At 49.9% G+C, this 105,040-nt stretch overlaps 1 protein-coding gene and 1 long non-coding RNA gene across 3 annotated transcripts; one reads left to right on the top strand and one right to left on the bottom strand.

Annotated features, from left to right (window-relative positions):
* Positions 1 to 35,719: 35,719 nt before the first annotated feature.
* Positions 35,720 to 44,386, bottom strand: LOC136389457 (uncharacterized). Of its 2 annotated transcripts, XR_010748307.1 has the most exons (3): positions 43,952 to 44,386; positions 38,610 to 38,837; positions 35,720 to 36,120 (listed from the first exon to the last, which is right to left on the bottom strand). It is a non-coding gene; the product is annotated as an uncharacterized lncRNA (long non-coding RNA). The 2 variants fall into 2 exon arrangements; XR_010748308.1 differs by lacking the exon at positions 38,610 to 38,837.
* Positions 44,387 to 45,965: 1,579 nt separating this feature from the next.
* On the top strand, positions 45,966 to 104,322 carry NFAM1 (NFAT activating protein with ITAM motif 1). Its single transcript, XM_066361279.1, has 7 exons — positions 45,966 to 45,984; positions 70,039 to 70,186; positions 85,907 to 86,236; positions 87,543 to 87,655; positions 91,301 to 91,396; positions 101,971 to 102,057; positions 103,833 to 104,322. Exons 2-7 carry the CDS (start codon positions 70,087 to 70,089, stop codon positions 103,890 to 103,892), a joined length of 786 nt encoding a protein of 261 aa, XP_066217376.1. The 5' UTR covers positions 45,966 to 45,984; positions 70,039 to 70,086; the 3' UTR covers positions 103,893 to 104,322.
* The last annotated feature ends 718 nt before the right edge of the window (positions 104,323 to 105,040 follow it).

Below are 105,040 nucleotides of genomic sequence, written 5' to 3'. Positions count from 1 at the left end.
TCCAGATAACGATTTCTTTTTGGTCTTCTCAATTACAGGAAGTTGGGGATAGGGAGATCTGGGAACAAGAAGGAAAAGGGAAGGGGTAGAGCTTGGGGTCTTTGTTCCCTGTTTTAACTTTCCTGCCTCATAAATCCACCGTGAGAGATTTCAATCACATAATCATATGGGAAGATGAAGGGGTGGTGGTCAGTACTCTGTAATTGCTTCAGGCTGAGATTAGACATAGACCCTGCCTAGCCTGGGATCAAAAATCTCTTCCTGCCTGCTCCAAAGGCCTGAGGCTCTATATCCCTGATTGTTGAGGCATGGGCTGAAATATTTGGAGTGTCATCAGCTTCATGTGAAATTGTTGTAACCTAGAAGTTATAAACTTGACAAGAAGATTAAAAAGGCATGACCAAATAATAAAAGGAGAATAGCTATTAAAGATCAAAGAGTAGTAAGAGCCAGATGAAAGAAGGGAGAGTTTTTTTAAATCCCACTCCAAATGACATTAGGAGATTTTTCTTGATTAAACCTGTGAAATTAGGTCACCTGTTTGTAGATTATTTAAATTCTAAATTCAGTCTGATCTGATTTGTTTCCACATGTGCAGCAGGTTTTGTTACTGACTGCAGAGACTTCCTTGTATTGCTTCTTACAGTCCTTAGTTTGCTCTTCCATCCATGCCAACATTTTTTATAATCAATTTTCCTTATTAAATTCTCTTTTGAAATACCTACAGGTTTTTTGTTTACTTAACAAGAGACTGATTGATAACCATTACATAACCACCAGATCAGTAAGTACTGGGTAGGATGTGGAGCAATTGAAATTGCAAATTGGGATGCTTCAGGGTTTTTTTGTTTTTTTTTTTACATTTTTTTATTTATTAATTTTAGAAAGAGAGAGAGACATTGATCTGTTGCTTCACTCATCCATGCACCCTCTGGTGCAGGGGTCCCCAAACTTTTTACACAGGGCGCCAGTTCACTGTCCCTCAGACTGTTGGAGGGCTGCCACATACAGTGCTCCTCTCACTGACCACCAATGAAAGAGCTGCCCCTTCCAGAAGTGCGGAGGGGGGCCAGATATATGGCCTCAGGGGGCTGCATGCGGCCCACAGGCCATAGTTTGGGGATGCCTGCTCTGGTTGATTCTTGTATGTGCCCTGACCAGGGATCGAACCCACAACCTTCGCATATCAGGAAGATGCTAGCCAACCGATCTACCTGGCCAGGGCAGTTAGGACACTTTGAAAAAGTTTGGTGTAAGGCCAGTAGCCACGGCCACCATCACAGCTGCCTGACCTATGCAGCTTCGCATTTGATTCAGACAGACGGTAATGAAACAACAGATCCAAGAACTGGTGGGCCATTACCTTTTAATGCTCGCTTGCACCCAGTGGGCAAGAAATACTCACAGTGGGAAAACACTTCCCTTTCCATTCAGGGCTCCCAAAGCCACTGACTTATCCCAGTTTCCTAGAATCAAAGGTTTCTAACCTCACCAGCCTTATTCACCTCTGTTCCCCATCTCCTTCTCTCTGCACAAACTGGCTTCTCCTTCAGCACTCCGCTATCTTGGCTGCTTTTCCTCTCCTCCACGTGACCTTTCTCTGCTCTCTTTCAGCATGGGCTCCTCCGCCCATTTTATAGTGTAGAAATCAAAACCTTTAATCCAATATACAAACAAGGAAGTCTCTGATACAAAGTCACTTAGGGTGGGAAAGGCTTAGTCTTAAAACTAAGCCTTAGGCTATAATGACCCTGCCATCTTACAGCCTGTCTCCCACACCCAATGCAAACTATAAGCAAGCAAACCTATATATAATATTTACAAACTTATTTGACCAACATTTGGCATCAAATATTAAAGCTGAAGATTGATACTCTGTAATCCAATAGTTCCTCTCCTAGGAATAAAACCTAGAGAAGCTGGTGCACATTTGTATCAAGATATGTATACAAGTGGTATTGTTTGTGAAAGCCAAAAGCTGTTGTGGCCCTGGCCGGTTGGCTCAGTGGTAGAGTGTCGGCCTGGCATGCAGGAGTCCCGGGTTCGATTCCCGGCCAGGGCACACAGGAGAAGCGCCCATCTGCTTCTCCACCCCTCCCCCTCTCCTTCCTCTCTGTCTCTCTCTTCCCCTCTCGCAGCGAGGCTCCATTGGAGCAAAGATGGCCCGGGCACTGGGGATGGCTCTGTGGCCTCTGCCTCAGGTGCTAGAATGGCTCTGGACACAACAGAACGACGCCCCAGAGGGGCAAAGCATCGCCCCCTGGTGGGCATGCCGGGTGGATCCCGGTCGGGCGCATGCGGGAGTCTGTCTGACTGCCTCCCTGTTTCCAGCTTCGGAAAAATGAAAAACAAACAAACAAAAAAACAAAAGCTGTTGTGGCTGTTGTGAACAATGCTGTGACCACCAGTGAATAGCTTCATCTGTATGAGTCCTTGCTTTCAATCCTTGTGGATATATACCTAGGAATGGAATTGCTGGGTCAAATGCTAGTTCTGTGTTTAACCTTTTGAGAAACGGCCAAAGTGTTCTCCATAGTGGCTGCACCATTTTATAGTCCCACCAGCAATGCTCAAGGGTTCCAGTTTCTCCACATCCTTGACAATATTTGCTAATTTCTGTCTTTTTGGTTATAGCTATCCTAGTAGGTCTCAGTGGATCTTGTGTGGTTTTGATTTCCATTTCCCTAATGACTAATGATGCCAAACACCTTTCCTTGGGCTTATTGGACATTTGTATATTTTCTTTGGTGAAATGTCAAAGAAATTTCTTTCAGTTGGACTGTTGGTTTTAATTGGATTGTTAGTTTTTTGTTGTTGTTGGGCATGTGCTTAGTAGAGGAACTTTAAAAAAGGAGCTGTGGTATAGCCATCATGTACCCCTGCAGCCTAAGTAGTAGGGATAAAATCAGAGAGGCATGTGTTATAAAGTAGCGTACCTTAGTTCCTCGGGTTATGTAGAGACACCAAGGCAGGATACAGAAGAAGTTTTAGGAGGAGATGTATTAATAAGCCGGCTACATATGACTTACACGGGATATAACTAACCCAAATTGTGCAGCTTTGAATATAGCTCTGAGGCTAGTTATATAGACATGATCACATACAGGTTGGGGGAGCATGACACAATAGTTAATTACTAACAAGTTTGCAATATTCATTTATAGTAGTGGTCCCCAACACCCGGGCCGCAGACCAGTACCAGTCTGTGGGCCATTTAGTACTGGTCTACAGAGAAAGAATAAATAACTTACATTATTTCTGTTTTATTTATATTTAAGTCTGAACGATGTTTTATTTATTATTATTATTATTTTTTTTTTCTGAAGTTGGAAACAGGGAGGCAGTCAGACAGACTCCCGCATACGCCCAACCGGGATCCACCCGGCATGCCCACCAGGGGGCGATGCTCTGCCTATCTGGGGTGTTGCTCTGTTGTGACTAGAGCCATCCTAGCACCTGAAGCAGAGGCCACAGAGCCATCCTCAGCGCCCGGGGCCATCTTTGCTCCAATGGAGCCTCGGCTGCGGGAGGGGAAGAGAGAGGCAGAGAGGAAGGAGAGGGGGAGGGGTGGAGAAGCAGATGGGCGCCTCTCCTGTGTGCCCTGGCCGGGAATTGAACCCGGGACTCCTGCATGCCAGGCCGACGCTCTACCACTGAGCCAATTGGCCAGGGCCTTATTATTATTTTTTTAAATTTATTTATTCATTTTAGAGAAGAGAGACAGAGAGATAGAAATAGAGAGAGAGAGAGAGAGAGAGAGAGAGAAGGGGGAGGAGCAGGAAGCATAAACTCCCATATGTGCCTTGACTGGACAAGCCCAGGGTTTTGAACTGGCAACCTCAGCATTCCAGGTCGCCACTCTTGTTTTGTTTTTTATTTTTTTTTTGTACTTTTCTGAAGCTGGAAACGGGGAGACAGTCAGACAGACACCCGCACGCGCCTGACCGGTATCTACCCGGCACGCCCACCAGGGGACGATGCTCTGCCCATCCGGGGCGTCGCTCTGTCGCGACCAGAGCCACCGTAGCGCCTGGGGCAGAGGCCAAGGAGCCATCCCCAGCGCCTGGGCCATCTTTGCTCCAATGGAGCCTTGGCTGCAGGAGGGGAAGAGAGAGACAGAGAGGAAGGAGAGGGGGATGGGTGGAAAAGCAGATGGGCACTTCTCCTGTGTGCCCTGGCCAGGAATCGAACCCGGGACTTCTGCAAGCCAGGCCGACGCTCTACCACTGAGCCAATCAGCCAGGCCAGGTCACCACTCTTGATCCACTGCGCCACCACAGGTCAGTCCCGATGTTTTATTTATTTATTTATTTATTTATTTATTTATTTTTATTTTTTATTTTTAATTTTTTTTTTTTTTTTTTTTTGTATTTTTCTGAAGCTGGAAACGGGGAGAGACAGTCAGACAGACTCCCGCATGCGCCCGACCGGGATCCACCTGGTATGCCCACCAGGGGGCGACGCTCTGCCCACCAGGGGGCGATGCTCTGCCCCTCTGAGGCGTCGCTCTGTCGCGACCAGAGCCACTCTAGCGCCTGGGGCAGAGGCCAAGGAGCCATCCCCAGCACCCGGGCCATCTTTGCTCCAATGAAGCCTTGGCTGCGGGAGGGGAAGAGAGAGACAGAGAGGAAGGAGAGGGGGAGGGGTGGAGAAGCAGATGGGTGCTTCTCCTGTGTGCCCTGGCCGGGAATTGAACCCGGGACTTCTGCACGCCAGGCCGACGCTCTACCACTGCCAAACGGCCAGGGCTTTTTTTTTTTTAATTCATTTTTATTAGAAGGAGAGAGAGGAAAGAGACAGAGAGAACAGGGGGAGGAGCTGGAAGCATCAACTCCTATATGTGCCTTGACCAGGCAAGCCTGGGGTTTCAAACCGGTGACCTCAGCATTCCAGGTCGACACTTTATCCACTGCGCCACCACAGGTCAGGCCCCGATGTTTTATTTTTAAAAAAATGACCAGATTCCCTCTGTTACATCTGTCTGTCGGAAGCCAATCAACAGCTGCTGGTTGACCCAGTCACAGCAGAGAAAAGGCTCAATGATACTTTCCCCTTTAACTTTTTGAATTAATTTGGCCTTTTATCCCCCCCTTTTCTGGGTGTGTGTGCTATCATTTATGGCACAGGGATAATAGCACCGCGCTTTCCCTGTAGATTTGTAGTAATTTCTTTGGAAATGAGACAGAGGGTGTGAGTTCCACAGAAAAGCCTGTAAGCCCCTTTGCCTGGGCTCATAAACATAAGAGGCTGGCTGTGATATCCCTTGAAAAGGGTTAAGTTTGTAGAAGAATTCCTTCCTATTAATCATGTTAGAAAAAATAGATTGTGACTTATGAATAGGTAGGAAACAGTGACTATACATGGAAGCACCTTTCAGCCTTCACTTAATTCATTACTTTACCTCCCTAGCCTTTTCATGTGATAGAGTAGAGAAACTTTCCTTTCTTCTTGCATACTTGACCTGCAGGTGGTGAAACACTCTGAGAAAAATAAAGTTAGAACTTAACTAGTGTATGAATATAGTAGATAATAAAATTTGACTAGACAATAGACCCTTAGATAAAAGAGTTATTAATCAATACTGACCTTTTAGAAGTTTGTGCCAATATTATTGTTGCTACTCAAGTTATTGTATAACTATATTTAGAATAACTTACCACCTGATTTATAGCTTATAGAAATGAATTAACTGTTGCCTAGAAATATGTAACCATAGTGAAACAAAAACAATTATTAATCAATGTATTCTGTATACCATGTGATTGTAACTTAGTGTGTGTATAAAAATAAAGCTGGACTAACCATTGGCAGAGATGCCTGGCAGTGAATGCTAAAAAATAATTCAGCTCTCTCACTCCTTTTGTGCTGACACCGTCTCTTCCTGTGGGACCCTTGGATTCCCCCCGGGGCTGGACCCTGGCATCCGGCATCCATCTAGGACTCACTCTTGACGCTTGTCTCAGTCACATGATACATTTATCCGTCCCACCCTAAAGGCTGGTCCGTGAAAATATTTTCTGACATTAAACCAGTCTGTGGCCCAAAAAAGGTTGGGGACCACTGATTTATAGGATCTATTGAAAGAAAAAAACTTTCCTACATATTAAAACTTACAAGGTAACACAATAGCGAAGAATGTCGTTTTACATATTAAAATACATTCCCCCCACCCCAAAAAAATACATTCCCAAATCTTCTAGTGTCTAGCCCCCATCCCTGTCGCCACAGCGAAATGGTTAGCTTAGGGTAAGGAGAGAAGCCAAATGAAAATACCCTTGGAAACCTAACAAGCTAGTCCCCGCTTGTTTAGTTTACAAGTTTTTATACATATATAGGATTTCAAGAGGGATGATTATTAGAAAGCATATAAAATGTTACAGAATGCAGGTTTTACAAGCAAGGGGGAGTTGGCTCGTGATTCCTTTGTCTAGAGGTACATACGTTAATCACACGATTTCAGGATGGGAGGGGATTTACATGGTGTCAGAGGATAAGAATTTATAAACAGCCCATTAAGGAGAAAGAAAGGGGAGAGGAAAGGGCTGTTTACCTTCTTCCTCACAGGTGTGGGGAAGAGAGGGGGTCCAAGTCTCCTTCCTCCTTCCATTCAAAACCTAGTACAAAATCCTCTCCATTTACAATATAATAGCCCTTCCTAAGCAGGAATGCAATCGGCCATCATAAGCTGGTGTAAAAATCATATTTACAAAATCTCTCTGAATGCTTGGCCTAAATCATAAAATGCCTTTTAAACCTCTTAGTAAAAGGTGGTTTCTTTTCTCAGTACATAGTATGTCCTTGTAAGCCAGGAAGCTCCTACATTCTTCTCCCTCCATTCTCCACAGAAAGGAGGGGGCAAGAAGCCTGACTTTTCCTCTTTAAAATGGCGTTGCCAATACAGATACTAACTTTTACAGTTCTTTGGCACCTTATCACACATGGAGCAAAGGTGAATGAAATAGATAGCCTTGAGGGTGGGGGGTGCTGTGGCATGCCACACAGAATCCTACCAGGAGTGAGGCCCCATTCTTCCAGATGCTGATGAGTATCGCTGTGACAGCTCAAAAGCTGAGTTCTTGCCTGAGACTTGCCCCTTCACTGAAGGGAGCTGCCTGGGCAGTCCATGGCCAATGACCCATCCATGCAGGGGTACAAAGGGCTTGTCCCCATACCTTGATTCAGGACAACTCTGAAGGACCACCCCAACTCTTGAGCTCCCAAAGAAATTGGCTAAGGTTCCCAGCTGCATTGCAGTTCAGCTTTTGCCTGGGCCAACTTCTCTTACTCCCTCCTGCATTGGTCTTGATAAAGCTGGCCAACTGGCTTTGTGCATGCCTGTCTCAGAGACTTCGTTTCTGTTTCCCAAGGAACCCAACTTAAAACAGGAGGCTTACAGTTCAAGAGGCTGGTGGCCTAACAACTGTGGTTGCTATGATGATGCCAGTAATTACACCTAGTGTGCACTTCTCCTTCCTTGCTGGGCCTAGTGCTGGGCCCCACTAAATAAATATTAACTAAATGAAAAATAGTTTGGTGGAGGTCAGGATGGTAATCATTTTGGCCTCAGGCATAGCAGGGCAGGTCTGGGCAACATCGTGAGGGAATTCAAGTTCGGCCTTGGCACCTCACCTTTTTTTAAATCTCCCTCACAGGTGCCCCCATCGTCCTAGGGAAGAGATGTGAGGTGCTCCATCCAGCTGGGCTTTATTCATTCAACGGACAACATCCGCACGTGTTGGGCTCCATTCTCTCGTCCTTCTAGCCATCTGTGTCCTAACCTGGGTCCCATTCATTCGGATCCCCAAGACCAGCGACCCACACGTGCAGTAACTACTGCCAACTGCATGTTAACCATGCTCCTCCCACTGGACTCCTGTTTCTTTTCTTTTTTATTGAATTTATTGGGGTGACATTAATAACATTACGTGGGTCTCAGGTGTACAATTCTATAATACATCATCTGTATATTGCATTGTGTGTTCACCATCCCAAAGGGCTCCTGTTTCCTATCTCAAGGAACTCCCTCAGGTGAAACAGCTCCGAACCCATTTATAATCTGGAAAGGTCTCTAGGCTGAAGGCAGCACAGACGCTCAGAGGCCCTCAGATGGGCTCCAGAAAAAAAATTCACCATAGTGTTGCAGCTGCGGAAACAGGTATTTACCCCATTCCGCAGCCTGGGTCAGGCGGGCGGGGGAAATGCTTCCCACCTGCTTAAGTTTATTTGAATTCGACCGTATCCTCCCACCGCCCACCACCAGCCCAGCCGCTTCCGTCCCTGGGATGGTTTCTAGGCGCTAATTTGCTTCCAGGTGCGCTAGGGAGCGCGGGAAAGGCGTGGTGCGCGGAAGCCTTGAGGGGCAGGAGGCGGGGCACGCGCTCGGAGGAGGCGGTGGGGTCGGGAGTGGGGCGAGAGCGCGCGGGCGGGCGCGCGCCCCGAGATAGGGTCGGGAGTGAGGCGAAAGAGCGCGGCGGGCGCGCGCCCTGGAGGGGGGCGGTAAGGGGTCCCGGGAGCGGCTCTGGGCTGGGGCGGCTGCTGAGCGGAGTTGGGAGTGTGTGGAGTCGTCTTCACTGCGTGTCTCCGTCCCAGTGGAGACCTGTGCGACTTGTTTGGGCGAAAGAGAGGTTCCTGAAAGGAGGGCGGCGGGGCGGTGTAAGTCGGAATCTTTTTCGGGGAGAGTTAGAAGAAGACCCGCCCTTTCGTAGACCCGAATTCGGTCCCTTGTGAGTGGAACGGGTGGCGCAGACTGTGGGCCGGGTGCGGGGATGGCGGCGGGCGCTGCGAACCAGAAAGACGCGCCGAGAGGCGCGGCGGGACCCCAAGCGGGCAGCACCTCCAACCCCAGCCGTGGGGACCTCGGCGCCCGCGGGGCCACGGGACGACAGCAGCGTCCCCTGCCGGCGCCCCGCCTGACTGCAGCCCTGGCCGCGCCTTACCGAGGCCTCCGTGGGGGGCTCGGGCCATAGCCACCGGAGCCTCCGGCACCTTCCTAGATCCGCTGTCCCTTCGCATTTAAGTTGCTACTGCTTTGATGTTAAAGAGAAAGGAGCCAGGAGGACCCTTTTAACCTCTCTGTGAGAAAATGAAAAGAAATACACATGCACTTCGGGGCGGGATGTGTTCCAAACGTTTTTTGTTCACGGACCACTTCAGTTTCAAAGATCCCAAAGAACATTTATTTTCATTTTAGAATCAATCTTTTTTTTTTTTTTTTGTATTTTTCCTAAGTTGGAAACGGGGAGGCAGTCAGACAGACTCCCGCATGCGCCCGATCGGGATCCACCCGGCATGCCCACCAGGGGGTGATGCTCTGCCGCAATCAGAGCCATTCTAGCGCCTGAGGCAGAGGCCACAGAGCCATCCTCAGTGCCCGGGCAAACTTTGCATCAATGGAGCCTTGGCTGTGGGAGGGGAAGAGAGAGACAGAGAGGAAGGAGAGAGGGAGGGGTGGAGAAGCAGATGGGCGCTTCACCTGTGTGCCCTGGCCGGGAATCGAGCCTGGGACTCCTGTACGCCGGGCCGACGCTCTATCACTGAGCCAACCGGCCGGGGCCTCATTATTATTATTATTCAGTGAGAGGAGGGGAGGCAGAGAGACAGACTCCTGCATGTGCTGGGACTGGTATCCACCCGGCAAGCCCACTAGGAGGCGATGTTCTGTTCATCTCTGGCCACTGCTCTGTGCAGTGGCGCCCTTTTTTAGCGCTTGAGGCAGAGGCCACAGACCCATCCATCCTCAGTGCCATGGCTGCAGGAGAGGAAGAGAGAGAGAGAGAAAAGGGGGAAGGGGGAGAGGTGGAGAAGCAGGTGGTTGCCTCTCCTGTGTGCCCTAACTGGGAATAGAACCCAGTATATTCACACACCGGGCCAGTGCTCTACCATTGAGCCAACTGGCCAGGGACTGGTTAGTGTATTTTGGGCAAGGAGGTGGGGGTGGCTGGAGTGGGCAGGGAAGGTGGGCCAAGTTTTCCAACGGCCTGTATTGCCAGCCTGGAGAGTGTGGCTTTTATTTTGTAGGCAGCAGAAACCTGGGAAGCTTCCCAGTGGGGACGTGGTTGAAAGTAGATCTGTGTTTTAGACAGACTTGGGGGCAGGGGCACAGAGGCTGGGTTAGAGGAGGGGACAGAGGCATCAGTGGTCAGTTGGACTGGTGGGGTAGGAACTGGAGGTGAGGACTGTCCCTAGATTGGGGGGGGTGGGCAGTGCCAGAAGGAAGGATGCTTTAAATGGAGTCCAGGACTGAGGCCAAAAGCTAGGAGCCACAAACAGCCTGGCAGGGCATTGCCTATAAGAGCCAGGAGCTTTGGAGGGAATAATGCCCCCCTCCTTTTTTAAAAAAAATTATTATTTATTTATTTTTTTTAAAATTTTATTTATTCATTTTAAAGAGGAGAGAGAGAGGGAGAGAGAGAGGAGAGAGAGAGACAGGGGGGAGGAGCTGGAAGCATCAACTCCCATATGTGCCTTGACCAGGCAAGCCCAGGGTTTTGAACCGGCGACCTCAGCATTTCCAGGTCGATGCTTTATCCACTGCGCCACCACAGGTCAGGCATCCTTTTTTTTTTTTTACCAAGACAGAGAGAGAGTCAGACAGACAGGAACGGAGAGAGATGAGAAGCATCAATCATCAGTTTTTTGTTGCGACACCTTAGTTGTTCATTGATTGCTTTCTCATATGTGCCTTGACTGCGGGCCTTCAGCAGACCAAGTAATAACCCCTTGCTCGAACCAGCGACCTTGAGTCCAAGCTGGTGAACTTTTTGCTCAAGCCAGATGAGCCCATGCTCAAGCTGGCGACCTCGGGGTCTTGAACCTGGGTCCTCTGCATCCCAGTCTGATGCTCTATCCATTGCACCACCACCTGGTCAGGCAATAATGCCCTGTTTTGAAATTATAATAACAACATGTAATAATTGTAAAAAAGTAAAACAGTACAGATGGATAGAGAGATGTCCCACTCTATAACCAGACATTACAGAGATTTACAGAAATAAAACAATGCCTTTATAGGGTAAAGGACGGAAGGGGGTCGGTGGATCATTAGGCCTAAGCCCTGCTCAGCCTTCATGCTCTGCCGCCCAGGCTCCTTCCTGTCTTAAGGGCTCAGGGCTCAGGGAGGCCTTCCTTTTCCATCAGGGCGTGCTTGTGGGCCTGGACATTTCCTGATTAGTTACTTCTCTGTATGCTTCCTTGTCTCTTCCACTGAGCCAGCCATTCCCAATCAAGTGTTTTGGTCTCAGGGCCCCTTTACACTCATAAAAATTGAAGACCCTAAAACCTTTGGATAATACCTATTGATATTAAAGCTGAGAAAAATTAAAAATATATTAATTTACATGAAAATAATAAGTCCGTTAAAAATTAATAGCATATTTTTATAAAAGAGAACTTTTTTTTTTGTAACAGAAGGAGAGAGAGTGAGGGACAGATAGGGATAGACAGACAGGAAAGAAGAGAGATGAGAAGCATTAGTTCTTTATTGTGGCAACTTAGTTCTTCATAAAAGAGAACTATTTAAAAAACATACAAACTAGTGAGCATGATGCCGGTGGTGGTGCAGTGGATAGAGCATTGACCTAGGATGCTGAGGACTCAGATTCAAAGCACCGAGGTCGCTGGCTTGAGCATGGGCTCATCTGGCTTGAGCGAAGGGTCACTGGTTCAAGTGTGGGATTATCAACATGTTTCCATAAGTGCCACAACTACGAGTTGATGCTTCTCATCTTTCTCCCTTCCTGTCTGTCTCTCTTCTCTCTCTCTCTCTCTCTCTCTCACACACACACACACACACACACTAAACAAACAATAAATAAATTGTAGTGAGTAAAGTGGATTGTTTTACATTTTTGTAAATCTCTTTAATGTTTGATTCTGGAGATACAAAATTGATAAGACCTACCGGTGGCTTTGTTTGTAGTTTGTTTGTTTTGGTGGTAAAATATACATACTATAAAATTTACTATTTTATTTTATTTTATTTTATTTTTTTGTATTTTTCTGAAGCTGGAAACGGGGAGAGACAGTCAGACAGACTCCCACATGCGCCCGACCGGGATCCACCCGGCACGCCCACCAGGGGCGTCGCTCTGCCATGACCAGAGCCACTCTAGCGCCTGGGGCAGAGGCCAAGGAGCCATCCCCAGCGCCCAGGCCATCTTTGCTCCAATGGAGCCTTGGCTGCGGGAGGGGAAGAGAGAGACAGAGAGGAAGGAGGGGGGATGGGGGGTGGAGAAGCAAATGGGCGCTTCTCCTATGTGCCCTGGCCAGGAATCGAACCCGGGTCCCCCGCACGCCAGGCCGACGCTCTACCGCTGAGCCAACCGGCCAGGGCAAAATTTACTATTTTAAACATTTTTTTTTTTTTACAGGGACAGAGAGACAGTCAGAAGGATAGACAGGGACAGACAGACAGGAATGGAGAGATGAGAAGCATCAATCATCAGTTTTTCGTTGCACATTGCGACACCTTAGTTGTTCATTGATTACTTTCTCCTATGTGCCTTGACCGTGGGCCTTCAGGAGACCGAGCAACCCCTTGCTCAAGCCAGTGACCTTGGTCTAAGCTGGTGAGCTTTTTGCTCAAGCCAGTTGAGCCCGCGCTCAAAGCTGGCAACCTCGGAGTCTCGAACCTGGGTCCTCTGCATCCCAGTCCTACGCTCCATCCACTGCGCCACTGCCTGGTCAGGCTATTTTAAACATTTTTAAGTGTTCAGTTTAGTGGCATTCACAAAGTTGCACAACCATCATCACCGTCCATCTCCAGAATTTTTCATCTTCCCAAACTAAAACTCTGTCCCCATTAGGTACAAACTTTGCATTCTTCTGCCCCTCTATCACTTGTAGTTTTGTCCAAATAATAGAGGCGGTTATCCACTTTCAGGAATAATTTAATCTTCTTAATTTAGATTTTCAAAATACCTACTGTTGGCATCACCAAAGGCCAACCTTTTGAACACCTCTGCAAGAAGCATGGGACACACTCTCTGCCCTCAGGTAGCTTAGCTTCAGCTAGACGGGAAAATGCAACTTATGTAAAAGCATGTATTAACTCAGAAAATACTCACTGAATGTCCATATTTTGTTGATTGCAAAATGCCCGTTTTTTCATATTTTAGCATTTCTCAAGTAGGATGAATTTTACTATCAATGAATATCATACTTTAACCATCATAGTGGTACATAAAATAATGGTGCATTTTAGCAATCAAAAGTGTCTTAAATATGATGGACTACAGTTTGTATCGGGTATTTTCCAAAGTACAGGGGATATAGCTGTGATCAGAATAGATGGAAAGGACAGTAGATTGTAGCAGGCACTCACTAAATCTTCATTCCTTCTTTCCTTTAAAAACTGGCAATACGCCCCTAAAGCCCAGCTTAGGACTTGGTTTCCCTCTCCACTGACAACTCAGAGGGTGCTCCGGCTTTTGAGATCTTGGATACAATAGAATAAAGTGTTCATTGCCTTCTGCTAAAAAGTAACAGTATCTTTTGTTTGGTTAGTGTTTTACAATTTACAAAGCATTTCTACATGCATGATTTAGTAACTATTTATTGAGTGAATCCTCCCAGGGGATCACAACATCCATTTGAGATGGGTCTGCAAAGTTGTGTCACCATCTAATGGGGATGAAGGACTTCTCCAAGGTCACCCTGCTACAGGGCAGCCCCAGGATAATAACCCAGGTTTTCTGACTCTTGTGCGGATACACTCCAAGCTCCTGCCAGTGTCTCTTGGGTCTGACCAGTAAATATGCAGGAAATCTTATCCTGTCTTCCCCTTCTAATCGAAGGTCCATTTGGAGAAATTATCCAACTTCAAGGTAAGTAGAATAGTTTGAGGTGAAGGTTACTCTTTCTGGAGTTTTAAAATAGGCCATAGAGGCTTCTGGGCTGTTTTTTTTTTTGATATATTTATGAAATAACTAGTATTCCTCAGAGGTAAAATGGAGGCTAAGTTTTATGGAGAGGGAAGTGAAGTCAAAGACAATGAATGATACCAGGACATATTCAGAGGGCATCCTGGAAGCATGAGTGGCTAGGTTCCACGTGGCTCCTAGCGTTTGAAGAAGTGTGAGCAGCATCTTGGCTCTGTGCTGCTTATGTCTGGTGAAAGGCTCTGGATTACTGGGGTGGGGTAGGACAGGGGATGCATTTTACCCTTTCAAATGTAAAATATTTTTCATGTGTGCCAAACTGCAGCACTAGTGATCTATTGTTTCTGGCCCTCACCAGGTAGCTCTGTCGGTTCGGTCATTGTCCCAATATGCTGGGGCTGCAGGTTTGATTCCCAGTTAGGACACACATAAGAATCAACCAGCCCGACCAGGTGGTGGCGCAATGGTTAGAGCGTCGAGCTGTGATGCAGAAGACCCAGGTTCAAGACCCTGAGGTCGCCAGCTTGAGCCCAGCTCATCTGGTTTGAGCAAAAGCTCACCAGCTTGAGCCCAAGGTCGCTGGCCCCAGCAAGGGGTTACTCGGTCTGCTGAAGACCCGTGGTCAAGGCACATATGAGAAAGCAATCAATGAACAACTAAGGTGTTGCAATGCACAACGAAAAACTAATGATTGATGCTTCTCATCTCTCCGTTCCTGTCTGTCTGTCCCTGTCTATCCCTCTCTCTGACTCTCTCTCTGTCTCTGTAAAAAAAAAGAAAAAGAAAAAGAAAGTTAAAAAAATTAAAAAAAAAGAAGAATCAACCAATGATGACATGAATAAGTGGAACAACAAATAGACGCTTCTCTCTCTCTCTCTCTCTCTCTCTCTCTCTCTCTCTTTCCCTTTCTCGCTTTCTAAAAAACCCCCAAACAAACAAAAACAAAAAGAATTGCCATTTAAAGAGCTACTTACTGCTCCTGAGCAAGGCTCACCAGCTTGAGCCCTAGATCACTGGCTTGAGCAAGGGGTTACTCAGTCTGCTGTAGACCCCCGGTCAGGCACATGTGAGAAAGTAATCAATGAACAACTAGGGTGCTGCAATGAAGAATTGATGCTTCTCATCCCTCTCCCTCCCTGTCTGTCTGTCCCTCTCTCTGTTTCTGTCACACACACACACACACACACACACACACACACACACACACACACAAATAAATAAGGAGCTACTGCTCCCGCCCTTTCTTCGTGGCTTCCTTCACGCTAACCTGGTGTGTGTTTCTCTTCCTGTTATGCTTTCCCTTGCTTTCATTTCTTCCTCAGACTCTCTTCACCTTTCTGATCCTCCTTGAGGCAATCTGTCTTTCCTTTTTAATCGGGAAGAACCTTGTGAAGTGGAGAGAGAACTGGGCTCCGAGCCAGAAAGCCTGGCAGGAGCCTGGCAGGTGGTCAAGCCCCTGGAAATGGGTCAGGCACTCAGTGAGCATGGAAAGGGTCCCCCTCAGCTCTCATGGGTGACACTTTCCTACTCACCTCATGCATGTTTTCAGCATCAAATCAGATCAAGGGCTGTAAACCATTAAATGCCATATCAATGAAAGTTCTTTTTTTTTTTTTTTTACAGAGAGAGAGAGTCAGAGAGAGGGATAGATAGGACAGACAGACAGACCGAAACAGAGAGAGATAAGAAGCATCAATCATCAGTTTTTCGTTGCAACACCTTAGTTGTTCATTGATTGCTCTCTCATATGTACCTTGACTGTGGGGCTACAGCAGACCGAGTAACCCCTTGCTTGAGCCAGTGACCTTGGGTCCAAGCTGGTGAGCTTTTTTTTTTTTTTTTGGTGGAAATGCTGGGGAACAAATTTTTTTTTTTTTTTTTTTTTTTCCTGCTCAAGCCAGATGAGCTCGCGCGCAAGCTGGCAACCTCGGGGTCTCAAACCTGGGTCCTCCGCATCCCAGTCTGATGCTCTATCCACTGCGCCACCGCCTTGTGAGGCTCAATGAAAGTTCTGAAATAAGATATCTTCTAACATATTCAGCACCAAATTTTTATCTTAAAATAGATTATATTCTTTCCTGATTTGATGTTAAAAATTTCACAAACTTTTTGCTTATTTGGAGAGACCAGCATAATTTTAAGCAGAGTAAAGTAGACTAGCCCAGCAACTAAGACAATTTAAGATGTTGCATAGTGTTTTCTATTTTTTTCTTTTTCTTTCTTTCTTTCTTTTTTTTTTCTTTTTTGCATTTTTCCAAAGCTGGAAATGGGGAGGCAGTCAGACAGACTTCTGCATGCTCCCGACCGGGATCCACCCGGCATGCCCACCAGGGGGCGATGTTCTGCCCATCTGGGGCGTAGCTCTGTTGCATCCAGAGCCATTCTAGCGCCTGGGGCAGAGGCCACAGAGCCATCCTCAGCGCCCGGGCCAACCTTGCTCCAGTGGAGCCTTGGCTGCGGAAGGGGAAGAGAGAGACAGAGAGGAAGGAGAGGGGGAGGGGTGGAGAAGCAGATGGGTGCTTCTCCTGTGTGCCCTGGCCGAGAATCGAACCCGGTACTCCTGCACACCAGGCCGATGCTCTACCACTGAGCCAACCAGCCAGGGCCTCTTTTTTTTTTTCTTTTTCAAGTGAGAGGAGGGGAAATAGAGAGACTCCTGCATGCACAACAACCAGGTTCTACCTGTCAACCCCTGTCTGAGGCCGACGCTCTGTCCATCTGGTGCCATGCTCGCAACCAACCTATTTTTAGCATCTGAGTCAGAGGCTCCATAGAGCCATCCTCAGTGCCCAGGGCTGATGCGTTCAAATTGAGCCATAGCTGTAGGAGGGGAAGAGAGAGAGAGAGAGAGAGAGTGAGAAAGAAGGGGGAGGGATGGAGAAGCAGATGGGCACTTCTCCTGTGTGCCCTGACCATGAATTGAACGTGGGACATCCACACTCCAGGCTGACACTCTACCTCTGAGCTACCGGCCAGGGCTTATTTTTCCAGTACAGTTTACATTCAATATTATTTTATATTAGTTTCAGGTGTCTAGCATAGTGGTTAGATAATCATGTACTTTACAAAGTGTTTCCTCGATATTTCCAGTACCCACCTGGCACCAATACATTATTATTACAATTTTATTGACTGTGGTCCCTATGCTGTACTACATCCCCTGACTATTTCGTAATGACTAACTTGTACTTCTTAGCCTCTTCACCTTTTTCCTCCAGTTCCCCAAACCCCCTTCCCTCTGGCAACCATCAGCCTGTTCTTTGCACCTATGTGTCTGCTTCTGTTTTGATTGTCTATTTTGTTCTTTAGATTCTGCTTATAAGTGAAATCATGGTTTTATACTCTTAAAACACAAGTCAGAATAGGATCAAGAGAAAGGAACCCTGACTAAGAGCTGAAAGCACCATCTACTCTGTTCCAGCTTGTACCAAATGTATATGTGGTAACTTGATTTTCTGTGAAGTCCTAATGAATATATTCATGATCTTCTCTCTCTGAATGAAATGAACATTTCTCTGTGAACCAGAAATTAATTTTTTAATTTTACCTTTTCTCTGCTTTGGCAGCAGTTTCTTGTAGCTTTGATCATGCCTGTCAGCTTCCCCTTCATGTCTCGGGCCAGGACCTCTCCCCTGGGCACCCTCATGCGCCCAGCTTGCACATCTGTCTTGGACTGTTCATGTCCATACATATCGTTATGCCTGCAGGCTTGCTTCTCTCAGTGACTGCAACATCCTCCACCCCTCCACCCCCTCATCTCTCAGGCCTGAACCCTTACACTCACCCTTTCTTCCTCCTCTTCTCTCACCTCAGACCCAGTTTGTCCTGAGATGCCATTGGCTTCCCATTAAAATAAATGCAGATTCCGTCCACTTCTTGCCACTTCTATTGCTGCTGGCCAGTTGGAGCTGCCTATGTCTCTCCTCTGGAACACTGCCGTTGTGCCTCAACCTGTCACCCTGCTTCTCATTTTGTCTCTTAAAATCTGTTCTCAACACAGCAGCCATAGTGATGCTGTGTTCAGAGCCTTGCAGTGGGTGCCTCCTTTCCCTCCAGTCCCAGTACTGCTCTGTGTGTATGTGTGTGTGTTTATTCAGTGAGAAGAGGGGAGGCAGAGAGACAGATTCTCACGTGCGCCCCAATCTGGATCTACCTGGCAAACCCAATTGGGAGGGGATGCTCTGTCCATCTGGGGCCACTGCTCCATTGCTCAGCAGCCAGCTCTTCTTTAGCGCCTGAGGCAGTGGCCATGGAGCCATCCTTGGGCACGAGGGCCAACTCACTCCAATCAAGCCATAGCAGGAAGCAAAGAGAGAGAGGGAGAGAAGTTAGACGGGGAGGGGTGGAGAAACAGATGGTCGCTTCTCCTGTGTGCCCTGACCAGGAATCAAACCCAGGACATCCACATGCCAGGCTGACACTCTACCACTGAGCCAACCAGCAGGGTCTCACCTGCTGACCTTGAGCTTACTCTGTGCCCTCCAGCCACATCAGCCTCCGAGAATGCACCTGGTGTAGTATATACTGTGCCCTTACACAGCAAGTATCCTTGAATGGGTGGGTGCTAGTCCCTTCTAGTTGTCCACATGATCAACTCTACCACCTCCTCCAAGTCTTTTCCTTTTTTTTTTTTTTTTTTTATATAGAGAGGGATAGATAGGGACAAATAGATAGGAAGGGAGAGAGATGAGAAGCATCAATCATTAGTTTTCCATTGCAACACCTTAGTTGTTCATTGATTGCTTTCTCATATGTGCCTTGACCATGGGGCTACAGCAGACCGAGTATCCCCTTGCTCAAACCAGCAACCTTGGGTCCAAGCTGGTGAGCTTTGCTCAAGCCAGATGACCCCGTGCTCAAGCTGGCGACCTCGGGGTCTCGAACCTGGTTCCTTCGCATCCCAGTCTGATGCTCTATCCACTGTGCCACCGCCTGGTCAGGCTCCAAGTCTTTTCCTAAATGTTACCTCCTCACCAAGTCTGCCTGACCACCTGACTTAAAATCACCCTGCAGTCGGGTATCTAGATTCCCCCCATCTTTCCTTTGTATTATCACTTGACCATACTAACAATGGTGCTGCTGTTCATGTCTATTCTTTGTTGTTTGTCTCCCTCTGCTGGAATGGAAGCTCCGCAAGGATAGAGGTCTGCTCTGTTTTGCTTCCACTGTACCCCAAGCACCTGGCACCTAATAGGCCCTTTATAAACCAAGTGAACAAATGAATGGACACCCGCAGCCCACCATCTCGGGCACCGTCAATCTGCGATCAGAGCCAGCTTCTTACTGGGATCAAATCTTGGGTTTCACACACACATTATTCCCAGAATGCTTCTGTTTTAGGAGAGGGGTTATAGGAGGCAAGGATGCAGAGACATTTGGTGGTAAAGAAAAAAAGTGCTTTATTATTCTAAACATTTTGGTTATTGGAATTAATAAATCAATAATTCTAAGAGGTTGGATGGAGAGAAATTCCTCTAGGGTGAGGGAGGGGAGCAGAACACATTTCTGATTGGGATATCATGCACTGGACCATCCACGGATTGTGTGAAGTTTCGTGTGTTGTACACATGTGTGTGTTTGTAGAGACCATTCCAGAACCCTTACTGGAGGGTCGGAGGACCCATGACCCACAAAAGTTAGAAGCTGCTGGCTCAGGACAGCCCCAAGTGCTTCTGAGTGCTGCTGACCCCCTGCCACCTCTGAGGTCCGGTGAGAGTCACTGTTGGCCCTTTCTGCCTTCAGTTCCCCACTTTGAAACAGTGCAACAACTTGATCAAGAGCTATTTTGTGAGGGGTGCGGTGCAGAGGTGTGTACTCAGGTTCAGGAGCTGGATGGCCCGGATTTGAATCCTGGTCCGTCACGCGTCTGCTATATGGCTCTAGATGAGTTACTTCACCTCACTGAGCCTTGGTTCCTTCATCATTTAATGATGATGAGTAATACTGAACAGGTTAATCCACATAAAGGCTTAGGCTGTCCCACGGCACATGGTAAGAGCAAATATACCATCAGGCTCTCTTCACAAACAATACAGTACTGGGGCAAAATATTCTGTAGGGAGGATTTGTATTTCAACTTAAGAGGTAATTGACTTGCTTTTTAACATGAGGTGTTAAGGGCCTGCTCAGAATGGGCAGACCTCAATTCTGGAAACTTTACACTTAATCTCATTTATGTCACTGAGGACTGCAGTGTGCCGCGCTGTAGCCACGGGAGTTTAGACTTCAGTGAATCTCTGACTAACGAGGTTTGGTTCCTGGAAGGCTTTTTAGAAATTAGGTAGAAGTATGTATAAAATAAGAAATACAACAACAAAATATTTTCCCAATGGGACAGTGTACTTTATACCCTCGTCAGTGATCTTTAGAATATTAATGTTGGTCATATCATTGATCAAGGGAACTTTGGGAACTTCTGTTAAAAAGAGCTCAGGGGTAGTCAGAGCTGCACATAAATTAATTACTTTGTGGCCATACTTGAGTTTTGTTTTGGGTCCTAAGTGGTCATTACTATTTTTTTTTTTTTGAAGCTGGAAACGGGGAGAGACAGTCAGACTCCCGCATGCGCCCGACTGGGATCCACCCGGCACGCCCACCAGGGGGCGACGCTCTGCCCACCAGGGGGCGATGCTCTGCCCCTCCGGGGCGTTGCTCTGCCACGACCAGAGCCACTCTAGCGCCTGGGGCAGAGGCCAAGGAGCCATTCCCAGCGCCCGGGCCATCTTTGCTTCAATGGAGCCTGGGCTGCGGGAGGGGAAGAGAGAGACAGAGAGGAAGGGGGGGGGGTGTGGAGAAGCAAATGGGCGCTTCTCCTATGTGCCCTGGCCGGGAATTGAACCCGGGTCCCCTGCACGCCAGGCTGATGCTCTACCACTGAGCCAACCGGCCAGGGCTTCTTCTTTTTTTTTTTTTTTTTTTAACAGTCAGAGAGAGAGTCAGAGAGAGGGATAGACAGAGAGGAACGGAGAGATGAGAAGCATCAATCATTAGTTTTTCATTGCGCGTGTTGCAACACTTTAATTGTTCATTGATTGCTTTCTCATATGTGCCTTGACCGTGGGCCTTCAGCAGATCAAGTAACCCCTTGCTCGAGCCAGCGACCTTGGGTCCAAGCTGGTGAGCCTTGCTCAAACCAGATGAGCCCGCGCTCAAGCTGGCGACCTCAGGGTCTCGAACCTGGGTCTTCCGCATCTCAGTCCGACACTCTATCCACTGCGCCACCGCCCAGTAAGGCTGTCATTACTATTTTTATAAATATTTTGTTGATTAATTTTAGAGAGAGAGAAGTGCCTGGGCAGAATAGCTCAGTTGGTTAGAGCACCGTCTGGAAGCATAGAGGTTGCTGGTTCAAACCCTGGCCAGGGCACATGCAGGAACAGATTGATGTTCCTGTCTCTCTCTTTCTCTCTCTCCTTTCCTCTCATGCCAAAATCAATTAAAAAAAAAGAAACATTTTTTAAAAAGAAAGAAGAAGAGAGGGAGAGAGAGAGAGAGAAAGAGAGAGATCAATTTATTGTTCCACTTATTTATACATCCATTGGTTGATTCCTGTATGTGTCCTGACCAGGCCAGGGATCAAACCTATAACTTGGCATGTCAGGACAACATTCTAACCAACTGAGTTACCTGGCCAGGATGGTATTACTTATTTTGATCATAATCTTATTAACCAGGCTGGTTACAATCACTTTTACATATTTCCAGAAATTAAATTCACCTCTCAAAGATGAAAACTTGCTACTATTGTGGACAGTAAAAAATGTGCCCTGTGCTGGTTTCATAAATGTATACATTTATCAAAACTTATCAAATGGTACACTTTAAAATGAGCATACAGTTTTGGGATCTAAATTATGCTCCAATAATTATATAAGGAAAGGTAAGGAACTTCTCAAAAAAGGCCCCCTACATTCTAAAGGCAATGCCCCAAATTCGGCCAGTGACCTTGCTACTAAATCAGTGCATGCTTGCAAAGGATCTGCCGTGTAGGGGGGTAGTGTTGGCACCTGTGTGCACAGGTAGCTCATCCTACGTCGCTGTGGGTATATGGTGGTGGTGAAGCCCAAGTGTGTCCACCCCACGGTGGGCCTGGTCGTCTCCCCCTACCCATTCCCCAGATCAGACATTCCAAAGGCCACATGCTAAGGCCAACTTTCTCTTGGACCTGCCTGGTTAGCTCCCTTGTGTGGTGCCATCAGGCCCCAGCAGCCTCCAGATTTCCTTCCAAAGGGGCTACTTTTGGCTGAAAAACTATTCTTTGAGTGCAGGGTGAGGCTTCTGGAAAGGGTTGTGGAAGCCACTCGGAGCAGCTCTCCTCACTGCCTGGGAGCCTGGGTAAGCACCATGCTCGGCTGGAGGCCAAGCTGCAGGAGAACATGAGCCAGGACAGGCTGTGTGGGGAATGGGACCCACTGACCTCGGACACGTGCTCCCGGCCAGAGAACTTCACACCCGAGACCCACTGCTTTGTGTTAGCAATCAGTTGCTAGATGGCCATTTCCTGCATTCATGCCCCTTCTAGGATGTCTGGATCAGCCTTATTTTTGATTATTGTTATTTTTTAATGGTGGTTGTACATATAACATGTTGTTAGAAGGAAGTTTGAAGCCATCTGCTTGGTCCTAGTCCCCCACTGCTGTCCTCGTGGAGAGTCCCTACGGCCCCACTTTCAGCGTAATTAATTCCTTTTCTCCTTTACAGCTTTTGAAAGGGCAAGATGCTGATTTTATGACTGCTAGTATGTTCTTCTGAAACATGCCTGTGGAATTAGACACAGACCAGAAAGAGTGGAAAACCAGCTTTTATGTGGGACATGGTCAGTAGTTGGCTCCCTTCCCTATTCAAGACGCTCCTCATATGCTTCTTAGTCAGAGCAGAGGTAGCTTTGTGGAGATTGAACTCGGAGTCAATTTCACAATAAGCCTTTGGTGTCAGTAGAAGCACAGGTATAGCAGGGTAGGTTTTTCACCTCCCATGAACCCTCTCACCTTTGTTCCTAGTAAACTCTGCAAGCTGGCCCCAAATAGGATGTTACTAAATACATGAATGGTTAGATAAAAGATGAGAAAGGTGGCCTGACCTGCGGTGGCACAGTAGATAAAGTGTCCACTTGGAATGCTGAGGTCGCCAGTTCAAAACCCTGCACTTATCTGGTCAAGGCACATATGGGAGTTGATCCTTCTTGCTCCTCCCCCTTTCTCTCTCTCTCTCTCTCTCTCTCCTCTCTAAAATGAATTTAAAAAAAAATCCCCCCCCAAAAAAAAGAAAAGGAAAGGAAAGATGAGACAGGTGAAGTACTTTAAATGTCTGACCAACGTGCTGTTGTGTAGTCGTGCTTTACAGTGTATGCCTGTTCTTGATCCTCACATGCTGTTGCATTGTATCATCTGCATGAGTTTTCTGGGGTCATTGATTCATTGAGCAAAAATGCGTGGAGCCCACATTGGAGCAGCTTGGAATCAGCCTTGTGTGGGAGGTCCGTACCATGAAGCTGACTCTAATCAGGAAAGTAACTTAAGGAGCTTTCTCTGGTGAGGCTCAGGGGTTGGACAGAATGCTGGGGGAAGGGCCAGGTCATAGATTCCGGTGTGAGCTGAACCCTGGACCTTGGGGAGCAAGAAATCAAGGCCTGGAGAAATGAAATTATTTGCCCAGGATCTCCCAACCAGCCTGGAGGTTATTCTGACCTAGACCATGTACACTGTATTCTTGATTTTACTTTTTTTTTTAATTAAATTTTTTATTTATTTACTTTTTTTTTTTTTAAGGTATATCTTTTTTTATTTTTTTATTTTTATTTTTTACAGAGACAGAGAGTGAGTCAGAGAGAGGGATAGACAGGGACAGACAGACAGGAACGGAGAGAGATGAGAAGCATCAATCATCAGTTTTTCATTGCGCGTTGCAACACCTTAGTTGTTCATTGATTGCTCTCACATGTGCCTTGACCGCGGGCTTTCAGCAGACCGAGTAACTCCTTGCTGGAGCCAGCGACCTTGGGTTCAAGCTGGTGGGCTTTTCCTCAAACCAGATGAGCCCGCACTCATGCTGGCGACCACGGGGTCTCGAACCCGGGTCCTCTGCATTCTAGTCCGATGCTCCATCCACTGCGCCACCACCTGGTCAGGCTATTTATTTACTTTTTTAGATTTTATTTATTCATTTTTATTAGAGAGAGAGGGAGAGATAGAGAGAGAACAGGGGGAGGAGCAGGAAGCATCAACTCCCATATGTGCCTTGACCAGGCAAGCCCAGGGTTTTGAACCGGCGACCTCAGCATTCCAGGTCGATGCTTTATCCACTGCACCACCACAGGTCAGGCGATTTTACTTCTTTTAAACTTTGGAGGAAAAAGAAAAATTTTTTCATACTCTTAAAACTCATTGCATTTATAGGAAGACACCATTTCCCAAAATGTTTTCACGCAATGTTATACTATGAGGTATTCATATGTATTCCCAATTTAAAAAATGATTTTAGCAATATTTTTTTCGCAATTATAGGTTTATAAAAATGTTAAACCCAGCTATGTGTGTAATTATCATTATTACATGGTCATCTGAACAGTATTTAATGAATCCTGTACTGAACTCTAAAATGTGAGGAATAGCATGCAGGTCACCCCATGTGTGAGCAGCACGCCAGATTTTGCCATGAGGGTCTCCATTACTGACAACATTTCTCACCTCCTTACTTTGTGTGTCATTTATTCACACGCAAGCCTCAGTACTGGGTTATATCTTTTTTTTTTTTTTTTTTTTGTATCTTTCCGAAGCTGGAAACGGGGAGAGACAGTCAGACAGACTCACGCCCACCAGGGGGTGATGCTCTGCCCCTCCGGGGCGTCGCTCTGTTGCGACCAGAGCCACTCTAGCGCCTGGGGCAGAGGCCAAGGAGCCATCCCCAGCGCCCGGGCCATCTTTGCTCCAATGGAGCCTGGGCTGCGGGAGGGGAAGAGAGATACAGAGAGGAAGGAGAGGGGGAGGGGTGGAGAAGCAGATGGGCGCTTCTCCTGTGTGCCCTGGCTGGGAATCGAACGTGGGACTTCTGCACGCCAGGCCGACGCTCTACCACTGGGCCAACAGGCCAGGGCCTCTTTTTTTTTTTTAATGAAAACCTCACTATGGGGTTGATATTCGATATTCATTGTATATTAAACATCAAATAAGGTTTACAAAAACCTGATCGGAACATAGGCATCTCTTTAAAACAAGTTTGCATTTAGACACTGACTTGTTCAACGCTGTGTGTAACTGGAATACTGGGTCCTACAGACAGGCGAGTGGGTCACTGAAGAGCTTTAGAGGCTGCTCATATGTTCCTGACCAAACCTGCTCCTGGCTCAGGGAGTAGCCCTTTGCTCCAGTTCCTTTGTCTATAACATGGGTGTTGGCAAAGAACTTTGCAAACAGGAAATAAAAGGGACCAGAAATGTAACTCAGTGATATTATAGTTAGAAATTATCCCATCATCTTCATCCAAAATGTCTTTAGGAGGTTAACCATTTTAAGCAGAGTTTGGTCCCCTTTTTTCTGTAATTACACAATTATTAGGCACAAGGATTCTGAAACATGTTTCTTTTGCATATGAATGGTTTTTAAATTAAAAAAAACACAAACATATGCTCCCAGTGGGTTGTCTGGGATGCATGATGGCCGTGGACTTAATGCTTTTCCCTTAAAGACATTTAATCAATGTTTTGCAAACTCCTCAGGGGGAGCTCCGACTTGGTGTTAATTCAGGATTGATTTTTGCCTTAGCAAACTGTTCTGCAGAACTCTGAATAACACGTTAGGTCCAAATCTAAACTGTCATAGGAAGTCCTGCTTGCAAAGAACATTTAGTAAGAGACGGTCACAGGTCATGGTTACAGTGATTTTTCTGGTGTTAGGAACCTTCCATTCTGGGTCTAGAAGGGTACTTTAGACTCTAAATAGCCAAATATTGATTTATTTTTTTAATGTATTATTTGGTCATGTTTTCACAGATCTTTTATTATACTGTTTCATAAGTTTAGTTAATGGAAGAAAAACTTTCTTTACTTGAGTGTCTTGTCTGGTGATAGATACAGCATATTTATTCCTCCTGAGTAGGGATGGAAGTTGAAATGATTCCCTTTGGTTCTCAGTCGTATCTAGAGCAAGAGTCAAAACACCATTTCAGCCTGACAGGCGGAGGCACAGTGGATAGAGCGTCGGACTGGGATGCAGAGGACCCAGGTTCAAGACCTTGAGGTCGCCAGCTTGAGCATGGGCTCATCTGGTTTGAGCAAAAAGCTCACCAGCTTGGACCCAAGGTCACTGGCCCAAGCAAGGGGCTACTCGGTCTGCTGAAGGCCCATGGTCAGGGCACATATGAGAAAGCAGTCAATGAACAACTAAGGTGTCGTAATGAAAAACTAATGATTGATGCTTCTCATCTCTCTCCGTTCCTGTCTGTCTGTCCCTGTCTGTCCCTCTCTCTGTCTCTGTAAAAAAGCACACACACACAAAAACAAACAAAAAAACACCATTTCATTTAAATCTGATAGATAAGGACCACCCCAAAATTTACCTTAATAAACTTTTTTATTTATTTATTCATTTTTAGAAAGGAGAGAGAGAGGGAGAGAAGAGAGAGACAGAGAGAGAGAAGGGGGAGGAACAGGAAGCATCAACTCCCATATGTGCCTTGACCAGGCAAGCCCAGGGTTTCGAACTGGCGACCTCAGCATTTCCAGGTCGACGCTTTATCCACTGCGCCACCACAGGTCAGGCCAATAAACATTTTTTATGGCAATGATTTTCTTTCTTTCTTTTTTTAATTTAGTGAGAAGAGGGGAGGCAGAGACAGAGTCCTGCATGTACCTGGACTGGGATCAACCCGGAAAACCCACTGGAGGGCTATGCTCTGCCCATCTGGGGTCCTTGTTCTGTCGCACCTGGAGCCATTTTTTAGCACCTAAGGTCAGGCCATGGAGCCATCTTTAGCATGCAGGGCCAACTCATTCCAATCGAGCCATGGCTCCACACGGCAAGCCAATGCTCTACCACTGAGCTAACTGGCCAGGGCTAGCAACAATTTTCAACCAGTGTGCTGCAAGATTTTTTTTTTTTTTTTTTGTATTTTTCTGAAGCTGGAAACGGGGAGAGACAGTCAGACAGACTCCTGCATGCACCCGACCGGGATCCACCTGGCACGCCCACCAGGGGCGAAGCTCTGCCCACCAGGGGGCGATGCTCTGCCCCTCCAGGGCGTTGCTCTGCTGCAACCAGAGCCACTCTAGCACCTGGGGCAGAGGCCAAGGAGCCATCCCCAGCACCCGGGCCATCTTTGCTCCAATGGAGCCTCGGCTGCAGGAGGGGAAGAGAGAGACAGAGAGGAAGGAGGGTGGGGGTGGAGAAGCAAATGGGCGCTTCTCCTATGTGCCCTGGCCGGGAATCGAACCCGGGTTCCCCGCACGCCAGGCCGACGCTCTACCACTGAGCCAACCGGCCAGGGGCAAGAATTTTTAAAACAGGCAATGCCCAACTATTGAATTGGGGGCACTGACTTTTCCTTTAGATTGTCAAATAAAAAAATGACAACAGCCAACACCACATTAGCTGTCTGGTGTGAATGAATCAAAATTATACCTTTTTTGGCCAGATTGGCAAAATAATAATAATACATTTTTGGTGTGCCACAGCCTTTTAGTAATTTATGTGTTGTTACACAGGATGAAAAATGTTGAAAATCATTGCTTTACAGTATGCACAAATAGTTTAAAATAAGAGTGTAAAGACATCATTTCAAAGGTTATATTTTATTTGTCTAACCCAGACTTTTCACTGATTCAGATTGGTTTCTCCCCCAAGTAGGCCAAATTGGCCAAATTGTCACATATCCTCATTCGGGCACTGGAGCAGCATTGATTCCTAACCTCTTTAGGTTGCAGTTCCCTGACCAGAATGACCCTGCTGTTTTTCTTTTTCTTTCTTTTTCATTTTTCTGAAGCTGGAAACGGGGAGGCAGTCAGACAGACTCCCGCATGCGCCCAACCGAGATCCACCCGGCATGCCCACCAAGGGGGCGATGTTCTGCCCCTCGGCTGCAGGAGGGGAAGAGAGAGACAGAGAGGAAGGAGAGGGGGAGGGGTGGAGAAGCAGATGGGCGCTTCTCCTGTGTGCCCTGGGCCGGGAATCGAACCCGGGACTCCTGCACGCCAGGCCGACGCTCTACCGCTGAGCCAAACAGCCAGGGCCAGACCCTGCTGTTTTTCTAATACGTTCAGAACATGGTCTCCATCTCTAAAGTTCCTGCTGACTGGAATCTTTGGTGGCTTTTTAATTTTTTTCAAGAAAGAATTTTTTAAAATGAGAGATGGGCGTTCGCTTCGGAACTTCATCCTGGAGACAGCATAGGAATCCATCCCTCAAGCAATATGGGGATCTCAGGCATACCAGACCCCGTACTATACGCCAAAGGTCCTGGCAGCCAATGGGGATGAAAGAAGGGGGCAATACAGCACCCAGGGGACTTTGTAATCGTATTTGTCCTCTGCGGAGTGTGGGTTCAAAGAGAATAAGCAGAGGCGCCTTTAAAACAGAAAGGGATTAAGCCACAGCAGAGAGCAACTGCGTTTTGTGAGGCACCTAACTACGCCAGTGCCCCACGTGGGAGCCCGCATCCTGGCACCGCCTCCTCTACGTCGGCCTCCAGCCACCTCCAGGGGGAGTGCACGCAGCGCAGCAGCCGGGCGGCAAGAGACGCGGGGCCTTTTTCTTTCCTTGTAAAGTGAATTCTCAGAGGGTTCCAGTGCTTTTACTTGGCAGAGCAGGGGAAAGACTTTGAACATGTATTCTATTGTCTTTGCTGGTGACAGAGCAGCCTCCCGCAGCACGTTTCCAAGTGTCTCTATAACCGTGGGAGAGAGCTCGGCTGCTCCTGTGTCCTCTTAGCCGCGATAATGAGTAGGAAGAAAAAGTGCTTTATTGTGAAGCGCTGATCATTAAAGGTCTGAGTGTTCTGTATATACCTGCTGAGGAAATCATGGTTTTGACTGTGGCGGAGGGGGGGGGGGGGGGCACGGGACTTATGACTGTGTAGTCATTTGAAAGTTGAGAAGACCAGTAAGATAGGAACCCCCTAATGTGAGCTACTGAAGCAAAGCTGGCAGAGTGTTTGAAGGGGTGCAACATAATTTAAACCTCTGGTAACTTCTTCCTCTCACTGTCCTCTTGTCCTCTGCCCACCGGAGGGGCAATAACATCCCACATCCCCTAGTACTGTGTCCCCTTGTGGCACAAAGCACCTGGCCCATTTTCTAGGACCTGAGCTAACTGAAGGTGGGACTCGGCTATGACAAAGACAATGAGTAGCTGTGGTCTTCTTGCAAGACCAGCCGTTGAGAAGTACTTCCAGGATGTTGGTGCTAACGTCCTAGCCCAGGCAGGTGGGAGATGGAAAGAGAGGTGGAGGCGGGATTCCAGAGTCTTCCATTTATTGTATATTTCGCTGTGGCCTTGAGGATGTCCTATAAACTTCCAGGGTCCCAACTACCACTTTGTCCCAATGGAGGGTGGCCAGTGGCCTCCTGGCGTTCTAAGGCCATCTGACTAACAGGACACTGCAGTAAGTGTCCACTGGGGCACGATAGAGAACAATATGCTGTCATTCAGGTCCTCCTTCCCCAAGCCTCCTTGGCACAGTGGCCCGAAGCCAGCCAGCACTCCCAGTAGCTGTAACCACTTAGCAGAGGGAGCTTGAGTGTATACTAATTACTTGGTATTAAGATCGAACTCAGATTCTACCCAGATTTTCTAAGCTAAGTGCTTTACAGAGAGAATTAGACCTGAAAGGAGGTATCTGGAGCATTTAAACTGCATTCAGTCTGCTGGGAAAATGCACTGTAGAAAGATATATTGATTTAAAAAAAGTTGCAGCTGGAATCAAAGGCTGGGAAAGGGATGATGAGATAAAGAGGAAGGATAACTTGTATGCAGACTCACAACCGAGAAAAGTGTGTCTGAGAAGGTGGCTCTGGGCCAGGGCAGCTCAAGGAGAGTTGACGGGGTGGCCTGAAGAGGCACAGCAAGGGAGGGCTGTGTGGAACTGAAGGTGTCCTGGGCTGAACAGTGCCCCTCAAATAGTCGTGTCTGCCTGGAACCTGTCAATGTGACCTTGCCTGGAAATGGGGTCTCAGAAGTAATCAAGTTAAAATAGGGCTCTACTGGGTTAGGGTGGGCCCTAATCCAATGACTGGCATCCATTTAAGGAGGGAAATTTGGACACAGAGACACTGACACGGAAGGAAGGTGACCAGGGAAGAGAGAGGCAGAGTTAGGAGAGATACTGCCTCAAACCCAGGAATGCCAAGGATTGCTGGTGCCTTGGTCAGCTCAGGCTGCAATGATGAAATACCACAGACAGGGGCTTGAACAGTCATTTATTTCTGCACTATCTGATTTCCCTCCTTCCCCAACCTCACCTGGGACCACTTCACCTCTACCCAATACACTGTAGCCACTCTGGTCGACTTGGGTTTTGTTTTGTTTTTTTTTAAGTAAGAGAGGAGATAGTAAGACAAATTTTCTGCATGTGTGCTGGCCAGGATTCACTCGGCAACCCTGTCTGGGACTGATGCTCAAAGAAACCGACCTATCCTCAGTGCCTGGGGCCAAGAGGGGAAAAGAGACAGAAGGGGAAGAGGGAGGAGAAGAGAAGCAGATGGCTGTTTCTCATGTGTGCCCTGATCAGGGATTGAACCTGGGTGGCTGGGCTGATGGTCTATTCACTGGGCCAACTGACCGGGGCCTGATCAACCTGCATTTTGATATGCCAAGCTCTTCTCTGCCCCAGGGTCTTGGCATATGCTACTCTGTTGCCTGAAAAGCTCTTCCAGCTCTTCACATTGTTGGTTCCTTCCTGTACTTCAGATGTTGCCTTCAACCCTTCAGAGAAGCCTTTCCTGACCACCCTATCCAAAGTAGCATCCTCACTATGGTAGGCTCAAAAATGTCCACATCCTAATCCCTGGACCCTTGACTATATTATGTTCTATGGAAATGGGAATTAAGGTTGCAGATGGAATAAACTTGCTAATCAACTGACTTTAAAAGAATGAGATTGGATTATCGGGTGGGCCCAGCATAATCAGAAAGGTCCTTAAATGGGAATGAGAAAGGCAGAAAGTTCAGAACTAGAGAGACAGCACTGTGAGAGGAACTGGACTGACCATTGCAGAGGCAGGTACCAAGAGCCAAGGAATGTGGGCGACCTCTAGCAACAAGGAGCCTTATTTTCCCCCAGAACCCCCAGAAAGGACTGCAGCTCTGCCAACACCTTGATTTTAGCCTAGTGAGATCCCTTTTGGACTTCTAACCCCCAGAATTATCAGATAATAATTTTTTTTCTTTTTTTTTTTTTACAGAGACAGAGAGTCAGAGAGAGGGATAGACAGGGACAGACAGATAGGAACGGAGAGATGAGAAACATCAATCATTAGTTTTTTTCGTTGCGCGTTGAGACACCTTAATTGTTCATTGATTGCTTTCTCATATGTGCCTTGACCATGGGCCTTCAGTAGACCGAGTAACCCCTTGTTCGAGCCAGCGACCTTGGGCTCAAGCTGGTGAGCTTTTGCTCAAACCAGATGAGCCCTCGCTCAAGCTGACGACCTTGGGGTCTTGAACCTGGGTCCTCTGCATCCCACAGTCCGACGCTCTATCCACTGTGCCGCTGCCTGGTCAGGCAGATAATAAATTTATATACATATATTTTTAGCAAGAGAGGCAGACAGACAGAGACAGACAGGGATAGACAGATCAGAAGGGAGAGAGATGAGAAGCATCTATTCTTTTTTTTTTTTTTTTTTTATTTATTCATTTTTTTAGAGAGGAGAGGGAGAGACAGAGAGAGAGAAGGGGGAGGAGCTGGAAGCATCAACTCCCATATGTGCCTTGACCAGGCAAGCCCAGGGTTTCAAACCAGCGACCTCAGCATTTCCAGGTCGACGCTTTATCCACTGCACCACCACAGGTCAGGCCGAGAAGCATCTATTCTTTATTGCAGCACCACAGCTGTTCATTGATTGCTCTCTCATATATGCCTTGACTGGGGGCTCCAGCCAAGCCAGTGACCATGGGCTCAAGAGAGTGACCTTGGGTTTCAAGCCAGCAACCTTTGGGCTCAAGCCAGCCACCATGGGGACCCACCATGGGGTTATGTCTATGATCCCATACTCAAGCCAGCAGTACCCCTATGCTTAAGCTGGTGAGCTTGCACTCAAGCCGGATGAGCCTGTGCTCAAGTCTGCGACCTTGGGGTTCCACACCTGGGTCCTCTGCGTCTCAGGTCAGTGCTCTATCCACTGCACCACCTCCTGGTCAGGCTAAATTTATATTGTTTTAAGCTACCACATTTGTAGTTCTTTGCTACACAACAAATAGGAAATGAATACAGATCTTAACTTCAATGCCAATTCTTCTGAGAAACCTTCTCTGACCACCTTATCCCAAGTAGCACCCACCCTAGTCTAGTTCCTTTCTTGGGCACCCCTAGGTGCTAAGCACTATTTTAGGCCCTAGGGATACAGCAGTGAGTGAGACATTAGAAGTCCTTGCTCTCATAGAGCCTACATGGGGGGTGGGAGGGGTGGGACACAATAAATGAATAAGAAGTAAACAGTGTGGCAGAGGGTGAGAAATCCCAGGGAGGAAAAGCAGATCTTGGAGGAGAGAGGGGTTGCTGGGGTCAGAGGAGCATCCGTGTAAATGGCACAGTCACGGAATGCATCACTGAAGGTGACATGTGGGAGACCCGAAGCTGGTGAGGCAGGGCAGCAGCTCTCTGGGGAAAGAGCCAGCCAGGCAGAAGAGAGAAAATATAACAGCAAGGGCAGAGGCCAATACAGCCATCTAATTCATCATCCAAACCAGGGCCTTTGAGAGTGAAAGTGGAACAATTAATAACCATGCCAGACCAACAAGCACACACCTGGGCACAGGTCACCTCTCAAAGGCAAGGTCTCCAAGCAGCGCAGCAAAGACGGGAGGCTGGATCACAGTGAAGGGTGATTGGGGAGTAGGAATGCACTCGAGAGGAAAAGGGGTGGGTTGGTAGGACCTTGCAGCCTCTGTTACTCTGGGGGAGCTGAAAACTATCAGGTAGGGCCCTAGTCGCATGGCTCAGTAGATAGAGCATTGTCCCAGTGCACTGAGGTCATGAGTTCAATCCCCGGTCAGGACACATACAAGAAGAAACCAGTGCATGCATAGCTAAATGAAACAAAAAATGCTTTTCTCTCTTTCTATCTCTCTCTCCCTTTTACTTTCTCAAATCAATGGAAAAACAATAATAAGAAAAGAAAACCATGGGGGTTTGAGCAGAACAGTACGACTTGGTTTATGTTGGAAAGGACTGCTCTAGCTGCTGTGGTGGAAGGAACGGAACGAAAAGCCGGAGAGGGCCCTCAGCATCCCCCAGGGGCCCCGCACAGTAGAGGTGGGAAGATGGAGGCTAATGGTGGAGCCAGAAGTATTTGCCTTCAGACGGGAAGTGGGGTGACAGAAGGGCAGCCGAGGGTCACATCTCATCTCCTTCACAGACTTTTCAAGTCTTTTTGTTGCTAATTTGCTCATGTGCTTATTATCAACTGTCTCTGCAGCTGCAAGATCCCTGGGGTGGGGCTTGTCTGTCTTGCACAGCACCCAGCCTGTCACCCGTAGTCATTCGATGTATCTTCAGTGAAAATATAAATGGAAAAAACTGATATTTTATTTATTGATTTTAGTGAGAGAGGAAGGGAAGAGAGAGAGAGAGAGAGAGAGAGAGAGAGAGAGAGGAGAACATCGATCTGTTCCTATATTTGTCCTGACCGGGGATCAAACTGGCAACCTCTGTGATAATGGATGAAGCTCTAACCAACTGAACTATCCGGCCAGGGCAAAAAAACTGCTATTTTCATTTTCCTTGTACCAGTAAGACATCTGAAGCAAAAGAAATTAAATAAATGGCTCATCCAAAGTATTGTTGACTCAGGGGCAAAGCTGGGCACAAACCCAGGGCCTCCAGCTCCACTTCTGCTGCACTGGCCCTGGGTTCACAGCCTCCCCGCCTCACACCCTCAGTCTGTTATCTTGCCTTTGTTTGAAATGTGGCACCATAGCGAAGTAATGGCCTTGGAAGTGCCCAGGTTGGAAGCAGGTGCATTGATGGTCTGGAACTGACTGCACAGAGAAAAGCTCCCAGGGTACTGGACTGGGCCAGACCCCGAGAACCAGGAGCATCACTTCCGTTCCCATGGTGAAAACAGAGGATGGGTCCTCCAAAGTACCCACTTCTTCCGGATTCCAGGAGGGCAGTCTTGCCAAGTTATTTGCCCTGATAATTTAGGAGGAAAGCATGCATTTTTCTGATTTGTATTAACAAGCTACTTTCTCCCCTTTTCTTAATTTTTTGTCCTCTGTCAGCACTTATGCAGTAGCTGCCTGGTGAGACAGTGTGTGGGGCCCAGATGGGGAAGGTGGGAAGGACCACGGTGCCCATCGCCTTCCGAGGAGATGCTGTGGTTTCTCTCCTGGTCCAGGTCATGTATGAGGTCCGTGCCTTTGTCAGATGCAAGCTTGGTTCTGTGTGAGGCAGCTGCATTTCAGTAATGTGTGATTCCTGTGGGTTTGCTCTGTGATGTTGTTTGAGATCTGACAGAAATAAGCAGCTAATTCCTACTCGATAAGGTCACCTTTTAAAGTTGCTGAATGGACTGATTTATCCTTCAAAGAGAAGAGTGGATACATTTGACCAATTCTTACATAATTATCACAAGAGACTGAATATACAGAAGGGCTATGGCCAGACCATATATAAAAACAGAAGTTTGACCCATATCCTGCAGCAGCCTGCCCTGGAAGCCATCCCCCCTTACCCACAATAAACAGCCCAGGAAGCCAGCCTACGGTCTGTCAGACTTGCAGGAAGACACACACATTCCTATCTCTATTAGCCAATCCAAGGAGCTAACGAGCTTCTATAACAATGGAGCCAAAATGATCAGATCTAGATTAACAACCTACAGGTTCCCTAATTTTTCTCTCCCCCAACCCCCTTTCAATTTAGGACTGACCAGAGAAAGTCAAATAGGTACCCTTAACCACCCACACAGGATGCCTGCTTTTAGCGATCCTGCCTCCAGCTTTCCCAGGCCACTGCCTCCGATCCCAGCACACCTACAGCCGTCCCTTTCCCCCACTATAAAGCCTTCCCATGCTGCCGGCCTTTGAGCCTTTGCCAAAACCAAGTGTGACACTGGCCCACTTCTTTGCTCTAGCAAGTTCAGAACAAATTGCCTTTGCTTTTTTCATTCAGTTGGTCTTCATTTATCTCCACAGTTAACAGAGGACCAAAGAGGCTTTAATAAAGTACACATGCATGTATGCATGCATGCACACATGTGCAGGCGGCATAGCGTTGGGTGTTATCTTTTTTTTTTTTTTTTTTGTATTTTTATGAAGCTGGAAACGGGGAGAGACAGACAGACTCCCGCATGCGCCCAATCGGGATCCACCCGGCATGCCCACCAGGGGGCGATGCTCTGCCCCTCTGGGGCGTCGCTCTGTCGCGACCAGAGCCACTCCAGCGCCTGGGGCAGAGGCCAAGGAGCCATCCCCAGCGCCCAGGCCATCTTTGCTCCAATGGAGCCTCGCTGCGGGAGGGGAAGAGAGAGACAGAGAGGAAGGAGAGGGGGAGAGGTGGAGAAGCAGATGGGCACCTCTCCTGTGTGCCCTGGCCGGGAATCGAACCCGGGACTTCTGCACGCCAGGCCGACACTCTACCACTGAGCCAACCGGCCAGGGCCCGTTGGGTGTTATCTTAAAAATTAGTTCCAATTTGCAAATGGCTGAATTTTAATGTTACGATTCTTTGGCAAAGATCGGAGTAAAGGTGTTTCTAAGCACGTACCCAGAAACCGCTATATTTGAAATATCATGGTTGTAGATTTGCAGTTATCCTAAAGGTGTGACCTGTGTTCCGTGTGAGAGTGGGTGGCCAGTTCCTTGGGAGGGCAGCTCTGAGATGGAGAAACTAGCATGGACCCCCAGCCTGTGTGGCACCTGGCAGGGGGGCTTCAGGCCGGGAAAGCCACAGATCTTCTGTTCCCAGAAAGAGCTATGACAATCAACAACCACAGGTGGCTAGAAATACTGAAGGCTTCAGGTGTCACTGGAGGAGAAATGCAGAGAGGAGCTGGGCTCAGATGGGAAGGACAAGGCTCCTTGAGGCTGCAGTCCTGTGAGAGAGGAGAAATTAATCAACCTTGAAATTTGAATTGTGCCCCCGTGAGAAATTTAGGTAACCTTCAAATAAATCAGTTATGGCCAAGTATTGTACATAGTATTTTTATTAAAAATTTAAAATCTAGCCCTGGCTTCGAAACCCACCAGATTTAGCATTGTTATTTTCTGTTACTGCCCTTGTTAGATGAGAGTTAGGGTCCAGGAGTGTCATGCTGTGGGGACATGGCTCTTCCCCTGGGTTGTGTTGCATTGAAACCCTAAGGGCCCAAGATAGAGATGAGCATTCAGTGTGGGCTTTCAAATGTGTCTGTACCACCAGCCATCTGATACCCATGCTCTTCTGTCCCAAATGCCTTCCCGTCCTTCTTCATCATAAGGGGGATGCCCAAGTTCTCCAAACTGGGTGTTTATCACCATGGCATTAATGTTTCTTTTGGGCTGGTGGAGTCCTCTCTTACAGGTTAAATGCCACGTTAAGCTACTGCATTCAGGTTTCCAGCGAGCCATCTCAGGTACATGTGACATCCTTTGTCTTATTGTTAAAATCACCACTTTTTCTGCCCAGCTTCAAATCCTAACCCTGCCCTTTACCCTGCCCACATCCTCTGTGCCTCCACCTCCGTTCTTGCACGTGGATGCTGGTGGTTTAGGGCATCCTTCGTTGGGTTGCTGAGAGAATTACATGAGTCCAGTACCCCAGGGGTCCCTGGCAGAGCAGACATGGTGGAGGTGGGAATCAGGCCGTGAGTGGTAGGCAGAGTGGTGGGCAGTGGTGGGAGGTGCTCTCAGGCTCTCAGGGCTGCAGACAGCTTCAGAGGCAGCCCTCCCAGGAAGGAGAGAAGGGGCGTGACAAAAACCATGCTGTGCCTAAGAAAACTGTACTTGAACATGAGTGAGACGCCCCCAGACACTCTGAAGTATTTAGTGGAGAGGGCCTTGGAGATACTGCTAGTGGGGCCCAATTAAGGCATTAGTGTGCCGCCATCGTAGCCCCACTTTGGCTATGAGGCTGAGGAAGCCTAGGGAAACGAGGTGGGGGGTGGGTGGATGCCTTTTGGATTTTGGTTGTCTGGAGGTCTGCCTCCTGGTGGGCCAGCCCAGCAGAAGGCCTGATGCCAGGTAAAGCTCCCCTGATGCCAGGGCCAGATGCACGACTTGTGGACCCCAGTGGGCAATGAAATGCCGGCCTCTTATTCAAACAGCAGGAAAAAGTGCTGCTGAAGATACTAACAAAAATTTTTTTCCTCCCCTGCTGGGAGCTGAGCATGATAGCCCCCAGCCACCAGCACAATGCCGTCACCAGCCTGGACAGAGGGCAGCAGCAGGCTGGGGTGTGGAGGGGGGCTGGGAGCAGATGGCTGACATGTCAGTCCCAGGAGGCAGTGGGAAGCAGGACTGCCTGTTAGCTGGGGTCCCTAGCCCTCAGATGCCCATTATCCCATTAGATTTCACTTACAAAATGCACATTTAAAGGTAAAATTGGCCTGACCAGGCAGTGGTGCAGTGGGTAGAGCATCGGACTGGGATGCAGAAAGACCCAGGTTCGAGACCCCGAGGTCGCCAGTTTGAGCGCAGGCTCATCTGGTTGAGCAAAAGCTCACCAGCTTGGACCCAAGGTTGCTGGCTCGAGTGGGGGGTTACTCGGTCTGCTGAAGGCCCACGGTCAAGGCACATATAAGAAAGCAATCAATGAACAACTAAGGTGTCGCAACAAAAAACTGATGATTGATGCTTCTCATCTCGCTCCGTTTCTGTCTGTCTGTCCCTATCTATCCCTCTCTCCGACTCTCTCTGTCTCTGTAAAATATAAATAAATAAATAAAGGTAAAATTGTTAAGGATTTCAAGACAATGACCACAGAGCCTGAAACCCTAAATACAGGGCCCTTCTGAGCATGGTTCTGTGCAACCCTCCTGGTTGCATGACTGTGAACCTGGCCCCCTACCCCTCCCACAGCCCCTCTGTCTCAGCACCTTGTGAATGCCTCCCTCGTGGGATAAAAACCTGCACGCTGTAAGCAGAGGGGCCAGAAATATAACTGAAAATATTCTATAACTGATTCTGTCTTGCTCACAAGTTCCCACTCCTGATAAGGGCAGTAAGGAAAAAAAAAATTAAAACATGAACCTGCTAATCACAAAGCTAACTCAGTTTCTTCAGGCCTCAAACACTCCTTCCTCGTTAACTCAGATGCATCAGGGTAACAGTTTACATATGTTCAGGTTTAGGTTCTCTGTCAGGGCTCATCTACACTCCTTCCCAAGACGAGGTCCTGGCTCCGACCTCTAAGACATGTGGCTGAGTGGTTCCAAGCCTCCTGTCCTGGTGCCCACTGAGTGGCCATCCAGCCTGGGCAGCCCCGTGTCCTGGTGCCAGGCTCATCTGGGGTCTTCCCATTGCTGTGTTGACCCTGCAGAGGGAACAGTGCCCTCAAATCTGCTCTCCTGTCTCTCCCTACCTGATGGGAATGTCCCCAAGTCACATCCTCCGACCTGTACCCTGCTTATGATCCCAGTCCTCCAGACTTGATTATCATTTCCGAAAGGGGAGCCTTTGAAATAGCAAATCCTTTTCTTCTCTGAACCAAGCTCTGTTTCAAGACGTCTCGTGTGCATTCAGAGTCGGTCTTGACACTAAAAGGTAAAGGGTCCTTTTTCTCTTATGTTCCTACTATGAAAATCACAATCCTCCCAGAGGCAAACAGAAGTCTCTGGTTGAATAAGAGGAGGAAAAAATTATTAATACATTAAAAATGCATGCCTCTTTTACCTCTGACCTAGCATTTACTACAAATGTATTAAGATTATCTACTTATCTGTCTTCCCAAATAGAGTGTAGATTCTTAAAAACAGGGGACAAATATCACTCATTTTCTATGTCAGGTACCTAAATATGGTGCCTGGCACTTTATGGGGTCTCAGAAACAGCCAGGCCGGTGTGTGGGTGGACAGTTGGAATTGACAGATGGATGGACGGGTGGATGCATAGGTAGGTGGCTGAGAGACTGGTAGTGGCGGAATGAATGAATGGATAGATAAAAAATCTTCAAATAAGTCCTGGCCGGGTAGCTCAGTTGGTTAAAGCATCGTTCTGAAGTGCAGACGTTGCTGGTTTGATCCCTGGTCAGGGCACATATAGAAAAAGATGTTCCTGTCTCTCTTCCGCTCTCTCCTTGCCTCTCTAAAATCAATAAAATAAACATTAAAACACATAGCCCCCCACACAAATCTTCAAACAATAAACCTAGAAAACTTCTGTTTATATCTTTTTGCCCAAAACTGTGTTACACACCACCCTGAGACGCAGGGGAAGTTAGGAGTATAGTATTGTAGTTGTGGTAATTTTAATTAAAAAAAAATTTTTTTTTTTACAAGGACAGAGAGAGAGTCAGATAGAGGGATAGATAAGGACAGACAGACAGGAACGAAGAGAGATGAGAAGCATCAATCATCAGTTTTTAGTTGCGACACCTTAGTTGTTCGTTGATTGCTTTCTCATATGTGCCATGACCACGGGCCTTCAGCAAACTGAGTAACCCCCCGCTCGAGCCAGTGACCTTGGGTCCACGCTAGTGAGTTTTTTGCTCAAGCCAGATAAGCCCGCGCTCAAGCTGGCAACCCCGGGGTCTCGAACCTGGGTCATTCCGCATCCCAGTCCGACGCTCTATCCACTGTGCCACCGCCTGGTCAGGCAGTTGTGGTAATTTTAAATGGGGCATACTATCATCATGAATGAAATTATGGTTCTACTGGAAAGGAAGAAGGGCAGCGTGGATAATGGGCATGCCATAGACAGTCACAGTCAGAGGAGTTGCATTTTAGCAGAACGTGGCAGGATGCATGAGGGGAGGAGTGTTTTGAGCTCAAGAAACAGCCTGTACAAAGGTGGGGGGGGGGCAAGAGAGCTCATGGCAGGTGCAGGGAATGGTTGCAGGAAGTTCCATATGCGTGTTAGTCTGTTGCTGCTGCTACACCTGGATAGAGGAGTCTGTAGAGAGGATTTGTGTTTCAACTCAACTGGCAAATAAACATTGCATTACAGGAAGTTTCTTATTAGCATTCACTTTAAAGAGATTATCCCTACTTTTGCCTGCTCCATCAATTGCTGAGGGCTGTATATTGTGATATTTTTCTATGATGGTACATGTGGCAGCCACGGACAGGTGCCACTCAAGTTCCCCTCCAAAGGGACTGGCTGCAGGGATTGTTGGCTAAGAGCTTCCAACTATGACACTTGCAGAACCACTGGGAATTTAGCACCAAAATCACATCTGTACCTCCCACCTCCCTGGGCTGCGCCAGCCAATGACTAATCACCAAGGTGGGAACTAGAGTGGAACCATTACTGTCCCCTGCAAGAATGCTGTCCAGCTAGGGCTAACTTGTCCTGAGTTTTAAATTTCATTATTTACACTGTTTATTTCTAGAGTTCTCTTTGGAGCTATTTATTTATTTATTTTAATTTTTATTATGGGAAAAATTTCAAATGTATATAAAATTAGAGACAAGAAAATAAGAAACCCCTATGTACTTATTATTCACCTTCAACAAGTATCAACCCATTGTCCATCTTGTTTTAGAAATATTCCTTCCCACAGCTCACCACCATGAGATTGTTTTGAGGTGAATCTCACCAACACCACCGCATGTCATCTGTAAATACTTTTCAAATCTGTCTTTTCTTATTTTTATAATGTAGTGTTATTTTCTTGAGTTTGAATTTTCTTTTGGTATATAATCATTATCAACATTCTTATTTAGATAGAGTCTTAGGGCTCTAACATTCCTGTCTCTGCTGTGGTTTGCTGCCCTATTCGAGATGACCTCTTTCTTCACGTGTACTGGGATTTGATATTGTGAGCTCATCTTTGGATGAGCTTTGTTTATTCCTCTGTAATTTCCTGCTACCTGAATTTTAAGATTGTCCTTCTAAGGCCATTTTGCATCTGCTTTTACCAGGTGGTTTAGGGTTATCACCAGCCTGGGACCAATTTTTTCCTCTTGACGTAAGAATCCAAGACCATGCATGCAATGTAAATTTGGACCTCAAAATGCAGACATGCAGTTTGCATTTTTCAGAAGATCCTTATTTTAAGTCACCATTGCTCTTGTCTGTGCTATGATGGACAAGCTCCCTTGTTATTCCCCTGGGCCAGGGGATGGGTTTCCTAGCCTACCCTTTCACCTACCGAGTAGCCTTCAGAGGAGCCTGGCTTTGCAAGGAGTCCACTTCAACTCTCTACCTCCTGTGACTAGAGGTCTTATCTCTGGTCTCCCCATCTCATCTCAACCTAGAGGCCAGAGCCAAGGCTTCTGGTACACCCTCTGAGGTAGCTATAGGGTCAAATCATGTGATTCCCATCCTGGTATTCCCTTCTTTGTTCGGGGCCCTGGGGATGTCCCTTTCTTGCTTGTGAACTCAGCCATGCAATACAATTTTCAAGTGTAGTTATAGTTTACTATGCATTTCTACATTTTTGTAGGAAGAGCTTTTTCACTTTATCCCAGTCAAGAGTTTGTTAGAGGCCCTGGCCGGTTGGCTCAGCGGTGGAGCGTCAGCCTGGCGTGCGGGGGACCCGGGTTCGATTCCTGGCCAGGGCACATGGGAGAGGCGCCCATTTGCTTCTCCACCCCCCCTCCTTCCTCTCTGTCTCTCTCTTCCCCTCCCGCAGCCAGGGCTCCATTGGAGCGAGGATGACCCGGGCACTGGGGATGGCTCCTTGGCCTCTGCCCTGGGCGCTGGAGTGGCTCTGGTCGCTGCGGAGCAGTGCCCCGGAGGGGCAGGGCATCTCCCCTGGTGGGCGTGCCGGGTGGATCCCAGTCAGGTGCATGCGGGAGTCTGTCTGACTGTCTCTCCCTGTTTCCAGCTTCAGAAAAATACAAAAAAAAAAAAAAAAAAAAAAAGAAAGAAAGAAAAGAGTTTGTTATAACCAAGTCCCCTTTATTGTGAAAGCTGACCTGACCAGGTGGTGGCGCAGTGGATAGAGCATTGGACTCAGAGGACCCAGGTTCGAAACCCTGTGGTAGCCAGTTTGAGCGTGGGCTCCTTCAGCTTGAGTGCCGGCTCATCAGCTTGAGCACAGGGTCGCTGGCTTGAGCATGGGATCACAGACATGACCCCATGGTCGCTGGCTTGAAGCCCAAGGTCACTGGTTTGAGCTCAAGTTCTCTGCTTGAGCAAGGGGTCACTCGCTCAGCTATAGCCACCCCCTCGCCGTCAAAGCACATATGAGAAAGCAATCAATGAACAACTAAGGTGCTGCATGAAGAACTGATGGTTCTCATCTTTCTCCCTTCCTGTCTCTGTCTCTCTCGCTAAAAAAAAAGAAAAAAGAAAAAAAGCTGGTTGAATTTGCTTTTGTTTCTTACAATTAAAAAAAGAAAGCTAACTGATACAGTTAACATAGCATAATGCCCCAATCAGACACCTACCCTGGGGCCACGGCAGAGGCTCACCCATTCTCTCTGGTCCTTGCCTTGCTAAGGACTTTGGGTTTGAATGGACCACCTGCACTAAGAGGGGGCAGGTCCGCTCACAAACCCTGTTCATGGTGACTGCACTTCAGTCACCCTATAAAGCCTCTGAGGACAGAGCCTCCCCCACCACCCCACCACCCCGTGTTTTTTTTTGTTTTGTCTTTCTTTCTTTCTTTCTTTCTTTCTTTCTTTCTTTCTTTCTTTCTTTCTTTCTTTCTTTCTTTCTTTCTTTCTTTCTTTCTTTTGATTCTGACAAGCTGTGGCTTTTGCTTCATGAGATATGGAGATAGTGGTCTGTGCTGTTCCCATTTTGCAGGAACTTCAGAATTCTGGATTTGCTTTCAGAATTCTGGATATAGCCTGTCAATTTTTATTATAAATCAGCTGCATTCCTCTGTAGCACTGCTGCTAAATAGCCAGCCAGAAAAAAAAAATAGCCCAAGTGCTCAAAGCCCAGTTCTTTTCCTGTCAAGAAAGAAGAATCTAAGAAATGGAGTAAATTTCACCCTGTCATTGCCACAAATGTTTAACCCTTGGCACAGTTGCTGCTGTGTTGTGCTTATGTTCTGGGCTTGATGAGGGGCCAGGCCAGGCCCCTATCAGAAACCCTGCTCAGAAGGTTTCTTTTGTAGGGTGATGAAATGTTCTAAAATTAGACTATGACGATGATGCACAACTCTGCAGATATGAAAAAAAAATTGAATTGTACGTTTGAAGCAGGTGAGCTTTATGGTATATACATTAAATCTTGATAAGGCTATTTTTTTAAAGTGCACAAAATTATTTGGTAGAAAAGACCTGCTTGGGTACTTAAGCCCTGCTGTGACCTGGTCCTCCATATGACCTTAACCTTCGGCAAGCAGCTCCTCCCATGTACACTCTGTTCTGAGCACCCTGACTTTGCACAGACCACCTCCTCCCCCTGGGACGCTCCTGCCACTGACCCTTGTGATCCCATGGGGTTGAGCTCCAGTTTGGCTTTCTCCAGGAAGTTTTTCTGACCCTCTGTGAGTCCCGCCGTATCCTGGCTTACCTGCCACGGCTCTGGCCACATGGAACCGATGGCACCAGTTTTTCAGTGTCTTGGTTTCTGCTCTCTAGTTCCTGTCTTGGTGCCCGGCACCTTGAAAGGTGCTCAATGTTTCAGCTCGACCCAGCTGGTGCCATGGGTCTCCCTATGGAATCTGTGCCCTCTACAGAGGGTAGGCACTCAGCCAGTAAGCATGTAGTCAGCGGAGCTCATGAACTACAAACCGTGTGGCTGGAACCCCTCCTGCGTTCCTCGTTAGTGTTTTCTTAACCTCTGATTTAGCAATCACCAATGAGCAATTTTGCAAGATCCACCTACCTTGTCTTCCTGGAATGCTTTTCTGAGGTACCTTTCCCTAGGGTGGGAAAAAACCGAGGGATGGCATGCACTAACTGAATGAAAGAGGAGGGGGAAAGGCCAATTAACACACAGCTAAGGGAGAATTATTTCTCCTATCAACTATAAAAACTGACAACTTCATCAGAAAATGAGCCGGGGGCCACAGAGCTGGGTGAGGCAGGTGGGGAGAAAAGCCTGCAGCTTCCATGCAAGTGGTACAGACGTCTGAGGGCAGAGACTGCTGTCTGGAGTCCAGGAAACGCTGGGGCATCCAAAAGCCTCGCCCTGGGAGGCGCACCCCGTTGTCCCACCTTGCCCCTGCTCTCTGAGCTAGTCCCCAGGCAAGAGGACTAGCATTGTTCAGGCTTTATCCCTGAAACTCAGAGCTCTGACTCTCCTAGGCTTCTCCCTATGCACTCGTTCCTTCTGACCTTATCATGAAAGGAAGCCACGTGATGTCTATTTATGGGAGCGGCATGGTCTGGGGAGAGGAGGCTCACAGTACGTGAAGTCCAAGCACTGATGAAATTGCTCTGGCCTCTGGATCCCTCCATGCCATGAATGAATAAGCGGGGGTGGGGGCAGGGCACTGAAATCAGACTCCAGTGTCATCTGACAGACAAGCTCCTTCTTGAGTGCCACACAGGTAATTTGCTCTATAAATCAGAGCTTGTAAAGCAGATAGGAGTTAATAGAGCTCAAGCTCAATGGCTTTAATCTGAGAGGCAGCGCAGAGAGAAAAGATGGGGAACGAACCCTCCTTGCGGCTGGTCGGGAAGATGTTTATTAGCTTTTAAAAATAAAGCCATCCACTTTCTACTTTTGCTGGAAGAGAGGTGGCCAATGAGACAGAGACAGCAGATGAAGGGAAAGGGACCTAGGGCGAGAGCAGGTTGGTTGTTTTCGTTGCGAACACAATGGCGGGTACTTGGGGTGGTATTTTGTGTACAGTTCTGGGCTGCATCCTTCCTGGCACACAACGGTGAAAGATAACAACCAGGAACAGGTTCAGTAACTAAGAGCATCAACCCCTCCCCGAGGCATCTATGTGCCCATCACGGGGACGAAGGACCTGGGACAGTGAGGCAGTACAGGGACCCTCATTTCTCCAGACATTTGTCTTCCACAGATGTGAAGAGAGGAGGGGCAGAAGTCTCGGGAGGAGCAGAATTCCGGGCCGGCTCTGTTGGAGGTGATAGTTCTAGGGTTATGCTTTCTTTTTCCCTTGAAGATTTTATTTATTGATTTTACAGAGAGAGGAAGGGTGGAGGAGAAGTAGTTGCTTCACTCTAGCTGTTCATTGGTTGCTTGTCATATGTGCCTTGACCCAGCAAGCCCAGGGTTCCGAATCAGTGACCTCAGCGTTCCAGGTCGATGCTTTATGCACTGCGCCACCACAGGTCAGGCTGTGGTTTTCTGAATCTCCCCCAACTGCTTGTGAACAGGGATTGCCTGAGCAGGTCTCATGTCAAAAATCTTTCTGCTTTTTTTAACGTTTCCATTATAGTAGGTAGAATAAGGCAGTAAACTTAAGGCCTTTCATACCCAAAAATGAATTCCAGATAAAATCAGTAAATTTGGGTATGTTCGTGGATGCCATGGCCTCAATGGGTTATTCAAAGGCGTCTTTCAAGGTTCAATGTTGGTTTTTGAGGTTATCAGAAAGGAAATTCTAGCTGCTTACCCCAAAAGACATGTGTCTTAGCCATAAAACAGACCAATATGTGTCCATGGTTGGTTCATGACTTCCTCCTCCACACAGTGATTCGGGGACCCACACCCTTCCCATCTTTGGGCTCTACTACCCCCGAAGGCTTCATCCAGCACTGTAAAGGGAGAGACCAGAGAAATAATATTTGCTTTTTAACTATATTGGCTTGGAAGTGGCATACAGTACTTCTCCTGGCCCTTCATCAGCTAGAACTGTTCATATCGTCTCCCTAGAGTGAAGGACAACTTGTAAACTTTCCAGCAACACCTCTATGCTGTTGAGGGGAGGAGCATGATTCTTGGTAGGTAGCTGTCCTTGTCTCCTCCAAACATCTCTTGTTGCCACTTTTAAAAAAATGACCCTTCGCCCCTAGCCAGTTGGATCAGTGGTAGAGCATCGGCCTGGTGTGTCCTGGGTTCAATTTCCAGTCAGGGCACACAGGAGAAGCGACCATCTACTTCTCCACTCCTCCCCTTCCCCTTCTCTCTCTTTTCCTCTCCTGTAGCCATGGCTCAATTGGTTCCAGTGAGTTGGCCTCAGGTGCTGAGGATGGCTCCTGGCCTCTGCCTCAGGCACTAAAACAATGGCTTGGTTGCTGAACAATGGAGCAAGGATCCCAGATGGGCAGAGCATCGCTTCCTACTGGGCTTGCCGAGTAGATCCCGGTCAGGGCGCATGCAGGAGTCTGTCTCTCTGCCTCCCCTCCTCTCACTAAAATAATTTTAAAAAATGAATAACCCTCTACATAGAACTAAAGATGGAAATGTATAGGAATTTGTGGGATGCAGGTACAGGGACGTGAAAGGAAAGTATTTAGCACGAAGTGATTACATTTGAAAAGAGGAAAGTCTGAAACCAGGAACTTAAATTCCTACAAGAATCTGGAAAAAGAACAAAATAAACCAGAAGGAAAGAAAGCAACCGCAGGAAAGAAAGGATACAGAGTAGAAATCAATAAACTTGAAAACAGGGAAACAGTAGGAATCAATGAAATGAAAAGCGGTTCTTTGAAAAATAAAATAAAATAAAATAAAATATATAAACCTCTAGAAAGTCTGACAAGGTAAAAAACAAGAGGGAAAATACAAATCACCAGTATCAGGAATAAAACACGGAGTCTCACCACAGTTCCTATAGCCATTAAAGCATCATGAAGGAGGACTACGAACAATTTGTATTCATAACTCAGTAATTTTGATGAAATGGACCAATTTCTTGAAAACCACAGACTACCCAAACTCAACTAAGATGAAGTGCATAATCTGAAAAGTCCTATAACCATTAAGGAAATTGAATTCGTAATTGAAAACATCCCATTTTTAAAAAGTCTCTAGGTCCAGGCAGGTTCAATAGAGAATTCTACCAAACATTTAATGAAAAATTAACACCACTATTACACAATCTTTTCCTGAAAATAACAGAGGAGAGAATACTTTTAAACTCATTTTATGAGGCCAGTATTACCCTGACATCAAAACCAGACAAAGATGGCATGGGAGAAAGAAGTCCACAGACCAGTATTTCTCATGAATTTGGAGAAGTCCTTAGTCAAATGCTAATAAAGCAAATCCAGCAATATACAAAAAAAGAACTATGCAGAAGTGGGGGGGAGCAGGTTTATAGTTGTGAGTCCCACTGTGCCATTGTGACTTTCTTTTGAGTTAATAAAGCTATTATAATAGTCATGACCTGTGTGTCTTTTTCCATACAAACAACTGTAAACCTACTTTTGCCTATGCTGTATACCAAAACCAAGTAGGATGCATTCTACATATGTAGGTTGTCTCAATATTCAGAAAATCAATGAATATAACCCACTATATCAACAAGCTAACGATGAAAAATCATATAGTCATATCAATTAATATAGAAAAGACATTTGAAAAAATCCAGCACCCACTCATGATTTTAAAACCTTAAAAATTCTCACCTGACCAGACGGTGACGCAGTGGATAGAGTGTCAGATTGAAATGCAGAGGACCCAGGTTTAAGACTCCGAGGTCACCAGCTTGAGCATGGACTCATCTGGTTTGAGCAAAGCTCACCAGCTTGGACCCAAGGTCACTGGCTCGAGCAAGGGGTTACTTGGTCTGCTGTAGTCACACAGTCAAGGCCCATATGAGAAAGCAATCAATGAGCAACTAAGGTGTTGCAACGAAAAACTAATGATTGATGCTTCTCATCTTTCTCCATTCCTGTCTGTCTATCCCTATCTATCCCTCTCTCTGACTCTTTCTCTGTTTCTGTAAAAAAACCCAAAAACCAAAAAAATAAAAAAAACCCAAAATTTTCAACGAACTGGAAATAGAGAGCAATTTATTCAACTTCATAAAGAGCATCTACAAAAAGTCTATAGCCAGACCCTGGTTGGTTGGCTCAGTAGATAGAGCATCAGCCTAGTATGCAGCTATCCCGGATTTGATCCTGGGTCAGGGCACACAAGAAAAGCAACCATCTGCTTCTCCACCCCTCCTGCCCCATCTTCTCTCTCCCTTCCCCTCTTGCAGCCAGTGGCTCTATTGGTTCGAGCATCAGTCCCAGGCACTAAGGATAGCTTGGTTGGTCTGAGTGTTGGCCTCAGGCACTGAAGATAGCTCAGTTGATTTGAGTATTAGCTCCAGACAAGGGTTGCTGGGTGGAATCCAGTTGGGGTACGTACAAGAGTCTATCTCTCTATCTCCCCTCCTCTCACTTAAAAAAATCCTTTCAAATTTCCCTTTTGACTTCTTGTTTGGCAAATGGGTTATTTAGAAGTGTGTTATTTAGTTTCCAAGTATTTGGTTCATTTTCAGAGGTCTCTCCATCATAAATTTGTAATTTAATTTCATGTGGTAAGAGGGCATACTTTGTATGACTTTAATCCTTTTAAATACACTGAGCGCAGACAGCAGTATGGTGACTACCAGAGGAAAATGGGGCTGGGGGGCTGCAGGAGAGGGTAAAAATGGAGATAAATGGTGACAGAAAGAGATGTGATTTTGGATGGTGAACGCATAATACAATATACAGATGATGTATTATAGAATTGTACACCTGAAATCTATGCAATTTTATTAACCAATGTCATCCCAATACATTCAATAAAAATTTTAAAAAAAATTAAAAATAAATAAATGGACTGAGATTTAGCCTGACTATTATCTATCTTGGTAAATGTTCTGTGTGAACTTGAGAAGGATGTGTAATCTGCTATTCTTGGGTAAAATGTTGTGTAAATGCCAGTTGAGTCAGGTTGGTTGATAATATTGTTCAAATCTTCTAAACACTTACTGGTTTTCTGTTCAGTTGTCCTATCAATTATTGAAAGACAGGTATCCAAATCTTCAACTAAGTTGTCAACTTGTTGATTTCTTTTCGCAGATCCCTTAGATTTTGCTTCAAGCACTTTGAAGGTCTATTATTAGGTATATAAACATTTAAGATTGTTATGTCCTCTTGATGAATTGACTCCTTTATCATTATTATATACCTCTTTTTTTTTTTTTTTGGCAGAGACAGAGAGAGTCAGAGAAAGGGACAGACAGAAATGGAGAGAGATGAGAAACATCAATTCTTTGTTGCAGCTCCTTAGTTGTTCATTGATTGCTTTCTCGTATGTGCCTTGACCGTGCAGGCACATTTTTTTTTTTTGGTGGCAGAGACAAGGAGAGTCAGAGAGAGGGACAGATAGGGACAGACAGACAGGAACGGAGAGAGATGAGAAGCATCAATTCTTCGTTGCACTTCCTTAGTTGTTCATTGATTGATTTCTCATATGTGCCTTTACAGCAGACCAAGTAACCCCTTGCTCAAGCCAGTGACCTTGGATCTAAGCTGGTGAGCTTTGCTCAAACCAGATGAGCCCGCGCTCAAGCTGGCAACCTCGGGGTCTTGAACTTGGGTCCTCCACATCTCAGTCCGACGCTCTATCCACCGCGCCACCGCCTGTTCAGGCTATATACCTTTTTTATCCCTGGTAAATATCTGTTGCTCTAACATCTACTTGGCCTGATATTAATATAGTCACTCCAGTTTTTATTTTTTTATTTTTTTAAGAAAGAAAGAGAGACAGTAGAGCGTCAGCCCAGCGTGTGGAAGTCCCGGATTTGATTCCCGGCCAGGGCACACAGGAGAAGCGCCCATCTGCTTCTCCACCCTTTCCCCTCTCCTTCCTCTTTATCTCTCTCTTCCCCTCCCACAGCCAAGGCTCCATTGGAGCAAAGTTGGCCCAGGTGAGGATGGCTCCATGGCCTCTCCTCAGGCACTAGAATGGCTCTGGCCACAAGGAAGCAATACCCCAGATGGGCAGAGCATCGCCCCTGGTGTGCATGCCAGGTGGATCCCAGTCGGGTGCATGCGGGAGTCTGTCTGACTGCCTCCCCGCTTCTAACTTCAGAAAAATACAGAAGAAAAATAAAAGAAAGAAAGAGAGAGAGAGACAGGAACGGAGAGAGATGAGAAGCATCAAATTGTATTTGCATTACTTTAGTTATTCGTTGATTGCTTCTCATATGTGTTTTGACAGGGTGGGGATGGGGGGCAGAGCCAAGCCAGTGACCCCTTACTCAAGGCAATGACCTTTAGCTTCAAGCCAGTGACCTTGGGCTCAAGCCAGTGCCTACTGACTGTCTTTTTTTTTTTTTTTGGTGGCAGAGACAAGGAGAGTCAGAGAGAGGGACAGATAGGGACAGACAGACAGGAACGGAGAGAGATGAGAAGCATCAATTCTTCGTTGCACTTCCTTAGTTGTTCATTGATTGATTTCTCATATGTGCCTTGACTAGGGGGCTACAGCAGACCGAGTGATCCCTTGCTCGAGCCAGTGACCTTGCGCTCAAGCTGGTGAGCCTTGCTCAAACCAGATGAGCCCGCACTCAAGCTGGCGATCTCGGGGTCTTGAACCTGGGTCCTCCATATCCCAGTCTGACACTCTATCCACTGTGCCATCACCTAGTCAGGCCCGACTGACTTATACTGTATAGCTTAATTTCAGAAGCAGCACCCATCAGTTCTGCTATGTTATTCCACTTCTGTGACACTCTAGAAAAGGCAAAAGGAGGACAGGCCGGGGTGGCTGAGGGCTTTTGGAAGGACTGACCATGAAGGGGCAGAGAAGGGAATGTTTGGGGGCAGAGGAGTGTTCTCTATATTGACTGTGGTAGTGATTGAATGACTATGGACATTTGTCAAACCCCAGAGAACTATATAAAAAAGAGTAAATTTGTGTGTAAATGTTTATTTATTTTATTTTTTTGTATTTTTCTGAAGCTGGAAACGGGGAGAGACAGTCAGACAGACTCCCGCATGCGCCTGACCAGGATCCAACCGGCATGCCCACCAGGGGGCGATGCTCTGTCCCTCCAGGGCATCGCTCTGCCACAACCAGAGCCACTCTAGCGCCTGAGGCAGAGGCCAAGGAGCCATCCCCAGCGCCCGGGCCATCTTTGCTCCAATGGAGCCTTGGCTACGGGAGGGGAAGAGAGAGACAGAGAGGAAGGAGGGGGGGGTGGAGAAGCAAATGGGCGCTTTTCCTATGTGCCCTGGCCGGGAATCGAACCCGGGTCCCCCGCACGCCAGGCCGACGCTCTACCGCTGAGCCAACTGGCCAGGGCCGACTGTGTGTAAATTTTTAAAAATTTATTTATTTATTTTGAGAGAGGAAGAAGAAGAGAGAGGAAAACACCAATTAGTGTTCCACTTATTTATGCATTCATTTATCCCTGACTCAGGACAATGCTCTAACCAACTGGGCTATCCCACCAGGGCAATTAAAAAATTTTTAAAAAAGTTTTATTTATGGATTTTAGAGAGAAAGAGAGAGAAAGGATGGGTGAGGAATGGGAAGCATCAACTTGCTTCTTGTATGTGCCTTGACTGGGCAAGCCTGGGGTTTCGAACTGGCCACCTCAGCATTCTGGTTGATGCTTTATCTACTGCGCTACCACAAGCCAGGCTTTAAATACATTTTTTTTTTAAGTTAAAAAAGAAAAACCCTCATTGTTTCCAAATAAAAGAAGATGAAATTTAGGGATTTGGGAATCAATTGAACGTCATCATTTTGTAGGTTTTAAAAAATTATTATGATTATTTTAATTTTAAATTTTTATCAGAGAAGGAAAGAACTGCTATTCAGTGAGCACCTTACTGAGACGTAGTGAGTAGCCAGCACCTGCTGGAACCTCGTGTGTTTTTTCATTTAGTCCCAACAATGTCAAGAGAGCAGGATTATTATCCCCACTCTATAAGTGAATAATCTGAGTCCAGCGAAGTGAATTACATCCAAGTCAAAGGAAGATGACAGAGTAGGGATTCAAACCTCATCTGCAGAGTTCAAAGGGTATCTTGCTCTTTTCTGTTCTCTAGACTCTTCACATGGTTATGTGGCTTTACAATAAATAAAAGGTTTCTTTACTTTCCTCCTATAGCTCCTTGTTGTAAAAGGGTGTGCTCCAACCATGGCTTCGAAGGGGTTAAAGTTGCTTGCTTGCCTCCTCTTAAGGAGAGTCACCGTCTTTGAAAGTGAGCCTTGCTTGCTTTCTTTATTCAGTGTATTAGTTTCCTAAGGTTGATATAACTGAGTACCACAAACTGGTGTCTTAAAATAACCGACATTTATCCTCTCACTGTTCTGGAGGTTAGCAGTCCAAAACCAAGATGTCAGCAGGCTGGTCCTGCTGAGGGTTCCAGGGAAGGAACCTTCCCTCTAGCTTCTGGTGGCCCTGGGCAGGCCTTGGCTTATAACTACATCACTCCAGCTCTGTCTCCATCTTCACATGGCCTTCCTGCCTGTGTCTCAGTATGTCCCCTCCTCTTCTAACAAGGGCACCAGCCACTGGATTTAGGGCCCATCCTAAATCCAAGATGATTTGATCTCGAGGTGAAAGGAACTAATTATATCTGCAAAGACCCCTTTCCTAAAAACGGTCACGTTCACAGGAACAGGAGGTCAGTCCTTGAACATACCTTTTTGGGAACATGATAAAACCCACTACATTCAGTAAGACTTCTTCGATGGGGCAGAGGCAAGCTGGAGCCCTGGTGCTCACTGGTGGCCCTGTAGGCTTCTCTGTCCTCTGCTGTCAACCCTAGTCCCCCAGCAGGGCTCTGCCCTCTCTCCTCTGTCACTTTGGGGGAGGGTGCCGGGGAGGTGAGCTAGAGGTGCCACTTAGCAGCAGAGAATCACAAATTCACTCTTCCTAGTAAACCCTGCTACTTCTCTGTCCTTCCTGCTTCTAGCAGTTTCCCCTGTGCTGTCCCGGATTAAACAAGCTGACAAGAAGAAACGTGAGGGAGGTGATTATGGATTAGAAAAGCCCCTGACAATTTACCCTCTTATAGGGTACTTCTAGTTTGGGTCAGTCCAGCATCCTCCCCTGCCCCCAATGCCCTCCGCTGCCCCCAGCTGCCCACCCCCAAGAACAGCTTTGATGTTCTTGTGGGAACTCCTGTCCTCCTGAGGTCCTGTAGTTGGACAAGGCTGTCCGGAGCCCAGCTCCTCCCTTTGGCTTCTTCCAGCTCCCTGCGCTCTGCCTCCTCGCCCATAGCAGCCCCTTTTCCTTCTCCACTGCAGATCTTTGCTCTCCTGCAGCCTTGCCTGGTCCTGTCCTGATTTAGCTGACCAGCCAGGGGCCAGGTGCAGGCTGGAGCTGCCCACATGAGCCTGCCCACCAGCCCAAGCAAGATGCATTCAAGTAGAAAGGATAAGGATACCTGATTGCAGGAAGAACAAACAAGCCCAGATTCCCAGGGAAGCTCTATGCTTTGTGTTTTTTTGTTTGTTTGTTTTTGTTTTTTGTATTTTTCTTAAGTTGGAAACGGGGAGGCAGTCAGACAGACTCCTGCATGCGCCCGACTGGGATCCACCCGGCATGCCCACAAGGGGGCAATGCTCTGCCCATCTGGGGTGTTGCTCTGTTGCAACCAGGGCCATTCTAGCACCTGAGGCAGAGGCCATAGAGCCATCCTCAGCGTCCAGGCCAACCTGCTCTAATGGAGCCTTGGCTGCGGGAGGGGAAGAGAGAGATAAAGAAGAAGGAGAGGGGGGAGGGGTGGAGAGGCAGATGGGCACCCCTCCTGTGTGCCCTGGCCAGGAATCAAACCCGGGACTCCCACACGCCAGTCCGACGCTCTACCACTGAGCCAACCAGCCAAGGCCTTTGTTTGTTTTTCTAAGGATTTTATTTATTCATTTGAGAGAAGAGAGAGAGAGAAGGCATACACAAAGGGGGAGGAGCAGGAAGCATCAACTCCTATATGTACCTTGACTGGGCAAGCCCAGGGTTTTGAACTGGCAACCTCAGCTTTCCAGGTTGATGCTTTATCCATTGTGCCACGACAGGACCGATTTTTCTTCCTCTTTCTTTCTTTCTTTCTTTCTTTCTTTCTTTCTTTCTTTCTTTCTTTTCTTTCTCTCCTTCTTTCTTTCCTTTATTGTAGTGAGGAGAGATAGAGAAAGAGAAGGGGGGTAGGAACAGGAACCATCAACTCCCATATGTGCCTTGACCAGGCAAGCTCAGAGTTTCGAACTGATGACTTCAGCATTGCAGGTCGACACTTTACCCATTGCTCCACCACATGTCAGGCTTAATTTATTATTATTATTTTAGATTTTATTTATTCATTTTAGAGAAAGGAGAGAGAGAGAGAGACAGGCATAGACAGAGAGAGAGAAGGGGGAGGAGCAGAAAGCATCAACTCTTATATGTGCCTTGATCAGGCAAGCCCGGGGATTTGAACAGGCGACCTCAGTATTCCAGGTCGACGCTTTACCCACTCGCTGCACCACCACGGGTCAGGAAGGCTCTATGCTTTGTATGTTTGCAGGGTCAGAAGAGGGAGGAAGGGTGCACGTGAGCTTGAGGGTGCAGACTCCTTTGGGGGAAGGGTTGGGGTGGGAAGGTGCAGGTAGTTAGCTTTTTCTTTATAGATCTTTTTTTTTTTTTTTTCCTTCTGTATTTTTCTGAAGCCGGAAACGGGGAGAGACAGTCAGACAGACTCCCGCATGCGCCCGACCAGGATCCACCCGGCACACTCACCAGGGGGCCACGCTCTGCCCACCAGGGGGCGATGCTCTGCCCCTCTGGGGCGTCGCTCTGTCTCGACCAGAGCCACTCTAGTGCCTGGGGCAGAGGCCGAGGAGCCATCCCCAGCGCCCCGGCCATCTTTGCTCCAGTGGAGCCTCGGCTGCTGCGGGAGGGGAAGAGAGAGACAGAGAGGAAGGAGAGGGGGAGGGGTGGAGAAGCAGATGGGCGCTTCTCCTGTGTGCCCTGGCCGGGAATCGAACCCGGGACTTCTGCACGCCAGGCCGACGCTCTACCACTGAGCCAACCGGCCAGGACCTCTTTATAGATCTTTGATGATTGCATTTGCTGAGCTCTGATCTCACACTGCCCCCAGTATCCCTCATTGGGTGACTTCTGTCCAGCTCTGTTCTGCCTCCTTCCTCACCCTTGGAGTTTCAGGACTTCCTTCTGAGCCCTGGTCCAGGGTCCACTCCTGCCACCTGGCTCCTTGCCCCTGACACCTGCAGGTCTCCATTTCATGGCCTCTGCCTTTCCTGTTACTTGACCGACCTATGCCCACCCTTTGTCAGTAACTTGTGAACTTGGCACAGCTTCTTAGAGTCCATCTGCTTCTCCACCCCTCCCCATCTCCTTCCTCTCTGTCTCTCTCTTCCCCTCCCACAGCAGCCGAGGCTCCACTGGCCGGGGCGCTGGGGATGGCTCCTCGGCCTCTGCCCCAGGCGCTAGAGTGGCTCTGGTCGCGACAGAGCGATGCCCCGGAGGGGCAGAGCATCGCCCCCTGGTGGGCAGAGCGTGGCCCCCTGGTGAGCGTGCCGGGTGGATCCTGGTCGGGCGCATGCGGGAGTCTGTCTGACTGTCTCTCCCTGTTTCCGGCTTCAGAAAAATACAGAAGGAAAAAAAAAAAAGATCTATAAAGAAAAAGCTAACTACCTGAGTCCCCCTGATACTGGGGGCAGTGTGACATCAGAGCTCAGTCCCAGCTCCCTTCTCTGTAAACATGGGGAGCTTCCAACCCCACAGGGTTCTGTGCTCAAGGGGAAAAATGGTTGAAAAAATGCTTGTGAATCTGTGATTTGCTACCAAATGAGAAAGCGTACTTATTATGTGGGATGCAGAACACTTAACCAGCGCTCAGTCAATCCCCTTTAGTGTCAGGAAGGCTGAGCAGAGGGGCCATGGGATCCAGGACAGAGATGCTACCTTATTCCCTGACCCCTCCTCACCTCCCCTTGCCCTTCCCACCTGACCTCCAGGGGCACGGATCCCCACCCAGTGTGGACAGGTTCCCCAAGAGCAGTCAGCCTATCTTTTGTCCTTCACCCAGGCTCTGGCAAAGGGAGAGAGCCAGGAGCCATTGGGGCTGGGAGGGAGGAGCATGGGGGAATAAAGGGGCCAGCTGAGAGCAGAGCGTCCGCCCAGTGTCATGTCGGGGTCCACATTGATACATTGCCAGGGTGTGACACATATAGTCTTGCAGGAGTCAGAACATCCCTAAATCGCCACATTTGCAGAAAATGGATGGGAAAATGGATGAAAAGCAGATCAAACAGGCGTTTGATGCCAGCATGAAGGGGAGCGGGTCCAGCATGATGGAGTTGGAGGCAAAGTGCGGGCTGGAGTTCTGACAGCTGGAGGCGGAGTCTTCCATCATCCATCAAGCCTGAAAGGAAAAATGAAAAGAGGGCTCCCTGTCTCTCCTTCTTTGAGCCTGGCTGTTGATGTGGCATGGGCTGGTGGGCAGAGGGCCCAGGGTGTGCAGGGACAGGTGCAGGCCAGGGCAACAGAGTTCTGGGGGCTGGCCTGCTGCTTTATCAGTTTAGAATTTGGCTCAAATGCCTGATTCAGAAAAAGTGCTGCTTCTTCACACTTGGGGAGATAGATTAGCTCCCAAAACTGGGCTCCTGGGGCCACTCCAGCAGAACCGTAAATGGCACCACCCAGACAGAAGGTGGCGGTTACTAGGGAGGATAGCCTTGCACACAGCCATGTCCTTCCTCAGTTCACAGGCACTTTTCCACTCCTAGTGGTCTTTTCTCTCCATTTTTCTTTTTTTGAGAAAGAGAGAGGCAGGGAGAGAGACAAGAACATGGAGCTGTTCCTGTATGTGCCCTGACCTGGGAATTGAACCGGCAACCTTTGTGCTCTGGCACAATGGTCCAATCAACTGAGAACTATCGACCAGCACTTAATTTTTTTATTTATTGATTGATTGAGACAGAGAGAGGAAGGGAGAGAGACGGGAGGGGGAAGGGAAGCATTCATTTATTGTTCCACTCAGTCGTGCATTTGTTGGGTGCTTCCCGTGTGTGCACTGACCAGGGATTGAACCTGCAACCTTGTAGTTTTGGGACAACACTCAACCAACTGACTGAGGTAATTGACCAGGGCCTCCATCTATCTTTTGAGGCAGGAAAATATGAACCTCTTTCCCCTCACCAATAATAAATGTGAGGCTCAGAGGTCCTCACGACTTGTCCACACCCCACAGATAGGAAGTGGCAGGGCTGGGCCTTGAACCCAGATCTCCTACCTCCAAGTCCAGACTCAGGTTCCTCTAAGGCACAGGCCACCCTACCTGGAAGGCTTGTTTTGAAGACTGGGCCTTCTGAGCAAAATAAAAAACCAAGAAGGACTTTGGCCCCTGCATCCTCTTTGGGGCACTTTCTCTGAAAGGACCATGGCCCCATCTGCCTGGGCATGCCTGCTAACTCAGTGCCATTCAGTCAGAACAAACTCTGTTCTTGCCACTGAATATCTGTATGTAATTGTAATGTGTTCCCACAGTCACGCGTTTCTGAGAAGTTTGCAAGTGTGAGACAAACGTCTTCATTCATCAGCGGGGGCGTACCCTCTGAGCCTCCTCTCTGAGAGTTTAACCTTAGTTACATCTCTTACCACCCTGATGCCCGTCTTCATTCATCAGCGGGGGCGTTCCCAGAAGGCATGAGTGGAGAAGAGTGAGTCCAGTGAGCATGATGGAGAAAGAGTGAAATGTCTTGCTGACTTGAGGGAAATATTGGCATTAACAAGGATGACGCAGACCTCCTAATGCGTGCAGTGAGGGCATCCAGGCTACACTGTGTAACAGGTGTCAACCATGCAAAGAACATTTATTTATTTTTTTAAATTTATTGGTTGATTTTAGAGAAAGAGGAAGGGAGACACACACACAAACACACACACACATATACACACACACACAGAAACATTGATCTGTTCCTGCATGTACCTGACCAGAGATCTAACCCACAACCCTGGCACATTGGGACAGTGCTCCAACCAACCAAGCTATCTGGCCAGGGCATGAAAGGAGCTTTTAAAGTTGGTCCCTGCATTGGAAAATTTGACATACCCTGTATTCTTACCACTCATCTATGAAGGAAACTTGGTTCAAATTTTGTTTTGTTTTGTTTTGTTTTCAGTTGATTTTAAAGAAAGTGAGGAAAGGGGGAGGGGGGGGAGAGAGAGAGAGAAACATCAATTTGTTTTTCCACTTATTTATGCATTCATTGGTTGAATCTTGTATGTGCTCTGACCAAGTATAGAACCCACAACCTTGGCGTATCGGGATGATGCTCTAACCAACTGAGTTACCTGGCCAGGGACTTGGTCCAAGTTTGTCTTTTCTCTATAGAATATGGAACACAGCATCTTTGTGGGACAAAGGTGTGATGAGAGTGTACCAAAGCACAGGGCATGTGTTGTAGAGGTGGTTGGTTGGGCAATTAATACAAAATACCTTGTCACTTTCCTGAGCTGATATTTACCATATTTGTCAGAATTTGGTAGAGACTTTTTAACTTGTGTTCTCTTTAGCAGGGGGAGTTGATATTCACTGTCATACCTAATCTTGGCTTTGTGATTGTGAGTTATTATTTTTTTCAATGAGAGGCCCTTCGAAATTGTGGAAGCTTCAGACCCCAACTTCCTCCATATTATAAACGGGAAGTTTATAGAGAAGAGGGGGCCTGACCTGTGGTGGCGCAGTGGATAAAGCGTCGACCTGGAAATGCTGAGGTCGCCGGTTCAAAACCCTGGGCTTGCCTGGTCAAGGCACATATGGGAGTTGATGCTTCCAGCTCCTCCCCCCTTCTCTCTCTCTGTCTCTCCTCTCTCTCTGTCTCTCCCTCTCCTCTCTAAAATGAATAAAAAAATAAAATAAAATAAAAAAAGAGAAGAGGGGCTTGGTGGCTGACCTCTCAGCATGGGTTCAAACTGGGAATTGCATTCCCATGGGTGCTGTAAGATCACGTGTGTAAAGGGCCTGCAGCCTCCTGGGTCCTTCCCAGATGCAGTTTATTGCCCCTTCCTTGATCTTTCGCTGATATACGCTCCACTTAGATGGTTTCAGTTCCTCCCTGGGCCGTGCTACGTGCAGGAGCGTTGTCCTGGCCTACCCGCTGAGCCTCCTCTCTGAGAGCCTGAGAAAGCCTTTTTCTAAGTTGAAAGGATCAGTGGACAGTCTCAGCTAATGATGCAAGGGGTTAGAATAATAGTGGGGTAGAAGGGACAGGGAACATGTCTTCCAAAACAGTCCCTTTGCGTCCAGTGGGAAGCCAAAAGGACCCAGGTGGTCAACAGCTCCCATGTCCTCAGGGGAAGGAAAGTCTTCTGAGGCATAGAGGGGGTGCAGCAGAGGGTCCACAATCAGCTGGTTGGGCCCATCCCCAACTCAGAGGAAATAGGGGATCCAAAAGGAGGTAGGTGACTCTCCTGGAGGCCTGTGTCCAAAATGGGGGCAGGGGCATGTCCCATGGGCACTAGGGAGCTGTAGTGGGAGGAGCCCTCCATGAGGAGTGGCCTGAAAGCCAGGTTGAGAAAAATGAACAGGACCAGGGATGTCTTGGCCTGGAGATGGGGAAGCTGGGGCCCCAAACTCTGTCTTCACCCAGGTCAGGAGCTTCTCAGTGAGCATGAGAGACTGGTCACTTGTGGGACATGAGCAGAAAGGAGGAAAGGGAAAGGAGAGGAGAGGGGGAGGGGACAAGAACCCCAAGCCACCTGCAGACCCTCTGGGGAGGGACAGTGACCCAGGAAGCCCACTGAGCTTGTTTCCCACTCTTACTCCCCCTCAGCCAAGCAGCCAAAGCTTCCTGTTCTTACCCTGCCCACCTGACCCACAGTACTGCCTCAGCTGATCCACAACTGTACCCCTGGACTGTTAATAGTCTTCTCCTGTCCTCTTTGGCTTCTGTACCTGTGTCCCTGGGAGTGAGGCCTGTGACAGGGGAGTCCGGGACCTTGCCCAAGGGGAAAGGAAGGGCAGAGTCAGCTGGTGTCTGACTTTCCTGTGTTCTCAGCATCTGGCACAGAACCCTGTCCCAGGGGTGGGTGCCCCTAAATCACCTGCAGAATTGAGCTGAAGGGAGAACTCTCTGTTCTGAGACTGAGAAGCCTATTGATAATTGTTCATGTTAGCCAGCTCTTTCCTGGTAGAGTCAAATTCTATGTTTTCAGATTCTGACATCCACTTTCTACAAGTTTGTAACTGAAGTCATATTTATCTATTATTGATTTGATTAGAATTCCCTGGGGGGCCCTTTCCACCTCTGTATAAAGGGAAAGGGCTCCACACAGGGACTCCTCTGCTAGTTTCCTATTTGTCCTTTCACTCAAGAGATACACCTGCAGAGATGAAGGTGGTGTCACCTGGGCAGCAAGGGCTGCTGAAGGTGGAGCAGGGGAGAGGTTGGGGAACAAGGTGACGTGGCTGACAAGAGCTCACAGTCTAGCCAGGGAGTGCAGACACCTCTAAGATTATCCCAGGGCAGTGCTCATGAGCAGGCAGACAGGATTCAAACCCCAGCTCTGTCCCCGATGGCTTAGAAAAGTGAATTTCCTTCTCTGAGCCATGGTTTCCTCGTCTGTAAAATGTGTGCACCTGCCTGGCAGGGTGGCTCAGAGCATGGACGCAGCCCAACACCTGGCAGAGGAGAGTTTTCATTCCCTTCTGGGGTCACCGATCCCCCCACCCCCAACCCAGACACTGGCCAGGCCCAGCAGTGGGCTGTTTGACACCCAGGGGTGGTCCTGTCAAGGAGGCAGGAAGGCTGTGGAGAAGTGAGGTCCAGGCGCTAGGCCAGCGGACAAAGGGCCTCCTGCCTACTCTGAGATCAGGGCATCCAGCAAGCAGACAGCCTGGGGACGGCCACCTCCCGTGTGCACGTCATCTTCCAGTGGTGCTGACACAAAGACCAGCAGTCAGACTTGTGGAGGAAAGAAAGGAGGAAAGAAAGGAGAAGTCATGGCTGACGGGACGGCAGGGCACAGGGAGGGGTGACTCAGGCACAGGCTCTCTGCCGTGCAGGCACCACTGCTTGTGAATCCTTTCACTCGAGTCAGATGAAAAACTCTTGCAATAAATGATCTGATGTCATCGTTTCTTATGGCTGAGTAGTATTCCATAGTGTATATGTGCCACATCTTCTTTATCCAGTCTTCTATTGAAGGGCTTTTTGGTTGTTTCCATGTCTTGGCCACTGTGAACAGTGCTGCAATGAACATGGGGCTACATGTGTCTTCACGTATCAATGTTTCTGAGGTTTTGGGGTATATACCCAGTAGAGGGATTGCTGGGTCATAAGGTAGTTCTATTTTCAGTTTTTTGAGGAACCACCATACTTTCTTCCATAATGGTTGTACTACTTTACAGTCCCACCAACAGTGAATGAGGGTTCCTTTTTCTCCACAGCCTCTCCAACATTTGCTATTACCCGTCTTGTTGATCATAGCTAATCTAACAGGGGTGAGGTGGTATCTCATTGTAGTTTTGATTTGCATTTCCCTAATAACTAATGAAGCTGAGCATTTTTTCATATATCTGTTGGCCATTTGTATCTCTTCCTGGGAGAAGTGTCTATTCATTTACAGCAAAATGGTGGGATCTTGATAACATTATAAGGAGTGAAATAAGTAAATCAGAAAAAAACAAGAACTACATGATTCCATACATTGGTGGAACATAAAAATGAGACTAAGAGACATGGACAAGAGTGTGGTGGTTACCAGGGGTGGGGGGAGGGAGGACAGGGGGAGAGTTAGGGGGAGGGGGAGGGGCACAGAGAACTAGATAGAGGGTGGCGAAGGACAATCTGACTTTGGGCGAGGGGTATGCAACATAATTTAATGACAAAATAACCTAGACATGTTTTCTTTGAATATATGTACCCTGATTTATTAATGTCATCCCATTACCATTAATAAAAATTTATTTAAAAAAGAAAAAAAAAAAAAGAAAAACTCTTGCAAAAATTTTCCTTTGATCCTTAGTGGGGGTGGGGAATTTCCCGGGTGGGGGGCAGGGAAGCCTCTAGGTGAGTGAAATCTTAGGGCCCTGGGCCTGCTACTCTGCTGTAACCTAGGGAACTACCACAGTTAGGCAATCCAAAGGTCACGACTCAGCTGACTTTGTCCCTTCCTTTTTCTGTCCGACAATCACAGATTGTGGTTCTTGTTCATCAGCTTGTCTTAAAAAGACCATAGCCTGACCAGGCAGTGGAGCAGTAGATAGAACGTTGGACTGGGACACAGAGGACCCAGGTTCAAAGCCCTGAGGTCACCAGCTTGAGCACGGGGTTGCTGGCTTGAGCGTGGGATCATAGATATGACCCCAAGGTTGCTGGCTTGAGCCCAAGGTCACTGGCTTGAGCTAGGGGTCACTCTGTCTGCTGTAGCCCCCTGCTCAAGGCACATATGAGAAAGCAATCAATGAACAACTAAGGAGCTGCAATGAAGGATTGAGCCTTCTCATCTCTCTCCTTTCCTGTCTGTCTGTCCGTCCCTATCTGTCCCTCTCTCTGTCTCTCTCTCTGTCTCTGTCACACACACACACACACACACAAAAAGACTGCAGCATCTGTCTAGTGTTGAGGGTTTTTGTAGAGAAAGGTTTCACTCCAATGAATGCAGAAGTCTCTACAGTTCCAAACGAGCTGTCTTCCGGAGGAAGTTTTTCCCCTCAGAGACCTTATTGTAAACTGTGTCAGGATTCCCAGGACCAGCCAGAACGCTACTACATTCAGAGTGGGCTTGAAAATCTGTACACATGAACTGAAACCAATAGAAATCGATACTAATTGCAATACCAGTACTTTTTAACAGAAAAATAAATGGTTTTATTCATCTGACTGTTGACACTGGAGAGAGAAGGTAGTTTCTTCAGAGGATGGGGAGGAGGAGGCCTTCCCAGCCAGCTCTCCTGGGTCCCTCTCCTGCCTTGGCTGCTCAGCCTGAACCTGGGGCCCCAGCCCCTCCTGCCTGCCCTCCCTCCTCTACTCCTGGAAGCTTCTCGCCCAGCCTTTGTGAAAGCTGGGGCCTGGGCTTCCGTGGCAGGAAGCCTGCTCTGGGCTTGAGTCTCCTTCCTGCTGGATTCCCACTGGGTGGGTATCAAGATCTGCTCTTGATGGAGAGTGACCAGGGCAGGGCCTGGCCCCAAGCAGTTCCCTGGAGGGGTTTGTTGAATGAAGAAACAAGTGGCCCAAAGTTCCTTGTAGGTCATTGGAGGGACTTCTGGACTCCTGTAGAAAGCAGAGGTGTTGATCCGGGTTCTTTGCTGTCTGTGAACCTCAGGCCTTCACAGGGCCTTAGAGAGCCAGCCCAGCCACAGGGCAGAGGAGAAAGAGCCTGCTGGGCAGAGAGGAGAGGGGAGGGCAGGAGAGGCGAGTGAGCTTTCCTGAGGAGGCACCCTGAGCTGGTGGGAGAGTCCCTGGGGAGAATCCCCCACTGCCACTCAGCCCCCTGCACCCCACCTCTAACAGGAATCAGATCCAAGACCAGACTCCATACTGGCTGTTGGTCTTCCCTCTCCTGCCCCTCCTCCAGGTCCCACTCCCCACCCTTCCCAAATGTCCCAGACCCGTCGCCCTCCACAGGTCTCCTCATCTGTGGATTACCACACACCCTTGGGGTCTGTACCGGCCCCATCTCCCCTTGCTGGACCCTTGTTCTCTGCAAATCCCCTGAGCCCCTTGGAAGGGGACCTACAGAGCGAGACCCTCAGCAAAGGTTTGTGGCAGAACAGCTACTTTCAACCAACATCTTATTCTTTGCAAAAGGCTTTCATCTCTATTACTCCAACTGTTCATCAAATCCACCGTGCAAGGCGGTGTTCACCTTTTTCGTGTTGTAGCTGAGGATACTGCCCCCGTTGGCTTCGGAGATGAGGTGCAACCCAAGGGCCTTACTCTAGGGTCCCTGGACACGCACTGGCCTTCCAAGGTGGGAAGGAGGGAGGAGGAAGGGGAAGGAGTAACAGGAGGGAGGGAGAACAAAATCTCTTTGAAGGGCTGAAGGGCTCCTCCTGGCTGGTGGCCAAACTGCCCACCACCCTGCCCACAGCCCCTTGGGAACCTCAGGAGAACCAGGGCCTGTTAACATACAGATCCCTTGGCCTCCCAAAATGTCCTGGAGCCCAATCTCTGGGGTGGGGCCAGGAATCTGCATAATTAGTGACTGCCACATACACACCTCTGCCCATAGTGTACTATGGCCCTCTGCCCCCAGAGAACCATAGAGCTGTGAAGGGTGATAATGCTTTAATTAGCCTCCTGGGAGCCTGTTTCCTTAATTGGCTGAACTCGCTATGGAGAGCCCTGCCCAAAATGGTTGTCACTGCATGGCTGAGGGACTATTTGGCCTGGTGGCCAATAACCAGCTGCTTTTGATGAAGATTCTTCAAGAGGAGTTTATAAGTGTTCCCAGCCACAGCAGCTTGTTAGAACAGAGTGGGCATGCTCTGAAGGACGCTCCTATAGGTGCCCAGGAAACACATTAGAGAGGCATGTTGGGGTCCTACAGCCGGCATGTCCTGCTCTCCGTTCTCACAGTCTGCAAGCATATTCCTAGCCCTGCCTGCCCCTGAGCCACCCTCCTCCACTCTGTCCTGTTGCCTCTCAAACCCTGACCTGCTCTTGCTGGGCAGCAAGAGACCCCTAGAGGGTGAAGAAGTTACATGGACAGGAAGACATCGCAGCTGAGGGTGTTTCCACAGGCCACCAGGTGGCACCATTGACACAGGACTACCAGGGACAGTTTGTGGTGGCAGGAAGGTGAAGGGGGTGACACTATTTGTGTAGGACCTTCCAGATCCTAGCGCCTGCCATGGAAGACTCCAGTGATTGGCTTCCTGGCTGGTGATTGTCTCTCAGGGACACAGTTGTACAAAGGGCCTAAACCCACCAAGGTGATGGCAGTGTTGAACATGCAATCAGTGTTGGGAAATAAGGCCACCTTTGTTTTTTCAGATCATCGGGATCGTTTGCAGTGTGGCAGGGGCTGGGGAGGGGGCACTAGGTCCTTACTGCTTCTCTACAACAAAGTGAGCAAGGAAAGTCTCATCTAACTCTAGGGGTACAGCCAATAGGAAAAACCTGGACCTCTGTTCCTCACCATGACCCCAAGCAGGTGACTTACTCTACTTTTCTCTGTCACTAAATCTGCAGGATGAAGGTTATAGTATCAGCCATGCTGGGAAAATCAAGTGAACTGCAGGGAAACATAGTGATTAAAAGCACAGTCATGGGAGCTCGGGTGCTTGTTCCAATGCTTACTTGCTGTGTGGCTTTGGGCAGGTGGCTTACACTCTCTGAAGTTCAGTTTCTTCATTTGTACACTAGGAGCAGTAACACCTACCCCACCTCTACCCCCAAGTTTCTGGGAGGACTGAAGTGGTCAATATGTGAAATGGTCAATACTGGTCTGAAACAAATACTTAAAAAACAGGTGAAAACACAGGGCAGCTTGGGCTGAGAAGGGACTTCAGAGATGGGCCAGGTCATCCCTCCAGCCCAGGCAGGAATCTGCCAGCAGTAGGCAGGGTGGATGGCTTCCAGGTGGGTCTGCACACCTCTAGTAACAAAGAGTTCACTCCCTTATGAGAAAGAAAGCCAGACCACCGTGGGCCAGCCCAGTTCATGATTAGATGAGTCTCCTTCAACTGAGGCACAGCTGGTTCTCAGGGGCTGAATCATGCCCCTGGGCCTACTGGTCAGATCTCTTGCCCAAGAGCAGCAGGGCCCATTGCTATATGGTGCAGACGGGGGACCCTGAAGGCACACCTCAGTGTTGATAGCAGGAGAGGAAGGCTGCCCTCCACACAGGCCCTCTCCAATGCAGGGCGCTTGAGGGAGAGGATGGAAGAAAACAAGGAGTCAGTCAATCCATCCTGGAGCCCGGGGCCGGGGGTACTGTGAAGACCAGAGGAGTGGGACGCTGTGGATTTCAGGCTCCAGGGTCATTGTGAGGGGCACCCTCCAACCAGTGGGCTCCTCCTGGCATTGAGTCTGTGGGGAGGAAGGAAGTGACCTCCCATGGCCAGGGGAGGGAGGAGAGTGGTCCCCTTTCCAGGCACTTCTGCTTCCTGTGCGTCTGCTGCCCACAGTTCAACATGCAGCTTGGGGAGAAAATGCAGAGGAGGTGGGTAGCTCCTGAGCATCAGAACCAAATGCGGCCAGAGCCAGGCCAGGGCCTCGCAGGCACTCACTCACCTTGGCTCACCTGGGGCAGGTGAAAATCCTGTCGGGGGAGGGGTCTGTTTTCCTCTCTAGATAGGAGCACTTTGAGGGCAAAACTATGACTTAATTTCACACTTCCACTGCATGGCACATAGTAGGCACTTAATAAGCATAGGTGGCAACTAAACTGAAAAAAAGAGGCTAGTAATTCTGGTCCAGTTTGGAAAGTGTTAGTCTTCACTTGGGCGAAGCCCCTCAGGACTACAGGGATATCTGTGTGCCCCCATTTCCTCCTCCTTCAGCTGCCACCTCCTCAATGAAGCCCTCCTCTTTGCTTGGTATGCACTTCTGCCATTGAGATGGGCTGGACCAGTGGTTAGGAGCACGGAGGCTGGGGCCATCCTGAGTCACTTTCCCTGGACACATTTCTTAGCCATGTGACCTTGGGCAAATTTTATTTTAACTTCCCCGTGCCTCAATGTCCTCATCTGTAAAATAGAAGTGATTATCGTACCCACCTTATGGGACTGCAGTGAGGGTTAGACTGATGTGTCAATTGAAAATGCCTGGCATTAGGAGCTGCTCTGAGGTGCTATTGTTGCTCGGTGCCACAGTTATGTTGGATTACTGCTCCCATACTTGATGTGGGCTCCTCGAAGCGGGGGTCTACCCCTCCTTCCTCCTCTGCTGAGGCTGCTGTTGGCTGCAAACAGGTGCTCAGCAAAATGTGAAGGGATGGACAGATGGATGGACTGGGGTGGGGGTGGGGAGAGAGATGACGAGATGAGAACAAGCACTGAACCATGCGGTCCCCTGGGGACCTCATCTGCAGACTCTGCTGTGGAGGCCGAGCCCCCTTCCCTCTGCCAGCAGAGTCTGTGTCCTCTGCCCCTCCTCCCACCCGCTCATTCGCAGCTCTTGCCAAAAAGCATGGGGAGGAAACTCTGGTGGATCCAAGTCCAGCAAGTTCACTGTTCAGCACCCACTTGGGTGAGAGGAGATGGAAAGTTTTGATGCAAATAAGATTTCTGCCTGACTGGTCGTGGCGCAATGGAGAGAGCGTCAACTGGGATGCTGAGGTCCCAGTTTTGAAACCCTGAGGTTGAGTGTGGGCTCACCAGCTTGAGGGTGGAGGGATCATCAACTTGACCCCATGGTCTCTGGCGTGAGCCCAAAGGTCGCTGGCTTGAGCAAGAGGTCACTGACTCGGCTGTAGCCCCCCAGTCAAGGCATGTATGAGAAGCAGTCAATGAACAACTAAGGAGTTATAATAAAGAATTGATGTTTCTCATCTCTCTCCCTTCCTGTCTCTATCTCTAACTAATGAACTAACTAACTAACTAAATAAATAAATAAATAAAATCTTTGAAAAAGAAAATGAGGTTTCTAAATGTGCTGTCCTTTCCCTCATCCAACTGTCACCTTGATTCCTGAGGCCCTAACAGCACAACCTGGGCGTATATTGGCTCCTGTCCAAGGCCCATTGTTGCCTCTTCCCCGGAGGCTGCATGGCTCCCAATGGATCAGAAACTCAACAGTGACCCAAGCCTCTTCTTCTCCAGTCACATCAATGCTGTACAACCCAGAGGCCCGCCTGGAGGGGGTCCTGCCATCCCACTGAAGCCAGACTGGAGTCTACTCTGTGCTAGGCTTGATGTTAGGTGCCCACATTCACAGCAAGCCTAAGAAGAAGGCACTTATCCCCTGATGCCTACTAACCCATCCATTCGTGAACCAGTGTTTGTTTTTTTTACAGAGACAGAGAGAGAGTTAGAGAGAGGGATAGATAGGGACAGACAGACAGGAACGGAGAGAGATGAGAAGTATCAATCATCAGTTTTTTGTTGTGACACCTTAGTTGTTCATTGATTGCTTTCTCATATGTGCCTTAACCATGGGCCTTCAGCAGACCGAGTGACCCCTTGCTTGAGTCAGCAACCTTGGGTCCAAGCTTTGCTCAAACCAGATGAGCCCTCGCTGAAGCTGGCGACCTCAGGGTCTCGAACCTGGGTCCTCCGCATCCTAGTCCGATGCTCTATCCACTGCACTACCGCCTGATCAGGCCATGCACCAGTGTTTATAAGCACATACTAGGTGCCAGCTCTGTGCTCGGTGCAGGGGAGTCAGATGTGAGGAAGACAAACAGGAGGTACCAGGTAGGACCAGGCCAGAGGCAAGACCCAGGCCCATAGGCGGTAGAGCTCCCTGGCTCCAGGGCCGCAGGCTAGAGCAGGGCTGAGGTGTGAGGTGGCCCAGGGGCTGTGTGTAGGGGGGGCAGGCGGAGCGGTGTCGGTGCAGTGGGGATAAGCAGGAGCAGAGCTGGTGCCCGTGTCAGTGTTCTGAGGCAGCCTGGCACTTGGCCACCTCCTGATGCCAAGTCATAAAGAGACTTCTAGAGGCACAGACCGATGCCTTTAAAATGCTCCCTCTGTGCACTGAGGCATTAACATGACGTCTATCACCATGGCATCGAGGTGCTTAGACAACCTGCTCCCCCCAGGAGCTCAGAAGCAGCGTGAAGCAGATTATCTGTGTCTCACTGCGACGTGTGTGATCATGTATCATCATGATGGATCAACAGCCAATACCGCTGGGGTCCCCCTGGGCCCCAGCCGGGAGGAACGGTCTTGCATTCATATGTCTTCCTCACCTGGTGGGCATCCCTGCTCCTTCCCGATGTCCTCCCAGCACTCCCAGTGTGGCTGAGAACCGTCTTCTGGCTTTCATCATTCTTGTGCAAAGCAAGCGGGGGAGGGGAAAAGCTTGCTCAAAGGACTGGAACTGGGCCAGTCATTGGGGGCTGCAGTGGGAGGGAAAGGTAAGGCTTGGGCTTCACACAGCTGGGCGTTAAGTGCCAGCCCGGCACACCTGGGCTGATCTTGGGCAAGTTGCTTTGCCTCTTGGGGACATAGTTTTCTCCTTTGTACAGTAGGGGCAATAACATTTATCTTGGTTAATGGAGAAAGGAGGTGAAGTGCCCAGCACGTGCTGAAACTCAACCACCCTCGCCCCTGCTTCCTCCAAGTGCCAGCTGCTGGGTCCCTCACCACCACTACCACCCTACCCCTTCTGCCACTCCAGACATGTAGAGAGGTACCTGACTCCTCCTCCATCCACTGGGGTCAGCCCAGTGCCGGGCTCCAGAGAGCTAAGGGCAAAAGGCTCTGGGTCTGTGCCTGCTGAGTGTAAGGATGGGGATGTCAGGTGGGGCCAGGTAGGGAAGCAGTTTATGTGTCTCTTGGCGGAGGAAGGGTGTGTTCAGGCTTAGGGGGGCCACAGGTAGGAAAGACATTTGAGGTAGGCTGGAGAGAAGGCATCCTCTGGGCCTCTGTGGGGACCCCGGGTGGCCCTTGACAGGTTAATGACCAGCTGTGGCACCGTCTGGATCTGGGAAAGTGGGGCTCCTGCCCTCATCCTAACTGCCTGCTTCTCCTCTATCACGCAGCTGCCCCTTCCTGGATTCTCCCACTCACTGCATCCCCATCCCAAACCCTGCTCTGAGTTTTTCCCAAGGGGAAGTTTGCATGAACGTGGGCATTTAAAAAGTTTCAGGAGTGAGCAACTAAACCAAGCCCTGTAGTTACTCATAGAAGTCTGTGCTGCATCAGTAACCAGAGTCTTTCAGGCTGGCCACTGGCTGGAAAGGGGTCAGGAGCGATGAGAAACCCCCCACTCGGTGGACTGGAGACCCAAGCCCTGCCCAGCTCTTCTGCAGGAGAGAGCCCCAGGGCCTCACCTGGCCCCCCGCCTGCAGCTGTGCCACTACTTGAGCCGGAAGTCCAGAGTTGCTGAGAGGAGCTGGCCCCGTGAGGCCTTGAGGAAGCAGAGGGTAGCCAGGGAGGAGCTTGGTGGGGACACGAAGGGGAACTGTGGCTACCAGCAGGCTCTCTGTCCCCTCCCAGGAACTAAAGGGGAAGGAGAGACACTGACCAGGAAGCCCCGATGAAGAGATGAAGAGCCAGCCTCTGCGGTGGTGGGCCCCGCCGGGCCGCCTCACAGCCCCCTGGTTCCTGGGCTTCCTCCTGTCCCCCTGGACCCTGCAGCTCACAGGTACGCTGTCTTCTGGAGTGCTTGCTGGCTCTGCACATCAGAGCAGCTTTCATCCAGCCGCTGCCCGTGCAGCTAATTCCCGTCTCGGGGGGATTTACTGGTTGCGTTTGAACATTGCAGACTTCACAGGGGAAGCCTTCAGGGAGCAGGAGATGTTTAGCTAATGCCTCGCCAAGGTGGCTTTTGATGAGGTGGGGGCAGCGCTCCCCTCTCGATGCTGTAACAGCCTTCCTCCCAGCACAGCCAACCTCCTGGCCCTTACACCAGGTGGGCAGGTAGTGCTGCAGCCAGGCGGCACTGGAGTTGGATGCAGGGTCAATGGGAAGGGGCAGCTCATCCCCAGGGAATCTAAGGTAGGAGGAGGGCATTGAACCTACCAAGTGGCAGAGCCACCCTGGGTATTGTTGCTCATGTTGTGTGTATATGTGTGTGTGTGGGGGGGGGAGCAGCTGGCCACCAAGACTGTAACCTAGAACATAAAACTGTCATTGTCACCACCAGAAAGGATGGCACCACCCACTTTCTGAAATATAACCAGATGCCACATCATTATTTTACAGTGGGAGCTAGGTTTTTCTGGGGGCCGACGCTGTGTCCTGTTCCTGGTGCCAGGCCCCTTTGGAAGCTGGGTAGCCTGGGTCCAAGCCACGACCTGGGCTGGGTGGCTTTGGGGTGAGTTCATCCAGGCCAGGGAGCCCCCAGGAGTGTGTCTCACTAGGGATGCCCATCCTGGGGTCCCTGATGCTCAGTCTTTTTCTGGACAGCATTGACCGAGGATCCTCCCACCCCTTGCTGTGCAGGCTGGGGCAGTTCTTCCTCTTGAGCCAGACTTTGAGGAGGCTTCCAGGAGCTGCCCCACTCTGCCTCATCCTCTGTCTCTCGTTTATACCATGATCAGTAACAGCTGTTATTTTCATGAACCAGCCTCTTTGAGCTTCACACACACACTGACACTCAGCGCCCCTGGAGGCACTGCTGGGGTGCTGTCTCTACCGGTATTACTTAGGGTTAGGGAAATGGAGACTCAGGGAGTCCAGGTAGCTTGTCCAAGGCTTAGAAGGTGAGTAGAGGTCAGGTTCAGTCCCAGGTCAGCCTGAGCCCTGACCTGGAACCCTCAGGAGTGGGATCTGGAGTTCTTCTCGCCTTTCTCTGTAAAGAACATTTTTCAAGGAACCCCTGCCCCCATCCCAGGGAGAGAAAAGCTGAATGTGTGGTACCTACCCCGGTGTCGAAGTCTGGGCCCCTGGTGACATTCGCCTTGAGTTTAGTTACCTCCCACCCCCTCCCGTCCTTGAGAGACGGGACAGTGCAAAAGTGACTTGAGAAAATGCAGCTTGTTGGAGACTATGCGTTTGGACTCAACCTTAGTCATTTTTAACTTAATTTCCTCAAGTTCCCATCATTTCTCTTTGTGTAGTCCCTCCTCTCCAAAAGGGACCCAACACATCCTAGAAATAGTGGAAGAGACTTTGCCGGTGCTGCTGTGAACAGTGATTTTGTAACCATCTTGACTGCAAACAAACAACAGATTTCCCCCTGTGTTGCTGCAAACGTTGTAAAAAGAGAAAGTCTGCTCTTTCACAAGAGCTGAAATCCTGCCTGTGGTGTCCTGGAACCTCCGGAGCAGCAGACAGCAGCACCTCATTGCTCCTGGGCTGCCCCTGCACTTCTGTCTCTGCCGCTCCATGCTTCTCCCCACCTTGTCTCTGAGCTGTGAGGGTTTGATGAAGGAATCCTGCCTTTAGCCGTCAGCCTGGGGCAACCAGCTCCAACAACTGCCAGCACCAAGGCCCAGCCCTCACCCTTCAACTGTGTCCCCAGGGACCTTGGGGAGTGTGGTCATGGGAGCCCAGGGTCAGTGCACCGTTTCCCTGACCGGTGGCATATGATACAGGGTTGAGGGCAGGCCAGGAGCAATCAGCCTGAGTTTGGATCAATTCTGCAACTTGCCCTGGCACCCTGGGCAGGTTCTTAATGCTGCAGTGTCTCAATCTGTTAAATGGGTATGGTAGTAGTGCCTGCTTTCTACCATGTCCTAGGACAGAGCGGTTAAGGCACGTGGTTAGGGCTCAGAGAGTCAGCACCTGCTAGCTAGCAGAGCCAATCAAAACATATGAGATTCAGCTGACCAGCTTCATACCTGGGTGAGCCCTGGGTTCCTTGGGGTCACTCCAACCTTTCTAGTGGTTTCTAGCACACCCTACGATGGCATCTTGGTACCTCTCTTGCTCCCAACTCTTGCCCTCCTTTTTTTATTTTATTTTTATATTCATTTTTAGAAAGAGGGAGAAAGAGAGAGAGGAGAGAGAGACAGAGAGAGAGAAGGGGGGAGGAGCTGGAAGCATCAATTCCCATATGTACCTTGACCAGGCAAGCCCAGGGTTTCAAACCGGCGACCTCAGCATTTCCAGGTCGACGCTTTATCCACTGCGCCACCACAGGTCAGGCTAACTCTTGCCCTCCTGTTGTGACCCGGGACTTAAGCCTGCTGCTTTCTTCTGCTCTCCTGAGCCCTCTGCAAACTCCCCTTTGCTCAGAGGGCCCGGCAGGCACCTGCAGTCTCAGGGGCAACTGCTCTCCCAAAGGTGGAGCACCTAAGCCCGAACACCTGCTTTAGCCCTGTTTCCGCCAGGCCTCAGTGACCTCCAAGGGCTCTGGGGCCAGGCAAACCAGGTTCAAGTCCTGCCTTCTTCTATTAACTGCTGTGTGAGCTCAGGCAAGTTACTTAACCTTTCTGAACTTCAATGTCCTCTACAAATGTCAGTCCCCTTCCTCTTCCTGGCCTTTTCAGAACTCTGGACTGTGTTTATTTCTCAAATGTCCACTGAAGAGGACCAATTCTAGACACTGGAGGGACCTAGAGGTGAATAGCACAGTCTTCATTTTCAGACTGTTGGAAACCATGAAATTCTCCTGTAGAACATGACCCCTGACCAGCGAGCGGCAGGAGTTCCTGATGCAGGTTGGCCTCCCCTCCCCCGTTTGCTCAGGACTCAGGTGTCATCGTTCCCTTTGATGTCCAAAAGACCATTCAGGAACCTCCTGCCTTCCTTCTCAACGCTCTGGCCTCTGTCAGGATTAGCCTCCGCTTTTCATCTTTGTCTAATCCCAATAAAGAGCTTTGGAGGTGGGCAGAGGAAAAGCACCTCTCCATGGGAGGTGGGGCAGGGGGAGTGTTGGAGAGGGCAATGGAGCGTGCAGGGGTGGAGAGAGAGCAGGTGGGTGGGTGGCCAGCCCAGCATGGATAAAGGCTTCGAGGCCAGAAGGCAGAGCCTGGGAGGGAACACGAGAGGCTCAGTTTGACTGGAGGGAGAGGAGCAGCTCTCAGCAGAGCAGTGGGTGATGGTTCCCACTGGGCTGTAATTTCAAGTGGATTATAAATGCCTGTCAGGTAGGGTTCAGACGCTGCTCCTATAGGTCCTATTGTCACTGCTTTCTCCTTTTGAGTTGTGAAATGTAATACACGTACAGAAGTACAATAAATTTAATAAAATAAAGTCCTGTGTGACTACCATCCAGCTCAAGACAAAGAGCATTCCACGCCTGAGAGCCCCTGTACCTCCCAGGACACCCCATCTCTCCTTTACTATGGGTCCCTGCGATATAGTCTTGCCTGTTTTTTACCTTTGCATGCAAAATCAGAATGATACTGTGTATCTTCTTTTGTGACCTGTTTTTTCATTCAATGTTATATTTTTGTTCTTTTTAATTGATTGGTTTTAGAGAGACAGAGAGAGGAAGAGGGGGAGAGAGAGAGAGGGAAAGAGAAACATTTATTTGTTGTTCCAATTAGTTGTGCACTGATTGGTTGCTTTCTGTATGTGCCCTGTCCGGGGATTGAACATGCAACCGTGGCATTTTGGGATGACATTCTGACTGAGCTAACCGGCCAGGGCCTCAGTGTTATGTTTTTGAAGATGTATCCAGTTGATGGTGTGGCTGAAATTTGTTTGTTTTTGTTGCTAGAGAGCAGGGGTTGCAAACCACAGCCCCTGGGCTAAATCCAGCTCATGGCCTTTTTGTATGGCCCATGAGCTATGAATGGTTTTTAAAAATTTTTAATGATGAAGGGAAAAAAATATCAGAAGACTATGTCATGACACGTGAAGATTATACAATATTCAAATTTCCATGTCCATAAATAAAGTTTTATTGGAACAGAGCCACACATAATCATCCATAAATCATCTATGGCTGCTGTTGCCCTATGATGGTGGAGTTGAGTCTTTGTGATAGAGACCATATGGCCCACAAAGCATAAAATATTTACTATCTGGCCCTTTACAGAACACGTTTGTCAACCCCTGTGTGAAATGTCCCAGTGAAGAATATACTGCAATTTATTTAGTTATGACAGACGTTTCAGGTGCTTCCCGTCTGGGGCTGTGAATGGTTGCCTGTGGGCTCCAGGGACATGTGTGTTTGGTGCCTCCAGGGCCATGTTCCCACAGAGGCTGCTTCTCGCCAGGCTGTCTGCTTCCCCGTGTGGACTATGAGCTTCAGGAGGGCAGGAGGAGGGCCCGGCATGCTGCTGGCACTAGGGTTGCCCAGGAAACATGAACAATAACAGGATAATTTTAGCACCTCCACTAGACACAACCCAGCAGTGGTTGAGACTTGATGCCACCAGGAGAGGTGCCCAGGGTCCGGGGGTAGTCCTGGTGGAGCCTCCTGGTCTCCCCGAGCCTTAGACTCCTCTCAGCACAGGTTGAGAAACCAGACCCCATGTCTGGTGAATGAGAGAGTGGACGTGGGGGGGCGGGTGGACCTGGACCTGGAAACAGGGGCTACCCCCCACCCCCACCTCCCACCCTCACCCTCCGCCTGCTCCCTTGCTCAGGTGGACCTAGGCGGGGCCTCACTGTAGTGGGAGTGTAGGTGTCAGACACTGAGATGGGGGTCCAAGACAGAGGAAGGGAAGGGGCAACCGGGATGAGCCTGGAGGGGGAGGGAGAGGGAGGAGGAAGTAGATGTGAACTCGGCAGATGAAGCTCCTGGCCGCCAGGTGAGGACAGTCTGACAGGCCAGCATTTGAGTCCTAGGAGACATAGGCTAAGTCACCTGACCATTCTGAGTCCCTGCTTCCCTGTTGTGGTTCTTAGCTCTCTCCTGTGTTGGCCTCTGGCCAGCAGCATCAGGAAGTTACATTTAGGACGCTTTGAGACTCTTGAGGGAGGGTTGGTGGGGCCTAGACTGTGGGGACAAGATAGTGTGGTGGGTCTGGCCAGCATCTGCTCCCCTCTTGCCCCAGGACTGTGGAGGCTGTGCTGGAGAAAGGGTAAGGCCAGAGCTTGAACCCCTCTGAGGTTCAGGGCAGGATCCCTCCTTGCTACTTACTGGTGGGTCAGGGGAAAGAGACTCCGAGTGAGCGCAGCCCAAGCCCAAGGGCAGGGAAGGTACTCCTTACAGCACTTGTCATAGGGTCAAGGTCACATTTCTTCAGGTCCTTGGCAACACATATTAAAATTTAAAACATGTATACCCTTTGAATTAGCACCTCCTCTTCTTGGACCTTGTCCTAAAAAGCTAGGGGCATGAAAGACAGCTGTACATATAAGGGTGATCCCCAGTGGGTCCATGCCACACAGCTGCGGGCAGCATCACCACCATCAGCTGGGTTCTCACTGCAGTGCGTTTAGATAACCCCCTTCCTCTCAGGCTGCTGCCCCCGCTCGCACCCCCACTTTTGAGCCATGCTGGAGGACCACCTGCCCCTGAGCCTTTGCTCCTACTGCTCAGTTTGTCTGAAAGGTGTCCTTGCATTTTGCCCACCTGGTGACTCCAACCTGTCCTGTCAGTCCCTCAAGGTTAAACTTTGCTACCTTCTCTGCCTACTGTCCCACTGACAAACCCAATAGCCGACCCTACCCCCCAGGGTGTTCACCTGTGGTTCTGAGTGTACAGAAGCCCAGAGGGGGGGGGCATGTTTGAGCTCACCTGGGGCAGGTGAGAGTACAGACAGAGTCAAGGAATAAGTACCCAATCTTAAGAGATGGCTGTGTAAGAAAAGCCAGAAAGGCCCTGGCTGGTTGGCTCACTGGTAGAGTGTCGGCCCGGCGTGTGGATATTCCAGATTTTATTCCCAGTCAGGGCACACAGGAGAAGTGACCATTTGCTTCTCTACCCCTCCCCCTCTCACTTCTCTTTCTTTCTCTCTCTCTCCTCCCCTCTTGTAGCCATGGCTCTATTAGAGTGAGTTGGCCCTGGGTCCTGAGGATGGCTCCATGGCCTCTGCCTCAGGCACTAAAAAATAGCTCCGGTTGCAATGGAGCAAGGGCTCCAGATGGGCAGAGCATCACCCCTTAGTGGGCTTGCTGGGTGGATCCTGGTCAATCTGGGCGATGCAGGAATCTATCTCTGCCTCCCCTCCTCTCACTAAATAAAAGGGGAAAAAAAACAGAGAAAGGGCAAAGAGAGAAGGTATGGGCTGGGGGAGTCTTAGAAGGAGGAGGGAAGGTCAAAGAGAGAGAGGCCTCTGCAGGGTCAGTGTCAAGGCCAGAAACCGCAGGAGCCACAGCTTAGTGACCTGGGTCTCTCCATTGACCTCCTGCTGCGTTGGGGGGGGGGGAGCCTGGACAGGAGGCAGGGTTGGGCTGGCGGATTGGAGGAGCTGGAAGGAGAGGATGGGAGGGTGGAGGGCAATGAGTGATTTTGTGCCCACAGGGTACAGGATCTTTGGGGAGGTAGAGATTTAAGAAGAGTCAGGATAAAAGTGATCTGGTGAAGTGTCCACAGGAAGGAGTTAGTGTATTGACAGCTAGAAGCATTTATATTTTAAAAGGAAGCTGGAGGGGGAAGGGGGACCAAATCCCACAGAATGAATCACTAATGTGAGGGTTTTAGGCAGCTGAGGAAGACTGGAAGTCTATAATATTTCTGTTGTCACCTTGTTACAGGAAATGTGATCATGTTACTGCCCAATTAGACTCACAGAGGCTCTCCCTGGTTTCCAGGACAGCACTGGGTCCTCTGTCTCTCCCTCCCCTTGACCTCTCTCCCCTGAAACACTTTCTTGAACTCCACCAGGCTCTTGAGTCTTCCCACTCAGTAGCCTGTTGCAAGACTTCTGAAAGCTTCCCCTAAGAGCTTTCTTGTGCTTAAACCCCCTCTCTGCACCCCCACCCCCACCTGGCTGCCTCCTACTCTCCCTTCAAAGTTCGGCTTGGTAAAGAGCTGGGGAGGAAAGATCACATGCTCCCAGCTGCGATGTCAGGGAGGCAGGACTGCAGGCGAGTTGCACGTTCTTCTTGATCCTTCTGTGGTGTCGAGAATTTCTATAGTGAACACATTTCACTTTAAAAATGCTGAAGGAGGGGGTGGACCTGAAGAATTATAATTTAAAAAACAAGCAAGGGCCCAGTCTAAGGGTTGCGCCCCAGCTGGCTGGGGCCCCTCCTCTGGGTTTGTGCAGCTCTGAACCTTCCTTTATCCCACCACTTTCCAGCTCTCATTCTGGGAGTCTGGCCCTCCCTGGTGGGGCTCTAGGTAGGCACACACCCCAGGGGGTACCCCGGAGGGGTCTATTCCCCTCTTCCCATTCCCCCACTCCCCTTCAGAGACAAGGAGCAGAACCCCCACCCCACCCTTTTGGCCCTAACATCACCTCCACCCCATGCTGATGTCCTTGAAGGGTAGAGGGGTGGCAGAGGGAGATACAGTCTCCTATGGATGGCGCCGCCACCACACCACACCCACCAAAGTTTGAGCAGCTTGCCTTTCAAACCCAGCTGAAAGGGAGGTGCCTGCTATGAAAATAGCAGTTAACACTGTGAAACTTTAACGTCTCTGAGACCAAACATTTGACCTCTGCACTTGGTTTGTGTCCCCGCGTGGCCAGTGTGCACCCAAGGTCCAAAGTCTGGAGGCGTGAGAACTGTGGGCAGGCTGTGGAAGTGGCCCTGAGGCAAGCCACATCCGTGGGCATTTCTCCCTAATTCGGAGGTGTTGAAAGATGTGACAGCCAGTTGGGTGGCAGTGTTCTGAGGGCATCGGCTCTAAAAGCTTCCGCAACACACACGCTCTGTTCAAAGGTTGCCTTCCAACGCCTGCTGCACGTGTCTCCCCAATCAGCCACTTGGCCACGCGCTGTCACATTTGATGCATGTGTCCTAAAGGACTCACCGTTGTTCTGTGGCATCCTGGCATTCGTGTGCAGGCAAATGGCCAGAGCTCTGTGATAAAACCAGCAGCCCCACACCTGTGTCTTCCCAGCAGACCTGGCTCCAGAGATGCCAGAATTAAATGAGAGGGCAAAGCTCCATGCCTGAAATAAAGACCGTGGAGCTGCTTTCTTCTGCAGCTGGAGAATCAAAGTTTGGTTTTTTTTCTTTAAAATCGACCTTAGTTGGAATGGACACATTTGATCAGCACATCTGGGTTCTCACACCCTTGGCTGACCAGGCTGGTACTCAGCGCCATAGAAGGGATTGAACCCTGGCTGGATAGCTCAGTTGGTTAGAGTATTGTCTGGATACACAAAGGTCGCCAGTTCGATCCCTGGTCAGGGCACATATAAGAACAGATCAATGTTTCTGTCTCTCTTTCCCTTCCTCTCTCTCTCTAAAATCAATCAATGAAAAAATTTAAAAAAAGAGAGAAGGTATTGAGTTCCAGGGAGAGGGGGACCTGGAGCCAAGGCCTCGACCAGCAGTTGGGGCGGTGGGGGAGAGACAGCTACAAGGCTAGGGCAGCAGAAGGGAGTGAGGAGGGAGGGGAGAGATGGTGACACTGCCAGATTCTGGAGGTGGGGGGTGCCATTGCAGGGAGGGATGCTGGCTGGCCCCACCACAGGACCAACCCGTAGCAGACTCATGGCACCACCAGCTTTGCTCTGGGAGCCCCAAGCCCAGCTTGAGCTGGGCAACAGTAGCTACCCCCTAATACTGCCAGGTCAATGCTGAGTACCATTGTCCCTAGAATCCTATGAGCTGCTGGACATGTCTATTAAATGACCCAATTCTAGAAAAATGGCCTCTGACTTTTTAGCTCCCTTTGAAAGAGTACAGTTCATTCATTTGAGAAGTATTTTCTTTTGCTTGCTTTGAGATTTTAAAATTGTAGCATAGAATAGTGGTTAAGAATATGGGGTTAAGGATCCAGAGGGACCCCACTTAAAATCCCACCTCTACCCCTGACTAGCTGTGCTGCTTAGGTAAAGCTTTTTCTTTCTCTGAGCCTCGGTTTTCCTGTCTGCAAAAGGGGAATGTGCCCAGTGACGTTAGATTCTATCATCATATGGCTAAACAGGGATGCTGAGAGTCTGCACTGTGCAAGGGGAGCCAAGTACCCAGGACCGGCTCAGGGAGGAGGTGAGCGAGTCCTTCAGACTGAGGGGACGATCCTGAAGCTCAGGGACAAGAAGGAAGCCAGAGGGCATTCTGAATAGTGGGACTAGCATGGGCAAAGGCTCAAGAGCCTGGAGGGCCTGGTGTCTGCGGGGCAGTGAGCCAAGGACTGGGCCAGCTGAGCCAAGCTGTGCTGGGCCTGGAGACATGGGCTGGATCCTCTAGGCCAGGGACTTGCAATTTGCTTTTTTAATGGTGGTCCAAAGCTAAAGATGCATGTTACAGTGTGAACCTGTCTGAACCCGGCTGTACTAATATAGCTGAGACCAGAAGGTCACAAGCAGTGCCTTTAAAAAATTTTTTTTTAATTTATTCATTTTAGAGAGGAGAGAGAGAGAGAGAGAGAGAGAGAGAGAGAGAGAGAGAAAGGGGGGAGGAGCAGGAAGCTTCAATTCCCATATGTGCCTTAGACCAGGCAAGTGCAGGGTTTTGAACTGGCGACCTCAGCATTCCAGGTCGATGCTCTATCCACTGTGCCACCACAGGTCAGGCAAGCAGTGCCTTTAGTACGCACAAGATGCTCCATGTTGTATTTTTTTAAACTGCTTGTCTTGACCTTGTAAATTGATTTCAGACTCCTTCCTGGGTCTTCTCCGGTGGGTCACCTCCTCAGGCAGGGTCAGCTGGGTGGCCTGTAGATCCCGGGGGCCACCAGGCAGCTCTAGCTGGGGAGGAGAGGAGGTGGATTCTGGAGCTGTGGAGCTCTCAAACCCAAAGTTCAAGTGGTCACAGGTTCAGAAGAAGAACCAGAAAAAGAAGAAGTCGGGCGCCAGCAGGTGGTAGACACAGTCTTTTCCAAAGAAGGTGACAGAAAGCAGGATGGGGGAAGAGTCTGGCCGCTGAGGGAAGGGTCTGGAGGCCTTCCCTGCTGCACGTGCCCTGCGCGGTGGGTCTGTCACAGGGAGGACCCAGGAGTCATCTGACTTCCTTGCCTTCTTGTCCCTGGGAAAAGGCAGGCTGGCCCTCTGGCAGCCTGTAAATGTTTCTGGACCTTATAAATCCTGTGACAACCTTATAAGCTGGCATTGTTGTTCTCCTGTGTTGTTGCAGGGGAAACACTGAGCTTCAGAGAAGGAAAGCCACCTACCCAAGGTTGCACAGCTTTTAGGTGACAGAGCAAGGATCCAGACCCAGGCCTGGGCTTTTCTAGGCACCCCTGCCTCTCTTTCTGGCCAGGCTCCAGCTTCCTAGCAGGCCTTGGAGCTGAGAGAAATGAGGGATGGAGGATGTGATATTTCTGGAAAACACCATCTCCTGACAAGTTGGGGTGGGCAAGTGAACCATCTATGCCGGGCCGTGGGGTGGAGGTGGGGAGGGAAGGACAGGGCGATGCCTACTAAGCAACCACATTTTCAGTTGGGGCTGGATCGGGGTGGTGGCCCTGAGGATTGGGATCTCCCATACATCAGGCTGCAACTGTTTTCCTGTCCTGTCTCTGGCTGGCCCACCCCCATGGACCTCACCCACCAGGGCTGTCACCCTCCCACACCCTCTGCACCATCCATACTCACCACGGGCTCGCACTTCTCCCATTCAGAAGTTGATGCATGCTGAAGGTGCCATCTGGGGCAGGGGAAGAACAGGCAAGGGCAGAGGAAGCCTGCCAGTCATCAGATGGGGCCCGGGCTTGCAGGGTTGGGAACGGACTCCCCTGTGCACTTTTGTGCCACTCAGTGGCCCCCACTGGGGTATGCCAGCTGGGCTTTTGGGGCTTTCCCTGCCTCTTAGCCCAGGAGTCTGGGGTTCTCCCAGTTCCCCACCCTGGGCCATGTGCCCCTCTCAGCAGCCCATGCGCAGAATCCTAAAGGACCCCGAGGCTGGCTCACTCTGCCACAGCCCACGTTCCTATGGGGGACATACTCCCTTTGCAGCAGTCACCAGGCACAAGATGGACACAGCTGATAGTGCCATTCCAGCGGCACTCAGAGGACACAGCTCAGGCTCTCTGTAGGTCTCCTGAAGCCCCTGGGCCTGTGGTGAGGACCAGGCCCTGCAGGGAATGCTGGATGCCTGCAGCTGTCTCCATGCCCCCTTTTCTTTCAGACTTTCTGCCCTGCAGCCACTCACTGGCCTCTGACTGTGAAATTGTGTTACTTCTGCCAGGAGTCTGACAAACCCTTCTCTTTAGTGTCTGATGTCTACTGTGCTTGGTGCCACCACGAGCACCCCTAGCCCTATGCCAGGTCACACTTGGCTGGGTTTCTGACTCCACTGCCCAGCCTGGAGGCTGGCTTTTCCTCCTCAGCATAGACAACCTGGATTTAAATCCCAACTTCCTGCTTAGGAACTCTATAGCTTGGGGACTCTAAGATCCTCTGAGGTTTTTTGTCTGCAAAACAGGGTTGCAGTAGTCACCTCATGGAATTGCCATGGTGTTGAGTTGACATAGGGCATGTGTCACGCACAGCCAGAGTATACTTTCTGCACATTTGCTCGCCCCCTCTCCCCTCGGGCTATGTCTAGCCCACTGTGCATATGTGTTCCTGCTTTCAAAGTTGGCTGATTATCTCCAGACCCCAGGACATCTGCGTGCCCCTTCCTGACCTCCCCACCAGTCCTCCCAACCCAGGCTCCCCCTGCTTTCCTGTTAGACTGGGGACATCACGAGGGCAGGCAGCCCCTCCACCAGACAGGGCCTGTGACCTCACCAATACCCCTTAAATGTTTGTTGGAGGAACACAAATGATAGCTGAAAATGACTCTGAACCTATCTGTAGCACTGGGTCATACCTGGGGATGCTCTGCAGCCAACTGGAGCAGCCTGCACCCCAGAAGTGGCTCCTGGAGGCACAGGTCCAGGAGAGGGGGTAGAGGCTGGGCTACTAGAGTCCAGGTTTGCGGTGCTGACACCTCTATAAAAAGAAGGGGCAGCCCTGGCTGGTTGGCTCAGTGGTAGAGCATTGGCCTAGCATGGGGATGTCCCAGGTTCAATTCTCAGTCAGGACACACAGGAGAAGCAACCATCTGATTCTCTACCCTACCCCCCCCCACCCCATTCTCTCCTGAAGCCATGGCCCAGTTGGTTCAAGCACATCAGCCCTGGGTCCTGAGGATGGCTCCACAGAGCCTTTGCCTCAGGTGCTAAAAATAGCTTAGTTGCAAGCTTGGCCCCAGATGGGCACTGGGTGCATCCGAGTGGGGGTGTATACAGGAGCCTGTCTCTCTATCTCCCCTCCTCTCACTTGAAAAAAGAAGAAAAATAAAAAAGAAGAAGAAGAAGGGGCAGTGGAGGCAATTAGCTATATCACCAGGCCGGGACTCCATCACCTTCTCTGGAACTGAAGCTTTCTCTCTCCCCTGTTTTTGGCCTGCTGTCCCCAGATTGGCTGCTGTCACTGATCCAGAGAGACTGCTTCATCACTTCACATTTGAGGGACAGCAGTTTTATCCGAGGTCTGAGGTTCCCCTCTCTGTCGCAGACCTGAGCTGGAGCCATGCATTTTCATGATCCTCACCCTCTGACCTTAAAATAATGAATCCTGGAAGAATACAGAACAATAGTCATCTATTTTTATAGTGTCGCCAGAATTGTAAAGATCGGCTTAATTGCCCTAGCAGATCCCATCTTTTTCTTGAAGGGTACCTCAAATGCGGAGAATATATTTAAGACAACTGGATGAATGTCTTCCTGCCAAGACAAACAGGAAGGCGGCCACGTAGTGCTGACAGTGTTTCTTAGATACATAGAGAGGAGGAGCAGGAGGCCCCAGAGGAGGTGGCGAGGCTCCGAGCAGACCCTGGCGAGGCCACCTTCCTGGTGATCTGGGTCCCGTTCCAACCTCCCCGCCCTCAGAGGAAACACTCAGCCTGGTGTCCTTGCACCACCAGCTGCCTCACAGGGTCACTGAGAGGACCAAATGAGAGGATATGGATAAAAAGCAGGGGATGGGGACTCAATAGGAGCTGGGCAGGTGAGGAAGTAGAGGACACCCCAGAGGAGACAGGAGATGGGGGCGTACTGTTGGTGCAGGAAGATTGCTGGGCAGGGTGAGTAATGTTTATCTCACCCCTCTCACTTCCTGTCCTTCCTGGTCTACCTGGGACCCTGGGGACATGGCTTTGTACTCCCACCCTGCCCCTGCCGCATCTCAGACAAACATCAGCCTTGAGTTGAAGCTTCCTATTTACAACTAATATACTGTTATAGTTAAACCACGACAGCCACCTTGCAGTAAAGCCCAGAGATATACAGTGAGCTGTGAAACCCCACCCGCTCCCCCGCCAGAGGGGAGCCCGATGCCAGCTCAGTGGATTCCCCACATGTGAGCATCATCCTATGAATGACGTACAACAAAGATGACCCACGGTGACACCCAGACATGCCAGTCAGTTCCCTGGAACTGTTGGTGACTTTAGTTCTTTGGAGGAGGGGATGTCTCTTTAGTTGCTCAATGAGAAACTCAAACGTATCAGCGTGGCTAGAGCTTTGAGGAACTAACTAGTGTGGAGGGCCATCTCCGTCCCTGCCCCCAGTCTTCTAGTGCAGTGGTCCCCAACCTCTTTTGGGCCACGAACCGGTTTAATGTCAGAAAATATTTTCACAGACTGGCCTTTAGGGTGGGACGGATAAATGTATCACGTGACCGAGACAAGCGTCAAGAGTGAGCCTTAGATGTAACAGAGGGAGTCTGGTCATTTTTAAAAAAATAAAACATCGGCCCTGGCCGGTTGGCTCAGTGGTAGAGCGTCGGCCTGGCGTGCAAGAGTCCCGGGTTCGATTCCCGGCCAGGGCACATAGGAGAAGTGCCCATCTGCTTCTCCACCCCTCCCCCTCTCTTTCCTCTCTGTCTCTCTCTTCCCCTCCCACAGCCGAGGCTCCATTGGAGCAAAAGATGGCCCAGGCACTGGGGAATGGCTCCTTGGCCTCTGCCCCAGGCGCTAGAGTGGCTCTGGTCGCGACAGAGCGACGCCCCGGATGGGCAGAGCATCGCCCCCTGGTGGGCGTGCCAGGTGGATCTCGGTCGGGTGCATGCGGGAGTCTGTCTGACTGCCTCCCCGTTTCCAGCTTCAGAAAAATACAAAAAAAAAAAATAATAATAATAATAATAAAAATAAAAAATAAAACATCATTCAGACTTAAGTATAAATAAAACGGAAATAATGTAAGTTATTTATTCTTTCTCTGTGGACCGGTACCAAATGGCCCATGCACCGATACTGGTCCGTGGCCCGAGGGTTGGGGACCACTGTTCTAGGAGGTTTGCCTCCCTTATCTTTAGGGTCCTGCTCAGGGCTGAGCTGAAGAGACCTGAGCGGAAACCAGCCTGGCCCAACGCCAGCCTGGCACCACAGACAGGAGGCCCTCGCCTCGCTTTCCCCAATAAAATAAATCTCACTGCTCTCTCTGAGCGCCTCAAACACACGATCTTCTCCCGATTAACAACCTGGCCAGCATGTTCTTGGCTGCTCGCTGCCGACCTCAATTTAGAACTGTCTGTTGTTTGGCTGCTGGAGAGGGACGGTGCTGGGGAGACGGGGCACACTGAAGCCGAGGGGGCCTGTGCAGCTGAGGCCTGGGAGTGGGGAGGTGGCGTCCCCTGACCCCGCCCAGAAGCTGACCAGCATCTTGGGAGCCTGCAGGAGGGTGGGAGGCCTGGCCAGGCAGGTTGCTGTTTGAGGGACTTTCAAACTGTTTTCCTAGGTGCCTCTGATGAGGAAGAGTAGGGATTAGGGGTGGGGAGGAGGCCACTCCCACAATACTGCCTTTGTATTATAATGGTCACTGAACATCATGGTTGCAGCCCAAATGGCCATGTGTGGAACACCTCTGCATTGTTGGAAAACTGCTCTTAAGGCATCGCTTGTTGTATTCTATAAAAACTCTACAAATTCTTTTCTGAGCTCAGAATCAGGGAAATGCCTGGCATGCCTCCTCCTCCAGGCTGGGGAGAGCCATGGGCAGACCTGCCTCCCTGCATGGGTCTACCGCTGGGAAGTGCTGCTTTTTGCCAGGAAAGGTTTCTTTATTTTATTTCCTGCCTCCTTCTTCTTTTTATCTTCACTAGCTCTGGGTCTCCTCAGGCCTGTGCTGTTATCCAAGGAGGCTTTTTGGCCTTTCGGAAGGAGAGTGGTGGGAGCATGAAGTCTGTAGTCTTCCAGCCTGGGGCGGGGTTGCATATCCACCTCTGAGAGACTGAAAGCTAGCATCTTGACCTCCCTGACCGTCAGACTCTTCTTCTCTATAAAATGAAGCTCTTACACACTTTGCCTTGGATGTGTTGAGAGACAGTGAGTCACGGATGTAAAGCATTGGGCACAACACGTGCCCTCCACGAAAGCATGGGAAACGGGAGCACGAGCCAGGTCCTCCCAGAGGAGCGGGTGGATTGAAGCAGGTTGGAGAGTGAGCCACTGTCCCCTTGTCCTTCCTTTGCAGGAGGGCAGTCAGTGACCCACACTGGCCTCCCTATCATGGTCTCTCTGGCCAACAAGGCCGTGTCCTTCAGCTGCAGAATCACCTATCCAGACACCCCAAAATTCAAAGATTTCACAGTTGGCTACTTTTACGTGGACCGCCAGGGCCAGGAGAGCACTGAGGAGCAGATTGGCTGCCAACTCAGGACTGGCACAGAGAACCAGACGCACACGACAGAGTGCCAGGTGACCCCCAAGTTGCCCAATGCATCGGCCACTGGCACCTACTACTGCTCTGTCCACTGGCCCAGTTGCAGAAAGAAAGGCGATGGCACCTTCATCCTGGTCAGAGGTGAGGCCTCCATGGCTCTTCCCAGGGCAGAGGGCCCAGAGGTTTCTTGCAATGGAGTTTGGGGCACAGGATCTAAGGTGGGGAGAGTCTGCCTTATCTTTCACCTTTGGCAAAACAGAACCAAGCATGCTGGGGGAGCCCCTGGCCACACAGGGGTGCCGAGACATCCACCTTTGTGTGGAAAGAGCAGAGGCCGGGCTGTGGATCTGCCTCTGGCCACCTCTGTTAGGACCTGAGAGATATCACTTGGTCCCTTAATCTCAGTGTCTCTTTGGAATAGGCGGGAGGGGCAAGTGCAGAATTGGGTGTGTGCACGTATGTTTGAGATGGCCTGTGAGTGAGCACTTGGCTCATGTACATCTTTCTGGGGACACATTCTAGTCTTCATCACATTCTCAAAGGAGTGATAACACCAAAAAATTAAGATCAGCCCATCACCGAAGCCATGATTCTCTGACCTGCCTCTCCTGCTCCTGATGGCAGGGGATAGGGCTTCCAAATTCCAAGTCCTGAGTGTGGACCCCAGTTCTGTTGCTTGCCAGGATGTGACCTTGGGCCTGGTCTTCATGGCAATGCTCAGCCTGTCAAAGGCTGCTATGGGCGTGAATGAGGTCCTGCAAGCAAGGGTGAAGCCTGGTAATAGGATGTGCTCGATAATTAATGGACACTGACGTGCCTGGCTCGTGGTCAGCCCTCTGCAATTTTTTTTGCCAGCCAGATGGATGGATAGAGGAAGGGGGGGAAGAGGGAGGGATGGATGGTTGGAGAAAGAGGGGAGGGAGGGAGGGAGGGAGGAAGGGAGGGAGAGAGGGGGAAAGATGGATGGCTTAAAGGAAGAAACGGAGCTGTGCCCTTCACATCCTCCCAGCCACTCTGCCTCCCTACCTCCCCACCCCCACCCCCGGGCAGGCCAGGCACCTGCCAGGCCCAGAACAAACCATCCCTTCAGCCTCACCCTACTTGCCCACATAATCACTATTTCACATGTGGAGAAGAGGGGGCCTGAGAGATGAAATGACTTGCCCAGGGTCCCAGAGGCAGCTCTCGGTGGAGCCAGCTCATTGAGGCAGAGCCACTTAAGAAGCAAAAGAGGTGGTCCTTGCCTTGACAAGAATCAGGCAGCATACACAGGAAGGGGCTTAGCTAAAGTGAGTGTGAGAATGAGGACCTCAGGAGAGGTGGAAGTCTGGGTGTCCTTGTGGGGGAGGGGTGTAGGGATTGGGGTTGAGGAGACTAGGGATTGGGGACCTGGGGGTTAGTGATATGGGGTGTCACTAACCCCTCTGCTTCCCTGTCCTCCTCCTAGACGTAGGCTACCGAGAGCCCCAAAGGGCTTCCCAGAAGGTCCTGTACTTTTGCATCATTGGCCTCCTGAGTGTCCTGGGCATCCTGGGCACAGCTCTGCTGCTCTGGAAGAAGGTAGGGATGCGCACGCACACCCTCCGCGCTGCCCTTCACTCCCCACTGCTGCTCAAGAGTGCTCCTGAGGGCCAACGGTCGACCTGCCTTGCGGCGAGTCCTGGTGGACCCTGGTGAGGGGTCCTGTAATAGGTGTTCCCTGTGGCCCCTGGCACCAGGCCCCTGCCTCACCCTTCCTGTGGCTGGGCCGGAGCTACCAACTTATCACCACAAGTTGCAAGAAACCACAGCTCTTCAGCCTTTTCTGTTCATGATCTAGCCCCTTCTCCCCTGCCCCGATGTCCTGCCGCCACCAGCCCTGAGTTTCATCAATTGCTCACCTGGAAGGTGGGTCTTTCTGCTTCCACACTTGCCTCCCCTCTCTCTATGCCCCACACCCTTGCTTAGGCATTCATTGCTGCCCCCACCACCAGAAAGTAAGCCCTAGAGGACAGGAATTTGGTGTCCCCAGTGCCTGGGGAAGCCTGACACATAATAAGTGCCCATGGAATGAATAACTGAGTGAGTGGGCGCCAAGATCTGAGTGATGAGCTGGAGGTGGTCAGTTCCAAGGTGGGCAGGATGACAGCACCACTACCATCTTACAGAGGAGGAAACTGAGGTGCTACAGCTTTCCTGAGCTGCTGATGGCCACACTGATTGACGTATTCATTTGAAAATCACAATTGGAGGCCCTGGCCGGTTGGCTCAGTGGTAGAGCGTCGGCCTGGCGTGCAGGAGTCCTGGGTTCGATTCCCGGCCAGGGCACACAGGAGAAGCGCCCATCTGCTTCTCCACCCCTTCCCCTCTCTTTCCTCTCTGTCTCTCTCTTCCCCTCCCGCAGCCAAGGCTCCATTGGAGCAAAGTTGGCCTGGGCGCTGAGGATGGCTCTGTGGCCTCTGCCTCAGGCGCTAGAATGGCTCTGGTTGCAACAGAGCGACGCCCCAGATGGGCAGAGCATCGCCCCCTGGTGGGCATGCCGGGTGGATCCCAGTTGGGCGTATGCGGGAGTCTGTCTGACTGCCTCCCTCTTTCCAACTTCAGAAAAAAAATAAAAATTAAAAAATTAAAAAAAAAGAAAATCACAATTGGAAGGGAATGTTGATGGCCAGGGACAGGGTGCCCGATGGGGCATGGCTGGCTCCAAGGGGCGGAGCATCCCCATGCCTTTAACAAAATGCACCCACCCGATTCTTCAAGGGAAGCTCCCTCTGTGCTCTCTGGGACCCTGGCCACAGCCCAGCCTCCTCATTTCCTCCTGGAAGGTCTGCCCCTCCTTGAGCTCTTTTGCCTCCTCCCCTCACCTACACCTGTGGCAGTGGGTGGAGCCTTATAGAACACAAATTGGACCAAATCTGACCACTTCCCTGGCCTGGAAGCTCCCACTGCCCTCTGAGTATTGGCACTGTGGCATCCTGCCTTTTGTGGCCATGCTCTCACCAGCCTCCCAACCTTTATTTCCGTTCGACCACTTTCTATCTGTCACTTAATCCTCTGTTCTCCCCACCATGCTGTCTCATGCTGTCCCATGCTGTCTGTACAGTTCCTGAAGCTTGGGGGATGTTCTCAGACTCCTCTCCCACCTTCAGGAGACAGGCACCAGCCTTGAGAAATCTGGCCCAGTCCCCTGGTGGACGCGGGGCCCCTTCCCATGACCCCATAGCAGCACATGCCTCCTGGGCAGCCCCACCAGTCTCAGTAGGAGTGCCGTGAGGCTCCTCCTGGGTCTTTGTCACCACGGGGTCCAGGGTAGCCCCTACCCATGAGCCACACCTGCCAGCTTTAGCAATGTCCAGATGAGAGGCGCTAGCCCCCCAGCTGTCTTGAGCTGAACCAAGGCCTCTGACTGTGACAGACCCCTCAGAGGAGGGGTACTAGATTGGAAACAGGCCATCTGGGCTCCATCAAGGGCAGTCAGTGACTAGGTAGACAGGCCTCAGTTTCCCCCTCTTTTAAATGGAAATTCCATGCCCACTTCATCAGGCTATTATGAGAATTAAATGAAAATAAGAACAAGTCCCACAGTCCTTTGCAAACTGTGAAGTGTGACACGGATGCCGGTATCTATCTCCCTGTCTATGTATGAGACCTACACATTCAAACAAAAGAGAGATGTGGGAACTCCAGGTACTGTCAGATGAAGCAGACAGATCTGGGTTCCAATGTTACCTCTGCCACTTCCCGGCTTTGCAGCCTCAGGCAAGTTCACCTGGCCTCTCTGAGCCTTTCCATCCTCACCTGTGGAAGGAACAGAGATAATAGGAGCACTTGTCTTGCAGGTTTATTGAGGGGCGAATGAGACAAGGCAGGTAATGTGTTTAGAGCCCCGCGTGGCCTGGAGAGGCTCCATCTTCCCGAGCAGTCACACCGTGACGGGGAGTGGCGCTGGCTTCTGCCTGAGCGTGAAGTAGCTCTCGAGAGCTAATCCCTAGTAAATGGGCTGGGGTTTGGCAGGCAGCCAGGATTTTTCATTAGCTTCTGCCTGGAGATGAGGCTGTTGTTGCACTGTTGGGCGTGCGGTGCCTGCGAAGCGGGGGTGGGGGGGGGTGGGGGGTTGCGACTGGCAGCCTCCCTCAGCCACCTCCTTGGGAGGGGCTGGCAGTGCCTGCCTCCCACAGTCTCTCTGAGCCCTGTGCCTTTCCCCCACCCGGCCACCCCCACCTCCAGGGCCACCGTGAGTGCTGCCTGTGATTTCTGAAACCACAGTTACCTCCTGGCCCCTCCTGCTTGAAGCTCTCGGATGGTTTCCACTGTCCACACTATTCACACACCCCTGCACAGCCATCCTGACCCACCCCGGGCAGGTTCACCTCTCTATGGCCCCCCGACCATCTTGAAGTTCCTTAAGACCTTCAGGCCTCAGCACATACTGTTCCCTCTGCCTTTCCTCCCTCTGTTGCCAAATTTCCCAGCCTTCAGGTCTTAAACATCCCTTCCTACTGGGTGAGGCATGTGTTCCATCCCCGTATGCCAGAGGCTCTGTCCCCCTGGGTCAGTCCATGAACCATGCTTTGGCAAAGCTGCTTGTCCCTAGTCCCGCCAGGTCGTAAGCTCCAGGAGGGCAGGGATGGTGTCCATCTCTTCATGCTACCTGCCTAACAAGGGGTGCCTGACAAGTGTGTGCTGGCTGGCTGAAGACCACCTAAGTGCCACCTGAGTGACAAACACACCCTCATAACTTCCCTGAATCCTTGCAACAGTGTTGCAAAGGGGGGTTGCTGATGAAGAAAGTGAGGCCCAGAGAGGGGAAGTGGCTTGCAGGAGGCCATGGAGCCAGGGAGGGCAGAGCAGACCATACGCCCAGTCCACCTGGTGTTGCTCAGCACTGCCCACAGCAGTCTGCTGCATAGCTGGGGACCCTGCCACACTGGCACTGTGCTCTGCAGCTCCTGCCTCGCCTGAGCCAGGCCCCATGTCAGTGGGCAGTGCCTTGTGGGGTCTTTATCATTTCTGCTACCTCCAGGCAGATGAGTGGTTAGAGATAGGTGCTGGAAGCATTTGGCATGATTCTCTGGAGAGGGTGGAGGAGGGTGGGAGGTGCTGAGTGATCAGTTTCTGTGTGGCCTCATGACAACCTGCTATCTTTTGCTGCTTTGTCTGTGCACGGAGGGAAACAGGGAAGTCACTAATCCCCAGCCCTGACAACCCTGACTTGCTTCCTTGCAGAAACAGATGAAGGCTTCATGGAAGCACCCGGCCCGGAAGGGCCCGGCCCCGAGGAATGCCAGCCCCGAGCAGCCTCCTGCAGAATCCGTCTACACGGTGAGTCCTGGGGCTGGCTCCCCTGCCTCTCTCAGGCCTGGCGTGGAGTCTGGTTCCCTGGCTTGGTCACACACCAGCTGTGGTCGGGACTTCTCTGAGCCTTGAGTTCCTCATCTGTAAACCGGGGATGAGAAGTCCCATCTGGTGAGCTTTCTATGAAGGTGAAACAAGATTACATGTGTGGCCCTGATCCTTGGCAGGGATGTAGATCTGAGGTGCCCCAGGTCCCCTCCTTGGCCTACTTCTCCGCTTCTGGAACAAGAGGTAGCGCGGCACGAGTTGTTGAGGAATAAAGAAAGTTCCTTCATCCAAACAGATGATGCTGTTGACCAGCTCACCAACTCCTTCCTGTTTTTATTGCACAAACAAAAACACAGCAACAAGAATCACAAAAAGAGGAAAAGGTCAGGCACCATCCCAAGCCCTTCACACATCACATCAAATGACTTTCTATTCTTCACACGTACCCCTCCTCACCACACACATTGTTTTATAGCCTTATGATCAAGAGGAGACCCAGGTGGTGATAGGGATGCTTTTCTGTGTGCCCTAGCATGTTCCATCACTGCGATGGTCTTCATAATTATCTGGGGGAGAGGCTCAGCCACGTGCCCAGCTGGGTGTGCCCACCCAACCCAGCCCGCCCACTAGTCCGCACACAGCCACTCTGCCCAGCAGCTGGGAAGGCGACAAACATTCTTGTTTAGTTACCTCTATTTTAGTTCTGCAAGTAACATATGCTCATTGTAGAGAGGGTGATGAATGAATACCACCCAGTGTCAGCTGGGATCTCCAGGCTGTGAAATCTAGATCCGCAGCAGGTTGGGATCTTCACTCCACACCTGGGGGATACAGAGCCCTGCGGGGTCCTGCAGCTTCCACAGGGGCGTGTTCTGGGCTGCCTCTGGCACTAGGGTTCTGCCTGAATGCGCTGTCACCTGAGGCACCAGGTGCACCCTGGGACCCGACTTCTGAAGGGCCCCGCAAAACCCCAACTTCACACTTTTTTCCTAATGACACCAGGATGGTTTCATATGTGCAGTTTTAACATTCATGGTACATAATATCTTTTATTTACTTAAAAATATGTTTAACATGTCTTTTTATTTTCCCTGTCTCTCTTTTTTTTTTTAAGGGGCCCAATATTTTCTTTCATTCCTAGGGCCTCAACTGACCTTAATCTGCCTCTGGCTGTCACTGCTCCTGTCCCCACTAACCTGACTCACACAGGAAATGTGGGTCCTTCCTCTGTGTCCACAAAACCGCACACAGAGGGCATTTAGAATATGGCCCTGTTTACTAAGAATGGGGGGCAGATGGGGATGAGGCAAAGAGATTGCCCCTATGGGGATCACTGGCAGCTCTAAATAGAACAGAACGAAGTCAGCTCACCCAGATTCTTCAGTCTCTCTGCCCAGGGAATTTCCACCAGCCTCGGCTTTCCACGTGGCCCCAGCCTTACCATATTCTCTCTTCCCTCCCAGCAGCTCATCATGGTGTTTTCCCATGAGGACTTACAGTGTCAGCTGTTAAATAAAACATTTCTCTCTTGTTCTCTCTCTCTCTCTCTGTCTCTCTCTCTTTACACACACACACACACACACGCACGTTAGATTTGTCTCATATATTTATATATCAAAAAGAAGAAAATAACTATCATTCTAATTCTATCTTCTTCCAAGATAAATACTAGTAATATTAACTTCTATACCTTCTAATCCTTTTTTTAAAAATAAACACATACAAAGAGACCCATAATACAGTCACACATAGTTTTTTTTTTTATTGGAGTAATACAACTATTTTTTCATGTTACACTATCTCATGAACACCGTTCTACACAAATAAATATTCTTTCTACAAGATTATTTTTGATCAGAGAGACTCATTTTGCATGGAATACCTTTTTCACCTGTGTTGAGACTCCTCGGAGGCTCAGCAGACATCTGGAATGTGGGATAGAGGCCCACTACCCCTCAGGGTTGCAGGGTGGCTTGCAGAGGCTTGCAGACCAGAAAGATGTAAAGGGAGGCCACTGACTTTGCTAGCCCATGAGACCAGTCCCTGCCAGCTGGTCTGTGCACGGAGGGAAACAGGGAAGTCACTAATTGGACCTGGGCAGATAAGAATGACTTTAACCACAGAGATGATAATGTTAGGAGCCACTTATTTTTTCTTATTTTTGTTTTTAAAATGAGAGGAGGGAAGATAGAGAGACAGACTTTCACATGCACCTCGATGAGGATCCACCTGGCAACCCCCATTTGGGGTCAATGCTCAAATCAACCGAGCTATCCTCAGTGCCTGAGGATGATGCTCAGACAACAGAGCTATCATCAGCTCCTGGGGCTGATAAGCCACTGGCTGCAAGAGAGGAAGAGAGAGAGAGAAGAGGGAGAGGGAGAGAAGGGGGAGAGGGAGGGAAAGAGAAGCAGATGATCGCTTTTCATGTATGCTCTGACCAGGGATCAAACCCGAATATCTGCATGCCCGGCTGACACTCTATCCACTGAGCCAACTGGTCAGGGTCAGGGAGCCATTTGTTGAATATCTACTGTGGTGGGACTTTGACCCATTATTTCATTAATCCTTATAGTGGGGTTTTAGGATACAATGTTATCTTCAATTTTCATTTTATTTTCTAATTGTCTATTGCTGGTATATAGAAATATGATTAATTTTTTTAATATTGACTTTGTATGTAGAGTGACTTTGATGAATTCACTCAATTCTAATGGTTCCTCTGTAAATTCTTGACCCAGCCATGTCATCTATGAAAAGGGAAGTTTCACTTGTTTCTTTCGAATCCTCAGACCTTTTATTTCTTGTTTTCTTGCTTGATTGCACTGCTTAAGACACCTGTCTGACAGTGACAGCAGGCTTCATTGTCTTGTTCCCAACCTCTAGGGAAGGATTTTTATATAATTTCTCCTTCTACTCTTTATAGATGGATACTTTGATTATTGATTTTCCATCTTTCTTCTCTTCTAATTTATGCAGTTAAGGCTATGAACTTCCCTACATGTGTGGCTTTAGCTGTATTCCACAGGATTTTTTTTCCTTTTTTTTTTCTTTTTTTTTTTGTATTTTTCTGAAGCTGGAAACGGGGAGAGACAGTCAGACAGACTCCCGCATGCGCCCGACCAGGATCCCACCCGGCACGCCCACCAGGGGCGACGCTCTGCCCCTTCAGGGCGTCACTCTGCCGCGACCAGAGCCACTCTAGCGCCTGGGGCAGAGGCCAAGGAGCCATCCCCAGCGCCCGGGCCATCTTTGCTCCAATGGAGCCTTGGCTGCAGGAGGGGAAGAGAGAGACAGAGAGGAAGGAGGGGAGGGGGTGGAGAAGCAAATGGGCGCTTCTCCTATGTGCCCTGGCCGGGAATCGAACCCGGGTCCCCCGCACGCCAGGCCGACGCTTTTTTTTTTTTTTTTTTCTGAAGTTGGAAACGGGGAGGCAGTCAGACAGACTCCTGCATGCACCCGACCGGGATCCACCCGGCATGCCCACCAGGGGGCGATGCTCTGCCCCCTCTGGGGCATTGCTCTGTTGCAACCAGAGCCATCCTAGCACCTGAGGCAGAGGCCATAGAGCCATCCCCAGCGCCTGGGCCAATTTTGCTCCAGTGGAGCCCTGGCTGCGGGAGAGGAAGAGAGAGAGAGGAAAGAGAAGGGGAGGGGTGGAAAAGCAGATGGGCACTTCTTCTGTGTGCCCTGGCCGGGAATCGAACCCGGGACTACTGCACGCCAGGCCGACACTCTACCACTGAGCCAACTGGCCAGGGCCATACAGCTTTTTTTTTTTTTTTTTTGTATTTTTCTGAAGTTGGAAACAGGGAGGCAGTCAAACAGACTCCCGCATGCACCCGACTGGGATCCACCCAGCATGCCCACCAGGGGGCGATGCTCTGCCCATCTGGGGCATCGCTCTGTTGCATCCAGAGCCATTCTAGCGCCTGAGGCAGAGGCCATGGAGCCATCCTCAGCGCCTGGGCCAACTTTGCTCCAATGGAGCCTTGGCTGCGGGAGAGGAAGAGAGACAGAGAGGAAAGAGAGGGGGAGAGGTGGAGAAGCAGATGGGCGCTTCTCCTGTGTGCCCTGGCTGGGAATCAAACCTGGGACTCTTGCCCCCCAAGGCCGATGCTCTACCACTGAGCCAACCGGCCAGGGCCCCATACAGGTTTTGATATGTTGTATTTTTTTTTTTCATTTTTCTGAAGCTGGAAACAGGGAGAGACAGTCAGACAGACTCCTGCATGCGCCCGACCGGGATCCACCTGGCACGCCCACCATGGGGCGATGCTCTGCCCACCAGGGGGCGATGCTCTGCCTATCCTGGGCGTCGCCATGTTGCGACCAGAGCCACTCTAGTGCCTGAGGCAGAGGCCACAGAGCCATCCCCAGCGCCTGGGCCATCTTTGCTCCAATGGAGCCTTGGCTGCGGGAGGGGAAGAGAGAGACAGAGAGGAAAGCGCGGCGGAGGGGTGGAGAAGCAAATGGGCGCTTCTCCTATGTGCCCTGGCTGGGAATCGAACCCGGGTCCTCCGCACGCTAGGCCGACGCTCTACCGCTGAGCCAACCGGCCAGGGCGATATGTTGTATTTTTATTATCTTTCAGCTTAAATTTTTTGTTGAGATTTCCTCCTGTCCCTGTGGGTTATTTATAAGTGGTTTGCTTAATTTTCAAATGTTTATTTTCTAGTTATTCTGTTTTTTTATTTTTCCTAATTCCATTGTGATCAGAGAGTATATATATATCTATATGATTTTAATCCTTTGAAGTCTTTTGAGATTTGCTTTATGGATCAGCTTATGTCCAGTGTGGCATGAAAAGAAATAGCATTGGCCATGGCTACGTGACTGTTCAGTGAGTGTCAGGTAAGGTTGATGTTGTTAAAATATTCCTTATCCTTATTGTTTTGGATTAACAGATGTTAAGAGAAGTGAGTTAAAATCTGCCCATATAATTATATATTTGTATTTTTCTCCTTTTAATTATGTCAGTTTTTGCTTTTTATTCATGAGGGAAAATACTCAGGACATATTAAGGCATGGGGGGGTATCAAAGCTCCAGGACTTTGATTTTTTTTTAATTTACCTATTAAAGAGTATGGATTTGGGGCCTGGCCAGCTGGCTCAGTGGTAGAACATCGGCCCAGTATGTGGATGTCCTGGGTTTGATTCCTGGTCAGGGCACACAGGAGAAGTGATCATCTGCTTCTCTACTACTACCCCTCCCTCTTCCCTTTCTCTCTTCCCCTCCTTCTACCATGGCTTGATTGGTTTAAGCACATTGACCCAGGACACTGAGGATGGCTCCATGGCCTCGCCTCAGACTCTAAAATGGATTGGTTGCGAGCATGGCCCCAGATAGGCAGAGCATCTGCCCCAGATGGGGGTTGCCAGGTAGATCCCAGTTGGGGCACATGCATTTAGTCTGTCTCTCTCTCCCCCCTCCTCTCACTTGGAAAAGAAGAGGACAAAAAAGGAGCATGGATTTGGACTGGGTCAGACACACTGGGGCTCAAAGCCTAGTTGTCTTGCTCACGAGTTCTGCTACTTAAACTTTCTGAATTATGGTTCCATAGTCTATAAAATAGGGCTAATGATATAATATCAAATTCATAGCTTGCAGATACGCTATGATTTCTCCCATCTTAAATCCCTTATCTTGAGCCCACATTCCTTTTAAGCAACCCCTGCTCTTTTTCCAAGACTTCTTAGAACTGTCAGAACTTTCTGGCTTCAGTTTTTATCTCTCCTTTCCAACCTACTCTACCAGGCTTTCGGCCCACTTCTTCACCAAGATCTTTCTTCTCAAGGTCACCATCATTAAATCCAACAACCAGTTCCTGGTCCTCACCTTCCCTGATGAATCTGAAGCACCTGACACCACTGAGTTCTCCTTCCTTCTTGACACACTTTCTTCACTTGCTTCTGGAACATTCCACTCCCTCCTGACGCTCCCCATAACTCACTGCCACACCTCCTCAGCCTCCTTCACGGGTTCCTCCTTAGGGACCAATGGAACCCTGACATCTAAACATTAGGGTCCAGTCCTGGGGCCCTTTCTCTTTGATCTCCACTCCTCTCCCTGGGTGATCTCCTTCAGCTTCAAGGTGTTGAGACCAGCCACATTCTGGCAGCCCCCAAATTTATGTCTCCAGCCCAGACATCTCTGATCACCAGAGTCAACTCTATTTGGACGTTTTGTCAGCTTCTCTCTTAGACCAAGCCAATTCTTTACCCATGGAAGTGCCTCTCCCCACCATCCTCCTCCTTGTAGTGAATGATTGCTCCATCCTTCCTGTTGCTCAGGCTAAACATTTTGAAGTTGTGCCTTCTATCACTGCTCATGTCTGATCTGTCAGCACATTTTGCTTCAAAGCACATCTGGAATCTGACCCATCTCAGCCCTCCAGTGCTAACACTGGTGGAGCCATCACCATTTCTTGCCTGGAGTCTAGCCTATTATTATCCTGGCCCCACAGTCTGTTCTCCACCCAGCAGCAGCGGCATGACCCTGTCCAACTGTAGACAGATCATGTTTGCTCTTCTCTGAGCCTCTGGTGAGCCTGGGTCTTCTGAGAAGCAGACACCCAGCCGGGATTAGATGTACTGTAATTCCATTAGGGAAACCACCCCTGAGAGAAAATGGGGAGGATCAGGAGAGCCCTCAGACTGATTCAGGTCTGGTCCGGAGTGAGAGAAAGGGGGGAAGGCGGTGAAGAGGAAGCACCAACCACCACACAGTCTCAGGATGGTTCAACAAGGTCATTGGGAGCTCCAGGTCACAGGAGTCCTGTGTCTCCCAGGACAGGAGGCTGTGATGCCAACCTGCCATGCCACCACTGGCTGGGAGCAGCCCATGGGGCATGTGGCCCCCATGCACACGTAATGGTGGGTTTTAGAACCCAGCATCTGGGACCTTTGGTTAATGCTGATCCCTGGAGTTAGAGGCTCTGACTCTGACTGCCACAGTCCTTCAAAGGTTCCTGTCTCACTCAGACTCCCATCACAGCCCTGACAGTGGCCTCCAAGGGCTCTGTTCACACATCCTCCCACTGTCTCTTCCCGCCACTCACTTGCTTGAGTCACACTGGCTTCCTTGCTGCTCCTTAAATGTGCCAGGCATGCCCCCACCTCAGTGCCTTGGTGTTGGCTGTGCCCGCTGCTCCAGATTGTCCTTTCTGCCACTGTCCACAGGGCTATTCCCTCCTTCCCCAGCTCTCTGCTCAAGTACCTTTGCAGTGAGGCCTTTCCTGACTTCCCTTTTAAATTTGCAACTACCCCCCCTCCCATCCTCCCCCCCCCACCCCGCTATGGCCCAACCTCTCTATCTTCCTAGCCCTTTCACTTTCATGATTGAGGTCTGTCTCACCCACCCCTCCCCCCACGGCATAAGCCGAGTGCCCAGCCCACAGTAGTGCTTAGCGATCTGCCATATGGATGAGTGGGGGACTGTTCTTACCTTGAAGGTACCTAGGGGTCCATGGGGTTCAGGGCTAGGTACAGAGCAGGCACACCGTGGGACATCAGCATTGTGGCATCACTCTCCCTCAGAATCAGTTGGACAGCCTCCTCAGCTCTGCATCACCTCTGCCTGGCCTGGTGCCCTCCCTTTTGTCCCAGTTCAACCCCCACCCCATTCCTCACTGCAGCAGCGGTACCTGCCCAACACACCGATGATGCGCTTCCTACTCAGAAACCTCCAGCAGCTCCCTACTGCCAGCCCCTCAGCCTGGCATGAGAGGGCAGCATGGAGGCCTATGCCAACCCTGCCTCCCCAGACTCCTGTCACTACAGTGGGCTGTTTACTGCAGACATGCTAGGACCTCGACCTAGAGCAGAGGTGCTCCTTCTCCACTGAGTCCTGCTCCTTTCTGAGCAGCCCCCAGATCTCACCCCTCTGCCCCCAGAGGGCACCATGCAAAACTCTACACACAGGTGCCCATGAGAGTGCAGCTCTGGTGTCTTTGGTCCCAGGGGGTGGGTATTACAGGGGGACCGATGTCCAGGACCATCAGATTAGGTCCTAGCCCAGGGCAGCTGATTTCAGCTCTGGCCTTAGCCTGCCTGGAAGAAGGCTTTGGCATTGACTTTATACCTCTGCCAGGGCCAATGACCATTTGGGTCAGCACCATTGCCCACTGGGCAGCAGGAGGCAAGGGACATGGAGGGCTGAGTCCCAGACAAACAGCCCCAGCCTAGCACAGCCCCAAGACAGCACAGCCCGAGACAGAACAGAGCACAGTACAGCTCTGCATAGCGTGTCCCAGCACTGCCCCAGCACAACCTAGTCCAGCCCCAACCCAGCCCCGCCCAGCCCAGCCCCGCCCAGCCCCGCCCAGCCCAGACCCAGGCCGGCTCAGTCCCAGCTCAGCCCAGCCCAGTGCAGCCTGTTCAGAGGCCCCAGCGCCTTTTCCAGCAGGCACACCCTGAGGGAGGCAGCCCTCATCACCCCCTGAGAAGGCCAGGAGGGTCTGCTCCGGAGCCTCAGAGGTTGTCCTGTCGACGAGGCTGACCTGCATTTCCCAGCCTGGTGATTCAGGTCACAGCCTGAAATGCAAATGCAGCCAGCAGGTCAGGACCTGTCAGAGGCTTCACTGCGCAGCTGCTAATTGACAGCACCTCTGTAGCCCTCCCTGCCCTCAGCCCCTGCAGCAGCTCCTGCCAACAGCATGACCACCTGCCAGTGTGGGGCAGGGGCCTGAGGGGTATTCTTCTCTGGCTCAGAAAGCCCCTGGTCACATGCAAGCACGAGGAACTGGGGCAAGAGGCCTGAGTTCCAATCTTGGCTCCACCACTGAAAGGTCATGTGACCGGAGACATCTCTGGGCCTCTCTGGGCTAATGTGTGGTGAGTGGCCCACGTGAGCCGGAAATGAGGGAGAAGGGAGCCAGCCGTGGGATGCCAGATCTGCTCCCCTGCTAAGATGACAGCAAGGAGGCCCTTTTTCCACCATTCTCTCTGTGACCAGAAATGCCCAGCTTGGAGGGGATGTTAGGTCTGTGGCGATCCAGGCCAGTGTGGTGAGAGGGTAGGGGTACGAGGCTGCCGAGGAACAGAACACCATCTTCAGTGCTAGGCTTTTGGGTGGAGGCCGGTGCTTTGGACAAGCATGATGACCAGATGGGTCAGAGCAGGCCTTGGAAGTTGCCATGCACTAAAATGGGGCTCCTCCTTGGGGTGGCCCTGTACCCTCACCCTACCCAGAGGCAGGTTGGAAGCCCCTCTCCTAAAACTCACTTTCTTTCTGAGTCAGAGGTCCCTTGAGCTGGCCCCCAGAGACACTTGGCTATCACTGTGAGTGATGCCCTTGAAGTGAGGATCTCCCAAAAGCCAAATGGTTTATTACACAGGTTTTCATGCCCTGCTACCTCTCGGTGCCTCCCTCCTTCCCTCTGCATCTCCTCCCTCTCTTGCCTCAGAGCACCACCTGTCTCTCCAGTCTGCCTCAGCAACCCCTGCTTGCCTGTTGCCAGGGAAACTGCCTCCTTGGCAACCAGCCGGCATCCCTATGACATGTACATGTGGGAAGGAAAGGTTCCTGCCTCTTGCTTAGGCTGCTGGTCGCTCTACTCTGAGTCCAAAACAATATTTCTGATGGTCCCAAACAGAGTCCAGGCTGTGACCACAGAAATGGGAGGGAGATGTCAAGCCTCCTTTAATAATCTTTCAACAGATGCTAATTCAACAGTTAATAAGCACCTGCTATTTTCCAGAGCCTGTGCTGTGCCTATCATGCATGATATCCTGTTTAATCATGCATTGAGCCTGCAAGAAAGGTGTGATTATTCTCATTTTACAAATGAGGAAACTGAGGCACAGATAAGTTCAGGGTTGCATGGGCAACCCATGGATGGCAGGTATCAAAACTCAGAGTTAAACCTAGTCTTATCTGATTTCAAAGCCCCGATTCTTTCTACCATCCTGAGGTTCCTGGTCAGGCTGTTCATAGCTGGGCCAAGCATGAGTGTGGCCCCAAAACACACATCTAGGAGTGAGGAGCCCCTCATTGTAGCTTATGTAGTGCTGTTGTCCAAGTATGCCAAGCACAGCCATAGGTTCGGAAACTCAGAGACAAATCAGGTATAGCTTGATGGGGGAGAATTGTAACTGCAATGGATGCCCCAGTCATCTGTGAGCACCTGCTGGGATGGGGTTCAAGGGAGATCTAGAGGGCGTGCATGGGTGGTTGGGACCCTTACAAGGCAGGGTTTGGGGCCACGGGAGTAATGCTGGGTATCAGGAAGACATCCTATTGGAGCTCTGGCCACGAGTGTCATGGTTGGGGTCTGTGGGCCGCAGCCTTGAGGTGGTGTGAGGGAGGTTGCAGGGGGCACAGAGAAGAGTCACCTTGTTCAAATGGGAAAGGGGCCAGGTAACTCCAAGAGGAGAATGGCAGGCATACAAGTGCGGCAGTGTGACAGGCATGGCGTGGCCGGGTGAGGTAGGCGTCACTGCACAGGCTATGACCCACAGGGTTCTGCCCATGTTCTGAGCTCCCGAGGCTGCTGGGGCCAGGCTCTGCCCCTCTGTTCGCCTTCCTCTGACCCTCACACTGTCTCCTGCAGGCCCTGCAGCGCCGAGAGACTGAGGTCTACGCCTGCATGCAGAATGAGGCCAGCAGCCCCCCCTCCAGCAGGAGCCTTCTCTCCCAGGTATGCAGGGTGCAGGCCAGCCAGCCTGGCTCCCCCTTAATTCCATGGGACCCTCTCCTCATTCATGAAATGCAGGTAAATAGGACCACAGGAATAAGCTCCTGCTGTTGAATCAGAGCCCTCTCGGAAGGCAGCTGGCCTAGCCGTGAGAGCCCTGGTAGGTTGGAGCCCTCTCTCCACTCCTTACTAGCTGAGCAGCTCCAGCCAAAGGGCTGCCCTCTGTGCCCGAGTCTCCTGTCTGTGAACTGAGGAGCACTCACCTCATGGATTATGAGGCCCGGTTGTTGTAGTGGGACCCAGAAAGCACTCGTGCAACGTGAACTGTCATAACTACCATTGGGCACAGTGTAGTGTCTACACTGGCCAATCAGTCAGAGGGTGTTGGGCTCCTAGCTGCCTCCAGTATGATGTTGGCTAAAGTTGGAGACTGGAGTCTGAGCTGATGCTGGCCTGGGCTGGCCTGGGCTGGCCTGGTCAGGGCTTCCTTATTGTCAGACTGGGGGCCAAGATATGTATTTTGCTTAATCATGATTCTCTTTTTTTATGTTTTAATATTTTTCTTTTATTTTTTTAAATTTTTCTGAAGTGAGAAGTGAGGAGGCAGTCAGACAGACTCCCGCATGCACCTGACTGGGATCCACCTGGCATGCCCACTAGGGGCTGATGCTCTGCCCATCTGGGGCGTTGTTCTGTTGCAACCAAAGCCATTTTAGCACCTGAGATGGAGGCCATGGAGCCATCCTCAGCGCCTGGGCCAACTTTGCTCCAATGGAGCCTTGGCTGCGGGAGGGGAAGAGAGAGATAGAGAGAAAGGAGAGGAGGAAGGGTGGAGAAGCAGATGGGTGCTTCTCCTGTGTGCTCTGGCTGGAATCAAACCCGGGACTTCCACACGCCGGTCCAATGCTATCATGATTCTCTTTTCAACCTCAGTTTGCCCATTTATAAAGTGGATAAGTGACACTTTGCTGCAAAACCAACCAAATGCCCATGAATTCAAACGAGTTCCAAGTTAGGTAATGCCTACAACAGAGATTTGGACCCCGTAAAGCACAAGGGGCTATTAAGCAGATACAGGAGCCCATGGATGGTGAGTAGGCTCATGGGCACCTGGAAGAGCCATTGGGAAGTGAGGGGGTCTGGTGCTTGGTCTCCCCTGGCCTGGGGGGCCCAGGCTGGCACTGTATTCTCAAAGCCCTTTCTATATTTAGTGCTGAACTGGGCACTGACTGGGACCCCAAAAGATATCTGGGCCATCCAAGGCAGTGCCCACCATGTGCCAGGTCTTGGGGCCAGTATAGTAAGACATGTCCCTGCCCTCCAAGAGCCTCAGGGCTGCAGGAACAGGGTCACTGACCTGACAAACACACAGAGACATTTGTGACCTCATCTGAGAGGTGAGCTCTGGAGAGAGAAAGACCAGGGCTGGGAGGGGTTCTTGGGGATGCTGAGCAAGCGCTACAGGGTGAGTAGGTTGTTTGGGGGGAGCAGGTGGATTTGGAGGAACAGCTCAGATAGAGGGAAGAGCATGTAGGGAGGCCCTGCGGCAGGAAAGGGGAGGCCTATAGGGCAGGAGAGCAGAGAGCAGAGAGCAGGGCTGGGGTGGCGTGGTAAGAGAAAAGACCACCAGGTGGGCTTGGGGACAAGGACAGTCTTCCCTGTCACAACTATGCAGGAAGCCATCACTTTCTTTGCCTTTGACTAAAACTAAATAAATGTAAGTTTGTTCTTTCCCTACCTATTGTTTTTAATTTCTTTTCTTTTTTTTTTCCCCCCAGGAAAACCCACATAGATTCGAGAATGACAATGAATGTAACCTGGTCTATGAAAATCTCTAGGATAAAGTCCACCTGCCCGTAGGTCTTTCCCTGGATCAAGAGGCTCTGGGGCAGCCCCTCCCTCCAAAGGACTTGATCTGGACCAGGAGTGAGGCCCCAGAAGTACCTCCTGACCTCACCCCCACATCCCAGGCTGTTCCGGCCTCAGCTGGCCCCACCCCAATTCTGCACCCAGGCACACCCACCGAGTATTTCCCATCTCCAGGTCCTTATCCAAGTTGTTCCTCTGCCAGGCCAGACCTTCCTCAGTCTTAAGGGCTCTTGTGGACCTCACCTATTCCCAGAGCCCTCCTCGCCCTCCTGAGACCCATGGGCTGTCCTGGCACCAGCCTGTACCATTGCCTACAAGCCAACTGAGAGCTTCTTGGGAGGGACTGGGCAAGGGGCCCTTGTCAGTGCTGTGCACGCAAAGTGGACGAATAAAGGAGCACCTATGCAAATGCCCCCTTCCTTGCCCCTTGCCCAATCAGGCCAAAGGCACAGGCAGCCACACAAGGTGAAGCCAGGGGCTGGTGTGGGAAGTGTGGGAAGTGGGTAAGAACAAACCATGCAGAGTTGGGCTGGCCTCAGGGACAGACCTGGAGGCCGAGAAGGTGGCTGAGCGACCAGGGGGCCTAGCAGTGAGGGTCCAGGCTGGTAAGGAAGGAGATCCAACACGGTCTGAGTGGGGGAGGGGGAGGTGCTGAAAAACCGGAGCCGAACAACCTAAAGCTCTCTGCTTTCCAATGGGACCCCAAGGTTGTCTTCCATCTGCCTGGCCCTTTGTGTGCACTATGCCACCTGCTCCGTCACCTCCTGCTCCCCAAGCCTTCTGCACCCTTGGGCCTCAGCTGCTCCTCCTTTACCCTAAGGCCTAGTTCCCCAAAGCCCCCTATGTCTGGCTCATCCTGGCCCCACTTACCTCCTGTCTTTACCTGAGCTATGCTGAGCCCCAGCCGCCTAGAGATCGAGGACAGACAGCCCCTTCCCTCCTGGCCCAGGGCCAGTCCCAGCTGCCTCAAGGCCAGCTCTCTCCATCTTGGTCTAGTTACATGGTTTGGTGCTTGGGGCCTCCCCTGGCTCGGTAGAGGAGTCCCTTCATGTTGCAGAAACTCAGGTCCCATGTGGACGGTGGCCCCTCAGTGCCTGGCCCTGTGCCATCTCTGCTA

The sequence above is a fragment of the Saccopteryx leptura genome, chromosome 1, assembly GCF_036850995.1.
Source record: "Saccopteryx leptura isolate mSacLep1 chromosome 1, mSacLep1_pri_phased_curated, whole genome shotgun sequence".
In the NCBI taxonomy this organism is placed as follows: Eukaryota; Metazoa; Chordata; class Mammalia; order Chiroptera; family Emballonuridae; genus Saccopteryx; species Saccopteryx leptura.
The sequence above is the reverse complement of the archived record's forward strand: the minus strand, read 5'-3'. Positions and strand labels throughout refer to the sequence as shown.

What these genes read in the sequence shown, in the direction of transcription:
- NFAM1 (XM_066361279.1), top strand. Translation starts at nt 70,087, where the DNA reads ATGAAGAGCCAGCCTCTGCGGTGGTGGGCCCCGCCGGGCCGCCTCACA. An exon ending in CACCTTCATCCTGGTCAGAG is followed by an intron (nt 86,237 to 87,542) that starts GTGAGGCCTCCA and finishes TCCTCCTCCTAG; the next exon opens with ACGTAGGCTACCGAGAGCCC. An exon ending in CTGCAGAATCCGTCTACACG is followed by an intron (nt 91,397 to 101,970) that starts GTGAGTCCTGGG and finishes TGTCTCCTGCAG; the next exon opens with GCCCTGCAGCGCCGAGAGAC.